Below are 141,536 nucleotides of genomic sequence, written 5' to 3' on the forward strand. Positions count from 1 at the left end.
GTAAAATAAATGATGGATCTCATATTTATTTTTCTAAGAGCGAAGCTAAAATAAATATAACTAGAAAGATAATATTCGTTTTCAGAATTACAGAATGGAGTTAATCTGAAGATATCATTTTTTGACAAAAATATCCTTACTTATATTATATTAATATATATTAATTATACTTTATATTTGGTGACATAAGCATCCAACTCAAAGGATGGACTCAATAAGCATTTGAAAAGTCATAAAGTCTGAATTACGAGGGGGAAAGAAAAGAGGACCCTCAAAAGGATCCAACCAAAAGCATCAGACAGGTACGGCCAGGTAAGGCATGAGTCGGAAGAAATTTCCTTCCATCGTAGAATACGAAAGAGAAGCTTTTGCCGAAGCATGAGGGAATAGCAGAGTAGATTAAAAAACGATGCTTTCAGACCAAATTTAATTGTGATAATTGGTTATTTGCTATATCTGCAGCAGTTTGGCAGAAAATATCATAAAATTGCTAATGCTTGGATTTGATATAACTTATTTGATAGGTGCACATTTCATTGTACTTTTTGTCCTATATTGTTGTGTCCCTGATACTGAGCAAGTACATAAACAAAACATATTTATGATCATTATATGCCTGATGGATCTCCGACATATATCAGAGTTGATATATACAAAATATTGAAGGAATAGGTTCTTTATATGCCTTTATGGCTTCTTCCTTTCCCCTTCATATTGCGCTCCCTCCCCCCCACATCAAAAAAGGAGGAAAAAATTACCTTGTTGATATCTCACTTGTTTATCAAAAAGCAGTCACCCAATCCGCAGCCTCATTAGGTTCACGGAAAACATGCTTGGCCTGAAAGGTCCCTCCGTCCCTCACCATTGCCCAGATATCTTAGAGCAAATGGTGGATGCAACCATTACCCCTTGGGCCCCTCCGAATCCTAGTGATGACAGTGGTTGAGACCCCCTCTAGAACGATGGAGCTGGCCCGTAAAACACATCGAGCATGACGAAGGCCCGCCCAAGCGGCCCGCAGCTCCTCATCCGAAATCGACATGTCGAAGAGTTGTTTGTTCTCTGCTACTACAACCCTGGCAGACGGGTCTCAAATAACAAAGCCTGCACCGCCTCTCGTACCTCCGTCCAAGCCAGATCCATCGAAATTGACTAGCGACTATTCGATGTTGAGCAATGAGAGATCGATCGACAAATCTGATGAGATCGGTGCTGATGAGGATCCAAGTTAATTACACACTGATCATGTCCACTAATCGCATGCATTGGCAGCATGTGAGAACATGGTTTGGTTTAAGTCCAAGTTAGGACCCATGTCAAGATTGAATTAGAGAAATCCAGTTTTGAAATCACAGCCATCCATGAAACATGTGATGATCTGTGATTTATCGGCCCTGTGTCGCACACAGGGTAGCACATTGAAAGATGCTCGTAGAGCTCACCTACTTAAGGTCTATTTTGTGATTCATGGATGATTATTATTGCAAGATCTGGTTCAACTCCAAACTAGAGAGGATCCAAACTCAAGTCCATTGGCAAGTGGAAATTTTGGGTCCACTTCGATATAAGGAATACTTTGAGAGTTGTGCTCCCTTCTACATGTTAAGCAATACGCTAAAAGTTATACGATAATTGAGATGCTACATATTGAAATTAAATCTTGCAAAAGAAAAAAAAAGAAACTTAAATCAAAACTTTTATGACGAGAGTCGTAAAATAAAATGATAAATTGAAAATAAGAGTTTGAGAAAAGCATATTTTTGATAGGAACCTTGCATCTAAGTTAAGTGTCTGTTGAAAAAGAAGTCAGAGAATCTTATTTACGTTCATTTCATGTGTCTGGTGCTACTTCGCTTTTCTTTGATTTGACAGTGGTAGCTGTTTTTGAATGGAACCAATAGGCTGGCAGGTGCATCGTATATGATCACGAGAGTAAAAGTACTTCTACGGGGACCATAATCTGGAGAAGGTAAGCATCAAGATACGAGAGTTCTGCCCCTAGTTTGCTATATTTTATATAATATAAATATATACATACATACTTACATATATATATCATATACACATATATACAAAGATGGACTAGCTACGTCTTTTCTCGAGAAACGAGAGTATTGACTCTTCTTAATTCCAAAATCGGTAACAGGATATCCAAACTAAAGAATCATACGGTTAATTATGATCTATATTAGAAAATATGTCTAGAAACCAAAATTTATATACTGTGATGATTTCTAGTATAGATGTCATGTGCAAGTGGATACCAAAATTTATACATCTCTCGATCCTATGAATGATTCAGCTGTGTAAAGTTAGAACCTCGTAGTAGATTTTTCCATATACTATATGTGAACTATGGTCCCTGCATTTTCTGAGTTTTTTTTTGGCATAAGCATTTTTTTTTTTAAATAGGACAGATAGATCGCACAAGCCTGGTACGAATACTTTTAAGAAGATCAAAAAATAAAATATGATGGAAGGGAGGAAGGATCATATCGTAGCCGGCATAAAATACCACCAGAATATTATGCCGCATACAAAACAACCTAATCAGCTGTCCTATTCGTCTGCTATAAGTGACATAGAAAATTTTATAACTTAATGCATAGATTAAGGATATCTAAACCATATGATTTTTGGTATGCATGAAACTAAAAGATAGTAATTATATTTAATGGTTCAGATCATCGATATGTGACATTTATTGTCTAATATAGATATGATCGTATCTAAGTGGAGATCCACTCAAGTGTAGCCAAATCTATAATTAAATCTAACATGTGTGCTCTCTGTGCGCTCTGTTTTTCTATATAAACTTATTTTATGTTGAAGCTTTCATGTAGTATACCTATAACAAATGTATATTTGTTACGTGCCTCCGCTGAAACCACAAGAAGTTGCAATTAAATAGTAGTTGGATGAATGGTACATGGTGCATGTAGGCAAATTAGATCTTCTAGAAGCGTAGAACTAAACCCACGTATCACATCAAGCACCAGACCATATATATATATATACGTTGCACCTAAAATTTTCTTTGTTATAACTACAACGAGAGTGGCGAAGTCAAAACATTTAAGGCTTGTATAGATCCAAACCTAACATGCACTACCACGTTAAATGCCGGATGAGAGCACACATATTTATTCTCCATCCACCCACCCAAATCTGCGTCTCATTCAAACCTGCCACCTTTGTAGTTGGATACGCCCACCATCCCGTGAGGATAACTCACCTAGCTTTTCTCATCAGGTGATAGCACAAAAGATCTAGTATTTCATTCTTCTCTAAATAGAGTGTGAAACTTCCTAACCTATAAATAATAAGAAGTAAAAAAGTGTGAATTCTCTTAACTCTTGTCATCGAAAACTCCTATGATGATGGTGTAATAATTTGTTGGTTGCACAGTTCTAACTTGCATGTGATTCATTTAATTAAAAAAATATATATTTTTTTGATTTATTAAAGAATGCCATGCATGATCTCTATTTTAGAAATTTTCTATCAAGCACGAGTGTTGTAAATGATCCGCATTTAACTTACGGTGTGGAAAGTAAATTTGTTAAGTTTCAATATACATTGAGGGTATGGCACAATTCTCTACAGGCCCATTTAGTTGGAGCTGATCTAGCATAAAAAAATAAATTTCATATCAAATTACCATGTTTGGTACGGAAAGTGAAAAGAATAATAAAATAAATAATGGATTACATATTTATTTTTCTAAGAGAAAAGGTAAAATAAATACAACCAGAAGGATAATATTCATTTTTTAGTACTCAATTACAAGATGGAGGTAATTTGAAGATATCATTTTCTGACAAAAATACCCTTACTTATATTATATTAATATATATTAATTATATTTTATAATTAATATTAATTATATTAATGTATTATTAATATATTAATATATTGATCAATAATACTTATAAATAATAATCTATTTAATATATTAATATATTTATTAGTAAATATTATTTATTAATAAATAATTAACAAATATTTATTAACTATCAATAGGTCTAACATAGAATTTATTAATATATACTATATTTATTTATATACCAAAATATATTAAAATTTATTTACAATAATAAATATATATATATATATATTAATATATGTATAATTAATTTAAAAATAGTTATTAACTCATGTAAGTATATTTTAATATTCGAAATGGCCAATATTAATAGAATTTATATAAGTGGGTCATGATTGACCAATAAATAACCTAGGAAAAAATGTTATTGCTTGAAAATTTGGCAACATTCTTTTATAAGATTATCTCTAATCAAATACAGTAATCTTTTTTCGATGCCATTTTTCAGAGCAATTTTTTCCAGCAACCAAACATGGTAAAATATATTTTTCTTCACAATCATTTTTTCAGATAAATGATTCTCAGAAATCTCATAACCGGATATACCTGCCCCAACCAAACAAAAGCGTGCTCTCCTAATATATGGATGTTGCATGGGTTGTTCCTTTATTTTCCTCTAAAATCTAATCTATGGGAGAACTTTAATGAGATGGAGGGTTAGCTTACCTTAGAGGTGCTGCTATTCTCTCAACTTTATGTATAAATATAGTTGCATAACTTTGGTACAGGAAAGCTCCCATCTCTCTCTCTCTCTCTCTCTCTCTCTCTCTCTCTCTCTCTCTCACTCACTCAGAGGAGACACACAAAATGGAGTCCAGAGCGAAGCATGGGTTTGATGGAACTCAGGGGGCTGTGAACCAAGGGAAGAGTGATTTGGGTCGCAAGCCGAGATCGGTAAGCGTACACGACATCGTCCTCCGTTTGGTCGCTCTTGCTACAACGCTCGTAGCAGCAGTCGTGATCGGCGTTGCAAAGCAAACAAAGACGGTCAGCATTCAGCTATCTCCAACCGGACCGTCAATGCCCGTCCCGGTGGTGGCCAAAACAGCTTATTCCTCCGCGTTTGTGTAAGCCACTTCTAGCACTTCAACATAAGTTGTCATGCATGAATGCGTCCACTGTTATTTTTTTTTATTTTTTTTTTATTTTTATTTTTTTTGGAGTGGGACGGGGAGGTGGAGGGTGTTTTGCGAACCTGTATGAGTCCTAGATGGACGGTCAGTGTTTGTTGTTTGATGGTTGTTCATCTTTTGATGGAGGATATATCCAGAGATGCACAAGCACACTTTGCCGTGCAACCTACCCACCGCAGAGGATTTTAGCTGAACCTTTACTAGGTGCAACCATGAATATGAGCATCCTTAAATATTGGATATGAAGATCAAGGTTAGGGTTGCACATTGGTTGGGTCAAATCGAGGCATGCTTGTCCCGACTCGATTTCACATATAGGTTATGATTTTGAAACCTAATCCAACTCATTAGCTGATCAGAAATGTTAGATCCAGTCTCTAAAAGGGATGTTAGACTTAATAGATCATTCAGGTCGGGCCTAGTCAAATTTGACCTAAACCGAACCTGCAATTGAATAGAATTGGATTTGCAATTCGAGTCAACCATTAGTTATTCTTTTATAACTAAAATATAATTATTGATAATTAAATATAATTAAACTCACTAAATATTTAAATAAAACTAAAAATTAATTTTCTTATTTTAAAATTTTAAATTCATCAAAGTTTGATCATTTTTTAAGTTTATCAGCTATGATTTTTAAAACAAAAAATAAAATTTAAAATTTAAATATAATTAAGTGAAAATATACGAGAGAAGATGTAGTTGCTGAGATAAGAAAATGAAATTAGTTTAAATGAGAGTTTGTTTAAGAAACTAAGAAAATATTTAAAGTGAAGAAGAAAAATTCTTTGATTCAAATTTTGTGTGTGTGTGTGATATCATTACTTCGCATGTTACATGGCAGTAGCCGTTTTGATGGTTATATCATTGCTTTGCATGGGATCTTAGGGAATAGAAACTCTCGGCCAACGCCATCTATGAGAATAAGTTTTACTTTATTTCACTCCAAATTAAACACCATCCAGTTTCTCCTCACCTATCTTCAATTAATACCACCTCTATCTATCTCAGCCTCCATCTCTACTACTGTAATTCCTGGAGTTCAAATGCCTTCCTTAGAGTTTGACTCCATATTTTATTCATTTATTTGTTATTTTCTATGTATCGAAATCCCTTTACTACCATCCAAGTCTTTTAATTTATTCATTGCATTCAAAACTCTAAACATAAAACTTCTGGTTGCTAAGCAGAGAGGCGTGACTGCTGTAACAAGCTTCTGCTCTCAATCTTTTCCTCCAATTAGATCGCCTAATATTATTCATTCAAGAAGATCCCTCAAATTAACAATTGCACCTAGGAGAACATGTTCTGAGGGGATTGCACCGTTTTTTTATTGCCATGGTTGATTTGGTGGACACATTGGAATTGGTGGTGGATGATCTAATTGGATAAAGGTAAATATGAAAGGATCTGGACTCTGCATAATTTTTCGAGCTTTTATTTTCCTCTTTAAATATAGCAGGGATGCTACAATTTAGATTCAAACTTAGGGCTTTCTCGTGTGGGTAGCAGGGCCAACTAAGTGGGCCAAATCCAAGTAATAAGCTATGATGGAGATGCTTCGTCCTTCATTAAACTTTTAAGTAGTATAGTTTTGTAAAAGCCATGTGAACTTGTATTTAGTTCCATATCGATTATTTGTCAGAAAGATTTTGGGTGTTTATATAGGACTAAGAAAACCCACAAAATACCTAGGTTATTACAAATGGTATCAAAGACTCGGCCCGATCTATTTGAACAAGGAGACACTGCAGTATAGACGCATTGAGGCTGACATGGGTCGGTCGTAGTATTTTTGATTAGATTTAAATAAATTTGGACCTTTAGCCTGATGAGGACGTCGGAGCTTAAATGGGAAGAGTATATGATGACCTATGCGAGCATGTATTTAGTTCGACATTGTTTATTCATCGAAAAAATTTGGGGTACTTATACGTGACTAAGAAACCCAATAAATAGCTTTTGGTTAGCTATTTTGGATGTAGTCCTAAATTATTACAGAGTTTGATGGTGGAAGCTTGTCACCTATGCTTAGGGTTATGAGATGGTGGGGACGATGAATAGTATAACCTCATCGTGGGGCTACTGGTTACGAACTTTGTTCAAATAATATCATCTCTTTGTTAGTGGGCGGTGACAAGACCCTTATAATATCAAAAAGTCCCAGCAAAGGAGAAAAGAATGCAAACCCTTTAGCATATCACATAATAAAAAAAAGTCCCCCTCACAAATAGCACTATAAACATTAGCAAACCTTCTAACATGAAAACTTTTCTATACGAAATAGGGTTACAACACTAATAGACTATAGCTCAATTTGTTGGCTGGTTACAAATTTCCAAAAATATTAAAATATGATATATTTTTATATGGAACTATCTTGCTCGAACACGATATTTATAGAATTAGTTTTTAGCAGAGGAAAAAGAAAGTTACCGTGAACCAACCAATATTAGACCACACATATTTCTCATGCATCCCACCAATACCCTCTCATCACCAAGATTTCTTTTTCTTTTTTTTTTTGGTTTTTATATATAAAGCAAATCCTCTAGAAAATATATAGAAAATCTCTGAACCTTGTTATCTCCAAGGATATCTTGAATATTTTTTCTCATTTTTGATTTACTTTTTGGTTGAGATTTTTTTATCTATCACCTTACAATTTTTGCTTCTAAGCAGACTAGGGTAATCACCAACACTAGTCTCATGTTGTCTGAGATTTTGATATATTTCTTTAAAAACATTTTTTTTTGACAACTAGAGATCTTAGCTCATTATAAATGGCCCTAGTCTGTACTTTTTACTATACTACATCTGTCCCTTTCCTTCAGAAAAAATGAAGCACTGTTCCTTAGTTCATTACTGAAGGCAATTTTATGGCCCAGGCTAGCCCCCAAGTTGTACCATATAGCCCTGCCCACATGTGGTGACCACTGAATTGTGTCAACCCTTGAACAAGATACAGCTCTGCTTAGTGTTTGATAATATGTCATGTGTTGCTAGGATCCAAGGCTGGCTTATTGGGCTATGTTTCATAAAGGAATTTGACAATTTAATTAAGGCACAAGAACAAGTAACAAGTTATTATCTAACTTAATTGCCAGGATTCATTCTACTCTTCAAATCTTTTATTATTGTTTAGAACGAACTTAAATTTCTTTTCCCTACTTGCAGATACTTCCTCGTAGCCAACGTGATCGCATGCGTGTACTCTGCAATCTCATTAGCGATATCGACTGCAAAGAGGGCTAGCAGAAGTAATTTGCCATTATTGTTTTCCATCGTCGACATAGCAATGGTGGCCCTCCTCTTCTCAGGCAATGGAGCTGCGATGACATTTGGATTGTTGGGTGCGCATGGCAACTCTCATTTGCAATGGAAGAAGGTGTGCAATGTGTTCGAGAAGTTCTGTTTCGATGTCGCAGTTGCTGGAATTGTGTCAATGCTTGGATCTCTGGCCTATGTGCTTCTAGTCCTGCTTGCTATAGTTAGCCTTCACAAGAGATCTCCATAGGATGGAGCAAATAAATGTTGTTACTCCATATATATTATGAATTCTAGATCTCTATTTTGGAATAGTATAATGTGATCTCAGACAATAGACAGGCTATCTTTATGTCCACGTATCGAAAATAGATATCCTACATTTATCGATTTCCTTTTGAGGAACATAAATCATGTAACTATTAGTAATTTCTCTCATATGTAGAGTGAGAGGCATGTTATGAATTGGTTTCATTGGTCCTATGAATGCTCACCCACTAGAACTGCTAAGCCATGCAGCTAATTGTGATGCCAGGTTGAGCTACCTTAGAGTAATTCAATGTACCAATTAGTCCAACTATCTAAGAAGGTCTAAAATAGGTGAGAAAGGCATGTTTTTTTTCATTGTATGCTTCAATCTTCATGGCCATGGTTGATAGGCAAAATATGTCCAAAGTTTTGAGACCCAAGCCAAGTATAACAGAGACAGATGTGGATGTCTACCTTTTTGTAGAGCTGGGACAGACTTAATTCAGAGACCATGTTGAATCAAACCCAATCTAATTGCACACCTCAAGTACAAACTATGACACTCTTACCTGAAATCTAGAAAATTGGACAGAATTAGCCCATACTAGCAAAATAAATTGAATGGAGGTCTGAGATGGAGGCAAACATGAGTTGATACATCGGAGTCTTGAACTCCATAATCATCTAGATGGTTTAATGGGCATAGTTGAGTAGTTTGTGGACAAATCAAGGAACGTCAACATAGATGCAGGGCAGCTTCAAGTGTCACGATTTGCTTCAATCCATGGTTTTAGTGATATATAATCCAACCATGATTTTATTATTCCTGATAGGGGGTGTAAATGATTCCTGAAACTCGATAATCTGATCCGATTACATAAGTTGCGACCCCGAACCAAACACTCTAATGGTTCCAAATTGGACATAAATAATTAGAATCAAGAACTCAACGGCCAAAATAATTAATACTTCAAAAATACTTCAGCTTTATATTTAAATCTAAATGTATCAAATTTCGCAATAATTAGGACATGTCTAGCAATAATTTATTTCTCGGTCTTAAGCAAATGAAAACCATGATAGCATTTACATATAACCTAAGATAACATTTTTGTTCAACATTTTTCTTCATTGTAACGTTCAGGAAAGATTTCACTCAAATCAACTCAGCAAACATATTTACAGAAACATTATATTATTGTTTCTCATAATGCTGCTTACATTTTATTTACTATTATTTTATTATATAATATGTTTATATATATGTATATATGATTAAGTAATTAATTTATATATGTTTCTTAGGTTGTGTTTGAATCAATTTGATCCAAAAATCCGACAGATTGACAAAATTAATATCGACTTTGATTCGATCGAAATTAGATTAGGTTTGGCTTCAATTCTTAGAAAATGTGCACTCTTAATGGCTATAAACTCTTCACTTTTTTTATTTTTTATGGGTAATCTCTGTCTTATTTGGTCAAGTCCACTCCAAGCTGAATTCTTCTGAACAGAGGAGTGACCACTAGGTTTTGGCATCCTTCAGCAGAGACTATGTGACTAGGTTTCCCTAACAGGCATCAGCCTCTGACCACCATCATCACCTTCCAACTAACAAAGACCACATCACACCGTATCAATCCCCTCCCATCTCTCCCTCTCTAATCCCATCCAAAAAGCTTGTGGGAGTTTTCACCACTTTGAAGGTATATATATTCGTGCCAAGACTTGCTGGGATTGCTGGAGCCATAAGAGCAAGCCATGGAAGGGGACTGTCCAAAGGCTCCAAGAACCACCGTAGAGGACTACACTCCTCCTCCTCCTCCCTTAACCAATTTGCCTGAGGCCAGCTCTTCGAGAGAGAAGCCATCGACGAGCACCAAGAAGGATGTGCTCCACATGGAGCGCAACCGAAGGGAGAAGATGAACGAGTTCTACACCATGTTGCAGTCCATGGTTCCCAATCTCTTCCCAAAGGCTGAGACACACACTCTCTCTCTCTCTCTCTCCCTCTCTTATTTTGCTATCTTTTGGCCATAATTTAAGTTTGTTAATGAAGTTTTCTTGTTTTCTCAATGGAAGGATTGGCTTTTTCGCTGTTCTTCTAGTTTTTAAGCTCTATGTAAGTTGCACTGTATGAAAAAGATTTGCTTTTTGTTGCATTTTGAACTAGTTGGACTACCAGATATCTCTTTACTCTTGTTACACCTATGTCCAAAAAAGAAGTCACGCTTCTGCTTCAATTTGCATGGTTATATATATAGCGTAATAGTATTCATCAGTTTCCTTGAATCTTGAGGAGCAATTACAGGATTGAGACCTGAGTGGGAATTACCAACATGCAGGCAACCAGAGCAAGAATCGTGGACGAAACCATAGCATACATTAAAGGTCTTGAAGAAGTGATCGTAGCACTCGAAACGGAGAAGGCATCCAGAGAAGAGTTGAGCAGACCCGCCGCGTCAAGACCCACCCGAAGCGGTTCCTCCGTCAATGTCACCGTTTCAGGCAACATGGCATTCTTCGGTATATGCGTCGCTGGGTCTCGACCAAGGCTGGCGACGCAGGTGTTGGAGGTGTTTGAGAAGCACAAGGTTGAGGTCGTGTCCACCACCATTGCATGTCACGATGGAAATGCTACCATGACACTCACTGCAACAGTTTTGGAGGAAGAAGCTGTGGAGAGGATTAAGGGAGAGCTCATGATCATATGATATGGTCATAAAAATTATCTTCCATACTTGTGCTTCTTTGTTCCTTCTTTTTTAAAAAAAAAAAAAAAAAGTGGAAGTACCTAACATGATAGTATATATGCATATATTGCAAAAGAAAAAGAGAGGAAAAGAACACAGTTTTAGCCTTTCATGGTGTGATGAGTATGCAGAATCATTCACTCTCTTGTTCTTAAAAAAGCCGATACTATTGTTCTATTAGTAGAATTACGAGCTGCATGAGAAGAACTGACTAATGCTGCGCAGCGATTGAGCGCTTCTCACATTCACTTAGAAGAAGATTTCTTGATAGTTATTAAAGATACATATTTTACTTTCTATATATTGATGCTTCATATATCAGATGACGAGTTATGTGGCCAATCAGACTGGATCTATATACTGTAGGATTTTTCAACACATCTTCTACGCCAATTTTTGGATATTTTACTTTTGGATATTCATGGAGGTATAGATACTCATCTCAATGTATTGATTCATAGGTTTTATCAAGGAAAAAACAGAAGAAACATAGTGCACAAGAGTCTGAACTAGAAGGCTGCGCTTCCTTTGGATTAGTTGCCAACCTTCTCTCTCTCTCTCTCTCTGCCCCATTCTATATGTAGCTGGTATGCGTTTTCCAAAGGAAGGGGATGGTTACCAACTCCAAAGGGGTCCAAGCCTTGAGGGTTGTCAGGTTTTGCGGCGCATGGGGAAGCAAAGCCTGCTGATGAGAGAGGGACAACAGTGTTAGGATCGAAGCACCCAGTTTTCTAATTATTTGCTCAAGAATTTGGGTTAGCTGTGGTGGCATCTGACAAGGCAAATCCCAAAGGTTTACTATTGATCACAATTGCAAAATATTATTGGATATAATATTTGAATCATTGCAAACTACTTCACATGACCATTATTGGAGAAGTTTGAGTATTTCTTTGCTTTAATGGTTATCATTTGAATCATTGCAAACTACTTCACATGACCATTGCAAAATATTATTGGATATAATGCATGGTAGAAGATGGAATAAGCAACCTTATCCAATAATTTTAGTGGCAATTGGGGTAACCATTAATTCCTATGTAACCTTTATTTTCCTTTTTTTGGTGTGCTTGATCCTCCAAGCATAAGTAATCAAATCTAATATATAAGAGTTCAAGAGTTCTCCCTCTATTTTTCTTCTATTTTTAACCCCATTGTCATGGTGTTGCCATCTTGTAACCATAATTAATATTGGCCTCCTCCATGCCAAGGTGCTTGTGCTTCTCTTTGCAGAAGAGTCTGTCCATGAGAACAAGTACAAGGGCTCCTACAACTTTTCTATCAGTTCAAAATGATGCATGACTTCTTCATTAAATTCTTGGGGTCAATATCTAAGCATGTCCACAAGGTAAGCAAACCTTAACCCTAGAATTAGGTAGGTAGCTATTGATATTTTCTTCACTTTGGCATTTAAATCTGAGTATGAGAACAATGAGAAATTTGTAATCACTCCTTTTTTTAGTTTCTTCTAGACTGAATTGGTTGTTAAAGAAAAATATTTTTTTCAGCTTGATGAAAATATGGTACAAAGTTTATTATTTTGACACATACATAACAAATTGGAACATTAAGGTTCTGTGCAATAGCAATGAGGTGCACAAGGAATAAAGGACTAGAAAGGAAAAAACAAAAAGATAACCAAGCCAATCATAATTGTAAGTTCATATTCATTCCCCCTCCCCTCCCACCCCCACCAAAATAAATAAAAAAATCTCCTGCTGTGGGACATGTGAATTGCCCATCAAAAGTAGATGATTAATTCAAAGTAGGCATTATAGTACCACTTATTGACCATTCTGATCAATATTCGATGTTGTATAAAAGAACATTGATGCAATTGATTGATTACTCCAATGGATGAGGCTCATATCACACTAAACTTCCATCCATCCACGCCAATCTGTAATCCATTTCTATTTCCATTTAGAAATTTTAATCATGATTCCATCTTAAATTGGTAGAACCTAGTCATCATTGTAAAATATTTCGCATGTTATACCATGTGAATCATATTATTAAACAAAGCACTTTAACTACCCTCTTTTTTTTTTCCAACTACTTTTCCCCATCTAACAACACTCGGGCTTTCCTTGATCATCGAGTGAAAGCGCAATTACAATGTCATGAGCATGACATGGGAATTTATTTACGTAAGCAGTTGTTAGATGTATAAGTCCATGTAACAATCACCTTTCTATTTCCTATAAGAAATTGTTTCGAAACCCTCGACAAATACTACGGGGCACCACCAAGTTACCCATTGAATTTTTTTGATAACATGGTGCTAGCCTAGCATGAAGCGATTCGACCGCAGCCACCACAAAGTAAAACAACTCCGAATCACACACGCCGATCTTTTTATGTGACATGAGAAACTGATGAGGCAACTAAGAGGCACCCCATATCATTACTCTTGGATCCTTAGCCTATACCTTGAAGTCACTTAACATACTAATCAAATAGCCTTAGTTGAGATTTGTACATGGCCCCTACCACTAGAAAGGGGACTAATAACAGCTCATTCACCTAATTTTTTTGGCAATGATCCCTAGGTCCCCACCCACAATTTGGAGGTAGGTGGGGGAGCCTTTTGCATTAGACTAATCTTTTTTCACTAACTTGAAAATTACGGAAAGATTCCCTGTGCCTACCTTTAGAACTTCCCAAAGGAGCAAGAGCAAGAGCCTCGGGTTCCTTTTTTTCATCATGACCCTTGGCAACGGTAAATTTGAAATTTTTAAGTTCTGGTTTCCTCAGCACGGTCTTTGCCGCGCTATCATTGTGAGGTTGCCGTTGACGCCAAGCTTGCGCCTCATCTGACACGCTTCCCGCAACCAATTATTTATTCAAAGAAAAACTCTTTTTTAATCATAAATCAATCTTCCCCTAAGTTTCTACTAAACGAGGGTTCATGTTGCTTTTTTTTTTTTTTTTTAATGATGTGCACCATTGGATCGCGCAATAGCCGCTCCGAAATGTATGCAAGCAGATAAGAATGAGAGTCAAAGTGCTTTGAAATTTATGCAAGATATGATTCAATAGTTGATGTCATGAAATAAGATCAATTAGATATAGGACGAACCCTTAACTGAGATATCTAATAACGAATATGTTGCCATTATAATTAAAGAAATGGCGTTTTAAACTTCCTTGTTAAAAAAAAAAAAGGCTTAACTTATTAAATGCTAGAATTTAATAAATACTCTTAGCAAAATATATGGAGGGGGCTTGGAAAGAGTGATGCTAGGAAAACTCATTCAAGCATCAGATCAAAATAAGCATAATTTTAATAAAAGAAATATCTATACGAGTAAAATTGGTAATTATTATAATTTTCATTATTAGCCAAATTGATGGGGAAAAAAAGAATATTACAAGGTGACACTAAATTATTCTGACGAGTGGATTTGAACAATTCGCAAGCAAGATGTGCCCTAGATGCTTCCAATAGCATTAAGTATCTAAAGGGATAAATCATTAAAACATTGTCTTAAATTTTTCTAATACAAATGATGAACAGTTACAAAATATAATAGTGTCATTTGCTTGTAACTATTATATAGAACAAAGTGTACTTTGTTTATGTTTATTAAATAACAAAAAAATATTCTTTGTATAAAAAATTTGTCTTTTGGAGAAACTCTTGAACTTTTATGATCAGTTAAAAGGTTAACAAGAAGGGTCCAAAACAGATAAAAAAGCACTTGCAGTACTGTTTTGGCCGTTATTTTTAGACCTTGCCCTTCCTTTTAATTACAAAAAAGTTGTTTTACTCCCACAGAGAGAGAGAGAGAGAGAGAGAGAGGGAAATCTAATCCCCCTCCCTCACTGTCTCACACAGTCAGACTCCAATAAGGAAGAGGGAGATCCACCTTTCTTGGGTTCCATCAGATCCTTGTCATATACCCACTACTTTGCCAATTTGTGTTCCTTTTCTCTAGGCTTTTGTTGATTTTTTGGGCTTCTGGGGAAAGGTAAAGAAAAACCTCTCATAATTATTATAAGGTTTTGAAATCTGGTCTTGTCTCCCACTCTTTTATAGTGCTCATAAAGATCTCTCCTTGTTTTCTGGCATGAATTCTTCAATGCTCGCTCTGAAGTTTGAGCTCATATTTTGGTTGGATAAGGCTGTTGTGTTTTCTAGATCGGTCCCTTCTTCTTTGTTTTTTTGTATGATTCGAAAGTCCAGCTTGTATCTGTGAAGAAAGAGGTGGTGACCACAAAAGCTCACTTCAAAACTTTTGTCAGAGGAAAGCTAAGTAGCAGATGCTCGCCGCAATCTCCATAGCTTTTGCTTCAAATTTCGGCTTGTCATGATGAAAGTATAAGAAGGTATTCATGCATTGAATCTCTTGAAATTCGCACCCGGTTGGTGTTAATATCAGCTGGTTTGCTCGGTTCTAATTGTTTTAGGAATTTCCAGTTCAATATTTAGTTGGTGGAAAGGTTGGAGGAGGAGGGGAGTGAAGCAAAGAATATTCTTAGCTATAAATCAGCCAAGGCTTCTCTTGAATGGAACTCATGGAAGAGCCCCTGAGAGAGATTGGATACTTGAATTTGGATCAGTCTGATGGGACAATGGCTGCATCTGAATCAGGGGAGGTGCCTTCTACTCCCTCAATGGCTTATACCGATGTTAACGTCGTCCCCGAGCATGACAAGGAGGTGTCAGGACCTGCGATCTCCAGCTTCCAAGACAGGATTTTTCTCAAGGGTGCATGCATGAATTCCCTTTGTCACCCACAACTAGCCTTATAATTCTGAATGTGTGGGCTAATGCTCAGAATTGTTTCATTCTTGCAGCAGAAATTTTGGCATTGAGAGCAAAGCAGAGGTCTTTGGATGTGAAACGGCGAGAGGCACTCGATAAGATACTAGACATAAAAGGTAATGGTGGATCTAAATTTACACCTAGCAGTGGACTATTGTCTGAGGTGGGTTTTGGTATTGCAGGGAGCATCAGAGTGTTTTGCCGAGTTCGAACTTCTCCTCTGATGGACAACAAAAAGATGATGTCGCCCATTTCCACCGGACCGGAGAAGATCGCAGTTAGATCAGTAGGAACCAGGAAAGAGTTCGATGTCGATAAGGTATTCCCTCAGGATTCAACTCAAGGTAAGATCTTTGGTCTGCTTGTTCTGGTTTGTAGATGCTGGTATTTAATTTTTCAGACTGAGTGAAATGCTCCTCTGCTTGAAATTATGTAGAGATATTTGGTCTGCTTGTTCTGGTTTGTAGATGCTGGTATTTAATTTTTCACACTGAGTGAATTGCTCCTCTGCTTGAAATTATGTAGAGGATTTGTTTCTCGAGGTGGAGCCGATCCTTAGATCTGCGCTCGATGGCCATAATGTGTGCATTCTTGCCTATGGTCAGACTGGCACTGGAAAGACATATACCATGGTTAGTGTTGCTAAGTAGGAGATCTAGTTTGTTCCATGTTTCAGATTCAGGTATATATGTCAAATGGTACTGATGAATGGAGGTGTAATTCTTCAGGAAGGGACTAATGACCGGCCAGGGATCGTGCCTCGAGCCATCGAAGAGCTATTTCGCCAAGTTTCGGAAGACAAATCGGCATCCTTTAGCTTGTCGATGAGTATGCTAGAGGTCTACATGGGTAATCTCAGGGACCTCTTGTCCCAAAGGCACCCTTCAGCTAGACCCATGGGTTCCATTCCCAAATGGTAAAATTTCTTCTTTTTCAGAAGTAGACTTGCAAAATTAAAAACCTTGTTGCAACAGTTCTTGGTTTTCTTCTGCAATTCTGTGCATGGATAGCAAAAAAAGAAGAATAATAAAACATCACACTTTTTACTTAGTTGCCTTTTATCTTTCTGTGCTGTCCCAATGTGGCTTTACCATTAGTCCATCTTGTTCTTCAATCTGATTAAAACTAATCCGGCATATTGCTCAATCTTGCACAATTGATCTGGAGCAGTTGCCTCAGCATCTTAACTGGTAGTAATGGCACTGTTGAAGTTGAGGGACTCACAGATGTGAAAGTACTTGACCTTAAACAAGCGAATCGATGGTATGCAAAGGGGAAGCGCGCTCGCTCTACTTCCTGGACTCATGTCAATGAGGCCTCAAGCAGATCGCACTGGTGGGTCGTCGAGCTGCTTCAGATCTTTGATTTCTTCATTCAAGCTAATTTGATCAGTAATTATTTTATTTCTTTTAGTTTTTCATGTTTAGCTTGACTAGAATTACCATACGCCGATCTGGAGATAAGGTGAAAAGTGCTAAAGTGGTAAGCAAATTTTGGCTGGTTGATCTGGGAGGAAGCGAGCGTTTGCTGAAAACTGGTGCCACCGGGCAAACGCTCGACGAAGGGAAGGCTATTAATCTGTCTCTATCAGCCCTTGGTGATGTTATTGCTGCCCTGAGAAGGAGGCGAAATCACATTCCCTACAGGCAAGTACTAAATGATAACTTGTTCATGAGTTTCACTAGCCATGATTTTGATTTCCTATCAACCAATGTGATTTCTGCTTATATATTTACAGGAACAGCAAGCTCACTCAGATTCTTAGTGACTCTCTGGGTAGGCAAAGAACTACCTAAGATTATTCCAACTGAATTTTATGTAATCAAAGAGGTTTATGTGATATAAACCTTTTTCTTTTACTTTTACAGGTGATGGTTCGAAGGTTTTGATGATCGTGCACATCAGTCCTAGCGATGATGATGTAGCGGAGACAATATGTTCTTTGGGGTTTGCAAAAAGAGTGAGAGCTATAGAGGCCAATGTTTCAGAGGTATTTCTCTTCCTACTTTCACTAAATGCATTGTTTACCAAATTTCATTTACAGTTCCATGAAATATATATCTATGGAGTCTTGAGAGTTTTTTGATGATTCTTTAACACATTTAGGATGCAAGGAAACAAAAGGAAAAATCTATTTCTGAACTTGAGCAGCAGATACATGATACTGAAGAAGAGCTCCATAAAGTAAGGAGCCAGATAGAAAGAGTTGAGAACCTGGTTCAAGAGATGAATAAGCTTTCTCCAGTGGATTACCAACTTACTGATGATCAGAAGGGATCACCAAGGAGCCCTCTCATAATAGATCATATAGAAACTGAAAGAAGCCCCCAAACCATGGAGAAAGTCATTGGCAAAACATGCCATAGTTCAGTTCCTCATTTCATGGCTCCTACTGTATGCAGCCGTCGGAGGCGAAGTGCAGCTGGGGAAGTAAATAGCAAATTAAGAGCAATGAGATTCGGAAACATAAGCTCGGTGAATTTCCTTGGATCCCAGTCCCTAAGCTATTCAGGCCCTTATCTCCTAGCAAATTCTAGGTGCTCAAAGAGTAAACCTGTAACTTCTGAAGCCAACATTTCCAAGCGCAGATATTCACTATTTTCTTGCAAACCAGATAATGCTAGCCAGAATAGCACAGATTTAAAGCCATCCAACTCACCACGGAACAAAAAAGTCTCCACTTCTCAACCCAACTTGAGAGCTACTTCGCATCAACACAGGAGGAGGATGTCTGACTTAACCTAATGAAGGAATGGCAGCCAAATCTAATTGTTGGAACGAAAAATCCGGCTTTGTGTGTGAAGTGTTAAGAGTTTGACTTGTTACACAGATTCTGTCTTGTACATTATTTCAGGGTAACTGATATTGTCTGGTGAGTTGGATTCATTAGTTTGCCAACTTTGACTCAGACCTTCATTTATTGTTTTAGTGCAGAGGGGCTTGTACCAGAAATTTGATTTGTCTAATTTGAGGGGGTGGTTCTATGTAACTCTCAGCTCTGTCAATGCCTGCTAATGTTTTGATTTGTATTCTTGCTTCAGTAAGAAAGTATGCCATTGGTGTTATCATGATGAGGAAAATGGACTTTTTTATTGTCACAATATGCTAAATTCTTTCTTCCCTACCCCCCAACCCCCAACCATAATGGAGGGGAAACAAGACCTGAAATCTTTCTTGTGGTAAGGAGGGGACTCTATTACTGATTTCCAATGTGGGGAAGTAGTTTAGTTGCAGCTGAAATGTCAGGAGAAGTTCATGGATCATTTATAAGATATGAAAGTAAGTAGTGAAACTATTACAGGCAGGGACAAATTAGCAAGAAATTTCTGTAAAGGTTGTAGATCTTGGCCTCCTAACATGCAGGGGGTTGTTTGTGGTTGTGCCATCATGGATTTTAACCTTGAGTTGTATGTGATAGTAGGAGATCCAACATGGTTGTGGATGTGTTGTGTACTATGTTGAGGCTGTATCACTGATAAAAAAAAAACATATCCTTGTCAGCCTGTACCTGTTTCAGTGCAGGTTGTCGGTGAGAGAACAAAATGGAGAGTGACAGATCCTGCAGAACCTTGTCTGATATTTCTATGTTACTTCACCATTTCATTTCATTAATGCCTGAGAAAAAAAATGAAGAAGCAGCACAAAACTTCGGATATTACGTATCTCTGCTAAGCTGAACTAGCCGTTAATCCCATCATCATTTAGTTCAATCTATCAATTACTTTTGATGGCCCCAGAAAAACCTTTTCTTGCACTTCTCCATCTATCACCATTTGCTCTCGCCTCTTTTTCTAGCTTTTGAGCCTCGGGAATTTGGAACCAAGTTCCCGTTTCTATCAACGATATGGACAGGCTAACAAATAGAGAGCCTTTTTCTTTTTCTGTTTTTGTCCAAAAGCAACAGTTTATGGTAGGGGAGATGAGAGAGCTTCCATTTCCCAATGCAATGACCCCCCCCCCCCCCCCCCCCCCCCCCCCAATGCACGGATCTCAAAGCTCTAGGAATGCCTTCATAATCCACCTACATGGATACTAAACTTCTTCATTCATCTACCTGCATGGATCTCAGAGCACTCTTAGTATATAGCTCATAGTTAAAAATCGCCTACCGTGTAAATCTCAAAGCACTCAAACCCCTTCAATCAACCTGCACATATCTCAAAGCACCTTTAGTATATAGATCATAGTTAAGGATCACCTACTGCATAGATCTCAAAACACTCTGAACTTCTTTATTCGTCCTCCTGCATAGATCTCAAAGAACCCTCAGTTTACGGCCATAGTTAAGAGTCACCCACTGCACAAATCTCAATGTGTTCCGAACTCTATTCATCCACCTATGCAGTTCTCAAAGCATCCTTAGTATATAATTCATTGTTAAAAATCACCTATTGCACATATCTCAAAAGCACTTGAATTATTTTATTCATCTGTATGGTCGAAAGATATTATAGATATATGAAAAGGATGCGGATATTCTGGTCATTTGCAATGATAGGTTAATGGGGCCGCTAGATAGGAAGCGAGAGGACCGCTTTGAAATGATTTAGAAACTTAGAGGATAGGTTTGAAACTTTTAAAGTTGAGAAGATGTCTCTAGGACATGTATGAAGTTAAGGGGTTATCACTATAATTATTTTTTTTTTCAGAAAGGAACCTCTTTAGAGTTTGTCGAGCAATATAGCCTGATGTTACAAAATTCATGCTCAGGATTTTGGGCCTTGGAGAATCTACAGGCATGAATCTTAGGCAAAGTGCAGCCATTCTCCCTCAATCTTTTCTTGGAGATGCCTCTGAATGGATCTGCAACCATATTGGATTCTTTTGAACTCAAATGCTTCACGCCGTCTTGTTTCTGCACTCCACAAATAAATTGTCAAATAAGTTTTCTAAAAAGAATATAGAGAACAAATAAGGAACTAAAAGGACTTCAGAAATAATGCAGCAGAAGTTCATAAGGATTCGTCTTTCTTATAAATTAGATCATCCACTAATTTAGTGATAAGTTGATGGCTATAGAGAGTCTTACTACTCCTAGCACTCATCGTCGGAGCATAAACTCTGCCGAACCCTAGTTTTAGTTAACAAGAGGCAGGGGATTTTAGGTGGCTTTGAATACACATGGGCCAATCCTTCTATCAACCTAAGCTTTTCGATTGAATTGCCTTGCATAGGAATATTACAACAAAAAACCATCTAAAAACCTAAATAGAAGAGAAAAGATTCAAGTCTTTTTGGCAAGTTAAAAGGCACTATCAATAATTAGGATTTGCATGTAAGAGGGTGAATGGAAGAACTGATCTGTTGGGATTTTGTTTTCATGTTTTGGTGATTTTAGGTATGGAGGCTTTCTTTCTCCAATTTATTTTGTAGCCACATAGATAAACCAAGCAACATTCACAATATTCATCAGTGGCATATTCAGTGAACTTGCAGATATTTCTCATTTTGATTTATTTTGAGAAAGAGTGAACCTGCACATCTAATATTTCATATTTCAAGAGCATATTGTATCCAAACCTCAAATCTTCTTACCAATAAGAATATGAGTCAGCTTCTGCGAGAGGCTCCAAGTGATGAAAACATCTTAAAGACTACTGGTCAAGGGAAAGTCCAATACCATCATCATATTGTACTCCTTATCTACTGAGCTACCATTGCAGCTCAATTTATAATTAGAGGATGCATCAACTCCAATTCTGTGGTTGCACATTATTAGTTTTTTCATATAATCAAGAACAAAAACTTGAATTGAACCAAAACTTGAGGTGTTTACTGAAGTTGGAATGTCCAACTATCATCAGAAGTAATCTCAAATATGGTCAAATGGCCCGACTTCAGAAAACAGGCCTCTCCGGTCACAATAACAAATGGAGAGGATTTTCCAATCCCTTTTTGTGATTAAAAGAGGATCCAATGGAATATTTTTCCTCATGCCTCTTTTTGTTTGAACCAGACTGGATGCTGGGTTTATGGGTACCATCTTGTAATTATGTGGTTGCTTATTTTTCTTACCGAAAACGAAACAAAATCTCCCATTTGTAGGATTCAGATGCAATATAATATGCTCATCAAATTTAACTTTTGTTTTTTTTTTAATCTATCAATTAGCTTGCTGATAGGCTTAGATAATGTTATATTATTTATAACCTTCCAATCTAATTTTGCCTTGGAATTTTGGCAATATCTTGTGCGCAGCCTAAAATAAGACCCATTAATCTAACCATACCATGCATGACCCAACTTCAATAGGCTTGGGTACATCTCCATTTAGAGTAGTTCAAAATACTAGGTCCAAGCCATTTAATTGGCATCCAACTCAAACTTAATTTGCAATTCAACTCTATTTAAGAGAAACAAAAAAAAATGTTTTAGATAGAGCACAGGCTAATTAATAGATCTTGCACAAGCTATAACTTGCAAGGTAAAAGTGATTTAGCTGTTCTTTGTGCTTTGTGTAGCTTTTTTGCTAATGATGTAGCTGGTTGTGCTCACGCGAGACTAGTATAAGCAGCCGATGTACTAAAAAAAAAACAATTTAAATAGAGTACCTCGCTAAACCCAGTTTGTGCCTAGTAGTGATTAAAAAATATACATGATAACAAACTTTTAGCAACTGCAGTATAGGTGTCTGCTAATTAATAGCTAGTATGGTATGTACCATTGTTCAATTGGCATCTTGTATTATCACAAAAGAATATAGGTTGTTAGGTTAATTAGTACGGATAGTATGGATGGATAACTATAGAGAGTGATGATAAAACTCAAATTCTTCCATATTACTATGATCTTTTTGTTTTCTCCAGAGGGCTGGAATGTGGGAGAAGGTTACATGTGATTTAAATAATACAATTCCTAACTAAGTATGTGTTGGCTTCAACTATTGTCACCGGTTCATTGAAATTTAAAACGCTAATGAACAATTGATATGACAAATATATTGGAATATCTTGGAGGCATTTTATTTCTACTGAATACAATACATGAGGCTAGCATGTCATGAAGGTGCTACCTTGATAACATCTAAACTTTGGTGCCGGCTAGAAGTGTTTGGTTGAGATACTAAACCCTATTCGATCCATGCTTTGAAGTCATAAATAAAAGTTTTTTATTTTGGAAAAATTAAAGTGATGCTCCTCCAACTTTGGATATTTTTTGGAGATACCCTCTCAGCTTTAAAAAATTTCAAACCAGTCGACCCTTTAAATTGCTAGATGGTTTCAAATTGTTCCTACCATTCATCTCCATTAACAACATGATATTATATGGCCATCACAAAGTAATATAAAAATATATTATGACCAAAACATCTCAAATTATCAATGTAGATCTCAAATTATTTTTAGATATGATCTTTAGTTAAAAATCACCCACCGCACCGACCTTAAAGCATTCCAAACTCCTTCATTCATTCACTTGTATTGCTCTTAAAGCACCACCTAGTATATGATCCATTGTTAAAGATTACCTATCGTGCACATCATAAAGTACTCTGAATCTTTTTATTTATCCACTTGTATAGATTTTATTACGCCCTTAATACATGGGCCATAGTTAAAGATCACCCACCGCAAAGATCTCAAAATACTCCAAACTTTTTTAATCATCTATTTGCACAACTCTCAAAGCACCATTAATATACGACCCATACAACCGCATAAATCTCAAAGCACTCCGAATTCTTTTTTTAATCCATCTATATATATCTTAAAGTGCTCTTAGTATATGACCCATATTTAAAGTTCCATTTACAAATTTTAAAGCACTTCGAACTTCTTTATTAGTCCACCCACGTACATCTCAAAATATTTTTAAAATATGGTGAATCATACACCACATAAATCATTTAGAAATTTAAAAGATTTATTTAATTTTTTTTAAAAATTAAGTGGGTTTTCTCTGAAAAAATGTCCAAAGTGGCAGGCGCGTCAGTATATTTTTTTTTAATATTTTTTGGGCTTCGCTTTTTATTACTTTCATATATTTTACACAGAAAAAATAGGAAGGGAAAAAGGCAGCACTGAATGAAACCCCCTAGCCACCGCCTCTTTTCTCTCTTCCGTCGTACGCCGCCTCCTCATCTCTCTCCCTCTTCCCCTTTGCTCCCTCTATTTCTCCCTCGGCCAAACCCTAATGCCAACCAATTCCATCAGTCTAATCTAATCGCAAAACCTTTTTTTTCTCTTTGAGAGCCGTTGTGATCCGGCAATGGATGATAGCAGCAGTACGGCGAGCAACGTCGCTCGGGCCATCGCCGCCGCTTTCGACTGGAGCTCCCCTCCCGATACCCGAAAGGCCGCCGTCGCCTACTTGGAATCCGTCAGCATTCCTTATCCCCTCTGCTTTCCCCACTGTCTTCTTTGTTTCAATCGATTGCCATTCCTCTCTTCAAGTTAATGATCTTTTTCAGTTTGCATAGATTTCCAGAGTGATTTCCTTTCTCCTAAAAGACGATCGGGTTTAAAAATTGCAGTGGAATATAGTTCTTGGATCATAAACTTATATATCCATTCACGTTTAATTGAAAGAAGACTGATTTTGTACATGAGCACGTGTTTGCGATGACCAAAGAGTAATCTTGGCTGAAGGGCAGGGTGCGAGTTACGGTCTTATGTGTTCTTTTAGCCGTTCATGCTATCTAAAACTTGTCCAGACTTTAAGATTGAGTCTTGCTTACTAGTGGAAAGAGATATGTGAGGGCAGGAACATGGTTAGATTTTTTTTTCCGAATGTTCGTTCATACATGTTCAGGGGTTTTGGGTAGCTCAAGATGGGATTAAAGTATTTATGTCTCTCTAGAGATATTTCGATGTGTTCACTGGAGGAGATATGATTATTCTACTGGGGGATCATATATGCCTAGGCTCATGTAATGCTGTAATCTCCAGGAACCATTGAGCTTACTGTAGACAAAAACCATTACAAATTGATATCGCAAATTGATATTACAAATTGATACAATGATATTGGTGATCTTTTTTAGAACTTTTCAGATAGGAGAGAAAAGGATAACTTATACATGCTATCACTTGTAACGATCATCCAAGACCTAACTATCTTGGTTCCTACTAATTAGCATGGATTAATGACACAAATGAGTTAATGTATAATTTAGTGCAAACTATACAAATCAAACTAATCCAGAAAAAAAAAGAAGGTCAATAAAAGTATGGATAAAGATATTAAATGTTAATGATAGAAATAAATACAAACAATACATTTGTAAAACCCTTCCTAAAGGATATTCTTAGAAACTAAATTGAGTTGGATCATAACTCACCCAAAAACTTTGCAATGCTTTTAAGTTAGATTTTCAGTATTTTACTCGAATCATGGACTTAGAAACAAACATTCTGACATCTGATTAAGTAAGAATTTGACCGATCCAATCTTGACCAGATGACTGTCGAGCTGGTTACATAGCTCTATAGAGTAATTCATGTTATGATACCGACACCTTGTGTATATACATTTATATTGAAAGCAATATGCATTGAATAAATACTAGGGATATCCATATTAAGAATTTTTGGAGAGAGTATTGCTTATTGCTAAGTTATTACAAAAGAACATATGTTCACTTGATTCAACAAGAGATGATAATTCAAATTTTAAGGACATATTAATTTAATAGATTCTTTTTAAAATAAAGATTGAGGTACTCACGGATTTAAATTAATGTAGATAAGCAAGAAGCTAGACCTCCATGGTTCAAGAAATGGCACATATGAAGTGGGCATGGTTGTTCTTATAGTGATTGTGTGCGTATGAGAGAGAGGGATACTGGCCTTACTTATATGGCATAAATTGTGTGATTATTTATCATGATTAACTGCCATTTTAGGTGTTAGCTTAGAAAGAGAGCTTCAATGGGCAACGTAAGTTGTCATATTTAACGGAATTGGAAGGGGTCTGCACATCGTGATCAATGAAGGCTAAAGCAATGGATTTGGCTCACGCGGAGGGTGTGTCTCCTGTTTATCCCTTTAGCTCTACCGTTTGTTTGCTATACCAGATGACTCATACCAGTCTGGTATGGATACATCCAAAAAAATCAAAATACAAGAAGTTATGAAGCGCCCGAGGCACCTCCTCTTCGCCCGTCTAAAGAACTTTTCCAGAATGATTTGTAACAAAAGAGGCCACCTAGTCTGCATCTTCGTTGGCCTCCCTAAAGACATCCTTCGCCCTGCTTCGGAATATCTAGGGCATGGCTAGTAGTGACACTGTCATCAGGGTTTAGCTCTACCTTTTGATATGTGAATGTCACGCACAGTAAACACACACTTATCGGACCATGCATGCAAAGAAATTTGAAAGATACAATGTCAGGATGCATGCAAGTATGTGTTTAAACCTTCTATTGGTTATGCATGTATTGGATAGATCTTAGGTGTTTGTACATAACGAAGAAACCTAAATAATACCTTTTAGCTAGCCTTTTTAAGTGATTTGGGATTTTTACAGAAGGTATTAGAGTAGACCTTGTCCACGGCCCATGTGGACTAGGGGACACTGCATACAGGCTCAGTTTTGGTTGATCATGGACGAATTGTGGGATATGCGATTGGATTTGGATCGTTAGCTTGATGAGAACATTAGGGCTTAATGGGGAGAGTATGTGAAGTGCCGCGCAAGCTTCTGCTTAGTCTCATATTAGTAATGCACTTGATAAATCTTAGATACTTTTACAGGGTAATGGAATGCAAATGATACATTCCGGCTAGTCTTTTTGGGCGAGGCTTTAGGTTGATACATACACAAGATGCATGGATTGACATGGAGGAAGAGGGATTTTTCTTTTTCTCACTCTGCAACTCTACAAGGTATGTGGTGGTGTAGACTCGAGCTAGAAATAGTTAATGGATATTGGCCGACAGAGTTATGATGATAAACTTGTAGAAGGATTCCTGTAGGCTATAATTGCTTGGTCAAGAAAAGAGGAGATGTATCATGCCATTGTAGCATGCATACAACAATTAGGATTTTGGAGGGTGGAGCTAAATCAGTTTTAGGAGCAGGTAAATTTTGAAAAGAACAATCTTTATGGATGGTAGTCTAAATGTCCATCAATCTAGTAGTATAGAATATGAGATGGTATATGTAGCTTGGAGATAAATATTCAGTTTAAGAATCTGTGGTTTGGTTTGCAGTAATATTGCTGTTGATTTAGGTTGATATAGCATACTATGACTTTTAAGTACAGAATTTGACTCATATGAGTGACTTGAATGTTTCAAGAATAGATTAATATATTCCAATTGATCATTGGTTTGAAAGATAAAGAGGAAAAATAGGAGATCCTTTCCTGGCTATTATTGGTCATTTGCTTGAAAGGAAAAGCCAGAATCTTGGAAAACCTTAAGGCTCTTTCTTTCCCAAAAGCAGTTGCTTGAGTTTAGTTCTGTTTAATTAACAAATTGGCCCTACTTCATGTGTCTGGTTCTATCAAATATTATTCAGCTTGTGGCATTAAAATAGAGTCATGGTCTGTCTGCCGGTTCATCACTTTTCTGCTTCTCTAGACATCCTTAAAAATGAAAAAGCAGTGCCGAAAGAATAGGTCCTTCAATTGAGTGCTTCAAGGTACATGTATTTATGTATGCATGTAATGTATGTAATTGCTTGTTTAACAAATCAGTTTTGAAGTTCATTGGATATGATGCAGCAAAGAATAGCATTGACAAGGAGAAGAATTTAGGTCTGTACAAGTTCTAACCTACTGGTTTTGTTCCTGTATTGGCCTTAACCTTCTTTGTATTTCCTAGCGAATTGGCATTTCTCTACTTATTAGGAAAAGATCTCTTGAATGAGCTAAATTTGCATTTTGAATTGGTGTTAGTGGCTGTACTTGTTACAAGCCAATAGGAATCACTTTTGTTTCATACCAACACATGGTACAAGACAGACCGGCACGATGTGGTACCATAGTGAAACTTTGTAACATGGAATTTGCATATAATAGAATTGCTAGAGAAGCGGATTCATAAAGTTTGCATCAATTGTGGGAACAGGTGTGATGGCTGTGAAAAATGTTGAAATTGCTAATTGGCTGGTATGGTAGACAGACAACCAAATAAGGTTCAATATCTTCATTACAGTTTTTCTAACTTTTCTGATATTTATTTGGTTAATTGTTTTTTTTTCTTTTCCATGTTTTCTAATTGTTGTTATGCTTAAGAAGTATGGGTCAGAAGCACCAATATGGTACCAAGCACTGGTCATGGCTGGTATCATGGCTGTAGTCAATCTGTTTGTTTTAGATTTGTTAATGAAATATTATATGGACTGGGGATGACTTATTCTATCTACATAAAAAAGTTGATTGCAAGATCATAAAAATTATGGAATTCAATAAAGGAACGTAACAATTAGAGTTAATTGGTTGTCTACAGGCACTTCAGGCATTTTATTTTATTCTTTGTTTAAATTTTTCGAGCTAGCTTCAGAATTATATAATTTAGCTAGTCCTTATCTACATGACAACTTTGGAAGAGTCCGAGTATAAATTCATTTTTAAGCTAATGGTATTGATGGTCATTTGTTCACTGTTTGTCTTTTTTCATTGATTTAAGAACCATCAATGGAACAAGTCAAGAGTCCAATGTCAATTTGTATCTTAAATTGGAGCAAATGGCATTTCACTAAGTTATAGTAAACTGGATGTCTTATTCATGCTATTTGTTTACAGAAATAGGGCTGTAAAATCTAATTCTTCCTTTTGCATTCAAAATATAATGCCTAGACCTGTCTAGGAGTGGAATTGCCTAATATATAATTATCTCAGAGCTTGTACTTAGAGTTTAGACAGTTTAATAGAGTTGATATTCTGTTTGAAGATTCCACAATAATGACCTATTTCACAGATGAGAAAACATGTGGTGCTATATATAGATTCATGTAAATTTGCATATTGGAAAGTATCAAAACAGCAGGTTTGAATCATTTTTTTTCTTTTATTACTGTTAACTGCTAGATAGCCTTTTTTTTCACAGTACTAAGTGTAGAACATGAGTATTAATGTTGCAATACCCCAACTAGAACTTGTTGCACTAGATTTTTAGGACATATAGTCCTGAATGTTGTTATGTATTCTCTCTTGTTAACTTCATTCCATATTGTTATTGTTTTATGTTGCCTCTTTTCATTCTATTTACAAAAAATAAGCAAGCTGTGGTGATGAATCCCAACACATCATTTGCTTTCAAACCCTCATGATGTTTGTCTTCTGTCTGTAAAAAATTTCTGCAGGTTAAAAGTGGAGATATTCGTGTTTTGGCAAAGACATCTCTTCTTTTGGTCCGCAAGGATTGGTCATCTGAGATTCGGCTACATGGATTCAAAATGTTGCAGGTTCATGCTCATGCACCATCTTTTGTGTTTTACTATCATTGACAATGGAAAATAGTTGACAGAAATTTAAATTTCTTTTTAATGATTAGCATTAACAGACTGTGGTCATATAAGATCATTAGGTAGATGATTATTAAGACCAAACATGTTATATAGTCACATGCACAGAGAGAAAGAGAAATGTCCTAACTTGCCAGCAGGATATGTGGCAAGTGCAACACTTGGTTAAGATATCAGGGTTTAGTGATTGACAGATGTGCCCCCTTTTCTTTATATTGCAGTCCCTTTATTTTATTCCTTATCTCAAAAATGCTCCATAGAGAAATAGAGGGCAATTTTCAGTGAGGCATATGTTTTTATATATTAAGGTGTGATGCAATAGTGTCTTAGACTATGATTGGCTTTTCGATGGTCATGGATTGGGACTTGTGCCAGAGTTTGATTTTACTATAGAAGATGTTTCTCACTTGAAGGTTATGAATTGTGACAAAACTATATATCGCTTTTCTAATTGCTTCTTGCATTTTCTGAGAGTTTTCTATATCATACTAATAGTGTTAGGCATGTGCTTTACACATGTGTGTGTGTGTGAGAGAGAGAGAGTTATAGGGTTGGTTGTATTATCAACTGATGAAGAGGAAGTTGGATGGGGGTGTGGAGTTGGTTGCTTGGATGACACTAAACACAATATGGGAGTTGACAACATAAAGTAGCGTAATATGGAATTATTATTATTTCTGTTTTTCTTATTGAAAATGGATGGGTACATGAAGGTAAAAGATGTATCACTCAGCTGTACCTGAACTATAAATCTGGCTTAGAGCATCTCGGTGTGCAACTGCAGTCTTGCTATTGCAATATCACATTCTGATCTTGGGCACATCCAGTTAAACTTCTCATTGACTTTCCATTTATTGGCCAAAGCATGACTCCCTGTGGAGACTTCTCATGCAACTTCTTCAAAATTTTTACTTTATTTATCCTTTTATTTTATGTCTTTATCATTAAAACCTTTTCTTACTATGTTGGATATCCTGATCATCATCATTATGTATGTTGCAGCACTTGGTTCGATTTAGGTGGGATGAATTTAGTATTGCAGAACGGAGTGAATTTGCAAATTTAACCCTTAATCTAATATTAGAGATGGTCAGTCCTCGTGAAGAATGGGCATTAAAGAGTCAGACCGCTGCTTTGGCTGCTGAGGTATTATTATTTCCTTGGTTATGTTTATGTTGTTGAAGATCATTTGTCTGTAGTCATCTTTATTGTTTTAATCTTTTTTGTTGAGGCAGGTTGTAAGGAGAGAAGGGGTCACTCTTTGGCATGAGCTGCTACCATCTTTAGTTTCTCTATCCAATAAAGGTCCTATAGAGGTATCCTGTGCTATTTCCTACAACTGGCTGTTAATTTTGCTGATTATGACTTCAATCATCTCAGTGATACAGTAAATGAAATCTTTCCTTATCAGGCTGAGTTGGTTGCAATGATGCTGAGATGGCTTCCTGAAGATATAACAGTTCATAATGAAGACCTGGAAGGTTTGAGTCTCTCTGTGTGTGTGTGTGTGTGTGTGTGTGTGTGTGTCTACTTACCAAATAGTTTTGCCATGATTAATCTGTCTTTGAGAAATATCTCAACATAAAAAAGGAAAAGTAATACATGTGTTGATTGCTTGATATGATTTAATTTGAGTGCATGTAACAGGTGATCGCCGTAGGGTACTGTTACGTGGACTTACAGAATCATTGACAGAGATTTTGCCACTTTTATACAAAGTAAGTTTGCTGCCCCCAAAAAGATGGGATAAGGTTGGTTGTTTGGTTTTGTTTCTGCTTCTGCATATATATATTTCAGTGAGGAAGCAAATAATATCTTACTGCAGTTACTTGAAAAACACTTTGGAGCTGCTTTGAATGAATATGCTAAACAACAGTTAGATATAGCAAAACAGCATGCGGCCACAGTAACAGCTGCTTTGAATGCTGTGAATGCATATGTTGAATGGGCTCCTGTTCCTGATCTTGCCAAATATGGTCTGATTCATGGGTATGTTTTATAATACTCTGACTGCATTTTCTTATCCTTTAGGATAATGTGTGCTAGAATTTGGGTGTGCTAACCATTTCTTTTAACAGATGTGGGTCTTTACTTCCTTACAATGAGTTTCGCCTCCATGCTTGTGAATTTTTCAAACTTGTTTGTCAGAGGTATGTCTGGTCCATCCTTTTCTAATATGCATGTCAAAGTTCAATCTAATTCATTTCTTTAGTTGACAATATTTTGTTTGCTCCATTTTTAATATATATATACAGGAAAAGACCTACTGATGCTACTGCATCTGAGTTTGATTCTGCAATGAATACCATCTTCCAGATGCTGATGAATGTATCCAGAGATTTTTTAAACAGATCTAGGTCCAATTTTCATGCTATTGATGAAAGTGAATTTGAGTTTGTAGAATGTATATGTGAGAGTATGGTTGCTTTGGGTTCTTCTAACATGCAATGCATCATTGCTGATGGAACCATGACTTCTCAATTTCTTCAACAGGTGATGACCTAGTTATTCATATGCTTTGTTTGAAGGTTTATGGATTATTCCAGTTTTCGTATTCATTTATTTTTCCAACACCTCAACATTTATGGTGTTTTAGCATTACCTGTTTTCCATTTGTTATTTACTTTGCCCTGGTGAGATGCTTGAATCATTTCAATTCCTTTCCATTTAAGAGAGGTCTGAGGTCCAAAGCTGGCAAAAAACGGTGAAAGGAAAATTGAAGGGGACTTTTGTATATGATCATAGAGAGGAGGGAGAGAGTTGTTTCAATGAGATGGGAGAGCATATTCAGACAGCAAGGGAAGAAAAGTTTGGTTGGATTGAGCATTCACTATCCAGCCCCACAAGGGATGCTGAAGAAATATCACTGAGGAGCTGGGAATGGAGGATCGGTTGTTAGATGATAATACTGGTGATTCTAATGCCGATCCAAAGAATGACACTTGATTCAAGGCTGCTACAGTTGTTTGTCTTCCTAGACATTCCATTTTTTTTGCATTTGCCACAAGAAAATGTTAAATATTTGGACAAATAGATGGTGGGCTAAGAGAATAGGGCAGCATCGTTTTTGGGAAAGACTTGCCTAAGTAAGAACTGTGGTCAAGTGTAAATTGTGCTCCTTTGTGGTAATTGATGGAATTCAACAGGCTTCTTCTGTTAGAAAATTTGGAACCTATCAGTTATGCCTTGTATTTAAATTTTATTATTTCATAAACAGCATATTATTTAATTGCGACAGGCTTTCAGCTGGTGAAAAATTGATGATTTTGATATTTGCTGAGCATGCATAATGATTTAGACTAGTATTCCTTTTACAGTGCTTGGTTTTGCATATGGAATTCATTTTAAAAGTGGAGGTAGCCTGCTGTACTGATGCTTGTTACTCTTTTGCCTTTGTTTTTTCTCTCATGTTTCGCTCAATTTATAATTTGAAAGTGCCCATATGGCTGCATTAGTTTATCTTCTGTTTTTTAAATTTCTTCCAAGAGAAACCTAGATGTTAATACGTGTTAATGTTGATCCCTCTCATTGACCCTTAGGCTGAGACATCACTGGTAGAAATCAGAAGGTAGGTTACTGAAACTTACATCAGGTCAACTTGATGTTATATAAGCTGGATTAAGAAGGTCATGGTGGGTGGCTTTTGTTTGAAGTATTAGTGAGACTACTGTTTGGCACAGCATTTGTTGAACTCCTCTGTGTGGACTTGCATTTTGTAGGTTATGTATCTGCATATAAGGTCTGGCTTCAAACAATGTTCTTCTATAAGCTGTCTACCAACTATAGAGAGCTGTGCATTTCTTAACAAAAAATACTTACAGGATCTAGATTCTTTTTAATGTGTAACTGTTTACTGCTTTGTAGTTTTGTGCTGGTGGGTCCATCTCGGAGTATTGTGTGGAACTTGGAGTTGTATCATGAGAAAATGAGATTGTTTAGCTGCATTGTTTTATTGAACAAAGATGTATTCAATGATCATTAGTGAGGGGGTCTTATGCTGTTGGACTTGGTTTAACATTGGCAATGATTGTTGTCATCCATTATTTAGAGTTTTTGAATGCTTTAAGTGGGGCTTGGAAACTTGGTTTTTAATGAAAAACCACCAATGATTATTTTAACTGAGTTGTTTATCTCCTATGAAGTCTATATCTTGAGCCTTGATTCAGGAAATGCTGCTCTTGATTAGATCTCTCTTTCTTTCCTACTTTTGTTGCTTTGCCGTCTTTTATCAACTTTAGCACTGCCAGTATTTGAATTTAGTGTAACCTTTGTAGCATAACATTGCCCTGTCAATGGGAAGGCAGATATCTTCATGAAGATTGTTTCAGATGAATTTGTACTCACTTGAAAATATGCCTACTAAGTGTAGCAAAAGAAATATGCTGACTAAGTTCTGGCAGTATGGCTACCATCAACTGACCTTCCAGCCCATTCTGATTGACCACTGCAGGAACCTAGTTTTCAGTGTTCTGGCTGTGCTGTGTGCCAATTACCTGTTTATTAGTGGTCTTAGTTTTAAAAATATGCATCTGTACCCAAATTTTAACTTCGTTCGTGTATCCATAATGATCTTTTGTTATATCACTTTTGTATTGTTTTTGTATTAGTTCTGAATTAATTATATGTTTTAATGTTTATCTCTCTTTCCAGATGCTGGAGTATTACCAACATTTTAAAATTGCACTTCACTTTCAATCTTTGCTCTTTTGGCTGGTATGTATCAGTTCTTGAAATGTGTTTGTCCAGACTCCAGACCATTACTTGCAGTTTATCATATGCTGGAGAACGGCAATTTGATTCCATTGCTAACAGGTGGTGATGAGAGAATCGCTATCCAAGAGAAAAGCTGCTACACATATTGCTGGGGACAACTCAGCTGGCAGTAATTTGGGCTTTGGTTCCGGACTAGCAGAAAAGGAGAAAAAAGGGGTGTCAGCATTCATTAATGATGATATCTGCAGTGCTATTTTGGATGTTTCCTTCCAGCGAATGCTCAAGAAAAATATTGTAGTTGGAAACTCACCAACTGCTGAGGCATTAGAACTGTGGAGCAACGAGTTTGATGGAAAAAGTGACTTTAGTCAGTATCGTTCTAGATTGGTATGTTGTTTCTCTTTCTGGTCACGTATTCCTTTTTTTCTCTGGCGTGACCATGTTAGTTAGATAATGCTATTTCATTTACTAGAACTAAGTTAAATACATAGGAATTTTTTAGTTTTATAATTTGAAAATAAGAAGTTGTATCTCGGCCCTTCTTTAACATGCTGGAGAACTGCCAGCTTTCCCTATATTCATATGCAAATATACTTTATATTTTGATACATTTATCTTTGTAGAAACCCAGGACCTCACCGATAAAGGCCATCTAAAAAGTTATTAATTGGGGTCCTTGGTCAAGACCTCCCCAATGCATATGGGACTTAACACATCTGCATAGATCCTCAGACGGCCCCCCTATCCTTGTGAGGGAAGGGTCCAATCAGAAACGAAAACCTTCCCCCTATCCTTGTGAGGGAAGGGTCCAATCAGAAACAACCACCTTCTGACTGGCTCTTGGTCCATCCCAGAAGGGCCCATGTTGCAGTGTCCCTTAGTCCACATGAGCCACAAGTTGGATCAATTTTGATATTATTTATAATTACCCATGGCCATATTGAAAAAGGCTAGCTAAAAAGTTATTAATTGGAATTCATGGCCATGCTTACGTACCCAAAATAGACCAAATGTGGGGACCAAACACATGCCCTCGAGGGCCATTTTTGAATATTGGAGCTGCTTATGACATATGCATGACTTTATGTGGTCCACTGTCACCATGGAAAAGAGGATCTTTTATTGAAAACTGAAGAACGACTGTTTCACCTTTTAGATATTGACCTGATTTAGATGCTTCTTGAGAATTGAAGTTTACAAATTGTAGATATAGATTTATGATTTGCTATATTACCTAAACTCCAGCATGTTTTACTTAAGACTATCAAGACTCTATGTTATAGTTGCTAAAATAGTCCAAATATGCGAGTGCCTGCTTGTTCAGCACGACTTTCTTCGATATTTATGCAAATAGATTGCTGGTGACTGTGTTTGACACTTTGACTAGTGTAATATATATCGATGATTTTCCCAAAACTAAGGCTTCTTACTTTTTTCGTGCAGTTGGAGCTGATAAGACTTATTGCTTTTCGAAAGCCACTTGTTGCCGCAGGAAGGGTTTCACATAGAATTGACTCAGTTATTAGAAATTTTGTACATGCATCAATGTCAGCTCAGGTTTGATGTGTAATTTGTTTTACTGAGTTTCTAGGCTCGTACCACTGTTATCATCATGTATAACGTGAATACCTTCCTAAGTCTAATGATAAATAGACATGCTCACATTTTTGATGCAATACTTAAATTCCAGGAGTTAGTTGTAGTGGAAAGCATGCAATTGGGCCTTGAAACGGTTGTAGGTGCAATTTTTGATGGCTCAGCTGAATTTGTAAGCAGTGCTCCTGAAACCAAGTTTCAATTACACAGTACTCTTGAAGGTCATCCATAATAAGTTACAGTTTAATGTTGTAGCTTGTGAATGCTTTAATCCTGAAGCATGCTGAATTCTAAATATGCTTTGTGAACTCAGGTCTTCTTCAGCAGCTCCTTTCTTTGAAATGGACTGAACCAACACTTGCAGTGACACTTGGGCGGTACTTGGATGCATTTGGTCCCTATCTGAAATACTATCCAGATTCAGTTGCTGGTGTTGTCAACAAACTTTTTGAACTTTTGACATCACTCCCACTTGCAATCAAGGTTGTGTTTGATATATTCTGATTAAATAACATTTGGCATCGAAGTATCGTCTGATTACCCTCTGTACTTGGACTGCAACAGGACCCTTCCTCAAACAATGCTCGACATGCTAGGTTGCAAATTTGTACATCTTTCATCCGGATTGCCAGAGCTGCCGATAAAAGCCTTCTTCCTCATATGAAGGTTATATCTGATTTTTTTTCAGTTGCAATTTGTTTGAAATTGCATTAAATCAGTAGTTTACAATTTTTCACATTAGTGATTTTTTTAATATATATGCCTTTCACCATACAGGCACGAATATATATTTATGTATATGACTTTATGCATGCATTCACCAAGGTTTAAAAATATAATGTATCATGCATCTATTGGCCTCTAATCATCAGAGTTTGTGTCAGGCCAGGCCATGGCGATGCTTGCAACTCACCATCACAAAAGGATGGCCTGCAGCATGATTTGCAACCAGTATGTCATGATTGGCTACTTTTTGACAAATTTTAACTCTTTCATGTTAGTGTTTTGGCATATTTTGAACAAATATTATAGTTTTAAGCAAGGTTCGCCGTATTGGTTGGTACTGTACCATACCATACCGGTACCAAATTGTTATGTAGTCTTGTACCGTACCGACATTTGGTATACCTTGCTATCTTATACCGTACCGCATATCGGCACTATAATAGGATGGTACCGATATGGAGTCTAGTACCGAGATGGAAAATCTTGGTTTTAAGTAATCTGTAGAAATGTTATTATAAAATATATTAGATATTTATGATACTTGTTTTATTACATGGGAAGTGTCTAGTTTCAAGTAGTTTTTATTGCAAACGAGTACTGAACAAGTATGTTGACAAATTTAAAACCAAGGTCAACCGAATCGGTACGGAGACCCATGCCGATCGGCTACCAGTTTGGTACGGGGTGAAGCGGGCAGTTCACCCTAATTAAATAGACCATGATTCAAGCCTTTTAAAGAGGTGGGGGGCCCGAACCAGTTTCGCTTCGGGGCTGTTCGGAGCAGTTTAGGGGAGATTTTGAAATTTAGGGCGGAACCGACCCGGTTCTTGCCGGTTCGGTTCGGTACGGGGTGAATCGGGCGGTTCGGCCTGGTTCTGCATAACTTGTTTAAAACACAAATAGGATCGTCATGATCATAACTAAATAATTTTGGTGTGATTACATGCCAGCAACATGTTGGTGTTGCAAACATATTTTGAGCAAGTTACACTGTCTCGGTAATCATGAGAATCTCTAAACTTGTTAAAGGAAGTTTTACTTCAATATATTTCTTAATTAATATTTGCATCGCCTTCCTTATTAGATGAACCTTTGCATAGCCTGCCTTATGACCCAAACCATATTTTGACTAACTCATGGCCAATATACTATTACAACTATTTTGAAGGCTTAGGGTTGGTCTTAAAGTACTTTGTCCAATCCAAGGTGACCATCAGATCGGGGTGTGAAATCCAAACCTGACCTATTCGTAATCAGGATGATCTTAGATCGCCCAAAAACACAAAACGATCCAATTGTTGGAAATCCTCACCCCAAACCCGCTTATTTTGAGTAGGTTTAGATAAGTTAGCAGGTGCAGGTGAAAAATTGAAACCGTAAACTTAAAGTATCGTGGTTGATGACCCTTTAAATACCTGAAAGTTTTGGAATTGCCATTAGGGTTGTAAGGGTGATTAGACATACTCTAAGTGCATCAAGGACAAAAGGAATACACATTCATGACCAAAGATATCAAAGATCCTTAAAGGAGAACTCCTTACAAATCGATAAGTGATCAAAGATCCTTAATGGAGAACTCCTTCCACTGGTTAAGTGATGGTATTGAATATTTACATCTATTAGGTTAATCACCCTGTACTATATATACTGAATTATAAAAATCAGTATATATACTGGAATATTTTTGAAATATTCCAAAAATATTCTAACACCTAATTTTTTTAAAATGCCCCCTCTATTGGACTAGCAAACCGTGTTGTATCTAAAAAGAATCAATTACTCCTAGGAATGTCTAAAATTCATCTGCAGTAAGGTCAAGCATGTTAGATGAGGTTAAGGTTTGGTGGATCCATGGTATCTTTGGAGTGAGGACAATAATGCAAAACAGAATTTTGGATCAATTTTGGTACTCATATCAGTTCAGCATGGACCACAGATAGCTTTGCATGCATCAAATGCAAAATGTGGATGTCAAAATCCATCATGCATTGCTACCTGCAATAGTGAAAACCAAGGACTGCCGAACCAGGCCGAACCGTCCGGTTCGGGCAGTGCCAAGCTGACGTGATGCGTAATCAGGTCGGTTCGGCTAATCTTTTTGGTTCCGAGCCCGTACTGACTGAAACCCCTACAGAATCGGCTGGAACTGGTTTTTTACCGACCGAAACCAGTCGGTAAGCGTCCGAACGAGATGGAACCGGTTGGTTTGGTGTAGACTCGGTGCGAACCGGTTCACATCGAGTCAACCCAGTTCCAAATTGGGTTGTTACTGTGCCTCACACTATTGCCACCTGATGCTTTTAAAGCATCAAGTGGCTATTGGGAAGGCCCGAGAAGGGCTTCCCAACAGCATTTGAACACGGCTCCGCTGCTTTTTCTTTCCAAATACTCCAAAAATAACACCAATTCATGCTATCGGAAGAAAGATCCGAGGCTAAATATTTCTCTCTCCTACCTCATTTTCTTCTTTTTCGGGGGGGCTTGAAAAAATAGCTTAAAAATTGCAAAATAAGAGGAGGTTATGTCAAAATTTTCGATCTAGGCTTTATTATTTTATATGTTGTAGATCTATGGACGATTGACATGCTGACATAAAAAATTTAATTTTCAGATTATATATAATTTTTAAAAATTAAAAATATATTTTTTAAAAATAATTAAAAATTAAAAAATATAAAATCAGAAATATATTTAAGGGCATGCAGGCTACTCTTTATAAAAATTTGGTGTGCATTCATTCAAGTTTTGATGCGATCATATGCAGAGTGGCCTAAGCCTAAATTTGAAAAAAATTGAGAAATATGTAGCCTTTGATGCATGCCCGAGGATATAGAAAATATATGTAGCATCCATTGTTGGCTTCTATATGGATCTGCACGATTCGGTAGAGCTCGCGAGGATATGATTGCATATAGGAGATGAGCTCCTCGAGATTATCCAGGACATATTGCAGTTGCAGATGACCTCACACGTGGAGTAGGATCCATAGACGTATAAGGTTCTGAGTCGTATATTGGATCCTATTGTCCGTAACCACAGGTAGCCTATGACCCATACGGATACGATATGGATATGGTGCATCTGAGGATCTTTCGGTGGCTACTAATCGATGCAAATCAGAGCATCTTATGGGTAGAATTTTGCTGCCGACATATTCGGATGAGCCCCTCCACAGCTGTATTATCAGCTAGAGGACACCTCTCAGAGGCAAAACTTGAGCGAGAGATCTAAGAGTGCTTATAACCTAACGCACGTTACTTATAAGATGAGCGTACAAGATTACAACTCCACTTGGTTAGAAGAGTGGATTGTGCGCCTCCTAACCATGCTGATGAACTGAATATCTACGAGAGGCATCGCCACTCGACCCGATTTTAGATATCGCTATGTATCATGAATTTTAAATATATATAATTAATTATATTATTTTTTAATTTTTACGTCACTACTTGATTTGAAGATGTTTTATGTTCATTTTATGATTTATATCATTTTAAAGCAATAAAATGCATCTAGGTTAAACCAGAAACATAGAACCATCAAAAAACATCAAAAAAACATAAAAATATCAAATTAGACTTAAATTGATAGAAAAAGTTCAAAAAGAGTGATTACCAATTAAATATTCTTGAAAACTTCAAAAATAAAAAAATAGGTGTGCCGGTCCGTGAACCGGCATGGCCTACTCATATCGGTTCAGTACAGTACCGAAGTTCGGTACCATACTGAATCGGGCGCTGACCGGTATGGGTCCGGTACTAGTTCGGCGGACCTTGGTGGAAACTCTCTCTACTACATAGCAGAATTGGAAGACATTGCCTTAGTGTCATATGTTCATTGAATATCTTTCTAAAATATCAAAGCTTTAAAAAAAATGGTTTCATCCATTTTATCAGTATAATTGAAAACACAACTTATAAGTAGCAACCAAAAAGTAGCTGCATGTCTTAGTAGGGTATTTTGTGATTCAAGACTTGTAACAACATGAGATATCATCCAAAAAGGCAGGCTAGAAGGTTATATGTTAGGATCATTGACTAGCATATAATCGATGGGGGACTAGACCCCCCCCCCCCCCCCCCCCCAATTTAAGCCTCACCATCTTGGCCAGGAATAGGTGAAATTACGAACACAATCACAAACGCCACGATCAGCTCATAGTCAATCCCAAAAATTCCCATGTTGCAGCATCTCCTAATCCGCATGGCTATGGGCTGGGTCTGCTTTAATACTATCTGTAACATTCCAGAACCTCATTCAAAATTGCTAGCTAGAAAGTTATATTTTGGGATACTTGGCCTTGTTTAAGCACCCAAAATCTTCTCAGTACAAAAAATGTGGGACTAAACACAACCTACATGGGTCCTTACTAGCCTTGTGCAAGATTAACCATAGAGGGAGCAATCCACTTATAAGGAGCTTTGCTAAAAATGATTTCCAGTTAAAACAACCGAGGGCTTATTGTTTCCTGGTTTTCAAATTCTTGAAAACTCCTAGACTTTAAGAGAGTAGGCATGAAAACAAAAAAGGCTAGGTAGTTAATAGTTGTGTGCTAGGCATAAGGGGAAAATGGACAATTGTAGATGGATTATGCTATGGATTTTGAGAATATGATCACAATGTCTCTCAAATCTGATAGGATTTTCTGGGAGGCCGGTGTGTGTGTGTGTTGGGGGGGTGTTGTTGCTGGGAGCATATGTGGGGCCAAGGAAGAAGGGGTCTCTATAGAGAATTCAACAGCGGGGTGGTAGTGCCCCCTGCCCAAAAACCAAAGCCCAATAAAGCTCTGCCCCTGCTTATTAAAAAAGAGGTCCCAATGCACGAGGCTCCTACCAATTTGGGATCCATAAAGGGTTAGATGGATGCCGCCATAACTTTGCATGCGAAGAGGCTTTTTCTATGTTTCGAGCCCGTGACACCCAATTCTCAATGGAGGAACCTTACTATTGTGCCAAAGCTTGCCCTCGCCTACTTAGCCCATTCCCAAAAACTCTCAAATAGATCCCTTAATAACAAGAATATAAATAGGTCTACGTCTTATTCTCTATCTAGCTATCTATCTGTTTTATTCTTAATTACTATCCATTAATTTCCTCTCTTGATTTAAAGTTTCCTTAAAAGTTCTTCCTACACCCACTTCTATTATACCCATGAACGTGGATAAACCACTTCCCAACCGTCTCTCTTTAATGGACTTGCCTTTTGATTGTTTTTCTTTACCTTAATGATCCAAGTTCTGGTGTTTGCTGGAGATGTGACCTACCGGCTGGCAAAAAACTTATCATGTCATCTCTTATTATGCCAATGCACATGCCCAGCTGTATAGACTAAAAAATAATTTAAAAAGACAAATTTTTAAAGAGCCTTTTGTAATTAAAAAAATCTGAAAAAGGATTTGCTGGGTGTCATCTGGCCTGATGCCGTTGCTGGTACTAGCCCAGCATGTCACATGCTGTCCATCATGAGTTCACTCAAGCTAGCACTTAAAACCTTGCTTTAACATTCAAGTATTATAGGATCCTGATTTAGTATGCCATCATACACCTTGACTTCTATATTGATATAAAATGCTGCTACCCTTTTCTTGATAGAAATAAGAAGGGTAAAGTCTAGACCAAAGGGGGTGTATTTAAACAATTCTAAATAGGGAAACAATTGATGGGATTGCATTCTAACATAAAATATTCTTCTCATTTTATTTTGTTTTATTTTTCTTAACTTTTTGTTATTTCTTGCCATGCTTTTTTAGCTTGTTTTGCATTGTATTTTATTTTGATTTCATTTTCTGTTGTGTTTCATGTCTCTTTTTTAGCTTGCTTTATATAATCTCCTAGTTTCTATTTTTAGTTTTCTTTTATATTCAGTTTTGTCTATTTTATAAAAAGGCATTTTGGTGCATGAAGCTCTCACCACTGTGGGGTTGGATATATGTAGCCTTACCCCCGCATGCAGAGAGGCTATTTGAATGTTTCAAACACGTAACACCCCGGTCAAAATGGAGCAACCTTACTGTTGCACTAAGGCCTTGTTGCCCAAGGTGACAAGCCAAGAGGGGGGGGTGAATTGGTTTCTTCTAAATTTTGGTGCTTTAAACGTTTTCTTAATTAAGTGCGGTGGATGCTTCCTTAAACTATTTGAATGATTTAAACTAGTGCAAAGATAGAAGATGATGCAAGAATAAACGTAAGCACAAGCACAACACAAACACAACAATATATAGTGGTTCGGTGCTCTCCTTAGCACCTACGTCCACTCCCCAAGCGTCCCCTTGGGAATTCACTATAATCCCGCGGATTACAGTTGGATTGTTTTCCGGGCTCACAATCCAAAAACCTTTGTTGGTTTTACGGGCTCACCAACGAACCTATACACTTGGTTTTCCGGGTTCACCAAAAATCTTTGTTGGTTTTGCGGGATCACCAACGAACCTATACACTTGGTTTTCCGGGTTCACCAAAAACCTTTGTTGGTTTTGCGGGCTCACCAACGAACCTTTACAAAGTGTTTAACAAATAAAAAGAAAAGATTCAAACTCCTAAATGAGCATATAAAACAATATGAACTACAAAGAAGAGTTAGAAAGTATTTATCGCTTTGAAGTAGCTTTGCTCTTCTTTGTCAAGGATGCTTCACTCTTCAAGGGAGGATGGAGCTCTTGATGACTCTTTGAATCTGCTCAACCCCTTTCTTTTGACTCTTGAATGAAGCACTTGGATGAAGCTTGCCTTGCTAGGGTTCTCTTTTGAATGCACTTGATGTATTTTCCCAAAAGCTTGCTTCCTCTGATGAATACTCCCTCTTAAATACTTCTCCAACCTCCAAATAGTCCTTTCTGACCGTTGGATTGAAGAAACTAGCCGTTTATAGCCGTTGGGAGTCCAAAAAGCATTTCTGCACAACTAGCCGTTATGTTCAGCCCGTGTTTGGGTCGGCTCAACCTGTCCTTGGGTCGACCCAACCTTCACTTGGGTCGACTCAAACATTCCTTGGGTCGACCCTCTCAGAAACCACAGAAACCTCAATTTCAGCCTTCCTTCCCATGGGTCGACCCAACCATTCTTTGGGTCGACTCAAAGTTCACTTGGGTCGACTCAACTTCTTCTTGGGTCGACCCTCTCAGTAATTCCAGAGAACCATTTTCTGTCTGTCTTTCTGTCTTGCCTTTGGGTCGACCCTCTCAGGGTTTGGGTCGACTCAAGATTGGGTCGACTCAACCACTGTGTGGGTCGACCCTCTCAGTAAATCCAGAGAGCATTCTTCTGTTGTGTTTTGAGGTTCTTTGGAGGTTGGGTCGACTCATGCTTACCTTGGGTCGACCCAACTCACTGTTCATTTGTGCCATTTTTGCAGGAGTGTGCCAGATGACTTCTTGATGTGCCGGGGTCGACCCAATCAACCTATGGGTCGACTCAAACCACACTTTGCTGCATTCTCAAGGTTAGATTCATCCAAATGAACAAGGCCATTTATCCATTTTCAATTAAACAAATATACTGAGAGTAATGAACTTATAAATGAAGTATCAATTTAACTTATAGCATGCTCTAGATAATTGCTTGTTAATCATCAAAATAACACTATCATCCTCAATCTCCCCCTTTTTGATGATTACAAAATAAAGAGTATAAGCCTATTGATACTTGTCTTTAAAATCAGTTTATAAAAGGGATTAAACTGCTGAATTTCAGCTTTTCATATATACTTGTGAAATCTCCCCCTATATCATTTAAATGTTGCCAATTTGACTCTTTGAATTGCTCCCCCTTTCATTTATAATTCATTAGCGATGAAACTTCAAAAATTTGAGATAATATGAGTTTCAGGCTATGTATCGGGGTGCGAGAGGTGCGTGCCAAATTCTGAATTTATGTGTGCCAAATTCTGAAATTTGATATAAATTTTTGAGTTGATCATTTTCATTGTTGCAAATTGCTCCTCCTTGGATGTATATGCTTTCCTATATGATTTTCAATTTGTTTTACAAATTATTTCTCTTTCTTTCTTTACTTCTCCTCTTATTACTCTTTCTTTACTTCTCCCCCTTTTTGTTACTCTATTTACTCTAAAGATATCTTTACTTCTCCCTTTACTTCTCCTAAGATACTCTTTTCTCTTTCTTTCTTTACTTCTCCTCTTATTACTCTTTCTTTACTTCTCCCCCTTTTTGTTACTCTATTTACTCTAAAGATATCTTTACTTCTCCCTTTACTTCTCCTAAGATACTCTTTCTTTACTTCTCCGCCAAGATGATCTTTGCTTCTCCTAAAGTACTCTTTCTTTACTTCTCCCCCTTTTTGTTATCATCAAAAAGATACATGGGAAAAAATACAATAAATGATAAACTTCAAACTTCATTGATCAAAATAGGAATCATTTTCATACATTCAGACCAAAAACAAAAGCAGATACAATGTTCCTTAATCAAAGTTTAAAGATGCATGATAAACACAAAATACATATGAGAACTAGATACATATCCTAGGCTCTAAACAAGATCATGAGACTCTCCCGGATCGCTTGGCTACGACTCTCTTGGGTCCCATTTCTCCAAGATCTTGAAGTAATCTACTGTTTGGAGATGATTGGAGAAGATTTGAGAGTGGGGAATAGGGTTTTCAGAAGAGGACAAGGGCAAACAGTGCCCTAGATAGCTCACGGGTCCCCCTTTTAACAGTGGGATCCCGACGTTGGGTCGACTCAAGAAACTTCTTGGGTCGACTCAACGTTGGGTCGACCCTATTCTGGGTTGGGTTGACCCAAGTGCAGTATTTTTCTTTTCTCTTCCTTTTTGCTTCTAAAAATTTTTCTGGCTTCCAATCCTTATAAATTCTTTCTAGGACAATGATACATGAGTAAGGAATCTATAGATAACAAGTTTGACTCATGTTTCATGGATTTTTAGAAATTGGAGGAATGTATCATGAGACTACTGGCTCCCTTTTATATTTCTTCAATAAAAAGGATCACATATACCCAATTCTCTCCTTAGCGTGCAGAATCTATCTTCACTCAAGGGTTTTGTGAATATGTCGGCTAATTGTTTTTCAGTACATATATGCTCAATACATATGTTTCCATTTTGCACATGATCCCTAATAAAATGATATCTTATTTCTATGTGTTTGGCTTTAGGAATGAGATATTAAGGATGTAAGCCAGAAGTGATCTCTAAATGTAGATTCCAAAGATATTTTTCAAATCAAGTGTAGATGGAATCTTTTTCAAGTTATTTCAAGGAGTATCAAGAATAATATTCAAAGAAGGCACGAATGAAAACTCAACATCTTTATATATATATATATATTAAGTATATAACAAGATGAGAGCAATCTAATTAATTTTCAGAGTATAGTATAAGAGCAAATAAAGATCAAAACTTATATACTCGAAAAACATAAGATTATGTTGAATCCTTAATTCTTAATGACTTCAAAGTTCTTTCATGATATAAAAGTATTGGAGCATAGATACCAAAATATGAATTTATGCAATGTAGGATATAAAATTCAAGGCTTTGAAAGTTCTTTTAGAGTTCTCTTAAAAATTTTCTTTTACTCCTTTAAAGATCATAGCATCAAAATCAATTAAAATGAATTGGCTCAGGATTGAAACACCAAAGTGCAAGCCAATAAGAACTCATAAGTAGATTCCAAGATAAATTTTCAAAATTAAGACAGATGGAATCCTTTTCAATTAAATTTTCAGAGATAAATGATTTACCGATGAATACAGATGGAAATCCAACTTTCAAAAGATATTCAATGAAGCACAAAGTTTAATACCACTTTACATTTAGTATTCTTTCTCTCATCTTTAGTTGTGAATTTACATGATTAAGTTCTATATGATCTCTCCCTCTGAAATTTTCTTTCTCTTAAGAATCATTTGAGTGAGCTGAAATATTTCTAGACTTAAAATCATTCACTCTTTTAATAATATATATATGAAGCACAATAAATCTTTTCAATATCAAAATAAAATCATATATTAAAAATATTTGTTTGCAATCAAGATCATCGAAAGACACATCATTCAGACCAATATTAGTACACTTTGAAGATAAGAAATGATATGTTTCAGATGCGTATCGGGGCAAGCAATCAAGGCATCAGAATTATTCTATTTTTCTTAAGCTGTAGTTTTATCTAGAAATTCATATTGAGTTTAAGCTTTTATACAAAATCAGATTCTGAATTTCATAAAGATTCTCAAGGAGGCTTTCAAAGTTGTAATTTGAGATATGTATCTTCACATTGTAGCTCATCTTAAATCATTACGATTGAAAACACATATTTCAAACATATAAGAGCATATTCAGAATATTTGTAGTTATGTTGAGTTTTGGTATGAATTATATACCAAAGTTAGGCAAGTTGAAGGATAAAACAAAATCAATTCATTTTGCCTAAATAGAGATATCCTTCTCTTCTCCTTTTTACAAATTTATTCAACTTTCAGATTTTAAATATGATTGGAGCATTACAAAATATTGAGAACCCATAATTCAAGACATCATGCCATATGCAAAATATATTATGTGTTAAGTCATGCATTAAAATATTAAGAGCAAGCATGTCAATGATCTAAATCAATTCTTTTCAAATAAACTCCTCCTATTTAAATATAATCTTGCACTGATTTCATCCTTAAAGTGTGTTTTCAAGTGATTAAAAATTTGACTTGATTCTTCTTATATACTTTCATTTTTACCTTCTTATGCTCTATACTCTATTTGCTCCCTATCCGGTGGAGTTGGAAGGGGCACGAGGTACTACCACTAGCCTCCCTCTTGTGCCGTCCCTAATATACCCTACACCGAATAGTTGGGTCAAATAGTGCCGGGTACTACCACTAGCCTCCCCATTGGCACCATCCCTATGATGAGCAATATAGAAATGTTAAAATGTTCACTTCAAACTCTCCCTTTTAAGTGTAATTAATTACGGATTTTATCCCTTTCACTAGTCTCACAAATGTGCCGAATATATTATGCTTGTTTTGCTTTTCCTTAAGATTGAAGTATTTGCCTTTACTTAGATTTTACTTCTCTTGAATAATATCCATTTTCTTTTCTTTATCTCTCTCTCTTTTTGTTATTCTCAAGTAATTTACATGAAAGAGCAGAATAAAGAGATAATCTTATATGCTGCATATAAATGTATATCATGCAAACAGCATTTTCATTATGCCCAATGATTCATAGCTTATCACAAGTTATTTTGAATTAGAGATTTGAGGCATAAACTTGTGTATTTCATGGTTATGCATTATATAGGAAAAGGTAAACTTCAATTTAATCACACCATGAAACAATCATCACTAGCATGAGAATGAAGCATGATATCAAGATGATCAGCAATTAAAGTTTTAATCATGCTACCATATAATTTCAGACTATTAATTTTGCTCAACTAACTCACAAGAGAAGAGTTTAGATTACCAGTGCATTTAGCCAAATACCTTTTAGATTCTTTACACCCTTGGCTGAAGAAAATCTTCCTCTTTTTTTTTGTTTCCAAGGGAATGTTTATTGTATCTTTCATCGAGGTATCCTTCAAGTTGAAATTTCTTGCTCACAAATCCTGTATCATTAGCAAAATCTTTTTCTTTTCTTGAAGGCAATTCATTAGGTTCTCTAGGATACAAAAACATTCATACAACATATTTCTTAACTAGATGACTCAACATGAGACATGACACTAATTGAATTTGAGTCACTTTACTCAAGAAATTGCCTAAATATAAGCAAGCACAAGTCACTTGAACTAAAGAGATAACTTTATTAATTAATATGGTTCAAGGACACCCATGTGTGGCAATAAGAAGATTTATCAAAGTCAAACCAATTTCTTATTTTCAAAGGCAATTTAGCTTAGATTCTATTTGCTTAAGATAATTATCAATAAGATATACCAGTTAAGTTTTAATCAAATTATCTTAAATAGTTGTTTCTATCAAAATTCAGATTGTTACATAGAATCAAAGTGATAAACTATATTCTCAATAAAAGATCTAGTTTTAATAAGAATAATATAAATTGATCTTTCTACAACTAGTATCTTTTCATTGAATATTCTATATGCATTGCTTAAAGAGTAATATCCAAAGAAATACTTGTTTTATCAGATTTGGCATATATTTCATTCTTGAGAACATAATATGTATAACTGAAAAACATGAAGGTATGCAACATTTGATTTTCTATTTTTCATGAGTTCACATGGGGTTTTCTTTAAAAATAGATTTAATAGAAGCCTTATAATATGACAAGCTGTGATGATAGTATTAATCAACTGCTATCACAAAGCATTGTCCTTACACAACAAAGGTTCTATTTTTTTTTTTTTTTTTTTATAACCCCTATATGCAATAGTGTTCTTGGTGCAAGCACAATTGTATTCAATACCATTTTATCAACAAATTGGTTTTCAAAGCTGTGCCATGAATTTTCACAGTTTGCAAACCTTTTTCATTTGAAATCTTTTGTAAGTTTGTGCCAAAGCAGAAAATATTTCAATTTAAGTGCCAAGAATAAAACCAACATTAGCTTTGAGAAATCATCCATAATTACAAAATTAGAGAGCTTATCTCCTAGCTTCACAATCCTAGAGATCCAAATAAGTTCTTATGGAGAATTTCCAACGGCTAAAAGGTGGAAACAATATTTTCAAATTTAGAAATGATTCTAGTTTATTTTTCTAGATGACATACATAGCAAACTTTGACCTTGCAAAAATTAATCTAAGTGAACCAATGACAAGGTCTTTTGAAATTAAGTCCATACTAGTATGAGTTGATTTTATATGCCAAAAGTGGTTTCTTTAATCTTGGTATTCATAGTGCATATATTTAAAGGCATACCAAGTATACATTCTCATGTCTATGATCAATAAGATAATACCATTGATAAAAACTCTCAATCAAGTAGATAGAGAATTCATAGAGTTATTCTTAATAAATTGATTAATCATTTAGCAACTTACCAGCAGTAAGTAAGGCATACTATAAAATGAAGTGATTTGATTATATTTTTAAAAATATTACCTATATCACAAAATTGATTAATACCTCCAATTTATGTTTTAATTAGATACTAAGGCAAAGAGAATGATGAGATGCAAGGATTACTAATTTCATTATTCTTTTCATTTCAATTATTTTTCTAAAGTATATTTTAAGTTTCATTCTTTAATATATGTCTAGAGCACCCAATTTCTAAATTAGCATCTTTTGTTGGAGCCTTGAGTGCTAGACACACCTACAGAAAATATTCAGATTTTCAACTTAGGAACCCAAGCTCTTTTGGGTCCTTGTAGGTTAGCTATTATTGTTCCTTTTGGAACCCATATTTTCTTAATGGCTATTTTGTCCATAGGCTTGCAGAATTTAGGATTATAAGGAATGTATTTCTGCATACTCTTATTAAATTTAACAAACATTGATTTAATATAAGTGGATGATGGATTTTTAATTTTCTGTTTTTGTTCATTAGGTTCATTAGATAAATTAGAATCCGTTTTAGGATAGATAGTGGAGGATTTAACACATATATCATTAAGGAATTTTTGTGTGTACCAAGATTGATATCCTAATCCAGCCTTTTCAAATTCAGCTCTTTGATTATTTATCATTAAGTTCAGTTTTTCAGAGCTGATAGTAAATTTTTCAACTATAGGCTTAAATTTGTTAACTTCTTTAGTTAGCCTTTCATTGTCTTCTGAAAGTAATTTATTATTTTTCTGAGTTATATTATAGCTTTCAGCAAGAGATAGATTTTTCTGATTTAGCTTTTTATTCTTTAAACTAAGCTTCTTATATTCTAAGTATAAATCAGAAAAAGCATCATGAAGTTCATCAAATGTAAAATCAGATTGAGCTTCAGTATGTACTTAATTTTTGAATGAGAAATCACTTTGTGTTCGAGTACATACCTCATCTTCATGTGCTCCAAAGCATAGATTTTCAGTTTCAGTTTGATGCTCTTCTTCTTCGGAACTAGTTTCAAATTCACTAGAAACGTTAGTGCATTCATATTTAACTTCAAGCATATTCCATATTTCCTTAGCAGTTATGCAAAAAGAGATGCTATTAAGTTCACTATCATCCAATGCACAATATAGAATATTCATGGCTTTTGCATTTTGCTGAGCCCTTTCTTTATCATGATTAGTGTTTGTGTGTAGCCCATTGACTATGATACTCCATAAATCGTAGTCATGTGCTTGAATGAAAATGCGCATGCGTGCTTTCCAATATGTGTAGTTTATACCATCAAATAGTGGAGGTCTATCAATTAATTGTCCCTCACTCATAGAATATCCCACTTGGGTTGTCATGATCTTTAACTCTTGATTGTGAGATCAATGAGTACTATTAGAGCACCTTGCTCTGATATCACTTGTTGCCCAAGGTGACAAGCCAAGAGGGGGGGTGAATTGGTTTCTTCTAAATTTTGGTGCTTTAAACGTTTTCTTAATTAAGTGCGGTGGATGCTTCCTTGAACTATTTGAATGATTTAAACTAGTGCAAAGATAGAAGATGATGCAAGAATAAACGTAAGCACAAGCACAACACAAACACAACAATATATAGTGGTTCGGTGTTCTCCTTAGCACCTACGTCCACTCCCCAAGCGTCCCCTTGGGAATTCACTATAATCCCGCGGATTACAGTTGGATTGTTTTCCGGGCTCACAATCCAAAAACCTTTGTTGGTTTTGCGGGCTCACCAACGAACCTATACACTTGGTTTTCCGGGTTCACCAAAAACCTTTGTTGGTTTTGCGGGATCACCAACGAACCTATACACTTGGTTTTCCGGGTTCACCAAAAACCTTTGTTGGTTTTGCGGGCTCACCAACGAACCTTTACAAAGTGTTTAACAAATAAAAAGAAAAGATTCAAACTCCTAAATGAGCATATAAAACAATATGAACTACAAAGAAGAGTTAGAAAGTATTTATCGCTTTGAAGTCAAGGATGCTTCACTCTTCAAGGGAGGATGGAGCTCTTGATGACTCTTTGAATCTGCTCAACCCCTTTCTTTTGACTCTTGAATGAAGCACTTGGATGAAGCTTGCCTTGCTAGGGTTCTCTTTTGAATGCACTTGATGTATTTTCCCAAAAGCTTGCTTTCTCTGATGAATACTCCCTCTTAAATACTTCTCCAACCTCCAAATAGTCCTTTCTGACCGTTGGATTGAAGAAACTAGCCGTTTATAGCCGTTGGGAGTCCAAAAAGCATTTCTGCACAACTAGCCGTTATGTTCAGCCCGTGTTTGGGTCGGCTCAACCTGTCCTTGGGTCGACCCAACCTTCACTTGGGTCGACTCAAACATTCCTTGGGTCGACCCTCTCAGAAACCACAGAAACCTCAATTTCAGCCTTCCTTCCCATGGGTCGACCCAACCATTCTTTGGGTCGACTCAAAGTTCACTTGGGTCGACTCAACTTCTTCTTGGGTCGACCCTCTCAGTAATTCCAGAGAACCATTTTCTGTCTGTCTTTCTGTCTTGCCTTTGGGTCGACCCTCTCAGGGTTTGGGTCGACTCAAGATTGGGTCGACTCAACCACTGTGTGGGTCGGCCCTCTCAGTAAATCCAGAGAGCATTCTTCTGTTGTGTTTTGAGGTTCTTTGGAGGTTGGGTCGACTCATGCTTACCTTGGGTCGACCCAACTCACTGTTCATTTGTGCCATTTTTGCAGGAGTGTGCCAGATGACTTCTTGATGTGCCGGGGTCGACCCAATCAACCTATGGGTCGACTCAAACCACACTTTGCTGCATTCTCAAGGTTAGATTCATCCAAATGAACAAGGCCATTTATCCATTTTCAATTAAACAAATATACTGAGAGTAATGAACTTATAAATGAAGTATCAATTTAACTTATAGCATGCTCTAGATAATTGCTTGTTAATCATCAAAATAACACTATCATCCTCAGGCCTGCCCTCCAAATTTGTCTATTTTATCTTATTTATTGTTTTCATGGAGCATGCATTTCATGTGCCTCTTATCCTGTACACGTATAAATGCGGCATGTCAAATGAAATTTGTTTACCCTGATTCTGAAAGAAAAGAAAGTAAGAAAGGAAGGAAATCTTTCCATTTTGAATGCCAAAAAATAGAATCGCACAGTAGGTAACTAGAAATATGGCATTGTGCAGCTTGCATATCTTTAATACCTCTGTCAAATAGAAAAACGTCATTATATTTTAACAATTATATTTTTGATGCAATAGGGTATTGCTGACATGATGGCTTATCTCCAAGGAAAGGGTCAGTTACTTCGTGGTGAGAATAATCTTCTAGGTGAAGCATTTCTTGTCATGGCATCATCAGCTGGGTAAGTACATCACCTCGTGCTTACCCATGTCATGCACCTTTCAAACAGCTTAGAGTAGTTCTTGATGTACTATTTTTCCTCATAGAGCACTTGTGAATCGATATCTTATTCTATTTTTTTACATATAGGATTCAACAACATCAGGAAGTGTTAGCCTGGTTACTTGAACCTTTAAGTAAACAGTGGACATCATTAGAATGGCAAAATGCTTACTTGTCTGACCCATTTGGTCTGCCACGTCTTTGCTCCGACACACAATTTATGTGGTCAATTTTCCATACTGTAACATGCTTTGAGAAAGCTCTAAAAAGGAGTGGAACTAAAAAGGCTATGATGAATCTGCAAGGATGCTCCACACCCACAGATATTTCCACTTATCCCCATCCCATGTCTCGTCATTTATCATGGATGCTGCCCCCTCTATTAAGGGTAAGTTAATATTTGTAAGAAGCAAGAAGCTTCTGTATCCTTTTTTTTTCTTCCTTTTCTTTTTTGGTTGGGGTAGGGAGGTGGGGGTGGTTTGCTTACCTGAAAACATATTAAGGTATGCAAAATTTTTAGTGCATTGCAAGGATAAATTTGTTCTTTGAGGCATTTTCAGTGCGGTGTACTTTTGTTCATCTGCAGCTGCTTCGTTCTGTGCATGCTCTTTGGTCTCAACCAATAGCTCAAGCTTTGACAGGTGAACTAAGAGCAGCGAAGAGTATGAGCCACGTTGAGCAGGCTACTCTTCTTGGGGAAAGCAATATTAAACCACCAAAAGGTCAGTTGAGTTTTGCTGATGGGTCTCAGATGGACATGAACAGGGAAGGAGAGTCAAATGAAAACGACATAAGGAACTGGTTGAAGGGTATCAGGGACAGTGGGTAAGCATTGGACTTACTGCATGTCTTTTACTCCTATGGGTTCTGAAATTTGTTTCTCCTCTTTTGCCTTGTCTATTGCTTTTAGTTTTGACTGAATGTTATGATGTATTATAAATTAATATGCATGTCACTGGGATATTAAACATGCTGGTAGTTACTGCTGCATCTCTTGCAATCTTTGGCATCTCTTTAACATATATCCCAATAAAGCAGTTGTTTTGCATTGCTGCAGGTATAATGTCATAGGCCTCTCAGCAACTATTGGAGATGCCTTTTTCCGATGTGTAGAGAGTCCTTCTGTTGCACTAGCCCTTATGGAGAATGTCCAATCAATGGAATTCAGACACATACGCCAACTAATTCATTTAGTTATTATTCCTTTGGTCAAGTTCTGTCCTGCGGATTTGTGGGGGACATGGCTTGAAAACCTCTTGCATCCATTATTCCTCAACTGCGAGCAAGCTCTTACTTGTTCATGGTCCTGTCTTCTGCACGAGGGTAGAGCAAAGGTTCCTGATACCTTCGGTAATCTTTCTGGATTGGAGCTAATGGTGGAAGTAATGGAAGAAAAGTTGCTGCGTGATTTGACTCGTGAGATATGTTCTCTTCTCTCAGTTTTAGCTTCACCAGGTTTAAACAGTGGACTTCCATCCTTGGAGCAACTTGGGCCCGCCAATCGCCTGGAAGTGTCTTCGCTCAGAGATTTGGATGCTTTTGTCTCAAATTCTATGATTGGGTAATTTTCATAATATTATTTGCTATAACCCTCACTAAGCTTCAGTTTTTTATTCTTATCCACTCTAGGATTATCATAAGAGTTGGAGCTGAAAATTATGGTTCACTTGCAGCTTTCTCATTATGCACAAAGGTCTTGCTCTTCCTGCAATGAGGATAAGTATTGAAGTGTTTGCATGGACAGATGGTGAAGCAGTGAATAAAGTTATCCCTTTTTGTGGATCTCTCATTCTTCTTGCTATATCAACAAATAATGTGGAACTTAGAGAGTTTGTTGCTAAGGATTTGTTCTATGCAATAATTCAAGGTCTCGCCCTGGAGTCAAATGCTATTATCAGTGCCGATCTTGTTGGTCTTTGTCGTGAAATATATGTTTATCTAGCAGATAGAGATCCAGCACCTAGACAGGTAATTTAGAAATTACATTCTATTTTTGGCTTTAAAGTCATGTAAACATGCTTTAACATTGCAAAATTTCTATGCGTAGATTTTGTTGTCCCTTCCTTGTATTAAACGAGAAGATCTACTTGCTTTTGAGGATGCTCTGACAAAAACTAGTAGTCCTAAAGAACAAAAGCAACATATGAGGAGCTTGCTTTTAATAGCTACTGGAAACAAGTTGAAAGCTCTTGCTGCTCAGAAGAGCACAAATGTCATAACCAATGTGACAGGTGCGCACATGACCTTTACCTTTTTCTTTGTTCAGTATCCTATTATTTTGAGTTTCGTATCTGGATGTTCTGCTATTGCCTAAAATTTTATGTCTATTATTTCTTTTACTGCCTTAGACCTGATTTTGCTGAAAATGTCTTTATTGTTGGAATGCATTCAAGTTTCATATAATGTGATCAATGCAACAGCAAAATACTTCATTCTGCACGCTGGTGCCAGCTTATGAATGCACTGGGCATACAAAAACAGATGGGTTTCTCTTTTAATATCAAAAAATAAACTTCATAACCTTGATATTGCGGGCTTGTCGAATGCTGGTCTAATACTGGCATGATATATGTGATTCCTTGCTCGTGCTTGGCACCAGCCAATACCGTGCCATTGCTGCCTGCCAATGAGGTGCTGATAAATGATTAAATTTTCAAGGCTCTGTGCAAGGTCAGTATGCGAAAGATTTCAACACTGGGCACTAACATAGTATGTACTATTCCGTAGTGTGTGTCAAGTGGTACCTAAAATCTTGTTTCACAAAGTCAGCCTGTACTGTGAATTATATGTTATAATGTAGTAAAGCCATCATTAGACATGCTCAAATAAATCAAATTAGAAAATGGTATCTTGGGTATGTCCACCCCACCAGCAGATGTAAATAAGTCAAAAAGTTGATTATATCATCATCTTTGACCATCGAACTAAAACATCAAAGTTGCATTTGTGTGGCAATACAAGGCAGATGTAAATAAGTCAAAAAGTTGATTCTATGATCAGCTTTGACCATCGAACTAAAACATCAAAGTTGCATTTGTGTGGCAATACAAGTGGTGCCAAGAAGTTACATGTCTATTACATAATGGTGAGTAGCCCATCCCCTACTTGACTGCCCTTGATTTAGATCCAGAATTATTCCGATCCATGCACAAACTACTCCACGACCAAGCTTAAACTGCTTAAACTGCTAGAATTTCTCCAAACCACTGAAGCACACAAAGCCAAGCCTTGAACCACCCTGGTGCATCGAACAAGGTCTTAACCAACCACGAACTAACCATTTCAAGTCAACCCGAGCTCATTCAAAGTACGGAGACAAATCATGGGTTTTCAAACTCAGAATTGCTCCCCACAAAAACAGGGTGCCAACATGTTGGGTGAAAGCTACAGAGGCTTAAAACTCTTTGGCTCCAATCAATATCAAGTTATTAACTACCTCGACAGGACTGAAACCAAATGATGGTAATAGAAAACATACTAATTCTGGAGCCTTGGTGTATGAGAGTTTGTACAATGCCATTGAGTGGAATAATCAATTGTCAACTGTATGATAACTGTATTGGTACTTCAAATCGCGTGAAGATGTGTTGAATAAAGTTTGCTTCCAAATTATATGATGAGTTTGTTTGATATGTTTGGGAAACTTGGTCTTTACTTCACGCATCATCATTGATTTAGACATTATTTATCGTGAATGGATGCTACAGTCTTGAGTCGCATGTATCTGGAATGCTGGCTCGGGGGTATAACATACTGTCTTAAGTGTATTTCTTTCCAACCTGTGGACATGTGATTCTTTGAGGCTACTGATTGCATGTTCATGCACAACTGAAGAAGGGAATATGATGCGTATAAACTATTGTCAAATAGACCGTTCATAGATTTCTTTTAGTACATCTGATTTACAGTCTTTCAGATAAAAGTGTTCTTCCTAATCGTGCTTGTCATCAATTATTTTTGGAAGGTCTTTTTATATGACACCATTCATTGACTTTTATTTACCATTGATGCTCAGCTAAAACCCATAGCTCAGCCGCTGGACCCAGTGTTGAAGAAGATAATGTCATTGGATTAGCAGCAATAACGTGAGACATCCATCATTTGTGGGATTCATATGTTTCCATTGGCTGATCGCCTGTACAAAAATAGATTTCAAGGCCTCAAACAGAGTGATAACCTGAAGGCTTTTCAACAGACGCACAGACAAAGTGAGTGCAGGGGCTGCACTGGCTGCAGACAAGAGGAGAATCGTGTAGTGTTTAGATAATGATATTATAACTGTTACAGTTTCAGCTGTTGTTGTCGAACCAGCTATATATGGAACTTCCAATAGCTTGAAAAAAAGAAAAAAAAAATCTCCGATAATTATCTACAGAATGGAACCCGGTGAAATGGCTGTGCTCAAAGCTTGATTGACTTGTAAAAGAAATTGTTCCTACTCGGTTCCGCTGTACATTTAAATTTTAGTCTAATTTTGTGCCTCTGAAATCCATTGGCTTCGCATGTCCAGTCTCTTTTTCTTAACCGAGACTGCGATTTCCGACAAGGATATCTCTTGTTCCGCAAGAACCATGCATGAAGACATCATGCCATCAAATCATCAAGCTATGAAAGCTGGCCATTGCATTTTTTGCACTGTGCTCATTTCCTGAAAAATGTGCAGCTTTGTACCAAAAAAAGAGAGAAAAACTTCAGCGCATGTCATCATGTATTGATCTTGGGTTACCTGCACCTCTTCACCATGTCATGGCGTTCAAAGCCTCTGAAGTGACATCATAAGAACATACCTGCTCAACTATTAGCTGTCGTTGGCTCTACGTTGGTGAGATGATGTGCGAGCTGGTGGCTTTTCTAATGTCATGCTTGATTGTGACTGCGAGGCAGGCCATAACTGCAGCGGAAGTTTGTTTTTCTACCGTCGTAAGGGAGATGACGACCAGCCATTATTTGTCCAATCAAACCTTTGAATAATTTTAATTTAAAATAAATGAATAATGGCTGTTATAATGGGCTATGATTAGCTGCTGTAGAATTATGACATTTTACCATTAGATCACTTGTTACAAAATAATATATTGCTATTGGAACTGACATTTAGGTGAACATAGGGTGGATTTCCTTTGAGAACAACAGAGGATGGAATAATTTCTATTCCTCCTGAAATATTAGTCTGCTTCACTCTGGTAATTATGTTATCTTCATACCAAGTTGTTCATAACAAGCTAGGGCTGGGCTCGGCTTGGTAAGAAGTACATTCAAGCTTGATGCAACTAAAGAACAAGCTAGGCTTAATCATATCTGAAATCTTAACTCGCAAACAATAATCTAAGCCTTAAGCTTACAAAAATAAACAGGCACCTTGGCATAAAGTTTTTTTTTAAAAAAAACAGGCATTTCATATATTACAAGTAACGCATACATCCAATAAAATCAAAAAAACAAAAGGTCACGAAGTACTAGCTACGTCGGCAGCCATCCAATTCGCAGCCTCTTTAGCTACTCTAAATACACGCTTGTTTGTAGGGCTACTCTATCTCTCATATAGAAAGCTTCTCGAAGCCTACTTAGTACACATGGCAAAAAAAAAAAAAAAAGCTTCCTATTTTATGTGATCTCTGTTCATTTATCTATTTGAGAACTACAGATAAACCTTGTGTACAGTGACTCGAAACATGCATTCTTTTGAGTTTACTTTGGCCTCTTCCATGTCAAACGAGTCCTTAACTTCCTAAAGCCAAAAGCACGACGGACAAATTGCCCCACTGGGAAAAATACCCAAAAAATTTTCGGTTTGTAGCCACTGTCACTCAAAAATGACACATCATAGAGAAACGCCTGAGTGGTCATGGTGTCAGAGCAGCCTGCCCGAGAACTGAATGATTATTTATAGGTGACAAATGGGTGACAAATTGGTACTGCCGTTCTCTAAGCAAGAGTCGTATCAAAGTCACTTAGAATTCCCATGTTCAAAACAATCTTTCCGTACACTGACCAGAAGAAAAAAAAAATCATAATCCTCCCGTCCTGCATATGACCATGGGTGAAAACCAACTCCACTTGCCCTCCACCGTGTGTCCTTCCCGAAACCGTGTGAAGGTTACCAATGGGCGCGTTTGCATCGCTTAGAGCTGAACTCCCCCAATTTCCTAAGTTTCACGAATCTTAAATTTCAGTCATTCGAATTTTGAATTCTAAATTTAGAATTTCTAATTAGAACTAATGCAAGCTAGAACAATATTATGGGTTGGTGCATAAAATGATCCTCCCGATACTTGGTGGGATGGCATCATATATTTTAGAATCCATCTCGTATTTGTTTCCTTCACGGGAAAGACTTTTAAAAAGACCCTCTCGATGATGACCTGGGCATCGTCGATTGGCTTCTAACATCGATCATTGCTATTGAAGCATTATTGGTGGGATCCATACCATCCTAATTTTGTAGGTCAACTTGGCATTGTTAGATCCTATTCGGACGGTGACTGTGGCTATAATTGATGGTTAGTTTTTTACAAATCTAAAATTTGATCTATCGGAATTGGGGTTACTTATTTGAATTTTGAATTCTAAATTTAGAATTTCTAATGAGAACTAATGCGAGCTCGAACAATATTATGGGTTGGTGCATAAAATGTACTCTTAGCCCTCTCAGGTTAGATTTGTCTGCTTCGCCGTGCTAGTATGTTGAAAAAATACAGAAATTTTTAATATTTCGTACATAGGTCTTATACAGCACTTACATAAAAAAAATAGAGTTCAAAAATAAATTATAAAATTCATCAATAATAATTATATAGAATAAGTAACTAGTGCTACAACTTGTTAGAACAAAATAAATAAAAAGAGTAAAGATAACGAGCTTGCACAAGATCAATGTAATTTTTCTATGATGCCAACTATATTCTTAAATTAGTTATTCACAACTTTATGTAAATTCATCTAAAACTTGGACACCAATGCTGTAGGTTGGTGAGCTAGTATAGTGAGTAATGGACAATTTTGTCCTAGCCTCAAGAATTAGCATCAAATTTGCAAAAGTAAACAAAAAAGAAAAGATATTGAGCCCGTAAATTGAGAATGTGATTTTTTTTTTTTTGCAAAATCCTTCTTTTTTGGGGTAATAGCAAGTTGTTTTTACATTGCTCTCTCTTGCTTCTTTTTCTTCTTTTAGTTTTGTCATCTAAAGACACCATGTTCCTTACACGGTCATTTCTGCCCGCATCATACATTCTCCTAGCAGAGTAGGGACCTAGTGGAGGCTGCTACGCAGGGGTGGGCTTGTCCCTTCCTCCCCTTTTTTCTTTTTGGTCCAGCAAGAAAAAAAAGACACCATTTTTTTTAAAAAAAAATTGAATATCCATGTTTCAAAACCAAAGCCTGCAGGATGCAAGAAAAGAAAGCCTGAAGTTAGCTTCAAAGCTACCAACAGAAGACTAAACTAGCCAAGTAATAATCAAAACTACTAAGTGGAAGTTAAATTAAACCTAGAAGTAAGAAAGGATAAAATAAATTTCAAAACCTGAATCCTAAGGAAAAGTAAGGAAGTAAATAAATTTTGGGAATCTAATGGCCACATTCCACTAATTAACATGTTGTATCACACAGCGACCAAGAACTTCACAAAGACTTGCATAGAACCAAGTCACCAACCATACAAAAAAAATATCTTAAAACAACACGAGCTAATATGGACTCGAAGAACAAGCAAATTCATTTGCCAATCTATAACAAGGGTATATAGGAATATTATAGGATCTAGGACCTTTTACAAAAAATAAACTTTTAAAGCTTACAAACTATTTGCCACCGGCAAACTTCTAAGAGAAACTTCTTTTTGACGGTAAACTAATTGGCATTGGAAAGTGTTTTGGGGGGGACCCGAATTTAGTCCCACATCAGCTAGTAGCGGAAAGATTCTGTGCCTTAAATGGGGGGTGGAAATCCTTTCCTCTTGAGGGCCCTTTTGTGGGACAAAACCGTGAGGGCACCAGTCTCCCCCCGTATGCGCTAGACGCGCGGGCCGGAGCGCCCAAAGTGGACAATACCTCGGGAGGAACGCAGTCCTCTTTCTCTGCTAGCTTAATGTGGGCTAACTGTTGCGTGAGGCTCCGGCCAAAGCGTCCGTCCCCGCAACAGATTGGCGCTAGAGGAAGGGGCGCGCCCCTTGCCGCAGACTACCCCTAGGACTGGGAGGCGCCACAGGAACCTTCCCGCTAGGGGGGCTATGTTGTGGGGGGTGCACCCGAATTTAGTCCCACATCGGCTAGTAGCGGAAATGTTCTGTGCCTTAAATGGGGGGTGGAAATCCTTTCCTCTTGAGGGCCCTTTTGTGGGACAAAACCGTGAGGGCACCAGTCTCCCCCCGTCTGCGCCGGACGCGCGGGCCGGAGCGCCCAAAGCGGACAATACCTCGGGAGGAATGCAGTTCTCTTTCTCTGCTAGCTTAATATGGGCTAACTGTTGCGTGAGGCTCCGGCCAAAGCGTCCGCCCCCGCAACAGAAAGGTTAGGACGATAGCTTAATTGCTGTCAGATGACATCTAAAGGTGACAACTCTATCGTCAAATTCTCCGAGTATATGCCTTTGAGTCAGACTAATCGTGACCTTCGGATAGTGCTCCGGGTTCTGTAGATACTTGGTGGGATGACATCATATATTCTAGAATCCATCTCAGACTTGTTTTCTTTACGGGCAAGGCTTTGAAAAGTTCCTCCCGATGATGACCTGGGCATCGTCGATTGGCTTCTAGTAGTGATTGCATTGCTATTGAAATATTATTGGTGGGATCCATACCCTCCTAATTTTGACAATGAACTTGGCATTGTTAGATCTTATTCGGTGGCTACAACTGATGGTTAGTTTTTTACCATTGGTTCAAGTTTTATCTTTGGCTTTGGTCATGCAAGCTACCCTTAACCTTGGATTCTTGAAAATTCCGAGGCACATGACTCAATGTAATTGAAACCAAGGCTGCCAAACCATAAGGTTGGGTATCTGACCCTTTTGTCATCAATTGGTGCAATCAATGAACAGGGAGAGTAGGTTTGTTTCTACTAAACATTTTAAAGATCAAATCGAGCCAACCCTCGCCACTTAGGCAAGGAAGCAGGTTCAATTCAGAAGAGTGTTTACCAACCCTCTTTTATTTTATTTTATTTTATTTATTTTTTTTTTGCTGAAAGCGGATGCTTCATACAGTGCGTGTATGAATACACCCAATAAGGTCAAAATACAACAACTCGCGAAGTGCCAATGGCAGCTCCCCCTCCTCCGACCAAAGGGCGTACCCCAAGTGGTCGGTCGCGTAGGTAGCCACCCAATCGGCCGCCCCATTGGCCTCCCTAAATACATGCTTAGCCTGGATGGCCCCCCCATCTCTTATTATCATAACTATGTCGCGGATCAAGGGGTGGTCTATACTCTCACCCCTCGACCCCCTTTGAATCCACCCGATAATAGTGGCCGAGTCGCCCTCCAGAATAATCAAGCTAGCCCGCAGCACCACCCGCGCATGTCGAAGACCCGCCCAGGCTGCACGTAGCTCTGCTCCCGGAACCGATATATCAAATAACTGGCAGCCATCTGCGGCCACTACCCTAGAGTGCGGGCCCCGTATGACAAAGCATGCACCACCCCGCGTACCGCCAGCACCGATCCATCGAAGTTGACCTTGAGGAAGCTCGGGGGTGAGGGCTTCCAGGTAAAAAACACCACCTGAGGAGCTGCCGGAGCAAAGGGAGAACCCCAGGTATCCCGAGCTGTCAAAGGTCTATCTGAAGAAGGGATGAGCCTAATCTCTGTGGCCTGTGCTCGAGAAAGCTCTGCAACAAATCTCGGTGACACCCTGCCCTCGCTGAGAGTACGAGCATTCCTTGCCAGCCAGATCTGATGTGCTGTGCAAGTCACTCTGATGCCCTCCTCACGAGTCCGCAAACTAGCTAGCCACTGCCGTATCACCTTAAGGAACTGTAGTCTCGCACTACGAGCCCCCTGCAGGATTCCTATCCACTGCCATGTCGACCTCGCCCATGTACACTGGAAAAGCACGTGGTTCACCGACTCCTCAGCTCCACACGTCCTGCACTCTGCGGGGATTCCCCAGCCACGCCTGCTCAGTACTGCTCTCGTCGGAAGGCGGTCCCAGAACACCTTCCATAAGAAGAGAGCTGCCCTCGGGTGGAGTCCGAACCTCCAGATCTAAGTGCAATCCGGCCCGGGCTCGTGCTTCGGCTGAATAACACGGGAGAGATCTCCCAGTCTAACACTAGCCCGGCTCGAGGTGCCCAACATCCTGACATCTGGGCCCCCACATCCTGGTAACGAAAGGGACCGAATCCTCGCAGCTAGGTGTACCCCGAACAATAGCTGGAGTCTGGCCTCGTCCCACTCTGCCCCTCCTAGTGCTAGGAGGTCGCACACCTGTAGCCCCTCAACTGCCTTTGTATCAACTATGGTCGGCCAGCATCTCAGGGGAAGGGTATCCACCCACGAATCGCTGGTCACGTCAATACTCCGGCCATCGCCAATCAAACACTTGGTGTGTGCCGATACTGACGATAGGTACCTCCCGATCTCGCGCCACATGAAAGAAACTCGACGACCCCTCCGTGCCACCTCTGAAACCCCTCGACCATATCTGGCTGCCATCACCTAACTCGAGAGGCCGTGTGGTTCTAACATAAACCGAGCTGCGTGCCGAGCAATGAACGCCTCGCGGCTCTCTATGAGGGATTGTACCCCTAGACCACCCTCACTAGTAGGAAGGCAAACCCGCTCCCAAGCCACCAGGTGTACTCCATGGCCTCCACAAGAAGCTCCGAAGAAGGCGCTCGATCCTCAACAGGATCGTCTTCGGTACCACTATGTTGGCCATAAGATACACCGGTTTGGATCCCAACACCGATCTGACCAATGTCACTCTCCCCATCATGGATAGGGAGGACGCCCTCCATCCTTCCAACCTACTCTGGACCCGTTGCACCAAGCCCGAGCACTCTGCCACTCGTAGCCTCCGGCCAGTGATAGGGACGCCTAGGTAGGTCAGCGTCCCCTCCTGCTCCGGTATCTGCAATATCACTCTGATCTCCTGTCTGACTCTGCTCTCCGTGCTGGGGCTGAAAGAAATGGCAGACTTCAGGAAGTTCACTCTTTGACCGGACATCGCGCAGTAGTCGGCCACCACCCTACGAAGGACCCGTGCCTCTGGAATCCATGCCCTGGTCAGAAGAAGACAATCATCAGCAAAAAGTAAGTGGGAGATAGGTCGGGCCCCCGGTGCTGGGACATAGGCCTCTAGCTCCCGGCTGGCGCACACTCTCTGCAAAGCACGGGATAAAATATTAGCACAGATAATAAACAAGTAAGAGGATAAGGGACATCCCTGCCATAACCCCATGGTGGACTCGAAGAAAGATGATGGTGTGTCGTTAACCAAGATAGAAAACTTTGGCCCCCGGACACACCCCTTAACCTAACCAATCCACTACTTGTGGAAGCCGTACGCCTCCAGTGCCCGCTGGAGAAAACTCCACCTGATCCTGTCGTAAGCCTGCTCCATATCTAACTTAACTGCCATCAGGCTGTGACGCTTCGATGCTCGCCGAAGATCCCACATCATTTCCTGGGCCAATATAACATTGTAGAAAATATTTCTACCGGCTACAAAAGCTTCCTGCTCCCGGCTGATGATACCAGGCAAAAGGGGCTTCATCCTGCCCACCATAATTCTTGCCACAATCTTTTATAAGGTTGTGCACAAGCTAATAGGCCTAAAGTGACAAGGCTCAGCCGCATCCTGACGCTTAGGTATAAGCGTGATGAAAGTAGCCTTCCAATCCTCAGGCATCGTTGCCTGGGTGAAGAAGCACTGAATAGCCTCCACCACCGCTGGTCGAATAATACCCCAATACTGCCGAAAGAAGAAAGGGGAGAAACCATCAGGTCTCGGGGTCTTGTCTGCTGCCAAGGCCCAGACTGCCTCCTGCACCTCCTGTGCTGACACCGGCCGGATCAGGGATACACTCTCAACATCACCAATACCCACGTCCACCCTCAGAGGGTGGTCACCATCACTGGCCTCCTCATCCTCCGTCCATCTGGCACGGAAAAAATCAAGTAAAACCTGTCAGATGGCAGGCTCACCCTCCACCCGATGGCCAGACCCATCTCGCAGAGAGTGGATCATGCTCTGTTGTCTCCGGATAACCGTCGTCCGATGAAAGAAGCTAGTATTACTATCACCCTCACTTACCCACTGCACCCGAGATTTCTGTCTCCAGAAAATCTCATGTTGCCGTAGCAGCGAATGGTGAGTCGCAAGTAGCTCCCGAAGATCGGCCATATCGTCCTCCGGAAGCACGCCCCCTAGGTTCTCCTTTCTTTGTAACTCAGCGATCGAGGTCTCTACCCCCTCCAATCGGCAAAAAATGTTGCCCACAACCTCGTGGTTCCAATGGCGAAGACGCCTCGTGGTCAACTCAAGTTTGCGCGAGACTCGTTGCATTGCATCCCCATGCACCGGGACCCTCCATACGTCGCGAACAATATTCCAAGACTGGGGATACGACAACCAAACCTTCTCAAAATAGAAGGGGTTGTGATGAGTGGGACCCGATGAGGTAGAAAGTAGCAGTTACCAACCCTCCTTTCGAACCTCTGTTTTGTGAAGAGAAGATGCGGGTATGTATATTAGAGATATATGCTGACATTTTAAGACCGAGATTTAACAAATAAAACCAAGCTTTTGCAGCAACTTAACAGAGCTTCAAGAACCACTCCTAACACAAACCAAGCTGGATCAAGCTCAAACCAACCTAGACAATTTAGGGACCATTCTAGGAATTTTCTTGGGAAGGATCAGCTGAACGAATTGCTGTTGCGTTTATCCGGCTGGAACATCTATAAACCTAATATTTTAGCATCAAACATGGGAGATATCTGATTTATCAAAGACCGAATTGCCAACTTTGTCTCTCGATGGTTTAGAAAAAAAACATGAGTTGAGTTTCAGAGGGGTTTTAGTAGGATGACAAAGCATTTTCCATTAAATTGAAATAGATAGAGTGTTCTTTGTTCATTCAAATCTAGTGTCTCTAGAAAAGCAATAGTGGAATAAAAAAAAAAAACCCAAATTTTATCAAAATATTAGAGAAAGAGAGCATGTGAGTGTGTGATTTTCTGAAAACTTTTGTCTCATTCTCAATCCCTATATTGGAGAGAGTGGTTTGAGGTTCTCCATTCCCGAAACCCAAAGCTACAAGCCTTGAGCTGAAGACATCATTTCACAGTCACAGGTACTCGTTGGTTGCTCTGTCAGGTCATGACACAAGCCAAAGAACGAGCCAAGCTCAATATGTTGATTGCAGTACGGTTTCCAAGCCAAAAAAGCTACAAAGTGCTGCACTTCAGAAGCCAACAAATCCGGCATGGAGTTGGTGCAGCACTCGATTCACGAAGCATTCACGAGCTCAAAAAATCCTGAGAGGTTTACTCCGAGGATTCCGATGCAATGATCGTGACAAGGAGCATGCGCGGTGTACAAGCAGCTCGGACACAGTTTCCACAGAACAATATCTAGCATGGATTCGTAACCAATTAAAGAAAAAAAAACATACTGATACCATACATGAATGTCGCCAGCAAACAAAATACTAGTTGTAACATTCCACAGTCCTTGAAATCATCTATCCAACAATTCACGCAAGGTTGGATAGATCGGAAACATCATGCACTAATTATGTAGCACAAATCATCCAAGTCTCATCCCATCCATACGAGAGCACTTCAAGCATACAGATGATGGCTTGCGGGTGATGTTGAAGGACTCGGAAAACATTGTGGGAGAACCAGGCTTCACTGAAATACTTCGGCATCGTATCATGGAGAGCCGCATGATCAAACATCACTGCTTATCGTAATTATCTGCAGCAATTTAACAACTAAGCGTTGTAGTTAAATTTCGCACAAACTTCGCACACATTAGAAGCAAGCATATTGCTTCAAAATTTAAACTTTCATAACAAGTACAGAGTCGCTAACAAGAGGAAATAAAAGACCCTTATATACATAAAAAGGATGCCTAACATGCAAAGCTTTCCTGGTAGTCCTTGCTAAAACATGTCATAGAATATAGAATACTTAGTTCCATCCATTTCCTTTATAGACAGTAAAACCTCGAAGCTCAAGCTACTTCGCAGCAGTTAAACCGGCAAAGATAATATATCCTTGTCCACGCTCAATTTGGTGCTGTTTGAACCCAACCCATGTACTCATCACTTGAAGAAAAGATTGAGTTTAAACAAAAATAGTAATTAAGTGGACGACAAACAAAGATAGAAATCAGTACCTCTATATTATCCGATAGCACCTTGCACCGTCCAGACACAAGGTGGTGTGTCAGATCTCGGCCCAGCAACCGTCCTGTAAACATAGAGCTTCTCAACAGGGCAATCATCAGGCTGTGAAGCCCACGACCCTCCTCTCCTCTCATCCATAACCTCCACATTAAGCCATGGCATCTTCCGAGCCAGCAACCTACATGCTCCCAAGCTCACAGAGCAAGACGACATCCAAAGGGATCGCATTGTCTCCAGCTTAGCAGCATTGGCCAACAAAGCCTTGTCTCCAAATGGGCAGTCCCTGATTTCCAGCTTCCTTAAGCTCTTGCAGCCTGAGAGAATGTAATGTAGACCAGCATCACTATCCCCAGCAAAGGCAACTGAGAGCATCTCGAGGTGATTTGCAGCAGCCCCAATGGATCTAAACACATTATCGGTGAGGAGACCCGAGACAGAGAGACGCCTGAGATCCTTGCAGGATTCCACAATGGCACTAAAACCTGCATCAAGTGGCTCTAGAGTGACATAATCAGGTGTGCGGGGTTCAATGATGCACAAACGGAAGCACGTGAGATTGGGACTGTTCCTAGCAACAGCAATGAGAGCAGCATTGGTCATTTGTCGGCAGAAGTAGAGGACAGACTGGAGCATTGGGCATCCCGCAGACACAGTGACAAGGCCATGCTCAGTAAGAGATACAGGATCTGCACCATAAGGATCACAAGGGAAGACACGCAATTCTTGAAGTAGCTTACAAGATGATGCCACAGCAGCTAGGCCATCATCCTCGATGACATCCATTACCTAATAATTGATGTTCATTGATGAGTATGTAGAAAAAAGTTAGCAGAGATTAACTAGGGCAAACAGATAAACAGAATTATACAAAACTAAAAGGCCATTGATCAGAACCTTGACAAAATTCAACGCTAATCAGCATCCAAATGATATTGTTTTGGTACATTCAAAAGCAATGACAAAAATGACAGAAATGAAATTGGTGATCCTAGGGCAATTAAAGAAATTATCTGTGATGTTAGGTGGAAATCGCATGTCAGCTTTGTACATTCTAGAAATATAAATTCTCAAACTAAGTTATTAAGGCCTACAAGAGGAAAGGAATATGGACGAAGAAACATTTTGCCATACAAAAGGAATAGGAAGTAACGCGGATTTACCCATAGTCGTTGAACATTCTTGCACCGGCTGACTAGCTTGATGAGGGCAGGGCCATCCACGAGAGCATAACTTAAATTCAGTGATGTGAGGCCATCGCAGACCGGGTATATTGCTGGGAGATATTCTGGAACAGCTTCACATATTCCTGAAAGGCTTTTCATGCTTTTACAGATTGCAAAGGCTGATTCCAGCTTGGAGAAGAGCTCTGGACGGTATTCTGCTGTGAACTTGCCAGTTCCTAGGCTGGCCAGCTGCGGGGCCCTGCGTAGGAGGTTGACAAGCCTATCAAGAGGCACAGCATAGTTGAGCTTGAGGGTCATGAGGTTGGTGCATCTGCTCACAAGGTGCTCAAGGACAGAGATATTCACATCCTCTTCTATGCTAGCAATGCTCAAATTTACCAAAGAAGTGAAAGATTCAGGAAAATGGCTGAGCCAGTGCACACAATTCTCCTCTACTCCAGTTTCCCGCAAGTCTAGCTCCCTCAGATTTCTGCAATAATGAACATGATCTCATGAAAGATTTAGGAGAATATTTACTTTATTTATCATATGGAAGTTAGAAGCACAGGCTGTCTCATACAAAAAAAAACATTTAGCATCGAAAGTAGATACTTCTCAGAAACCAACTGCAAGAACATTTTCCATATACAGAGTGATTTTCAAAAAATAACAATAAAAAAAGCTACTGACAATATCTAGGTTGAAGTGACAATTGAAAACTAACCATATAATGTATCATGGTCATACAAGTAGGTAAATCACAAAAATTAATGCACGCAGATGCTCTTCATGATACATACAGGGTAAACAAGCATAACAGTCATAATTGTATTTCAAATAATTGAGCCTCAAGTAGATATTAAGACAACAAAAGATGATTTACAAAAGACAGCTGCTGTTTCACAGAAAGGAATAAAAATATAATGTTTAAGGACCTAAGAAAATGTTTTTGACGACAGAAACCAAGAAAGTTAGAACAAAGATGCATATGACAGTAGGCATCCTCTGAGTCATGCGCTATAGCAAAACAGCTTCCGGCCAATGCCAGAGCACAGTTGATGGATTCTAGACAGCAGCATTCCAAGATATACCCTAGTCTACCATTCTAGGCATTTCTATATCCAAGCAGTCAACCTGGTTGTATATCATGAGAGCACTAGAAAAAAGTCGAAAGTATCATATAAATTTTTCCTTGCAGTATGAATGAAGTCTTATATTTATGATGTTACACTTACTGCTCTGAAAATTTTCTTTTGACAAATTCTATAACTTCAGCCCATTAGCTAGCATGTCCTTTACATTAACTGTTGTCTTTGGCTTCAACCTTCCTTATTATATGGAGTATTCCTTACAGGCAGGCCATGTTGAATTAAGAATATTTCCTCTCAGATTCATTCATAATTTCCAACTTTCTTCTTGCGCGACTAAAGGGAGGTCACATACGAATAGAATTCAACTTTATTGAAACAATTAGCAAGGATATTATAAATTTTTTTAATTTGGTGATAAGCCCCCAAATGGAAAAGGAACAACTGAGACAGGATTCCAGCAAGAGCTTATCAGAAATACATAACATAGGGGGCTTCTCTCGATCCCTCTTCACCTCATTTTGAATCACAACCAGCTACCAAAGATCTGGAGGACGATTAGAACCCCAAAATGGGACCGAACCAGAGATTAGAGCACTTGATATTCGCAATGTATCAAAAGTTGCACCTATGTCCAGTTTAAACACGAGATGGAGCTTTCCACCTCAACCTTGGGTGGAGTTTGACACAAAAGTTAGGCAAAACCAGTCAGCACGACCAAAATTTCATTTTACAAAAGAGAGATTTTTAGCAAAAGCTCAAGTCCAAACCACTCCTTTAGATTTAGAGTTTCCTTTTTGATCTCTTTAATCAATGGAATAAAATGGATCATCTACAAAAAAAACACACTAAAAGCATCCGACTACTGAAATACCCTTATAGATCTGGAGGAAATCTCATTTATCGCGCACACACCCAAAAAAGAAAAAAAACCCTCGTTTCAGCTTCCCATTTTTCCCTACCTCGGAAGCTAAACTGACTTCGAAAAATAAATTTTAAGACAAAATAAATCGCACACTTCTCCCTTAATCACTTCTCCCCACATTATTCCACTGTCCCCACCGGTGGCAGAAGCTAAATCCACCACCAAAATCAAAGGCAAATAACCCTAACGCCCACAAATTTAGAGTTCCGGACGTCCCGAAACGAGAAAATTCTTCTTGTCGACGTTTTTATTCCCAAAATAATCCCACCTTTCTTGTACTAGAACAGCGACATCTCGGCTCCAAACCCCGCTCCCAGCACAACATACTGGAATTGGGAGAAGAAAACAAGAGACATAATTAAAGAGGGGAGGAGGGAGGGGGGGGGGGGAGAGAGAGAGAGAGAGAGAGAGAGAGAGAGAGAGGGGGTGAGGGTGACCTGCAATTGGCGGCGATGGCGGCGAGGCCGGCGGTGCTGACGCCCTCGCAGAAGGAGAGCGCGAGGACCCTAATGTTCTTGAAGGACCTGGCAATGAACTCGAGGCAGTCGTCGGTGACGACCATGCGCTTGAGGCTGAGCTCCTCGAGGTGCGGCCACCCTTCCGCCATGGCGGTGACCCAGGCGTCGGCGCGGCCACCCCAGTCGGACGGGACGAGGTTGAAGTCGGCGAAGTGGGGCTTGCCCTTGATGGAGACGACGCGGACGTTGGGGAACCGGTGGATGGCGGCGGCGGGGGCGACGGCGTAGCAGTTGCCGACGAAGATCCGGCGCCGGGAGCGGCGCTCGATGCTGTACCAGCCGCGGCAGACGATGGAGACGGCGTTGCGGTCGCCGTCGGCGGCGAGGAAGGAGAAGACGTGCTCCCAGACCTCATCGGGGAACATGGAGGCCCACCCCGCGCCGGCGGCCATCGTCGGCTGTCCGATCGGTGGGTCCGATTGCTATCGGACGGTGGAGAATGGAGGATCCCTCGGCGAGGAGGAGGAGGCGGAGGAGGAGGCCGGCATCGTCACAAAAAGAGAGAGAGGAGATAAAAGAGAGACAATGGCAGCCATTTCTCTTTTCTTTTTCTCTGATTTGAGGCGTGCGCGGATCACGAGATGGACGGATGTAGGTTCAACACGTGGCAGGTAGATGAATGGTGGCCGTTGGATGGCCATGGCCGTTCTTATCCCCAGATGGCGACGACCCGGAACCGCAGGGAGCGTATTTGTGTATACGTACGTTAGAATTATGCATGGTCAGATATGAAAGAGAAACGGAACAAAAAAGTTGAACAGGGAACGGGTGTAAAAATGCAAAACTTCCAAAAATTGAAAAAAAAAAAGGAGTTTTATGCAAAATAGCTACAATCTTTCCAATTCTATTAATTTTTCAATAAAACAAATAATCAAAATGATTTTCTTAAAATTAGTTTTTAAGCAAATTTCTTGCAACCAAATATACCTAGTTTGAAGGTAGGATTGGCATACTGAAGATATATCATAATTTCCTCAATATATATATAATAGAATTAAATAACATAAGCTGAGATAAAAGTATTTTTAGATTTATAATTTATTTTCATTTCATGATCAATAAATTTATTTGAATGAAAAGATTTTTAATCATTTTGTTAATTATGGTAGGATAAAACAGCAATAAATTCCGTTCTAAAGATCTAAAAAATGGTTTCACAAATAAAAATAATGTGTTTGCCACTTATACGAGGATGAAATTATTTTAATGATAAGTAGAAATTTCATATTATGCTATTATGATGCTAGGGTTTTCTTGGATTCATTCTAATTTTTTTTTCAATTATATATTACAAATTTATACATAATTAGATAAAGTGTAAATCAAAAATTTGAGAGAAATTAATTAAAAACCATAAAATAATAATATGACTCAACAGAAATAGTAGGTTACATGCTAAAGTATAGTAATAACAAATACTCCAAAAGGTAAAAACAATATAAAAATTACTATATCTAATGTATAGCAAAAAGAGATGAAAAATAACATTACTACAGTTAGTGACAATTATAGCAAGGAATAGCAGTATAATTAATTAAAAAACAAGATAAAGAGAGAGTGAAAAATAAATAATAATAATAATAATAATAAAACAGTTCTAACTTTATAACCAGCGACCGTTACGTTACTTACCATGGGAACGCGTTTCTCGAAATCGAGGGGCATACGGGTAGGGGATGATGGAAGGTATTGATGAAGGGGATGTGTCCTCGGAATTCGCGCATGGATTGGACGGTTTGGATTGGAGGGGAATCTTGGACTCGGATGGTCCTGGTAGCCTCTGGAACCGTGGAGCACGTGACTAGGGGTTGGGTGGTCCCTACAAGCTTTTAGTGGGGTATAGCGACAGCAAAAGGTCCCCCAATTTTGTTTCCCCCACTATTTTATCTCCGAGTTTGTTGTTATACTGTTGGAACTCGGGACTTTATCTAATCCAATAGGCCCCTTATTTAATTCACTAATCCACCATTAGTTTACTATGATTAATGCTAGACCCTCTTTTTTTTTAAACCCATATAATAATCAAGCCATTTGACATATCAGCCCTCAACTTTTTTTTCTCGAATTAATATGCAATGTGCACGCCTTTGCTCAAGTCATTTAGCCAGTTATTGTTTCAAAGATTAATCATTTTTGCTCTATCTTTATCTAATTTGAATTTAGTATTCACTCCATCGGATATGTTAGGTTTTTTCCCACGTCAATTATGTTTCGGGTATTTGTAATGTTTAATTTGACTACCTATCATTTATGCATCAAACAACCACGAACAAGTTAATGAACATGGTAGAATATATAATCATCGATACATGATTTATTCTATTATTTGTTGTAAATAAGTATATGAACGACGGCAGACCATTAAATCAGATGCTTCAGTTTATAACACGAATTCAATTCAATGTTCTGAAGTAACTTTCAATAAGTATCGAATCCATCCAAATCAAACTGAAGTTCAATGCAGTTCCATGCCTGACTACACCAGAATCAAGCCTCACTTTCCGACATATACTTTATCCAAGATAGAATATATAAATTTTTGATCTAAATTGGATGCATGTCGAGTTAAATACATACCAAAAATAGGATACATATACTTTTTCTTTCAAGAAGACTTCCAATAAATATGGAATTGGGGATTTTTTATTTTTTTTTTTTGCATAGAGAGCATCTGCAATATTGAGATTTTAAAGGTGCTATATGTAAGAAAGCCGGTTGCAAGTGGGTGGTGGCAGATGATGGTCCTATTAGCATTTGTATCATTAGCGGTCAACTTACCGTATGATGCGTGTGGAGGGACGGATGGATGGATGGATGGATGGAGAGCAGGATCTGAGGGAGGTGACGAGGTGAGCAGTCCCCGCGCCTGATGGGTCATTCACTCTCCCATCCATCCTATTCCCATGAAGGGTCCCACCCATCCCGGGCGGTGACCGTATACCCGAAGCGCAAGCCTTGGAGGCTCCATCTCACGAGGATCCCATCACCGCCACGGAGCCGTTGCCATAAAAGGAGGCCCAAGGAATGGGTGGCAGCTTTAAAAGCCAGCAGCTTGCATCAGAGTAGGTAGGACTACGGTAGTCCGCAAAGAAGAGAGAGAGAGAGAGAGAGATTGATGATCTAAAAAATAATTAAAAAAAAGAAATTGGTACTGACGAGAGGCAGCAGCCATCGTCCGATCTGATTGACCGAATTATTTGACGGTGCAAATTCCGTGTATGCCCTCCCGTGACGTCAGCACCCCCCCACAGCCTTTTTCCCAAGCCAACAAACAAGCCGATCTCTTGGGTAGTTCTATATACACCCCCCCTATTGCTCAGGACACCCCCCAAAAACCAGAAAGAAAATACCCAAACTAACCTTTAGTGTAATTACCATATTGCCCTTGAAATTTTCTCATACACCCCCCTTCCTCCTCCTCCGTTTCGTTTTGAAAAGAAAAAAAAAAAACACCCCTCAAACCCCCCTTAAACCCCTCCTCCCCCGTTCCCCCTTCTCCCTCTCGTCGCCGGCATTCTCCCGATCTCCGACCACCTTGCCGGCTTCTCCCGGAACCACCTCGCCGGCTTCTCCCGAAATTTTTTTTTTCACGGTTCGTGCTCCGTTCGGCACTGGATCGCCGAACAAAAGGCTTCTGTTCGGCTGAACAGTGCCGAACAGAAGCCTTCTGTTCGGCAACCCTCAACCGAACAGATCTGTTCGGCTGCACAGTGCCAAACAAAAGGCTTCTGTCCGGCATTGTTCAGCCGAACAGAAGCCTTTTGTTCGGCGATCCAGTGCCGAACGGAGCACGAACCGTGAAAAAAAAAATTTCGGGAGAAGCCGGCGAGGTGGTTCCGGGAGAAGCCGGCGATGGTGGTCGGAGATCGGGAGAATGCCGGCGACGAGAGGGAGAAGGGGGAACGGGGGGTTTTGGGCGTTGGCGAGGTGTTTTGGAGGGAAAGAGCGGGGTGGGGGGGGGGGGGGGTTTGGGGGGTGTAGAGAGCAATTTAGGTGAGGGGGTGGGGAGGGTGGGGGGTAATTTAGGAATTTTTAATTTTTTAGGGGCGTCCTTAGCAAATGGGGGGTGTAGAGAGTATTTAATTTTTTTTTAATTTTTGGGGGGTGTCCTGAGCAATAGGGGGGGTGTATATAGAACCACCCCGATCTCTTTTGCCCATGATGACCAAAATGCCACCACCCTGCAGAAGTGAAATAAATAAATAAATGACAAAAATATTATTTAAATCATGATCTGCCGTACCGGTCCGGTCTGGGACCGATACCGGATCAGCGTGTAATCCGGTACTGGTAGCTTATTGTTGGAGACTGGTACGGAATCGATTCGGACCGGTACGGACCGGTATGGGACCGGTTCGTACTGGTCCGGGCAGCCACCGGTACGCCGACCGGTACCGGTACGGCGGATCTTGATTTAAATTCTTATATTATCTATAGAAAAAAATCTTAGCAGCCTCACTACATCCATCAATCAAGTATGATAGTGGTAGTTGTGAAATCTATTTGTTTCTATTTTGATTTTTTTTTTGCATGAATAATAACCTAAATATTGAAGTTTGCATGAGTATCCTCCTAAAATTGATATTTGCGTATATATCTTTGTAAAATACTTGCTTTGCTATTCTATACTTTTTTCTATTCTTATTTTTGCATATGTACCCATACCATCTAATGTCGTTAAAAAATTAATGGTTTCGAAATAACTAAAATATCCTTAATGGATAGATGTGCACAAAAAAAAATAATTTTTATTTTGTTTTTAATTAAAAATAAATATGCTTTTGATTAACGGTGTTAGAAGAATCGCTATATTAGAGGCATTTGTATAAAAACAGTATTATGAGGATATAAAAATAAATATAAATTTTAAAAGAATATTCACGTAAATTTAAATTTTGATTAGAAAATTATTAGAAATCATGCAGGAAGGTCTCTGTTAATCCGTTACCATGGCGAAAGAGCTAGTTTGCCGTATACTCTCAAAATATAGATTCACAATTTTACCTATTTCTGTCTGCGGCTAATATATTCATTTGGATAGTATAGCATCATTGTCGATAAGATATCTTAAAAGGATATCCCTACCAACCCATGTGGTGGACCAACATTTTCTTCTCAACTTAGTCAAACATATTCGTTCAGACCAACTAGTTTTATTATATTTATTAGTGGATGGCAATAATTTGTCTTTTCTTTCTTTTGTTTTTTACTTTCAAAAAGTATGTAGCATCTCTTTCCTACCAAAAATATATATTTTTTTAATTATTACATGTTATTATCTGATATAATTGCTAATATATTTTTTTTTAAATCAGCTTTTACTATGTTTTCAAAGAAACTCAATCCATGACAATTTCAGGTAAAAAATATTCATTATTTGCATGACAACGGGGATTAACGGCGTTGAGGAGTTCCGTTATGTGTGCAGGGGTATTTTGGTAAATGGGAGAGGGCGGGGAGGCATGGTGCACAGGGTGGAGCCCACGGGGGCTTGTCCTTTCTCGAGGCCGCGGGTGCAGTTGGACGGCTGGGATTGGTCGGTAGGCCGAGAGGAGATCTCCACCGTTGGGAGACTATTTCTTCGTTAATAAAAAGAATTATTTAATAACAAAAATAGCAGAAATAATAATAAAATAATAAAAGAAATGGAGCTCTGGTATCGATGGGAACCTCTGGGTTGAGTGGTTTTGGAGGAAGCGAGGTGTGAAAGACAAAAGAGGCTCCTCCTATACTTCACTTTTTAAATAGCACGCGAGCAGCTATGGATTACATGATCATGGTTTGAATACATATGTAATTTTGGATAGGGCTAATTATTCTGAAGAGACCCTCTAGCTGAGAGAGGAGGACTTATCCAGAGCACTTCGAAACTTATTGTCTTTTGATTTTTTTTGGTATATTCGTATCCGGCAGGTATGATACATCTGTTTCAACAAAAAAAAAGAATATATATATATATATATATATAATTTTCCAACTGAGCTATGAGAGAAGGTAGAGAAATACAAGACAAGAAATATTTTGAGGATTTTAAGAGCAGTGTTGTGTAATATGAGCTTTGTTTTGTAAAAGACTCATTTAATTTGTAGAAAATTTTTTTTATCAAAATATTTATTTTGAAAAGCTGATTTCTACAAATATGTGTTCACCCTTTGCTTTGAGATATCTGAGTGATGATGGAGGATGGAGGGGTCTTTTAGGTCAAGCATGTGTTCCGTGAAACTAATGGGGCTGCGGACTAGATGACTGCTTAGGTAGCCAGTCACTCCGGTAGTATCTTATGAGCTGGTGATGGTAAGGCTGCAAATGGGTCGGGTCGACCCGTGACCCGACCCGACCCGACCCGCGTAGACCCGACCCGACTCGAATTTTAGGACCCGCGGGTCCGGGTCGGGTCCTAAAATTGGACCCGAATCATTTTCTGGGTCGGGTCTGGGTTTACCAAACGGACCCGCCCCGACCCGAATGGACCCGAAGAGAGAGAGGAAAAGCAAAAGAAAGTCTTTTCTTTTTCTTTTTCTTTTTCTTTTTTTTTTGGCGTGGGTTGTGGTACTGTTGGTCAGTGTGGGAGGATAGCAAGTTAGCAACAAGCATAGGTTCACAGAATCCAAAGGAACGTCGGCCCGTCAGGATTCTCTCTCGATCTATTACACTGTTGAGACCTCTGGTGTGTAGCTGCCTTTTTTTTTTTCCTTCTGTTTTTTGGTTTTTGTTTCTTTTAACTTTTGAAGGGAGAAAGTGAGGGAACACTGCAACTGAATATGGGTCATGTGCCAGTTTTCTGTAATGGAATTGGATTTTGGAAGAAGGTCTGGGATTTTTTTTTGTCCTCGTGAGAGGGGAGCTGGGAGACACCGAGTTCCGTCCAATCAGTCATATAGATAAAAAATAGTGTGATATGAAATTTGGCTTGTAGACCGACTTAGTTAGTGAGTCATGGGTCATCTGTTCTGACTGGAGCTCAATTGCAAAGTCTTTCAAAGTCATGGGTCACCCAGCACCTCATAATTATGGTATGACCAAATTAGATTTGTCCAAATTTTTTCCCAAAAGCACAAAAAAATTGGACCCGATCGGACCCGGACCCGACCCGAATCAGACCCGGACCCGACCCAAACCCGACCCGACCCAACCCGATCTTCAACCGGGTCGGGTCCGGGTCCAAAATTGGGACCCGAATAAAAAACCGGGTCGGATCGGGGTCACCTAGGACCCGACCCGACCCGACCCATTTGCACCCCTAGGTGATGGAGAGTTGCCCTTGACACTCTGAGGTATTTTGTTTCTTGATTTATTGGTGCATCCATACTTGTCAGGTATGATCCACCCGCCCTAGCAAAAAAAAAAAATGATATCTGAAAGAACAATTTTGGCATGTTTGGTTTATCATGAAAAATGGTACATTTCAAAATGTCTTATGTTTGGTTGGACATCTACTTTCTAAAAAAATTATAAGAAATATTTACTATATCTTTAATAAAGAAAAAGATCTTATCCATAGGTTTTGATGGATTAATGATAGTTTCGGGAGAAAAAAAATACCAACTTCCAACCGGTAGGAAAGTAGCTTTTTTATATCCCTTATGGTTTTTCTTTCTAATGAAACATGAGAATTTAATTTCTATTGGAATACTATTTTTTCATCTCTCTTCTTTGAAAACTCCTATCAAATAAGAGGCCTGTTGACCATACTTTTTTCTGCTTTTCCTGCGAACCAAACGAGTGCTTAGTGGAATTTTAGATTTTAGTCAAAAAAATGTTTGATATACATGTTTGGAAATCTTTCAGTAGATGATCTAGTGAGAGGTGTGTAACTATAGTTTTTTTTATTATTCTTGGTTTGTTGGTTCAAATTTGGATCCTATATGAGCCTTGGAACTATAGATTGCATTCTCATGAGATAGACATGTTTTGAGAGAAGCTGTAGATGTAAGAATAAGTTGTACTCGGATTCTGCTAAAATTTATCCGAAATGCTAAAGAAACGAGAGAGAGAGAGAGAGAGAGATACTGTAGATATAATTGATGTCAACAAGATATCTAGTGGAGATTTCAAATTTGGAAATGACTAGAGTTGGATCCACCACAACTTCGCTGGAAAGGGACAGCCTTAAGAATCCTAAAGAAATTAAGCTTATTCCGGTGGTCTATAAAAAAGAGTTGAAGTAATTTTATTTCTCAACCAACTGGCAAGCCAAGATTTGATTAACGTCATGTGATTTCACAAAGATAGCTGCGGGTTAATGTAGAACTAGTCTTACACCAAAGTAATTAAGTTGTGATTGGCTGCTTAATTCAAATGTTTGCAAGAAATTAAGAGCAACACATCATGATGCGGCCATACCATGCTCTCACCTTTATATTTCCATAGTTTGTTTTGAAATTAAAAAAAAAATCAATTTTGTGATATTATATATTTTGACCCTCAATGAGTGCTTGTTCCTAACGTTCTACACATTATTTTCCCCCTCCTTCCTTCAATAAGGGACATATATGTAAGAAAGAATATGTAGTGAATGTTGAACTCTTATCCACCCTGCTTATTACATGTTGTCTAAGACTAACTTTATTCTTTGATTATAGTAATCATCATACAGTACGTCACAACCTATGACCTCACCCAAAATGATTAGTCGAAAAGTATTATTTGGGTTTCTCGATCCTGTATAAGTGTCCAAGATTTACTAGCGAATAACCGATGTGGGATTAAACACACGGGTCCGCACATGGTATTTTTGGAAATACCTTTCTTAGAAGATCTTCTTTCATGGTCTCTATCAAATTGTGTAATGCTTTCATGATCCAACTATTCACAAGTTGGCAACAATGATGGTGCCGTAACCTAGTTGATATAATGCGTATTACTAAACAGGGCATGGCATGACCTAGTTGCCTGCCTACATGATTAATTTACTCACGAAGTAAACATAGATAAAGTTAATTTTATCGAAGTTAATAAACTACGAACTCCCTCCATGGTAAACTAAGATTTCAATGGATTTGGCAGGCCTAGCAAATTTAATTTCTAAGCTAAGTGGCCCAACCTAGAAGAGTCGGGAATCTAGGTTGTAGAAGATCCCAAGCCTGGCTCCTTGTTCCTCCAAAGATTACCAGAGAATCTTATCTAGATACATCATAAGCTCATGAATCTTTGTTTGGGGAGTTTGCATATCAAAATGCCCTTTCACCAGCACATAGCAAATCTTTTTACAATCTCTTTACGGCACGATTTAACGACAAGACACCGTATACTACGCCAAACCACTAAACCATTAGTGACATCCCTCATGACCATCATCATTAGAATTCGGAGTCCATGTAAGACGTGTTCTTGTGTTCAAATGTTGGAAAGTTTCCTCAAGTTTTTAACACACGTAATTCAGACTCATGGTGCCCCTATTACTATTCCAAATGAGAGAAGAAAAATGTAATAATATTGTGTCGTTATACATCACGATCAATTGACTTTAGCTTGGATTGGGTGGTAATCTATGAATAGTTTCCTAGTGTCGGAAAACTATTAATATTTTTCTTTTCTACATGTGATGCCATGTTTGCTTTTCAAATCAAACAACCCATTTAGCGTATCTGCTTTTAGGTGCTCATGTTTCGATCACCCCAGTCCTTATCAAAGGATTGGCTGAATCAAATTAAAAATAAAAAAGAAGAAAAACCTCGCCTAGTGGACATTAAAATCATCAAATATTATTGACTGGCCATATTTCTACAATCTTTTAGTTGAGTAATTGGCAAGATAGGACCACCTTCCCATTAGATGGGTTATGGTCCATTGTATGTCTGAATTCTTCATCAGGCTAGGGTTAGGGTAGGCAGTAAGTACTAGCACATGCATGCTAATGTAATCCACATGATGATGATGGGTCAAAAAAAGGATGATGATGATGTTTGAACCTTGAAAGTGTTTCAAGGTGAGGCAATAGAAACTTTTGTTTGTGATGCTTTGCTTCTGATTGTTTGGTCGATGGATTTGCTGGAGCTGTAATATTTTATTTCCTCTGTTGTTGGATTCTAATGGCGATCTTGTGGGTCTTTTCTGGCCAAGTGTGCACTCACATGAACAAAGCATCCAACTAATTCGGTTTAGTGGAACACATGTGGTATGAGTGCGCCATTAGTGCCCACTAATTTGTTGGAGATTGTACGGGAGAGTCTTTGTGGGTCTTGTGATTGTACGGCCTTTAGATATCCAATGGTTTCTCATGGAGAAGAGTCCATGAGAGCTCTAAAAGTTGGAGGGGTTTTGGCTGCTATTCTGGACCTTTGCAACCGCAGGACCATGGTGTTAGAAAAGGAGGAATCGAAAAGTATACGACTTTATTGTTTTCAGGCTGCTCCTGAGGCACTTGCCCTGAATAGCCTGCGCTGCGAACTGCGTTTCAGAGACGTAGTTTTGTCTCCTTCCAAACCAATTTGTTTTCAACCAGGGACGGGCGAGCATGACCCAAACCTGACTCTGCTTCATTTAGAGCGGCTCTGTAGATTCAAACATGACCAAATCTACCACCAAGGTGGTAGCACGGTTGGAACGAAACTAAAATTCCACCAAAGTTGCCCATATTCGAAATGCGCGGGCATCAATTAAATGCGGAGACCGGATTCTCCCAGCCTGGTTTATCCGATGGTCCGCCGGTACTGAGATGGTGTTTGGGTGACGTACTCACACATGAAAAAGGCTGCCACGTTGGTAAAGCTCCCCACGGATCGAGGAGGGTATGAGTGTATTGTCTACCCATATCGGACATTCCCTGGTGCAGGAGAGACCTAGTGGGGGCTGCTACACAGATGGAGTTAATTCTTCACCCCCCCCTCCCCCCCCCCCCCCCCAATATTTAACAAAAAAAAAAAAAAACATGACCAAACCTACTCCAGTGCTTTCCAAGTTTGGATCATGTCAGGCTTTGGTCTAGTTATGATGCAAAGATTTTTCTTTACAAAAAGAATGCAGACATTAATATATGTTTAGAAGCAAAATAAGCGTCAACATAGACAAGTGAAAAGAATTTCAAAAAAAAATGTTTAAGGTCTGATGGAAGATAAAAAAGTACCCTGCTGAGATTAACAAGTAAAAAAAAAATAAAAAAGAAAATTAAGAAAGGAGGTTGGTGTGAACTGCTGCTTCTGATTTCACCAACATGAGCATGATTCAGCTTCACTGAGCTTCATTAATAGCCTCCAAATCCACTCAACAGTCACATATAACAATGGGGCAAGTTTGGGTCAGGTTTTGGGTCTTTGAATATTTGACCTACTGTAAAACCTCATCAGCACATGAATCAGGTAGGAGAGAGAACATACATGCCTAGTCCCATCCTGAACAGGTCCTTTCTCTAACCTAGAACGAAGTCCCAGGTTTAGAACGCACTGTTGAACTGGGCCTAATCCTGTCAAGACTAGTAGACTCATTGACCAACCCATCTGCAGCCACATCAAGCCACAAGTCATGCAGATAAAATATCTGTCTGAGATCAAATCTTTGTGACTTGGCATGGTCTGACAACTGTACAAAGTTATTGCATTCTTATAAACCACAACAAACAGTAGGCATGAAAGTGAATGCAAGCAAAGGCTGCAGCAACAACTTTCAGATCTTTTAAAGAACTAACCCCCATGAATGCTTCCAAAGCATTTCTCATTCCGGGTAACCTTTTGGATTGCCTTGCGGCGAAAAATGAGTCTTCTCCAAACAAGTTCATGCTTGTTGGGAGAAAAGACACCACAAGATCAATCTTGCTCCGCAATGATCTTCCGAACATCATCATCAACTACCAACCATGCACTCTGTATCCATCGATTACCACTGCTTGTTTCAGTCCTCCCACAACACGAACATCAGAAAGATGGAAACACTGAATGAGCAAAACAGAAATCCCAGTTTTACCTGTATTATTGGCATCTTCTGCTCGAGCTTCTATTTGGATATGCATAAAAAGGGCGGAAGAAAGCCTCAGTAATACAGCCCACCTTGAGAATCTACGCAAGAAAATTACGTAAATGCCGGCAAATAATCAATGCTAGTGAACATATCCAAATGGATTTCGAAAAATAAATTGCCACGAATATCCTGTAGAACGATGAGCGATCTCCCATTTTTAATAATAAAAAATAAAGACAAATGAATCCAATTATTTTTAGAAACATTAAATTTATGTGGGGCTTAGTAGGGTCAAGTGAATGTGCTACTAAAATCAAGTTGAATGATGTCAAAAAGATATGGAATGATGTCAAAAAGATATGGAATGATATAAAAAAGATACGACTTGCAAAGCATACTATCATAGAAACATAACAAAAGAATACATCAGAATGTAACAAGTTGCCACTCATCTGCAAGCCCAGACACAAGTTTATATGCCAAAAGCATGGTTAACCCATTACAGTTCCAAGTATCCATAAAAGATAACTAGAAATATCTCCCTGCACCTAATAAAAAGAAAAAAAAAAACATACTGACTAGATCATTGCTTCTACCAAAGACAGGTCTAACAAGGCAAGCCAACTCTCCTGCAAGACAAGAAACAACATATTATTCATTTAGTTCAATAACGGAAATATCATAGTGATATTTCATGCATTAAATCAAGAAAAAAATATTGACATTAGTGATATACCTTCCAATCCATCACATTCACATTTGCCGTATTCTGTAATTTAGACAATGGATGCATCTCAATATGCATGAAAAACATCATATTTCGTGACTTTACATTATCTTTGAAATTGCAAGTTACAATTCATAAAAAAAAAGGTGTTTCCTTCAATGAAAATTTATAAGATCCCTTCGTTTAGAGATCATGCTGGTTGCTTGTGGAAATTCTGGGGTTGAATGCCTTTTTCTTTTTTCTGTTTTCCTTCTATATCTATTCCCTTTTGTCTTTAATTCTTCATCCTCTCGATGAAATTGGTCGATTTACCAACTTCGCAAAAAAAAGAAAAGAAAAGAGAGAGTATTAAAATATTTTAAATCATGTAACTGCAAATTTCTACATTGCATATTATAATCCTATAATCTTCCAACTCATGATTTTCTTTACTTATTCCATTAGACGTCAAAAACTTCAAATGCAACATAGAAACTAATGCATCATGGTGTATCAATTAGAAACAAACAGGAAACAACTATTAACAACCTAAACAACAGGGCATTGTACTATAGTAGCAGTAAATAACATAATCATAGTCAGCTAGTGTTAAAATTACAAATCTTGAAATCCATATCCTAATCTAAAATCTAACATATCTCGTCAGCACTTATCTTCTCGCCTGTGCTGACCAGCGGCCTTTATTTCATTGGCTGCCAGTCAGGGCTGAAAATGGAACCAATATCAATCAGATATCAATAATATCCATATACATATCCATTTTGATGAATACGAATGCTAAATTTGCCAGATACTGACAATGCAGATATAAATCGGACAATTAAACATTGTAGCTAGAATATTATTCAACTTCATGTTTTATTGATTTGCATTAACTAAAAATAAGGATGTAAGCCTCCAAACTTTCTTTTATTATCTTTCTAAAATAGGCAAATGATCCCACAAAAATAAAGAAGTGCAACCACTTTATCACCTGACTCTTTTAGTGGATCCTAACAATTCTGCTAAATTACACCCCTTGAATTGAAAAACTGATCATTAAGGATGCAATCTACCAAATCAAAGATGTTATTTTATGGAAAGAAAACTAAATTAAAGACAATGCAACCAATTTTGAGTTTATGACAACTATACAAGGTTAAATAGGATTGCAAATGGACTTGGATATTCAGCTACAGATTGAATACTTGCAATATGCATATCCATATCTGCTATTTTTTTTCCTTTGACAGATATTAAATTATTAATATGGATATGGATATTGGTTGGATGTTAAAATTTGAATCCATGTTCAATTATTTCTGGATATGGAAATGGTTCTTTTATGGATATTATTTGATCCATCTTCACCAAACTGCCTAAATGGGGTATGTGGCCTGGTCGACAACGTTCAGCCGATCAATGCATTGCCTTTTCCAAGGAAGTTGTTCATGTTTATTTTGGGTTCGGCAATCAGGTTCCACCACTATGGTGATAGGGCTGCATTACTTATGACAGTTCAGTGCAAGTTGAATCTATTGGTTACAATAAACATCTAAAACTCACGAGTGCCTATTTCCTACTCTTTCTAGGTTGTTCTCCTCTGTTCGACCACCTCGCCTCTGATACTCAACCATCAGAAGCTCCAGTCCCATCATCCAGACTGACAGCTGAGAACTTCAGCCAATGAAGAACTTTAGTTCTTATTGTGATCATTCTTATTGCAATTAGCATATACAAAAAAGACACTTGGTTGGATAGAGCAAGGGCCTTGTTGCTATGGCTTAATGAAGGGAGAAGCAAGGGGAGGAAAAAGGCGTCCCCCGCTATCCGATCACAGAAGCTTTCTCATTAGTTGTAGCATTATAACTGAGTATTATCAACAACCCTATTTTTTCCCTTTTCTTCCCTTACAAAAAAATGGCTTGAAGAGGAGATGTTGTCGGACATTGGCAATGATATATCTTCACTCACTAGGAGTAAAACTTGAACCCCCAACCCCCACCCCCCGTCCAGGTGCCTAATTCTGTCATAAGTTTTGTAAACATCCAAAATTTATGTGGATCTAAAAAAAAACATTTGTTGTCTATCTAAATATACATGTCTACAAAATCTATTTATGGAATTTTCATTATGGTTAAGTAGAACTTAAAAACTGTTAGTAATGGCCAGATGGAAGATTTCTTCCCTTTAGCTACCGATTGATGTTTCAGTGCTTGTTTGTTGTTTTAAGATATTGCGCATAAATCTTATTGGTTACAATCTTTTTTTTTTTACTAAGGAAGGTAGAGGTTCATTGGGTTTAGACTTTAGAGAATTTGTTTGCATTGTCATTGATGCTGTGTTCACCATGAATCATTGATTCAAGGAATATAACTCAATGTTCCTCACACTCAATTTTGATTTCTATTCCTACACTCCCTTGTATCCTTCAAGAAAAAATGGTAAATTATGTTTCGTTTGATTGTCTTCTTTTATTTTTTTTGTTGTTATACATCTTTTATTAATATTAGTACGTCTAGACAACTTTTTGCAAAAGAAGTCACATATTAGATCTTATATAATGCACTCATGTTCACAAATATGAACATCATTAATGGTTCAAATTTAAGCAAGGAACAATGCTAGGTAGTAATAAATACATATTACCAACAAATATTGCATACTACTGGGTTATACATAACAAACACAACTCATTTCAGACATAACTAAATTATGCTTCAAGTTATACCCCTCAAGATGTCCTTGTTTATCTTTTTTATCGTGACCGAAGGTCCTCCATTGATATTCCAAAAGCAACATGAACATTACAGATTATAGCTTGTGGGTCTAGCATTTGCTCTGCAATAGTACTAAAAGCTAACAGGGCTTCAGTAGTTATTCTTTCGTAACTACTTTCACTTTTGACATCGCCAAGATAGAAGACCAAACCCTTATTAGCAAGAAGGGGAAGATCTTGCACAAGGATAAACTTTCAAGTGAATTTGTTGTAAATACAGCCTAATCTGCTAGGTTTTTGGTTAGATCGGGATTTAGATTTAGATTTTCTTAAAAGTTCAGGGAATCTTTTCATCAATCTTGGCTGTCAAGGTCTATGATCCAACCTACCAGTCCCCATTGTTCCCTTAGTTGCTCTCTCTTTTTAATTCTTTCCTCCATTGCTTTTAGGGCTCGTTTGGTTCGCGGGAAGTATTTTCCCTCCTAGGAATATGATTCCTGGGAATCAGATTCCTAGGAAGAGGATACCTAGGAAAGTACTTTTGGCATGTTTGGTTAACCATGGGAAAGTGACAAATTTCCAAAGTGCTTATGTTTGGTTGACCATCCACTTTCCTAGGAAAGTTATGTATAATTCCTATTATGCCCTTAATAAAAATTAGGTCTTTAATGCCTCTTTAATGTTTCTTTAATGCTGAAGGGTCTTTTTGGGAAAAAATAAAAAAGGAGTGATTCCCACATCATGGGAAAGTAACTTTCCCATGTTTCTCATGGGAAAGACTTTCCCATGAAATGTGGGAATCATATTCCCATGGGAATACAACTTTCCCATCTCTCTCATTTGAAAACTCCAACCAAACAAGAGGCATTTTATTACTTTTCCGTTGACCACACTTTCTCCCCTCCTTTTCCTGCGAACCAAACGAGCCCTTAGGCAAAACAAGGAAAGAGTCCTTCAATTCCTAGGGTCCAAGTTAGAAAGTCTGAGAGAGGTTTTTGGGTTCAAAAACAGTAACTTGAGAACTATTTGCATAAATTAAATTCAAAGACCCTTCTTTCTCATTTTCTTCTCTTTGGAACATTGTCTATAAATTCTGTGCTGTGAAATGAGTTCCTCAGGACGAAATCGCAGAAATAAAAAAAAACCAGAAATTTGTAATCTTTTCTGGTTATTTCTCATGTCTGAAATCAAATTCAGATCCATATAAAGTGTGGATCAATTGCTTCTAGAACAATCCTGAACCACACTTGGAAATTAAATTTGAAGGTTTCCTTCAGAATATTGTCTTGTGTGAGAACTCTTTCGAACAGGAGTGGTGGTTAAATAGAATTTACAAGTCCTACTCCATAAGTCTAATAAGGAAATTAATAAATGCATGAAATAATAGGCATAGTAACATTTTCAATTTCATAAGAACAAAACTGATAATAATCTTGATTATATTAGGCAACATTTCCCGGAGCCTAATGCTCTGTGCCCATTAACTAGAGAAGGATAAATTTTCATGGTTAAAGCTCCTCAAATCTCCAACCAGAACGAGTAATAAATCAATCATAATTCAGTAATTAAAGCTCATAGATTGGAGAAAAGCAAAGAAATCCATAGAAAGATTTTATATAATTATTTGAACATAGAATTCTACACACCATCGTTTATATAATAGACAAAAAGAAAAATAAGTTAAGCAACTGTGCAGTTACTGCTTCATACACATAAGTTTCCATGTCCAATTGACATTATGTCAAGCATCGGGTTACTGTAGAACTACAAGGATTGAGATTTGCCAGAAATTTAATGATAACTTGGAAAAAGATTGAATACTGAGATTCTCAGAAAAGCACAACTGAAGGTGAAGAATGAAGGAGAAAGTGACTGACTTACAGGTACTGATGTTAGTGCCATATTCAGAAATCCATGCTGGATGTTCCATTCTTACCAACTTCAGTTCAGTACAATTGCAGTTCACCTAAACTTTGGCCTCTTTGAAGGCACACCCTTCCTTATATCTGGAACACGAGACTTGGAGAGGGCTTTTGCCTTCCTTCTCCTCCTCTCATCTTCACTGTCAGACTCATCACCCTTCTCCCTGTCAGCATTACTTGCCTCCCGCTCCAGCTCCTCCCAAGTCTTCCCCTTCTCCTCTTCAGACTCCTCTTCTGAATCTTCCTCTTCTTCTTCATCTGACTCCACCAGTGACTCACTGTCATTATCATCATCATCAGAAGATTCTGGCTCCATATCAGAGGGCTCAAACCCTTGGTCTGATTCCTCAGTATTATCGGATTCCGAGTCACTTGCCTCCAAGTTTAGGAACTCCCATCCACCATCTTCAATAAACTTCTGAGGGTCATCCATAATTGTTTTCAGGATTGGGCGCCAATTTAAGTTCAATCTGCTCTCATAATACTTCAGATCAGTAGTGTCGAGCCACTCTTTGATTCCATCTAGAGATGCGGATGGAATAGAATCTATGCGAAGTACATCTTTCTTGAAGTCTTTGAATACGATGGTCATGTCAAAGTTCTTCTGGCCAAGCCCTACCCTTTCCAGGTTAACAATTTCAATCTCACTCAAAGTAACTACCAGAAATGGTGTCTCAATAAGTTCAACCAAACAGCTCGAAGTTGGAACAATGAAAGCTGAAGCCTTGTGAGGAACTCCATGGAAACCAAGCTCCCTCAAAGGCATATCGAACTCCAGATCAAGATCTTTGAGTTGTGGCTGTGTCCAAAGTTCATGTACCTTGTTGACAAAGTTCTGAAAATCCATGTTTATTCTGTTTTTTCTGTCCCTCTCACGCTGCTCTTCCTCTATCTCATCTGGATCAAGGGCTGATCTCCTACCACCACCCAATGTCTGTACAACATCCATCACCTCAACATAAAATTGGACATCCTTAGTCTTCTTATTGCCCACCATTATGTGATTGTGCAGATGAAAGTGCAAAAGTGTAATCATTTCTCTCTCTGCAGGCTGGAAGAAGGCATGCTTAATGTTTCCATACATAATATCTACTCTCTCATCAGGTCTGGGGGTTGAATACCGGAACCCATTGACATGAGCCTCTAAAGTACCAGGTAGCTTTCTTCCACGACCACCAAACACTGGGCGTATCCACAAGTCAGGTAACCTGATTGGTTTCATCCTATTGCCAGAAAGCTGTAGTTTCTCCTGAGTAACCAAAGTGGCCCTCTCAGCTCTCTCTGATTCCCTAGATGCAACTTGCCTTCTAAGGGTCTTGATCAGTTGTACCACTTCACTGCTATGCCTTGGATCCTTGGAACGGAAAGTAATCTCCTTCAAGTAGATAGCACCTTGAAACTTAAGGGAGTTTGCATCATGGGGGTTAAAAGGCGTACCAGGCACATTGAATATTATACGAATAGTGCAGGTCCGATTGTCTTGATGTGAAGTTACACTCTTCACAGTAGAGACATGGAAGGGAACCATGCTTCCATATATTGGCAAAAGAATAGCTTCATTCTTCTGGTCCACTTGTATCACCAGCTCCCTTGAGTAGGGTATATCATTGACGTTCTTGTAGGCAATCAGTTCAGTTGAAGCTCTTACAGAACCTCGCCCATCTGCGGCTGCAGAGCCACTGCCAGCTAGCCTCCTGGCAGTCTCTTCATTCTTCTGGCGAGCAAGTTCTGCCTGGTGCTGTCTCCGCAGCTCTTCCTTCGACATCTCCTGGTTGTCCGACCTCAGTGTTGCTTTGGATGGAAAGAGATCAGTGCCATTAACAGGAGGCCTGACCCTGGGAGGCTCTTCTTCTTCCTCTTCCTCATTAAATGAGTAAGCAACGTCCTTGACTGCCTTGGAGCAGCCTGCTGTCAAGACTTCTGGGGGCTTTTCACTAACAATAACAGTATCAGCCAGCAAAAGAGAGAATGTCTCAGTCTTCGGATTGTTAGTCTCAGCTCGGAGGTTCTGGAAACCAAGCAAGACGTTAAAAACCATGCCTGCCTTCAGTGGCCGATCAGTTTTTGAATTTAAGCTAAACCCAGATTCACGGAACTCGAGGCCGATTCCTGTTCCAGCTGACTTAGTCAGATTTGGAAGGAGCTCCGGCGCTTCTTTCTCAACCATGGCTACTGCAGCTTGGTAAGCAGCACTAACTTTATTACCAGGCTTCAAAGCACCTATTGCAGCATCATGAGCCTTGAGGAGAACTTCATATGCCTTACTCTGAGTTGCAGTAGCATCAATCAAAAATGTTCTGGCAATATTTGAGCAATAACTGTTGTAACGTGACCCAATTGCACATATGATCACACTTGCCGAGTCATAGTACAGATTGTCATCATTACTTGATGCACTTGGCCTGAGATCAAACTTACCCCCACTCTGAAATATAGGAGGATAGCATATATCAACATTTTCTGCCTTCAGCTTGACTTTGATCTTAGATGGATCAAGTATCACCTTTTCTGTATCATCCATCAGTGAAGAGTGAGAGACCTTCTTCTCTTCATCAATAGCCTTCTCAAGCTTTGGGACCACAAAATTCTTCATCACCGATGAAGTTAGATATGCAGCTTTCCTGACACAAATGAGCTCAATGGCATCTTTGGCAGCAAACAGTTCTGAGAAACCAGGTGTTACATCAGTGAGCTGTAACGTCGAGCCTCCCAGCTTCTCGGACCATGTTTCGAGAAGCTTCCCTTCGGGTGCCTCTTTTGCAATGTATCCAACAATGGGATTACCAGATTTGGACTGAGCACGAACAGCATGTAATATCTCATCCATCAAGATAGTCCCATCATCATTCTTCGCCTTGACATGCATCACAACATCAGTGCCAACAGCCTCCTTTGCAGACTTCTTAAGGGTTTCAAGCAGAGCCGCTTTCTTCTGACTACACAAGAAATGGATCTGCTTGCTCATGAAAACCATGATTGTCTCTGGGAACTCATATCCAAGCAACCAGATATTCAAGGATGATGACTTCAGATACCGAAGATCTTCAGAAGGAGGGGGGGTTGCAATGGTAATAACATCAGTAGAGCTCCACAGATCAGTTCTGTGCTCCTTCCAGTGTGTATAAAACCCCTTCAGACGCTTGCTGAAATTCTCCAGATCGATTGTGTATACACTAGCCCCAGAGCCAGATGGTTTTGTGCTTTGATGGTTGGCCATCTACACCAAGTCACATCCACAAACAGCAACTACTAATTTTTGGAATGATAAATGAGTTATTAAACTCTAACCTCTTGCAGAGAGAAGATCAACCTGAGAAAAAAGAGTACACATGTAAAGATCCAAATATTGTCAAAATATAAAGAGAAAAGAAAGAAGATACATCTCTAATTCTGCAACATATAAATCAAAAGATTTCACATCCAGCCGTGCATGGCCATGGAAATTGTTTAATCTCGTGCTTTCTACATGCCTTGAGGTATGACAAATGACGGGACACTTCTTTCTTCTCTATCTTTAAGTATTACACTTCCCTTGGTTCATCCAAACACAACTCCTCTTTTGGTCATCCGACACCACTGATTTCCTTAACTGCCAATGCTCATTATAAACCCTACCAGAGATCTATTCTTTTACCTATTTCTGGATAAACTATTGACGAACTAGCAAGCAGAATGTGCATGGCAAATGCCTGAATTCCACTGTATTATAAATGCAAACTAAAATTTTGGCAAAAATGGTTATACTGCACGATAACATTTCCCCCCTTCTCTACAGGGACAATTGTAGTTTAAGCAAATACTATTTTAAATCTTCAAATACTCGGATGCTATCAAATTAAGAAACTTGTTGATCCAAACTTTTATTTGAAGGAGAACATTCAAAAATGGAAAGAAAAAGCTGTTCAGAAAAAAACAAACCTCCGCCATTGCCCCGCAAAGGAAAAAAAAAGATAATAATAACTCTAAAATATCTCCCATTTTCACAAACACATAAGCGAACCAAAGCCATTACTCCTTTAAGGTTAGTTCAAGGGCTCCAGAAGAACAAAAATCTCAACAAAACGCACAAAATTTCATCATAATTCCCACAAAAAACTAGAAACGATTTTCCCCTCTCCCACGAGCACCAACGAGAAACCCTCCAGAAAACAACAAATTGAACTTAGGGTTATGGTTAGAATCAGGGTCAGAGCCGTCTCAATCCCCGAAAACCAGAAAAAACAAACCGATTAAACAAAGCAAAGAGTCAAAATACCTCGCAATTCTTCCTTCGCCTCGCTCCTATCAACAGCCCCAATCCACCCGTTCCTTCTGCAAAGATCAAAACCAAAGTTAGGGTTAGGGTTTCTGCGAGTTCAAATCAAGCTCAAAACCACGCACCAAAGAAAGAAATGAAACAGCAGACTTACTCGTTTCTCTCCGTCCCGAGAGCCCCGTTCTGCTGCCCCTCCGATTCTGCGGCGGCGGAGGCGGCCGACTTGTTTCCTATCGAGGGAGGGCTAGGGGGCGGGTTAGGGTTCCGGAAACGCTCGAAATAGGGGAATTCGGTGCCCCAGGAATCCTCGAAGAAGACGAAATCCAATCCAAAGGGAGGATTGGAGGAGAAATGAGAGAAGATTAGAAGAAGAATGGAGAACAAAACGAGGGAATGACAGAGTGAAAGGAGAGAAAAATCGAACCTTTATAGAGAGGGGCGAAAGATCGAGAAGCGAAGAGGGAGGGAAAAAAATTGGTCGAGCGAGGGATGGGAGAAGGGCTTCGATAGGGGAGATCACAATTAGACCGCCGACTTCGAGACTATTTACGTGAACTGCCACCGCTTGCAGGTTTTCCGGGGCAGACTCAACGCCGAGCCGAATCCCTTTAGGCCCGAAACTTGTTTGGGTCGCATCATGTTGGCTTTGGGATGGGGTTATACCTTTCATGCGAAAGAAGGATTCACCTTTCTTCATGCGAATCCTCCATTGGATCACCCTCACACAGATCTCAAAGCATCCAAACTTTATTATTCATCGTCTACATATATGTCAAAGCGATCGGTCGATGATCCATTGGTAGATTCATGAAAATTACAACCCTGATCTGCTGGGTTTGGACTGGGCCTTTCTGAATCTGCGTTTTGAGACCGCACTCGAATCTATCATCTGCCTCTGCACCTAGGTATCGAAAGGGTCCTAGACCGATGTGCCGGTCAAAGAAAGAGGAGAGAGGGAGAGATTCATCACATATGCAAAAAGGGCATTGCCTTTTGGAAGATTTACATATTAATTGTTGACTTACATAAGAGCAGGATAGCAACAAGAGATCTATGTTGTCTATTAACTCAAATCTAGGAAAATGTAAAGAGCAAATCAAGGGACAATGATTGTAAGTGTAGTGGATTCAAAGGGGACAACCACAAGCAGCAACCAAAATTTAGAAAAGCAAAGGAGGACTAGGAAGTGAAAGTGAGAGGATCACATTAATAACAATAAGCAAGCAGCACAACAACCACTACGCTGAAGACAACTAGAGCACAAGTTGGTATAGTGTAGAGAAAGGGAGGCGAAGCCAAAAGGTGAAAATGTCTGAAGCAAGAGTAGGAGGATAAGAGTATGAGACCAATGATGATGCCCAACAAAGCAACATCTATAAAACGTAAATGACAAAGCTGCAATGAAATGGCAGGACTTGGACATGCAATTCACAAAGAATAATAGGAAGAGACATAGGGAAGAAGAATGTTTTGATTTCTACTATCGAGTTCTATCATATGCACAATATTATAGACGCCGCTTATTGGTGCTTCTCTCGTTATTCATGACACAACTAATAATAAGTTGTAGCTATTCAATCTATATGTATTTAGAATATTTATACAAAAATAGGACACTTCTTATGGCAGTTGCTAAGAAACTAGACACACCCAAGATTTTCCCAGACAATTACTTTTATTAGTTTTTTAATTACAACATGCTTATATTTGCAGCTTCTGGATGGCAACATAGTTGCTTTTGGTCTTTTTTTTTTTTTCCTTTTGAAGATTTATTGTTCTTCCATGGACTTGAAGATTCTGATTCTTTAGATGCTCTGTCGGTTGTCTCGAAATGAGAGATCCTAGATTTCAATATACTTGATGATAAAATAATTATCCCTAGTTAGTTTAGTGGCATGCTTAACCTTGCATGCATGCATGCACACATACACACATCAACAATATTAGTGGCTCTATTTTAACAAATTTACATGGCACATTTCTCCCATTAAAACCTTCATGTCATTGCAGACACTGTAATAGATAAGCTGTAGTGGCCAGAGGTCATAACTCATGTAAGAGGACCACGCTTTTTTCCTTCAGAGGAGAGCAGAAGCTTTATCTATTGAAAGAGAACCATGCTGCTTGGATTGCATCATAATGCTTATAGCCAAGTAAGGCTGCAAATGGGTCGGGTCACGGGAGCTGCAAATGGGTCGGATCAACCTGTGACCCGACCCGACCCAACCCATGTAGATCCGACCCAATCCGAATTTTAAGGCCCACAAATCCAGATCGGATCCTAAAATTGGACCCGAGCCATTTTCTGGGTCAGATCTGGGTTTACTGAATCGGATCCGACCCAACCCGAACCAACCCGAAGAGAATGAGCAAAACAGAGGGAAACCCGAACGCTGAGATCTCATCAAGCTTTTGGTTTAACTCGGGACAGGTATAGCAGCAAGAAAGCCAGAGAAGCAGACCCAAGATGGTTTCTTTAATGAATGGGAGCCATCTCAGATATGTTCTTGTGCCAAAAGAAGAAGAAGAAGAAGACAGGAGCTCCACACAGCTGTGCTCTGCTTCAGAATCTCTTGGACCCAGAAGAGAGAGAGAGAGAGAGAGAGGACTGCCGGTTTGACTTCCATTTGCTCCTCATGTCTTTAGATTTGATGGTGATGTGGTACTTCTTCTAATACCTGATACAAGCATCTTGATAATTGTAAGTAAATACATGAGATTACTAGATGCTGCTGCTTATGCCACCTAACAGGCTTCCCTCAAAAGCTGAAACTTTACCTCTCTCAATTTTGCTGTGCCAAACATCATCCACAAAGCCTCCTTGGTGAATCTTCTTGCTTTCAAATAGTGTTTACTGCATGGCATCTTCACTCTCACAGCGAAACAAGTTGCATTTGGCCCCTGATTTTCCACAAACCTCATACTTATCTTGCTAATACAACATCAAGATAGCAAAGTGGTCCAGTTGGTTGGTTAACAAAGACACGAGTAAGCATCCTATGGCCTGCGTCCCACGTCCAAAGCACCCCGGAGTTTCCCTTTTCATCTAGGAGTTCATTGAAAGCACCAGACTTCTCCCAGAGGGCTTCCTTCTCCCTATTCTTTTGCATTGGAAGTGTCATTCCCATGATGAGAAACTTTTTTATCCTTCTTCTATGGGTATACCATTCTATAGAGGAAACATCAATTTGATTCATACAAAACTCGGCTGCTTGATTGAAACTCCATAATATGCTTAAGAAACTAACTACATCTGAAATATGTTTTCAATTCGAAGATGTTGATTTGCTTTCTTGGACCAATACTAATAACCAAATACTTGCAGATACCATCATTTCAAGTGATCTATGAAATAAAAGTAACACAGTGCAAGCAGAAAGTTTTTCCTACTACATGACATGACAGCACCTGTATAACTCAAAATTGTGGTACAATTGTAGTGGTTGATTTCTGAGCTACCAAACCTGCATCATGTATGGAAAGTTTTCCCTGAAGTAAATAAGCAACTGATATAAAACTCCTCAACTCATCTACAGTTTGCTCCATTTTAGAGATTTCCAACATAGTTCATCTTGATTTCAAGCCACAATTTCTGTCTCGAGGTAATCAACCTCTAAAAGTCATGAATCACATCTTCTAGTTTTCTTCAGAATGCATTTAGCAAAGCAAACTAATTATGTTATGAAAATAAATAGTCTCGTACAATTAAAATTCTCCTCCCCTGGGGGAGATAGAAGTAGCTGGATAGTCTAAGTTACCTGGCCATGCAAATGCCAGATATGCTCTTGTTAGCTAGGTTGCTGCCATTTTTTTCAACATCGGAGACAGGGCATCATAACTGTTTGTCCCAAATAGGCATAAAGAAAAAACATTGGATTGCATAGAAGTAAATATGATTGTTCTAAAAAACTGGGCAATGGAAAGGCACACAAAAAGTTCCTAGAGCCTATGTAACACTGCCTCGGTAACGCCCTATTCAACCAAACCCTACGTACCAAGTTACACCAATCTCCTTATGCCACATGACTGGAAGAACTTTTCATGTGCACAAAATGGGCTGCTTCATGCGTTACACCTGGGTGACAGTCCAGCGGTTGCATAATCAATATAGGAAGAGGTTCTAGGTTCAGATATCGGTGCTGTTGTTGCCTGAGTGTTTGACCTAGATTATTCTTACTGGTGATACTCCCTAATGTTTTTTCTCAAAAAGAAAAAACAGAGGTTCAAAATTTTTGATGGCACCGATATAGAATGCTTGATGATGCCAACAATTGAAATTATATGCAAACATATAAAATACTAAACATGTTGCTAGGGATGCACAACAAAACTATCTATAGGTCAATCTCCTATGAATCATATCAGATTTAATCACCATTCCACCTTTCTCTGCACAATTGTATAATTTAAGAACCAAAAATATCCCATAGGGGCAAGAATCAGTTCCACCAGGCAGGGAGCACCGATTTGTGAGCCATTTCTCACACCTTGATGGCCCAGTCTTGATAGCTGCTAATGGATCACCATTTTGAGCTATGTGAGGGCTGCAGCATTTCCACTGAGAGAGGCCACATTTGATTAAATAGAATACAGGCAATTCAACAAGCATGAGCCAATGCATCCTAGAGATCGTCAATGAAATAAATTAATCTATCATAATGCAATAGCCAAAAAAGAACAAAGAAAAGAGAACAACTTTAATGTGTTCCACCATTAATCCAACTATTATGATGGAGGATGTACAACAAAATCACGCTTCCCTTGTGAGAATCAGTCCTGGACGGTTAAACCACAGAAACACGCCCATTCGTCTTCTGCATTGTTCCCAGGGGCAAACCTATAAAACAGATACAGGCAACATTAAAAGATGTCTTTCACTCATGCTACAAAGTGTCCTGAAAGACATCATCCACTAAACTGGGTGTTGAAATAATAGGCAGAGAAATAATCCTCTAAAGAGGGTTATACTGGAAGAAAATTTACCGCAAATGTATTTTAAAAAGGCATAAATATTTGCAAGACGAGAGAAACTTGGGCAGAAAATTGAGTAACATGGCTGCTGATGGGCAAATATTGAGAAAAAGGTTTCAAAGAAAAGGTACGAAACTTATAGTTGGCTCTGAAGCGCAAAACCTCTATACAATAGCAACAAGATTACAATTATGAATAGTATATATCATGAAGAACTACTGACATATCCCCTTCATCATGTTACAGGAAGAACTAGATGTTTTGTCATGGTTCATTGAGTGATGATTGTTCAGCAAGATATAGAGCACAACCTCTCTCCAAATTTTACATCTTCTGATAAACTACAGATAAAATGCAAAGTATCATTTAAGAAGATTGCGGGATTAAAAGAGCAAGGCAATTTTGGCAAGTCAGCTAGTGAATCAGACAAGCTGAATCTATTTCTAAAGCTAGCAAGTCAAAATATTGTGCAACTCAGATAACTTGGGGAAGCTGCGTATGACCAAGTCAATCATGACAGGGGAGTTTAACCTAGTCCATCAATATTGGGGAAGCTCAACAGGTAAAAGAAACTAAATAGATAAAGTTCGTGTCCAACTCAAATGATTTGTGTGTTTCAAGTTCCAGTAGTTTGTCCTTGACTTGAGCCAAGTCAAAAATGAATTTAGAACTCTCTGAATCAAGCTGTAAAGTTTGTCACTAATATCAATCCCTTAAAGTTTTCAAAAGTTAAGTGATGCAGAATCTTCAGTAATTCTAAACTACTGCACTAAGGTAATCAATTGAATACCGATTTAAAAGTGTAACTTTTTAAAGCATCGTAGTTGTTAGGCTGCCTTAATAATTAAAGATCCTGGCATTTAAACATGACATAGGGCTTAACCAATCATTCCATTCATTAGGTTAGGATAAAGGTACTTGTGATTTTTACAATGTTTTTCTCTCTAAGAGAATATGCCTGCAGTTATCATTATTTATGAACAGCATGCTTATCGTTTCTTCTTTTAATTAGTTTCAGTATAATTAAATGTATGAAAAAGGATATAAATATAAAATTTTATATTTATTCTAATTATTTCTCAGGTAACTAATAAGTACATAGATAATATTGACCTTTTAGATATTAATTTAAAGCCATATGAAATGGCATTTTCCAAGTAATGAATTTTATGATGCTGGATGAGATATGCTGAGGTCATTAGTGGCATGAAGTTCCTATATGCAGATGTTCAATTGCTAAGGTGATTCTAGAATCATGCCCATTTCTCAACGAAGAATAAAAAAGTAATTCTAACTTTTGGGCAAGCCCGGACAACCAAGGTGACTAATGTACAGCAAACCTTTGCTAAAGTTGTATCAGCATCATGGAAGCAGTTCAAGGAATCCAAATGAAGCAAAGGAAATTTTGTCCAATATATAACATACCACATCCATATATCATACCATATAATTTTATGCAGCATTTTTAGTTTTCTATAGGTTTTTCTCTAGGGTAAGTTGTTAAGTTCAGATCAAAATAGAGGTCCCTCAACCTTAGAAGACAAAATGTTTTGACATGTATTACTTCACAAGGCTTTTGCTATTGCATGCCATGCGCATAGTTTGTTTTTTTTTTTTTTTTTGTGTGGGGGGGGGGGGTAGCGATTCATGATTTTTTTTTTTTCCGCTAGTTCTCCATCTTAAACAATCCAATACATACTTCATTTTGACAATTCTCCACCATTTACATGAACCAAAAACTTTCCTCAAACAATATCATCATTAGAATCGAAAAGGATAAGTTATTGAGAAAACCATAGTTGTTATGAACTTTTGATAGGGAAGACACCATTAAAGATTGATATTTATGTCTGAAAATGCTTCAGATACAACTATGGCTAATTGCTTGTACACATAAGCAGGCCCGCCAACAACTTGAATGCTTCAAAACTTAACATAGAAGGCAAGCAGACATCTATTATTTTAACCACTAATTATAAATTTAATAAAAATTATTATCGTGTCTTGCACAGTGATGCCCAAAAAAGAATGCCAATAAGACAAATTAAAATTTTTCCTTATCTTTATAGAGGGGTTAGGGGGACTTTTCTTCCCTTGCCCCCTGCTGGTTCTGCCTGTGCATGCCCATGCTGACCAGGGATGAGCATTGCACATGCCACGTGCTGTACCATGCCAACAGTTGGCACAGACCAGCATGCTGCAGGCACGAGCATTTTGTTGGATTTTATTTAAAAAATAGGTTACTTTAAATTCCTTTCTGATATTGCTAAGAGTTGGTCCATGCATTAAGCAAATAATTTAAAGCTATATATATTGTCATACAAGTAACGATATTAGCCTATTATACAATTATGTTGTAGTTTTAAAACTATAGTATGGCTACATAGTAACTAGTATAACGTGAGATAGGGTTCTTCCAAGTGCTCCGCATCCAATAAAACAGCCACTGATCCCTGTACAAGGCAATGAAAAAGTGGGAAAAAAGTCATTTGAACCTTTTTGGCTCAGTACTGGTTTAGGGTATATGGTTTGTGGTTTGAGGCCTGGAATTGGATTGCCATTTGATATCATTCTATATGCTCTAGAACACATGGTTACCTCTGCACACATGCATCCCCACGCCGGCACCAGTCCAGAACTATATGTGCTGGCCAGCATAGAGGGACCATGACCTAAGACCTTGATTTTCATTGAGATTCTTGCATTTTCCTTGGATAGATAATGGTACTCATCATGGAGGAAACCGATATGAAACTTAACTTCAAGTTTTAGGAATCAGTTGTGTTCTATTTAGTTGCTTAGTTCCTTTCTATGCTTCATAAAATATCATATAACATAGTCATTATCATCAAGCTTTATCTCATCTATCTGGTCCAACTTTAAAGAATAATGCATGATCTTGGAAAGTTGAAAAATGTTTGAAGTTCAGCTATCAGCCTAGCATCATCAGCTATCAGCTCTTAAAATCCAGGCCACAACATCTCTAGATAAAAGAGGACATTACCATGAAATGAAAAGGCTGGTTGGTGGATAAAGGACCAATCTTCTTGGTTACACAATTTAAGCTCATGCAACTGCAGAGCGTATATAAAATTATAAAAGTTTACTTAGTTCTATCTTCTCTTCTTCTCGCATCTTCCTTGTCTTCATTTTCTTTTTCTTGCCCTACTAATTTTTCACTCCTCTCTTTATCCTTTTTTTTTCCAAAAAAAAAAAAATTCTCGCCATTAACCAATGACATATATATGGTATGAGTTTGCTCTTGTATGCTATTTTCATCATTAGGAGAAATGGTATATGAACAGTCTTCCCTAGACATGAATCAGTAATGGACTTCATTCTTCAAATAAAGGATTCTCACTCTATCATTATGCCTAACAAATTAGACACCTGTGGGTCCAGTGTTGTATGGAGAAAAATGTGAAATTTTGCTACACAACTGAACTTCCACAGATAAAATGAATGGGGTTGCTGGGAAGAGGAACATCAATAACTGCGTAATAGATGTAATTTTATATGCACCTTCCTGATTTCACAAATTTTACTCATAGTAAAAGATTCATTGTCATCATCATGAAATACTGAGGAATCTATACAAAAAGGAGAAAAAAATTCTTCGACCTGATTTTGCAGTATATGAATATGGTGCAGAATGAAATCTGTCTTTCATGACCCCCACTGAAGCCGCAGCTACTTCAGGTTTCGAAAATCTGTTCCCTCTGAAATGATTTGGAAAACTTGCAGCTGATGGTAATGCTCCTGAGTTTCCCAAGAATAGTTCTGAACTTTGTGCTAGAACCTGATCAGGGTTCCAAACAGCAGCTGAGGAGTACATATCTCTCTGTTTCCGAAGTGAGAAAGTGGAAATGTAATTTCTGTTCACGATGTACTTTACCAAACAATCAGTGATACAGAATAAGCAAGCAATGCTTTCTCAAATTGTAAATAACCAATCAGAAGTTATGCAAGCCTGCAAGTTTTTATCAGTCAAAACACTTCATGCATGAAATAAATGCTGATCACTAAACATGTTCAAATGGAAAGTCTTATGCATCCAAATGAATACATTCCATGAACGGTCAGGGGAACTAGACCGAACTAGCTAAGGAGAATGAGGCTAAAGCCTCATGATTTTCCTTATAAATTTTAGATATCTTAAAAAATAATTAAAAGTTATAACTGTTAGAATTTCAATTGATTTTTAGGGATATTTTCGGTTTTTTCCAAATTTATTTGTTGGTGTTTTATATGTTTTATGGTGTTCCAAAACTATTTTGTGTTCTTATATTTCCAGTCAAAACACTTCGTGCATGAAATAAATGCTCATCACTAAACATGCCCAAATGGAAAGTCTTGTGCATCCAAGTGAATCTGTTCAATGAACGGTCATGGGAACTAAATGGAACTAGCTTAGGAGAATAAGGCTCACTTCTTTGATAGTCTGGGAACTATGTTTAAAAAAGCTAAGTGTAAGCCTTGATGCATAAGGTAAAGTCTTATGATTTTTCTTAGAAGGTTTGCATATTGAAAAAAATAATTTTTAAAGTTAAAACTGTTGGCTTAAAAGCAAATATGTAGTTATAAATTCGAGGTTGGTTGTCAATAACCAGTAAGGTCTACCTTGATTTTGAGTTTTCTTTTTGAATTCCATATTACTTTCCTAGGATTAGTATGATATAGAATGTTTAGTAGTCAACAAATCATTGCTGATTTTCAACAGCAATTCCAGATTTGGCCGTACTTAAACATATACTAATGTTGGCAAATGCGATGCATCTGATGAGGCATTAATGGATATTAGCTATCAATCCTTAAAAAAGATGACAAAGAAGTGATAAAAATAGGTAATGAAGAGGACAGAGGAAAAAAAACTGCACTGTACATCAGATATGTTCTTTACTTATTTATAGTTTTTAGATCATGCTATGATCTGGAACTTAATAATGAAAACAGAAGAAATAGAGATGCGGAGACATTTGAAGATTCCAGCTCAATTCATTTAATAGTGGGGTATTTATGGCCATGGGGTGATACTCCATGGCTAGATGTGGAGAGAGAGATGGAGTCATCTAAGCGATGGAGATAAGCACCCCCCCCCCCCCCCCTAACACAAACAAATTATTTGGGCCCCCATTGCTTTGCCTTCGTTTTTTTTTTCCAAAAGTCCAAGCAGAAAATGAACCAGACTAAACAAGTTCTATGATGAAACCCTTTAGTTTTTTAAAATTGTTTGCAAAATCTTTAGAGCTTTTGGTAGAAAATATTTATTGCTTTCAAGAAAGAGTGAAAATAAAAGTAAGGAATAGCAAAAGTTTTGTGCAAATGCTATTTTCAACATCAATATCCATATGCTATTTCACAAAATTGTAGAGAAACAAAAACACAGAACCAACAATGATTCCAAACAAGCCCTTAATTATTTTATAGTTTTTTTAATGAAGAACTAGGTGAAATCTACCATTTGATTGTTTGAAATATTTTAATAAAAAAAGGAGCATAAAATATTGTTAAAGGATCAAAAAATAAAGAAGGAAGATGTAACAAACCTAGACAGTGGTTTCAGAGTAATTTGTAAGAACTTATGCTGGCCAAGATTACCACGTTAAGAAAAAGGGGGGGAAGACAGATTTCTTAGGCAGAAAAGAAATAAACAACAAGGTCAATTAGTTTTGTTTATTCTTAAGTTTGAATTATTTCATAAAAAATGCTGGAAAAAGAAATGCTACATGGAAAGGCACCATAGAGGAGAGAAGGAATGTGACTACGAAGTCCAATGAGCATTTAAAAAGCAGAGTAAGATGAGGAGGCCTCTATGCTTTTTAAAAGGCCAAATAACATTGTTAGTTTTATAGTTTTCCTGTCTCGTTTGATAAAATCCATTGCGAAGGAGTCATCAGAGATTCAAGAATTTGCAGATCCTTCTGTTGAGGAGCTCATACCAATTGCAAAATACTTTTATTCATTATTTGTCACAAAATCCCACTGCCAGGCATTCAAGAGGTCTAAGATCAATGAGGTATGTTTACTAAATTTTTTCTTCTGTACACTAATATACACGTTTGCATATATATATATATATATATATATATATATATATATAGAGAGAGAGAGAGAGAGAGAGAGAGAGAGAGCTCATCCATCTGTAGATATACATCATTGTGAAGAAACTGCATATTTTGATGCTAGAATTTAGAAATGAGAATTGGAGCACTCAGTTTCAAAGGACCATAGGCAGCAGATAAGCAGCCATGGGGCCACCCTAGGCAGGTGCCTAAGTGGCACCCAGATTTCAAAAATGACCAAAAAAAATAAAATATATAGAAGCAGAAATGTAAATAAGGGTGCAATTCAGAAAATGAAAAGATATCAAATAAAATGTAGTAAGTCAATAAAAGTAATAATTTGGCAACATTCAATATTAATTCATAAATTAATCTCATCTTCCATAAACATGATGCATAAGCATGAAGATAGGCACAACTAGGTGGCCACTTTTTTTTTTAACATTGGAAGCACTTAAGTGGAAAAAACTAATTACTAACTAGACTCTTAGAAAATAATCTAAATAAAGGTAAGGTGCTTCAGACCTTCGTTTGAGGAACATCATCCCTGTGAACCTCGCGAAATAATTTACTAGAAGATGAGACTTCGATAGACATCATACCCTTGTCCTGCATTGATTCTGGACTTAGGGAATCAGCGCCATGCTGTTCTGCACATGCCTCACGGTATAGATGGCCAAGTTCTAAGCGGAGATGATTGTTTCCTTGCAAGTGGTATATTTTGGTAGCAAGTGGAACTGGAGCATCTGATTTTGTTAAATAAATATAAATATTTCAGATCCTCTATAGCATGATAATCATTTTTTGGGGAGTGTAATAGCATGAAATTTTCAGGAATAAGAGTATGAACTATATATGAAAGAACTAGCATGCTTCTAAAAGGAAGAAAAGTAGTGCAAAACAACATTATACCATCAAGATAGAGACATCAGACATGTCTTCCGATACCAAGACATTCTGATTGCTTACCAGAGAGGAAATCAAGCATTCATGGAGTTCAACTCATGGAATAACATGGATTAGGAAAGGGCTCAGTGTAATGTAAATAATCATGCAAGATGCATCATATTGACCAGACACACGTCTTGTATTCATTAGAAAAAATAAAGGATTAAAGTTCCACTTTACATAATCCATATCTATTCGAAGATTATCCAATTTTAAGGAATTATAATACTGTAATGGTGTCAATAAGTTGGGTTGGAAGCCCTCTAAGTCCATCAGCCATTTCACTCTTATGGCTCAGAGTTCATTCATCATAAAGTAGAATACAACTCTTTAGTGAACTACAATTTGACTTAGGATATGTAAATAAATCAAGTGAAATCCAGCAAATAATCTTCACTCACCATCAATAAGTGAAACGGGTGGGTTGGCCCTTACAGTGTCTATTGTAGGGTTATGCGAAGAAAGTTCCTTTACCAAATGGGACAGGATATGTTAAGCATGCGCCTTAAATAAGGTAGAGTAAGGGTGACTTCACCTAACACAGACTAACCAACTGACGATCCTATCCACAAAAACCTACACATTTGGCACGCAATTAAGAATTTGTGAGTTGCTGGTTTAGAAAGAAAAAGGGCAAGGAGTAATGATAGGCTGTCATGTAGAACTATTAAACTATCTATGAGCTCAAATATTTCCAAGCAAGAAAAATCTAAGTGCTGGTCAATTCCATTAGATTAACCAAATGAGTAAATTACAAAGTAATATGCAGTTTCATGATTAAAATTCAAGCATAACCAATATGCTGTACAGGTTTCCAGAAGTAAACAATAAATATGTTTGATGGGCTTTGTTTGCCCCTGTAAGCACTTTTGAACATGAGAACTTCAGTAATAAGTCAGGGGACTTACTACTCCGAAGATACTCCTTATGAATTACACCATTTTCAAGGATTTGTCCAGCCTTCTGATATCTGTTCAGAGTATTACAAGGTACTTCTCTTTCTGCATTTGATATCTTGTAATATTCCCTGCCTGAAAAATTTTTATGTCTTGTTAGTTCAGAAAATGCAAGACTGCAAAATCCAGTATACTATAGAAACAAACAAAGCTAGTGAAGGATTTAAAAGGAGGCCCGCTCATCTGCGAAATTGAGTGAAAGTGCATGCTTGGAGATCATCTTGTCAAACACTTTGAAATCATGGTATGTTGAACCGGCCCGTACCGGACCGGTTCGGTCCCTGACCAATCCGGTACAGAGGTGAAAAATGGTACCAGCCCATACCGGCTAGGTCAAATTTTTTTGGGCTTTGGAGGCCGAAACGGTGGTACTGGTTTGGTACCGGTTCGAACCGATACGCCTACCAGTTCGGCGATCCTTGTTTGAGATCAAAAAAAAAAAGTTGACAGTAAGCAAGAGGATTTCCTCAATGATCTGGGATGTACAAAACTAGTTCTTAAGCTCAACTATCAGACTATCACCAAGCCAAACATGAATTGCTCTGAATTCTGTTACTTAGTTGATAAATCCCACTATAGCAATACACTAGGAAACATTTTATTATATATTCTGATATCATAAAGTTGTCTTTTACAGGCGAATAAGCCAGTTGAGTATAAGGATCCTTCAAAGTTCAAATGCTGATTGCACTGTCTTCCCATTAATAATTATTTACTAGAGGATATCACATATTCACTAAAGAGAAAAATGGTAATAAGGAAAAGAAATAAAGATTTTTTTTTAGATACAATGCAAAAGCTGAGTAAAAAGTGACTCCACGACTTTGAATTGTTTGCTGATGTAGGTGAAAATATTGCTGCTAGAGATACGATTTAATTTTAGTGTCTGGTGAAGAATATTGTCACACATTGTACTGTACACATGGTAAGCAATCTCCTATTCATTTGTGGACCAAGCACAAAGAGATAGATATTTACTCCATATTGCTAATACATAACCATTTAGCCAATATCCTTACTAAGTTTCTGTTAAGCCAAATATATATTGTTAACCCTTTCTCTATCAGCTTAAGCTTTTGGATTCAATTGGTTATTGGTTATTTTGTCATATCTGACAAAGCATAGCTTTGCTGGAAGTCATGACTCATGAGCTCAAATCACTCCAGTTCAGTTATTTATTTAATTATCCCTCACTATTTGTTATTCTCATTCTGATCTATCTCATTGCCCCTCCACATACATGGTCTGGCCCACACATGAGGAGAGGGATTGTTAAGCCTGATATACATTGTTGACCCTTTCCATATTAGCTTAAGCTTTTATGGTCAATTGGTTATTTAATAATTTTTTGGGTATTGTCAAAGTCATCATATTTCTATGAAATTGTTCTTGGAGTATACATTATATTAACGGACTCTTTGGTTAACCCCAAAGTACCTACGCCCAACACCTAGAAAGGGTAGGGGCAAGGTTCGACGTCTCAGTACCGGACCCCGCACTAGTGCCGCACTAGCACAGTGTCGGTACGGTACGGTACAAAATTTTTTTGACGTACCGAGTATCGTTACGCCATCCGTATTGGGAACCGATACCGAACCAGTACGATACAGTATACCCCGTAGGGCTGGTATGACATACCATGGGCAGGAGTGTGACACTCAAGCATAGGTTCAAAAAAAGGTATTCTTTAGTATGTCAAGGTGCCCCAAGAAATCAAGAAATTTCATAATTTTATATGACTCAAATCTAGATGACATGTTTGTAAGCTAAAATTTGAATTTCAAAATTATATGTATATAATACTAAGCCAAAATAGTAGTTTGCAAAATTATAATCAGAATAGACATTAAAGTTCAGCTAAATATAGGTATTGCACGGAAAAAAAAACTACAATCTGTTTCCCCTCTACTCCAACAATATAAACACCTCCCACTTCGCCACTATGTTCCATCCACGAAGCACTATCTCCCTCCATACTAAATTAGGTGAGATACATTTGTCTAACTCTCTCTCATCCCTCTCTTTCTACATCCTTGACCCATAGTTCCCTCCAACTTCTCTATAGCAGCCATCTACCTCAAAACCTAACCCACCACCCAACCCTCTCTCCCAAACGCGATCTAAAGTGCCTTCTCTTCCTCTCATTCTAACAAAGCCACAACCTCCTAATATACCACCATGGTTTTAAATCCCGTGGGACAAGACTGTCCCGATTTTTCCATGGAAACAGTGAGAGGTTGTCCCATGATTTAGGGCAATGGAATAGGTTAGAGGCGATACGAGGAAACAACCTCTACACATGCAGGAGTAAGGCTAGGTGCATCTAACCCTCCCCAGACCTGTAATAGCAGGAGCCTCGTGCAATAGGCCATCCTTTTCTTACCTCTAAGATCCACAACATACAAGACAGACAGAATTGGAAGGAGGGTTCACCTTATATGGTCATGCCAACAACTTCCAAAATGCTGAAAGGCATGAATTTTTCAATTTTACTTGTAGCATATGTGCAAATAATGCAATTTTATCCAATAATTAGTCCATTGATCTGATGATATTTGGATCCTGAAGTTGGGCAAACTTTTGAAGCAAGTTTTTTACAAACTTATTTGCTTAGTTCCATGAAGTTTGATTTTACATTCAATTTATGTAGCTAAACAAATGTCAATTGGAAAATGAGAATAATAATGTGATTTCTAAGGGCCAGTCAAACAACACAAACGTTACAAATTCTAGAAAACATGATATCCCAGTTTCAGAGAATCAAGTGATCCAAGTTCTTGAGTTGAACTCTATTCATCCAAATATAGCCTTAGAGATTAGGATAACCAGAAACTGACATATATAACCACCCCTTGACTGTCATACTGAAGTCCATGCAACATAGGATATATATACAATGGATCCATTTCATCATTTGACATGCTTTATATGACTGGATAACTCACATAGGATTTTTAGGCGCCACCTTGAAAGATGTCATCATGTGTAAGACAATCACTCTCATTGAAGTGGCAGTACTTAGGTGTTCTGCATTTCTTAAAGAAGTTGATCATCAATCGATTGGAGTTGGAAACATGGACTGAATGAACCTCCGCGGATATCCACCCCAAATGAGATCCCTCCTCTCTTCCTTCAGTTTTCTCTCTTCTTTGTGTTTTCTTCTGTGTGATGATTACCATGTAATTTTTACTCCAAATGCAGGTATATTGGATATAGAATTTCCAAAAATCTTAAAAATGAGTGGAGAATGGAGATATAATTGCAAATATTATTGGAAGGTAGGAAACCTTTTATAACAAATAATAGACATCCCAAGACCAATAACAAAAAATTGCATAGAGGCTTCATGAATACTTCAAAGCCATGTCCTATTTAATTGGGTTGAATTTTAAAGGAAAACTGATACGTACGGTACAATATGCTAAGTTGCAAATTGGAACTTCAAACTATCATTTACAAGCATGGTATGCCGTACCATACCGAACCAGACGGTACTGCGCGTACCATACTAGTTCAGAACCAGTACTAGTACCGGTGGCGTATCGAGACCATACCGAACCAAACGGTACTGCGCGTACTATACTGGTTCAGAACCGGTACTAGTACCGGTGGCGTACCGACACTCGGTACGCCAAAAAAAATCACGTACCGCACCGTACCGATACTATGCTAGTGTGGCACCAATATGGAGTCTGATATCGAGACAACGAATCTTGTTTACAAGTCTAATATGCAAGCATACCTGCCTACAAGTCGAATAGTTGCAGGCAGACTTGCAGGTGGATCATTTGCAGTGTTCGGTTCCCTGCAAGTCATCTAACTTGCAGCAAGAAGACTCGCAGAGAAGGGGATTTGCAGCAAGATGACACAACTAAAACATCTCCAAGTCAAAATGCAGCAGTTTAGCAGTGGATGAGTGGGCGACTTCCTACAGCCCCTCGTCCCACCCACAGAGTTCTCATTGCCTCTTGACCCCAACACCCTTAGGACCTCAATCTTGCACTTCAGTGACCTCTAGCAACTGACTTCTAGTGAGTAAACTTGGAATGCTATGACTACAATGGCAAGCAACCAAACAGAAATTAGTAGTTTTTGCCAACTCAACCACATGAACCAAATATAACACCTGAGACACGAAATGCTGCATCTCCAACTTCTCTGCAACTTCAATTCTGGTGCAATTGAAGTAGCAGGAACAAACCACCTCTTAAATGAATGTGCCCTACAGATTGTCAGCATAAGAGTATAGTTCGTAAGATCTTTAATCCCACATATGCATTAAACCAAAGGTTTGCACTAGCTTGAGCACAAAGGTAAGCACTAGCTTGAGCACAAAGGTAAGCATAAAACAGTTAAAAGTGGGGTATATCATGTTGCATTTAAGCAAATAGAATAGAATTGAACAATTAAGCAGCCCTTTTCTTCCAACAAATTAGTTAGGCTTTACATTCCTTTGGTGAAATTTTATTCAAATTTCAAAGGAAACATACAATTATATTGTGGCCATATATGCTTTCCATTAAAAAAATAAATAAATTTATTCAAATGGATACTGCATTACATTGGATAGCAATTAAGTAGAGAAAATAATAGTGAATCCAAACAAAAAAGAACATTAATTGAAAGATATATTGCATGATCCACAATCAAATTGAGCAACAACAATCCCTTAAGGAATTTAAAAAAGTAAACTCATGTAACCAACACAGAGTTCCTATTAAACATATGATCTGCAATTTCTACATAGCCAGATAAATTTGGCAATCTTCCTGAAACAATGCAAATGATTATCCAAAAGTATATGTACAATCTAGAATTTTCAATTTCTGAGAATATATTGGAACTGCCAAACAGTTCGTAGTACCTCCAGTGCCAATTTCAGAAGCATCAAGTACTGTGGTATGATCAACCGATGCTGGTGTCCCTACATAACAAAGAATTTATGAAGATGAGCCTCATGAATACTAAAGAAAAGCAATTCACTTTGATGAGTTTGCTCAAAAAAATGAGTCATATTTCTTTTGCTCAAGTACTGTGGTATGATCAACCGATGCTGGTGTCCCTATATTGTAGAAAAATCTACAAGACATTCCTGTTCAATTCCAAGCCACAGTTAGCTCATAAAAATAAGCAATAGTACACTGGAGATTACCTACTAGATAAGCTAACTGTCCTTTACAATTGCAGAACAGGGATCAGACCAAGATTTGTGGTACCGATCGTACCGACGTACCGGTCGGCTCCGGTAACGGTACGGTACCGGTGCCGAACCGAGCCGATACCGTACCGATAGGGCACATTCGGCCTGGTTTCAACCCCATCGTCGTTTTTTTTTTTTTTTGAGTTCTTTCACTTTTGGATATTTTTTTGATGTTTTTATGTTTAGGTTTAAGGTTAAAACTAGATGATACAACTTATTACTTCCAAATGATTCAAATAATGAGATGAAGAACATAAAATATTTTCAAATTAAGATACAATCAATTACATACATTTAAAGCACTCTCGGATATCAAAAATCGGATCGAGTGGCAATGCTTCTCGTCAATATCTGGATCATCAGCATAATATGGAGGCAGATCAACCCATCCCTCTAACTAAGCGGCATTATAGTCTTGTATGCTCAATCCTCGAGGAATGCACGTTGGGTCATAAGAACTCTCGGATCTCTCGCTGAAGCTCTGGCTCTGAGAGGTGTCTTGATAAGGGACCCATCTGAATATGCCGGCACCAAAATCCGATCCGTAAGACCCTCCGGTCTGTGCAGGGTAGTAGCCACCGGAAGATGACTCCGATGCACCATATCCATAGGCTGGCTGAGGCCGCAGATAATAAGAAGACTCGGAACTTGATACATCAATGGATCCGACTCCACATGGGAGGTCATCTGCAGCTGCATCCTGGCCTCTTGAACGACCTCGAGGAGCTCTTTTTCGATATGCAATGGTATCCGACCGGCCTATATCAGACGGCCTACCGTGGTCCGTATCTTGTGTAGCATGCGTAAACTAAGACTCACCGGTGTATCAAAAACCTCCATCCGGCTGTATCTCATAAGTAGTACCATACTGTCCTCCACTTCCTCCATAGCTAGTAGATCCATCACCACCAGAACCTTCATCGCTGTTGGTCCAAGTCTCCTCCTCGACACTCTCCATTGGGGCCCTTTCCTTTTTTCTTCTTCTTTGCTGGGATTGACGTCCTCCTGATCAAGTCGACTGGGTACTAGAGCGTCCTCATCCTCACATGAGAGGATCATCTCTCTGAACGGAAGCGTCGTACCAGTCATGCGATGACTGGCTCCTCTCTAGCCACGTCATATCAGCTATAGGAGTGCGTGGAATGTTGCGCTCAGCCCATTGCTGTGGATCGACCATAGCCTCGGTGGCTATGATGCTGGCTGGTCGTCGAGACAATCCTGGCTCATCAAGCTCGGGCTCCTGCTGCTGGGCCGCAAGCCAGTCGAGCATAGGATTATCATCATCATCTGTAAAAGTTCTATAGATGGGATCTGCATACTTGAGCTCCACTTTCTCCTGAATGCATTTTAGCCTCAACCGCAGATTGTAGTGCACATAAACTAGGTCGTTGAGGCGCTTTTGTGCCAAACGGTTCCTCTGTTTGCTGTGGATGAGGCCGAAAGCGGACCAGTTGCGCTCACAGCCACTCGAGGAGACCGTTTGGGAGAGGATCCGGATAGCGCTATCCGCTTAAGATTTTTTGCGGATCCGCCAAAATGAATCCACCATTCAGCTGCAAAAATATTGAAGATAATTAAATTTTACATATATGATGGCCTCATAGTTGAAGATAATTCAGATGCAGAGGTGTCTTGCAGATTTGTATTGTACCTGAATTCATAGTTGTCTTGCTCACGACAGCTGGTCGCTGTCCAAAGCTGTGGCTGCCCTCTCTAAATAATTTGGTCTGTGGAAAGAAGCTTGTTGTAGTATGTCAATAATATAAGATCCGATATATTTACATATGTTACTAAATCATAGTTACCTCTTTTATACATGACGCGGTGACTTCTGGATCAGACTCCATCTTATAAATAACATTACGCAGAGCATGAAGAAGTTCATCATCCATACCAATTCCACTCTCGTACTGAAATCGGAGATTCAGATAGTATGCTGCACATAGATGACACCATCTTAGTATAATTATACAAATATATCAATCAGTATAATTATCAATATTATTGCTTACCTACTAGATGCAATTCCCTACCCATTTGGGCTCCCCACCGCCGCTCAATGATGTTGATGTACTCCTAGGCATGGGCTACATCTGCCTCCATGATCTGAGCCTTTGCCTTCTCCATCATGTGATACAAAAAGCCCATCTGGGGGTACCTCTCGCTATTCACGGCCTGCAGCACTTCATATAATGGTTTGATAGCCTTGACTATCGCATTGGCCCGCTGCCAGAATGAATGCCTGCTTACCAAGTCTTCCATCCTGCTTCCTTCAGTGTCGGCTTGGGCATATCTACTTTCCTACCACTCAAGACTAACAAACATCTGACGTAGGGCTCCTTTCTTCTCGATAAGACTATCAAGTGCAATGTAATTCGTAGCAAACCGTGTAACTCCTAGTCTAAGAATTTCTCCTCCTGTATACTTTCTTATTAATGAAAGAACCCAAATATGGCTATAAATATATCTGGTGATGCGTTGGGCTATCTCCATCGTATGTTGCACCCTACGGATCTTTCCAATATCCATCAGGATGAGGTCGATGCAATGTGCAGCACATAGGATCCAGAAAATTTGTCGTCGCCACTCCATCAAGACCTGCCCGGCCAACTTATATTGCGGCCCGTTATCAGCGACGACCTGCACAATATTCTCCTCTCCAATCTGATCAATCACCTCCTCCATAAGTCTGAAGATGTATGAGGCGTTGTGCACCTTATCCGAAGCATCAACTAACTTGTGGAAGAAATCTTCGTATCACAATATGTCAGAAAGTTGATGATGGCCCGCTTTGTCGGACCGGTCCAACCATCACACATCAGAGTGAGCCCATATGTGGGCCACTTGCTCTTATATGAGCCAATTCAATTCTCTAGCTCCTCCTTATTGTTGTCAAGAAGCTCACCGTAGATGTGCTTCGAGCCTAGAGGATCGACACCGGAACCGGCAGACTGTATGGCAGAAATGGCAGACTTGTAGTATGTATTGTCTGCAGCATTCGCTGGAATGTGGCTGAAGTGGAACCTGGATCCAATAGCTCGCCACATATCCTTCTTCTTCTCCTTCTTCCACATTGTGTCTACCCTTTGCTGCTTCAAATCTCTCCTGGGGAACGCATGCGGATCTACATCATGGATTGACGCACCTGGTGAAATCCCTCGGGAAGACTTCTTTCGGCCACCAAAACCACCCAGGATAGATGCAATCCGGCTACGTCCTCTGCCCTCGCCCTTCCTAACTGAGGTTGTCCTTTGAAACTCTGGATCTTGTCTGCTTCCACCAGAACCGGCGCCCGACTCGAAAAATGAGGGCCCAAATCAAGCCCGATACCTCTTCACCTTCTCCTGCTGCCACCGATCATCTAGACTCGCCCGCATGGCAGCCTGGATCTGTGCCTCCTCCTCATCTGGACCCTCGACCTCCTGTGACTTCATCAAGTAATAGAAAGGTGCTTCTGCAGCTTGGCGTTCCACCTCCGCTTTCTGCTTGGCAGCCCTCTCCTTGGCTGCTTTGATCTCAGCGAGATTTTTCCTCATCAGCTGACGGATGCTCGGTGGGCACTCCGAGCATGCAGATATCTCACGAGAATTACCGACTAAATGCTGCTTTAATCTGGTTACCCCTCCTCCTTTGAAGCACTTGTAGCAATAATTGCACTGAAACTGGTGCCGTTCACCGAGTATCTTCCCATGCTCCCAGCCAATATTACGCTCTTGGGGTTGCCCTCTCCTTGATGGCTCCATTCCTACGACCACATTAATTTTTTTCAATTTTTATTTTTTTTGTAATTAAAAATTAATTTTTTAATTTTTTAATTAAATTATAAATTATATAAATTCTGTAAAAACAAAAGTTAATGTCACCATTAACATCGTCCATATATCGACAACATATAAAAAATTCAAGACGAAATGAAATCATTAAATCATTTTCTATTTTTTGGCAATTTTTGACTTAATTTTTTTAAGCAATTTAAATGAAATATTAAAAAAACAATGTAGGGGAAAGAAATTTTACCTTATTTAGTTTTTGCTGGATTTTTCTTCAAGAAAAACAACGCTCTCCGACCCTTCTAATTTTTTTCATGCCTTTGTCTTTGCCTTTCTCTTCTTTTCCTCCTCTCTCTGCCTTTCCTTCACCTAAGCTGACCAATTTGGCTTTAGCATTCGGTCAACTTTTATAGCCAACCGTTGAGGCACTGTGGCACTTTGAAAAGTGCCACATTTTGCCACAGCGCGGCACTTTCGAAGTGCCGCACAAAGTGGCACTTTGAAAGTGCCCTGCCACACTGTGGCACTTTGAAAGTGCCTCTGGCCAGCGTTGTGGCACTTTCACTAATTTTCAGCTGCGAACCAGTGCGAACCGGCTCGGTTCGCACCAGTTCGAGCTCATACCGGTGCGAACCGCTCGGTTCACACGGGCGGTTCGCACCGGTACGAATCTCAAACCGAACAGTTCCGACCCATATTGGGTCGGAACCATTTTATATCCCTATACCGAACCGGTGCTAGTCGGTACCGGTCTGGTACGGGCTGAACCGACCGGTACAGGTCGGTTCAGCAGACCATGGATCAGACAAATACTGACCAGGAAAAAAAGATGAAAGAGAATCAAATGGGAGAAAGAAGTGTGGAATCGAAAGGAGGAGACAATTTAAAAAACACTATAAGTCTGAGTGGAATAACCAAGAACAAGTAAACATAAAATAGTGAACTCGGCTCAATAAAGTGGGAAGGACTACAGTAGGCCACTCAAATGTTGAACTTACAAAAGAATAAAGAATAGAATGGTAGAGACTTAATGGCAAGCAAAATATGTTCAATCTTAACCAATTGAATAAAAAAGCAATGCAGATATCCAATAGATAGGAAGAAACATTGAAAAGAATGAGTGTGTAAAATGGGGTTTAATCGCATTATTCAAGAGCCTACTCAAAAATCAACACATAGATCATTAATCTTCTCTAACATGAACAAAATCACTTGTCTCACTGAACTACAAAGAATTGTGGGCAGCCAGTGATGCTCAAGCTACAAAAGTCTAGGGGCATGATGAGCACAAAGAGGACAATCTGATACCAATAGCTAAAAGTTGGGATTCTTTACCAATCTCTAACAAAACTATCTAGGAGAATCTGTGCAAATGTCTCAGACAACAATTTGCATTTCCATAATTCCTTGAGAAAAAACTGTAAAAAATGTGCTATCATGATGCAATACCACATGATAAAGGAAAAAATAAATACAGAATGTGGAGACCATGCCACCATGGTATGTTGAACCAGCCTGTACCGGCCGGTTCGGCCCGTACCGGACTGGTCCGATAGCTTACCGGTACGATTCCACCATAGAAATCGGTTCGGCCGGTTTGGCCCATACCGGACCAATCCGGTAGCTTACCGGTACGATTCCGCCATAGAAACTGGTTCACGCCGGAGCAGGAAAAGAAAAAGAGAAACAACGAGCGAGCGGAGGAGGGAGGGAGAAGCAGCCGACGCAAACGCCTGCAGAGGGCCCCGGGGGCGCGGCGGAGGCCGAGGCCGCGGAAAAAAATTTAAAGATTTTTAAATGAAATCGGCAAATCACTTGCCAACTTCACTTAAAAATTTTTTAATTTTTTTAATTTTGGAATTTTTAAGTAAAGTTGGCAAACGTTTTGCCGACTTCACTTAAAAATCTCCAAATTTTTTTCACGGCTGCGTCCTCGGCCTCCGCCGCGCCCCCATGGCCCTCCACAGGAGTCCGTGGCCTCTCCTTCTCCCTCCCTCCCCCGCTCGCTGTTTCTCTTCTCCTCCTCCGGCTCCGGCTGGGCTCTTCTGGTACAGGCCCAGTACTAAAATGGTACCGAACATGCTAAACCGGTCCGATCGCCAAATGGTACGGCTTCCGGTACCGGTTCAGCATACCTTGGTAGAGACACAATGTATCCATACAAATACTAATCCTGTCCTTATGCATTTGCATTCAGATATATTCGCATTTCACAATATTAACGGTTGGATGCTCCCATCTTGATAAAAAATGTATATGTTATAATCTTTTCATACTTTGAGGTATGATTTTGTCAACCTTAACAAAAGATGCAAATACAACTTAAAAATGCAAAAACAATTGAAAAAACTTTGTTCTTTACAAATAAATATCTCTTAGCACTGACAAAAGAGCATTAATATTTAATTATAGACCAAGATGAAAGGATATAAACTTTTTTCTGAGATTAGGAGGGTCTATTCCCCACGTTTTCTACTCTACGCCCACCCCACTTGAGGGCCGACTCCAACTAGAATCAAACATGCAACCTCTTGCCCAAGTGACAAGAGGCAATACCATCCAAATAAGTGCTTGGCAGTAAAGGATATAAACTACTAAAAGTTGTGAAATTCATTTCACGAAGCTAAAGGATCAACTGATCAAGCAAAGCTCATTCAAACAACCTTAAGAATCTATTACATTCATTGGATGTTTGTTGATAAAAAATAATTAAAAATGTTAGAAAAGCGAAAATAAAATGAATGAACAAGCAGAGACAATGAAGACATACTTTGAGACTCTCCAGACTGGGAAGATAGCATGCCACTCTGGTTATCGAAATTTGACTCTGAAACACCAACAACATTCCCATCCATTGACTCAGATTTTTCTTGCTCTTCTACAGTTTTTCGTTGATCTAGGAAATGTCAAGATCTATAACCAAATACTTCTTTCCATAGGAATCATCAATGACTAAAAGCAAAACTCTGATAGATGAAAAAGAATCAGAAAAGGGGTATATGATAGCATTGCATGATGAATTTTTAATGTTGCCAGTATATCACCATTTTTAAAGAAATATATAAGAGAAGATAAAAACAAATATACCATACTCATGAACATCTAATTTGCACTAATCATGAATTGGAATCACTAATGAGCCCCACTGATCTGATTAGATTGAATGAAAGTCATCTTCCTTCATGACTTCTACTATTGGGCTTTGGAGCAGAGTAGGCTCCGATTATTCAATGTTTCAGTAAGGTGGCCTTTCTCGTATGTGTCTGTAGTTAAGCATTTTTTCTAGCTGGCACAGATGTCCTTCAAAAGAAGACCTTATGAGTACTCTACAGCACACAAAAATAAAGCACTATTCCATTCCTTATCCTCTCTCTCAGTGCATAGTAAAAGATCCATGATCCCATGTCAACTTTGAAGATTTATGTGATATTGATGCAATGTAGAAAACCATCTGTACACCAAACTAAAGAAAATTAACACACATCCAATGGCAGCACCAGAGATTTTGCCCTTCTCTGCTCTGTGCTAATTACTGGGGCAGAGTGGATGATCCTAGAGCTCTCGGTAAGCAGCAGTAATGATTTCTTATGTGGCTGATTCAGCTTTCTTTATCTCCTGAAGACTAGAAGTATATTAGTGGATGACTGGATGAATTTTATAGATAGATATTGTTAGAAACATGTTGATTATTTGTACACAGAGCTTCATTTTCTGGAGGAAATTGATTCTGCTAAACTAGTGGTGTATTTTCTTACCATAGTTATGTCTTCAGGAATTATGGCTGATAAGTTTATAAGACAAAGGTTTCGGTTGATAGGTTTTCTCTATGAAGAAAAAATTTATCATTAACCAGGAATGGCATGTAACAAGAGGGAAGACAGTGCTATTTGCTTCAGAAATTTTATTGAATTTGAAACTTCATTTTCCAACAAACAAGATCCACAGTTAAACGGTGGCGTCAAAAGCTTTGCAGTTTCTTCTCTACTTGCTATTATCAAGGCTTGCAAAGATAGGGATTGAAACCCTGGTTCCTTCAAAGATGATCTAGAATTCAGGAACCCGAAAACTGTGGATATTTGTCTCTGGAAATCTTTACAGATTTGGCAAGGGAAATCCTTTCCTAACATTGCTTGTTCCGTAGAAGAGTTTAAAGATCGCGGCTCTCGCTTACCTTATGAGAAAAGTTGATAGACACCTACAGAAATAGGAAAAAAATGTGGTGCTGGGATGTTCACTATTAACTGTTCTAACGCTTTTCTACAATATTATGGGATTGTTTTTTATGAAGGTAGGCATTCCCAAAGACAACTCTTTCCATGGTGACATAACCATCATTTTCTTGCCACAATTTGAGTGGAATATTTTACTATCTTAGTAGCAACTTAAGCTGGCAACTTAGAAGTTCTGCCAATTCTCTCCTTGGTTGTAACTCCTGTTTTGCAGCCAACAGAGTATTTTCATCCTAACAAATCAATAGTAACACTCGTAGTTCTCTTACAACCCATAACTTTTCACTTGGACAGAATTGTCCCATCTCAAGAATCTGTCATTTCCAACATGTTTGCTAGCATTTCAAATGCCTGCTAGGATTCTATTCTCTCCATCAACACCAAATTGAAGTTACACTATATTTTTGTTATGGAACTTTTTCAAAGATTAGTTTAACCAGCAATCCCTTCATCCCATCTGTATGAGGTCAGCTGGGGCAGAGTTGAAACTTGAAACAAACATCAAACCCTTAACCTTAGTGCTATTCAAGGACCCCTGAACTCAGAAGTCTAGACAAAGAGAACTAATTCGTGACAAATTATAAGGTAGTGTATGTATATATAAAGAAAAACACATAAGCCAAATAACCAACTTGAAACATATTCCTTGTTCTTTCAAAGGTTAGTAAGCTTACAAAAGGAAACATTTGAAACAAATTATTACCTAATATACTGAGATATTAAATAAAAGGATACTACAATTAGTTGCTTGTAATATTTTTCTCCCCTTCCTTGGAGGCTTCTTATGACCAGCACTACCATCAAGCTCCAGAACAATGTCTTTCACAGAGTTTAATGACCTACAGCGCTCTGCAGGAATTAGACATTTATTAACATTGACCATTCGAACTTTAACAAGAATAAAAGGCTATAGATTTGTACACTAAAAAATTGTGGATTACAACCATCAATGAATCCACAGGGGACAGAGGTTCAAGTTCAACATCAACTTAAACAAGGAAGATTTGTCACACATTGATATGGTCTCTATCCAAAAGAAGAGGAAACGTAAAATCTTCTTATACAGAACATATGGTCAAGATTGTTTATTGGTAGTTTGCTGTATAAATGCATCTTTTGGAAAGCAAATATCACATATCTTTCTAATCATAAAACCAGAAAAACAAATTTACCATATTTCATAAAAATGTGCTTCAGTGTTGTCCTTCAGAATTTTAAATTTATTAGAAAATGACGAATATAAGATCCAAGAATGTTTGCAGAAAATAATTGCCTAAACTCTAAAGCATTAGATTTGGACTAGTCAAATTGTAAGACCATTGTAATTTGGTCTTTTCCACTTGTGAGACCTTGAGAGTGAGATGGGCTTGAGTATGTGAATATGAGAAATACAAGTTCTAGGTACAAGTGGATATTAAGTTCAGAGACATTGCCTTAAATGATCTATTTTGTTGGTAGAAGTCAGGGCATTGTATGCTAAGATGAATTTGGCTGATGGGGCAAAATTTTTCAGCAGGTTTGGTGAGTCTATTGTGCAAATATTAAGCCAGATGAATACAAGGGTTTAAATAATAATCCATTTCATGACATATCTTACAAGCGGCACCACGTTAAAGGATAATAGACAAGATACAGAAGGTTACTCGTATCGTTGCATATCATATTGTACCAAATTTGCCATGATATGGACCCGACAATTCAACAACAATGCCATAAACTAGCAAGGGCCAAACAGTAGGATCAGAGGTCGAAAATCATACAAATAAGTGACAGACTACTCCCTCCCCCAGGAAAAAGAAGGATTAGCTTTTTTCAAGTTTACAATTGAACGTTGTATTATTTTCACAAAATCAAAATATGATTAGCAAACATTAATATATGGATTTTTTCAGTACAACTAATAAATTAAACTTAATAATGAACAAGGATCGAAATGTTTAGGATCAAACCTGTACCAACCAAGGATGGGTATGAGATGCATCGTACTGAGGATTCATACTGACAAAGGTTATTGATAGGTACAGATAGATATGGCCAAATAAAAACCCCATATGGAATGTTGTCCTTCAAACTCTGGTTTGGGGTTTCTTATCATATTTGTTATTTTTTTGCGAAAAATGAGGTAGGAGTATCGACTTTGCTGCTTGAGTTGTGGTTTTATGTGCACGCTGTGGTCAATAGCATGCATATTTGTCAGACAAGTTACACAAAACTTGGAAACTAGAATACATTTAAATGTTTTAAAATTAGCAATTGAAATGCAATTAGCTTTACAGAAATCATCAGTGGCATGGTTTGATGGATGGCATACATCAACTTATTTATTCCATACTTTTTATCAATTTTCTTAGTTTTCTGAAATTTTTACAGCCTCAATTAAAAGGCATGTTCACTTCACGCACTTGATTAATGTGATACCCTGTTCACGGCCAGCTAGGAGGAGCTGGCCGTGATCCTCGCCACAAGTGAGGCAGGGCCGCGCGACATCGCCGGAGCCCTACCCCTCTCCTTTCCTTTTCGGCAGGCACTAAATCTGGAAGAATAGCACGAGATCGCGGAATCCATGGTGTCCTCCCCCTATTTCTTCCTCTCCCCGTCTGCATGGGCTCACAAAGCCCTTCTTCCTCCTCCATCTTTCTTTCCCTGATTGAGCTCACGGCTGCCCGAACTTGTGCCGCCGGAAATCGGGCCGTCGGATGCCACCGGAGCAAGGTAAGGCATCCCCATCTCCTCCCCTGGGTTCCCCTCCTTCTGATCGACCGACAATGGCCGGGATCCGGCAAAGGGCCATCGGGATGAGGAAAAAGAAGAAGAAGAAGAGGAAGAGAAAGAGAAAGAAGAAGAAGAAGAACAAAAGAAAAAAAAAGGAAAACTCACCGGTGGACAATCCATAGCCACTGCCGCCGCTGCGGGCTTAGCGGCGGCCATGCGCCGCCGGCCTCGGCCCGGCCCCTCCCTTCTCTCCGATGGGGGGGGGGGGGGATCTCCTCTTGCCCGCAGGAGAAGAAGAGGGAAAGGTTCTGGAGAAGGAAAGAAGAAAAAGAAAGGAAGGAGAAGAAAAAAGAAGAAAAAGAAAAGGAGAAGAAGAAAATGAAAAGGAGAAAAAGAAAAGAAGAAAAAGGGAAAAGAAAAGAAAGAAAAGAAAAAAAAGAAAAGAAAGAAAGAGAAGAAAAGAGAAAAAGAGGGAAAAAAAGGAAAAATAATAATAATAATAATTACATTAGAAAATCAGAAAATATATATTTATTTATATAAATACTAAATAAATAAATATATAAATAATCAAGAGAGAGAGCTCCCACCCTAGGTGCAACCATTCTCTCTCTACTGGATTGGTAGATCCAGGGCCGACTTACCCAGTCAAGACCTGAAGTCCGCTCAAGTCCATTTCAAGTTACTTAGAGGTTTTAATTAGATTTTAAATGGTGAAATAGCAAGTAATTTATTTTAAAATAATTTAGAAATCTTCGGGCGAACAGAGGTAAGTGAATCTTATACTCCTTACTAGTTTCCAAATTTTTATTTATTTTTCTGGTATTATGAAAATATAAAAATAATGTTAAAAGTTGATGATACCATGTTTTCTTAAAATCAAGGATCAAGCATACAATATTATGAAACTCATGATTTAATGCGAATTAATGGATACATGATTGTTTTACCGTTAAGCACCATTTGTGAATCATGAATTCCATATTTATAAAATTGTAATTTGATATGAAAGGAATAATTTCATGATTATTCTATTGTTAAATGCTTATAGGCTATGAACTCTATAAAGACATTTAATGTTTTATTCATATATGAGTTAATAATATATGATTTAAGAAATATGATTTAAGAACATTGCCTTAATGACTATGGCAAAAAGGTTCTCAAATAGCTATGTACAGCCCCTAAAAGTGAGGTAGATCGACATTCAATTTTTACAACCCTGCCAACGGATAAAAAGGCTCTCAGATAGCTATGTAATAGTAGTTGGCATACGACTCTGCCAGCGAGTAATAGTAACTGGCATTCAACTCTGTCAACGGATAATAGTAGCTGGCATATGATCCTACCAGCGGGTAATAGTAGTTGGCATACGACCCTACCAACGGATAATAGTAGTCGGTGTTTGTCGATTACGGCCCTGTTACAGGTATAATAGTGACCTTAACATTTAGTCTAAGAGCAGTAATTTGATCGATGATAAATGATTTCTAATTTTATGCTATACACCAGGAAGTAGGAACCATATTTTTTGAATGATTTATGCATGCATGATTGGCTTTATGACTTATTTTAATATACTGAACTATGAAATGCTTTATTTTATTATATCTGTTATTTTCTTTAAATGATGCATTGCCATGAAAAAACTTATGCTTGATCCGGTAAGGTAGTAAAAGGTTTACTTTCTAAGCTATGTCGCTTATGTACCTCTATTTTATTTTTCTCCCCAAGCAAATAAGATCAATAGGAACGGAAGATGGTCCAGGCTAGGAGGTCGCACTAGCAAGCTTGACAATCTTGTGAAAAAGTTTTAGTGGTGTAGCTAATGATGGGTTGGGCATCATGTTGGATTTTAGATGCTCTGTACTCCTTTCTTTTTGATTTGTAAATGAAATTGAACAAATTTTATCATGCTATATGAAAGAATATTGTTATCATGGGCTTCGTGTTATTATGGGCAATACCCTGTGGTAGCACGGTCATGTCATGCACCAAATCTGGGGCGCGACAAATCATGCGTCGGATCCTAGGCGTGACAATTAATGCATTCAAATTATGTGCATAGGTAAATCAATTTATCTTCCATAATTACTTTTTTCAAATTTTAAATATATTTTAATAATTACAAATAAAAAATATTTTTAAAGAAAGAGTTTTCATAGCATATCCAGATATATGTTTGGTGCATAGTGTCAGGTAAGTTTTAACCAAGATATGCTGAATCGGTACCACCGGGGCGCCCCCGCCCCCTGTCGGGCTCTGCCGCCCCCCTGGCCTCTGCCGCCCCCCCGGCCTCTGCCGCCCCTCCGTGGCTCTCCAATGGCGGCTACAGGTCTCCTCCCTCTCTTCCCCGCGCTCTCTCTCCTTCTCTTCGTCTTCTTCGTCTCCGGCATAGAACCAGCCCGTACCAGTTTCCATAGCTCCAGCGTACCGGTAGCTGGCCGGTACGGACCGGTTTGGCATACTATGAAGTAGATAGATAATAGAATCAACTCACCCACTTGCTTTTGGTGAGCATTCATGGCATCATATTAAATATTCATGATACTAATGGAATTTGGACAGCTTTTAAGATGGTTCAAAATTAACCGCCTTTAACAGAAATAGAAGTCAGTCATTTGGCATGCTAACTCTATTTCCAAAACATTCATGCCCCAGAAGAAGTGGGGCTGGAAGTTCAAACTATAATGAACAGTTCTCTTTTTGTTTTTTAAAAAAAATTTCCACGTCATACACACCAGCAGCAAGCATAAGAATAATACAAAAGACATCATTGCAGAAAATAAAGTATAAGATGAAACCTGCATGAGCTGCATATTGACTGGCTTTGACTGGCTTCTTGCAAGCATTGCAACAAACCTTCACAAATATAAACATAAGGAATAACATAAGAATTGACAAGAACAATAGAACAGAAATTACACAACCATTCAAAATTAGTGCATATAGATCAAACTAAGATGTTCAGCGAACTCAGAGGATACAGTTGATGAGATTAAAAAAAAAAATCAGGTTTTTTGCATGAATACCCTCCTAAATATCAAATTTTGCATGAATACCCTCCCAAAATTGATATTTGCATGTATACCCTCGTAAAACACTTGTTTTGTTATTCTGCCCTTTTTATCCTTGTTTTTGTATATGTACCCACGCCATCCAACACTGTTAAAAAATTAACGGTTTCTAAATTAAAATGATTAAAATACCCTTAATAGGTAGATGTGCAAAAAGAAATATTTACAAGATGATTGCGGTGGAGGACAAAAAAGTAATTTCAAAATTTTATTTTATTTTTAGTTAAAATAAATATGGTTTTTATTAACAGTGTTAGAAGACCCATTATATTACAGGCATTTGTGCAAAAACAATGTTTTATGAGGGTACAGAAATAAATATAAATTTTAAGAGGGTATTCATGCAAATTTAAATTTTGAGAAGGGTATTCATGCAAAAAACCCAAAAAAATATTATGGCACAACAAAACAGGCGCTTGTTTCTTCACACAGTATTTTCAGTTTCATGACACAAAATGGCTTAAATTGATCACTCAGCATGTTGCAGTTCAGTTTGATGAATTGCAAAGGAGCAAAAGTACATAAGGTTCTCTAAAGATATTCAATAGTTTGGCTACTATTTGCAGAAAATAGGTCATCAAAACAAACATCACCACTTAAAAAGTTATACTAGTTAAAATATTGTATTAGTTCGAGAGACACTGCACAATCAGCATGCAAACAAAATCGCATTTTCGCATGCATGACACTATGTAAGGGTTTAAAATTGTTTTAGCACATGAAAGATGAAACAACTGACAACTAAATTAAGATGAAGTTTAAAGCATCAGAATTTAAAAAAATAATAATAAGCTAAAAACCCCATGCCCATGGCATAAAGTGTGCCCATGCTGCAAAGCCTGCGCCTGCTGAGTGCCATTTCGATTACAACAGTCACACTTTGGATTCAGATAAGTTCAAGTCTTGAGTCGTGACAAATTATAATTTCTAAGGGCTCATTTGTTGCAAAGATTCTGCACATATAACACTTCTCTATTGTCAAGTCCATCCTTTGCATGAGATCATTGAGCATGAAATGATAATTAACCACATGGCAATTTTGCAAGCAATACATGGGAATGACAGAAAAAACCTTTTTGCTATAAACTATTATGTCAAACATGAAATATAAAAAAATTTGTGAAACAGCTATATACCAAATTCTGATTTTCAACGAAGAGATAAATTTTCCAAGTAGTGTAAGTTCAAACTAAGACCATGAGATGAAACTGCCTTGCACTTTGCAATACGAGTTCCACCGAACTAAATAGATGCAACATCAGCACCAAACTGTTTGAATATTTTTATTTCTTGATGATAGCTAAACTATGTATAACTTCTTTTAAAAAAAATTACCAGGTGCAAGGGATCTGTCAGCGGTCTACAATCAAAGACATGCATATCTGCAAAAAAAGAGAGCAACAAACAAATAGAACTTTACTACCAGCATAACAAGGACAAAGTTCAATGATATAAGATGTAATAGATATCTAAAAATACTAGCATCATACTCCATTTTGGTGCAAAAGTTAGCCAACAAATGGAAACAAAATAATTTTAATCTTCACTTTTATGAAACACTAATTAGCAAATATTACCTTATAATACCTTTCAACATCATAAATTCTTTTAGATCGACTAATAGCAATAAGAAATAGTCTTTCAGAATTTTCTTTCTAAATCATAAAAACGATTGTTCAAATGGAAAGCCGTTATTTTTCAGAATCATCAAATGAAGCATCTTCCCTTTTTATAGATGTTATTACAACACTTGGCGGCTGGCCATGTAGTAGTCCTAGCAAAACAGTAAATATCTTTCCTATTGGATGATAAGAGATACCCTAACCAGGTAACCATTCTTAAATTCACAAAGAAGCTAGACTGCTAGACAAAGATCAACACCAAGGCAATCAAATGATGCACAACAAGAGAATGATATTAAATAGAAATGCATGAAGAATCAAGAATGCAAAATGGATTATAAGAATGAGATTATTGAAAAAATAGCCCATTAGGTTTTACTAATGAAAAGGCTGAAGGGATAAGTAAACTACCAATGAAGGACAAGAAAGCCCTTAGTTTAAAAAATGCAACAAAAATTAAGGGTACATGACACTAGCCCAGGTGCTAACCAACAAACAGGAAGCACAAAAGAATATTAGATTGCGAGATCAAGTCAAAGAACCGAAAGAGTAAATCAGATACAAAAAAAAAGCGTAGAACCAACTTGATATGTCAACCTCACAAGATCAGATGGGGTTCATACAATTCTTATGGTTGGACCAAGCAAAGTCAATGGCAAAAAAAATAGTAAAACACAATAAAGTAAGCAAATGAACTAAAATTTCTACTACAAGCTACTAAGATACACATCATGGAGGGGATTGAATAAGCTAGCAAAGTACACTATAGACATGAAAAATAAATGAGGACCTCAAAAAAGTGATATATCAAAGATTTGGCATCCTAAAGATGAGCATAAAATTTTGATCCTAAAGATGAGCGTAAAATTTTGATCTTTCCATTTAGACAACCCAGAAGGTAATCTAGTCTACACTCAGAGATCTGCATGGGTTGAAAGAATTCATGCAGCACCTAAAAAATATGAAAAGATGTATGAAACTGATAAAAAAAAAAATCATAGAACCACCCAAAAATCAACATTGAACCTATGGTGTTCTTAATACACCATGGAGCAAAAAAATGAAAGCTCCAAATGGGTCCAAAACGAATTATGTAAAGGATGATGGAGAAGACATTACAGGCAAAGGAGAAGCAAGAGATCAATAGCCAAGTAGAATTGTTAGATCCAAGTTCATCAAATTCAGTGAAGGAATATTAACCGAAATCAGGTTGTCATGATTCTCATACAAACAAGTGCACAAACACTAGAGAACTTAGAGATTTTAAACCAAAGCCCCTATATTCTAGTTTAAATTTGGAGAATCTTCCTCGTGCTAGTGGTGATGCTCATCTTCAATAATAACCATAAGCAGGAGGCTCAAAAAAAATGTACCTCATGTAGCTTCAAATTGATGTGTTAATAGGCAAATTGTAACGACTCTCCCGTAGCATACCTTTGAAGCCTTCAAAAGTCTCTTTAGGATAGCCCAGCCTTTGCATAGGACAGATCCAAGCCTTTTACCATTGCACCAAGAAATGGCCCTTTTGAGAAAAAAATGGGCCATTGAAGATGTACAACCAACAAAGATGTACTATGTCACACAAGGTTTGCCGTATTGGTACTGGTAGATGTACCGGTCGCCTACTGGACCGGTACGGTTCCGATTCGTACCGGTTTAAACCGGTACCGAACCGGAACACTCTTCCCCGTCGGAGCCGAAAAACAAGAAGAGAACGAGAGAGTGAGCAGGGGAGGGAGGGAGGAGAGGAGAGGCCACCTACGGAGGCCAGGGGGCGGCGGAGCCCGCGGGGGGGCGGGGAAGCCTGCGGAGGCGCAGTGGAGGCTGCACTGTCTTAGCTGACCTTGGAGGCACTTGGCCAAGCATTGGAGGCTTTGGCTTGGCCAAGGCTTGGCCAAGTGTGAATGGGCTTGGCCAAATGCGAAGAGTTTCGGCTAAGGTTCGGCCGAAGCTCGCGGCGCCCCGGACGGAGCCGGGCCGCTCCCGCCTTTGCCGCGGCGCACGGGCGCCGCCGCCGTCCAGTCGTCGCGGCGGCCGCGCGCGGCACTTCGGCTCCCTCCGTCCGCCCTCCCGTGACGCGCAACCCGGATGGCCGGGATGCGCATCCCATGCGACCGGAACGCGCATCCGGGCCATTCCCGTTTGCAACGCTCCTCGGTACTTTAGAACCCTTGGGATGGGCATTGGTCGGATGCCCCGCTGGGGTGGTAGGGGGGGGGGCTGCCGCCGCCGCGGCGGGCCTTCCGCGCCCCGTCGTTGTGTCGCGGCGGATGTTTCGCACGCCGCTCGTCCCCGACGGAGGCGGCCCGCTCCTGCCTTTGCCGCGGCGCACGGGCGCGGCGGCCGTGCGCGGCACTTCGGCTCTCTCAGTCTGCCCTCCCGTGGCGCGCGACCCGGACAGTCGGGATGCACATCCCGTGCGACCGGGATGCGCGTCCGGGCTGTTCCCGTTTGCAACGCTCCTCGGTGCCTTGGAACCTTTGGGGTGGGCTTTGAGCGGACGCCCCGCGGGGGTGGTAGGTAGGGGAGTCGGCCGCTGCCGTGGCGAGCGCTCCAAGCGGGCCCGTTGGCTCGCTCGGACGGGCCGCGCACAGTTGGTCCTCGACAGAGCCGGCACGCTCCTTCCGCTGGCGCGGCGCTCGGTCTACGCCTCCGGCCGGCCCTTGCGGCGGCCGTGCGCGGCGCTTCGGTTCGATCGGCCCGTCGTCCCGTCCCTGATGAAGTTTTCGCGGCCGCGTGCGCGCGGAGATGGATCGGCCTTACTTGGTCCGATCCGTCGCCCTCGCATGTTGCGTGGGCTCGGTCTCGTCCCGTTCAGTGAAATCTTTGCCCGCTCTGGTGCGTCCCCATGGGTTCCTTTGTCGGTTTTGCGGGCTCGGTGGCGGCCCTTTCGCGCCGGCCCGTCGGCTCGCTCGGACGGGCCGTGCGCAGGTGGTCCCCGATGGAGCCGGCACGCTCCTTCCGCTGGCGCGGCGCTCGGTTGGTCGGCCCGTCGTCTCGTCCCTTACGAAGTTCTCGCGGCCGCACGCGCGCGGAGCGAGATCGGCCTTACTTGGTCTGATCCGTCGCCCTCGCCTGTTGCGTGGGCTCGGTCCCGTCCCATTCGGTGAAAGCTTTGCCCGCTCTGGTGCGTCCCCGTGGGTTCCTTTGTAGGTTTTGCGAGCTCGGCGGCGGGCCTTCCGCGCCGGCCCGCCGGCTCGCTCGGACGGGCCGTGCGCAGGTGGTCCCCGATGGAGCCGGCACGCTTCTTCCGCTGACACGGCGCTCGGTTGTAGCCTTCGGCCAGCCCCTGCGGCGGCCGTGCGCGGCACTTCGGATCGGTCGGCCCGTCGTCCCGTCCCTTACGAAATTCTCGCGGCCGTGCGCGCACGGAGCAGGATCGGCCTTACTTGGTCCGATCCGTCGCCCTCGCCTATTGCGTGGGCTCGGTCCCGTCCCGTTCGGTGAAAGCTTTGCCCGCTCTGGTCCGTCCCCGTGGGTTCCTTTGTCGGTTTTGCGGTCTCGGCGGCGGGCTTTCCGCGCCGGCCCGTCGTCTCATTCGGACGTGCCGCCCGCAGTTGGTCCCCGACGGAGCCGGCACGCTCCTTCCTCTGGCGCGGCGCTCGGTCGCAGCCTCCGGCCGGCCCTTGCGGCGTCCGCGCGCGGTGCTTCGGATCGGTCGGCCTGTCATCCCGTCCCTTACGAAGTTTTGCGCGTCCACTCTCATTTGTCGCCGGTCCCCGGTTCGGGCCGACCGAGCCCTCCGTTCGCCCCCTGGCCCGTTGCACGGCCCCCGGCGCCTCCGCTGCGCCCCCCCCCGGCGAAAACTGTCACAACGCGCATCCAGTGCCGACGAGGTCGCAGGTTACGTGCGGCAGCCGGGGAGCTAGGCCGAGCGGTGGCGGGACTGCCCGCGGACGGGCGCCGGGAGGAGCGCAGCCGGCACGCGGCGTGGAGCGGCGGCGGCGGCATGCCGCCGGGCGGCCGACGGCTCAACCGTGCCCGAGTCCCACGGGCACCGCGTCGCCCGGCCGGCGCAAGCGCACGAGGGCGGGAGGCAACCGGGCGGCGCCTGCAGAACCGGATGCGACGGCCGGCGCCGCACGGCGCCGACAGGTCCGCACCGAAAACCAGCACGGTGCGGATAGACCACTGATGCGGAGGCGCAGTGGAGGCCGCACTGTCTTGGCCAAGACAGTGCCCAGCCTGCCGACTTCACTTAAAAATTTCTAAATTTTTTTCCACAGCCGCGTTAAAATAGGGAACGCGGCCGCGACCTCGGTCTCTGCTGGCCCCGCAGGCTCCCTCGCCCCCTGCGGGCTCCGCCAGCCCCTTGCGGCCCTCCGCGGGCGGCGGAGGCATCTCCTCCCTCCCTCTCTTCCCCGCTCTCTCTCTCCTTCTCTTCGTCTTCGCCGGCTCCGGCTAGGTTCGGCCTGTACTGGTTTCCACGGCTCCGGCGTACCAGTTAAATGCCGGACCGGTCCGATACGGCCCGAACCGGCCGGTACAGGCCGGTTCGTCAAACCATGATGTCACATGTAACTATTTCGATAGTGAAAATATCTACTCCTTTGTATCACATTATCAGGCACCCGCAAGTAGAAAAGGGCCAAATCAACATTCAATGTGGAGTCCCATATCTTGGAGTCCAACTAGCATTATTCTAGTAGCATAGCATGTTATATGGGGAAAAAATCTATACAAGTACTTCGATATTGATACAAACTGATGCAACCCCACATCAAGAGGTAATTGCAAAATGATTCCTTCTCAATGCATGGTACATACTAACAATAATTTAATGATTTCCTAAAAGAATAACAAAATTTAATTCCCTACTATTGAAAATTTTGAAAACTAGAAAACATAAATATTTAAAAGTAATGTAATTTAGATAACTGATAATACACCTTCATTAAATTAACATATGTGTAAGTAATGTCTAGAATATTTATAATATTTATGTCAATCTTGTTTTTAGTAATATATTTTTGTGAGCCATGTCTGCATATGCACATGCATAGAGGAAAATCACTTGCAAATTCGATGAATTGAAAATTCCCCTGTCGTATAGTGAGTCCCAGTTTGAATGCAGGTTCGCAAAGGATACCAGACAATTCAAAATGTGTCTAGGGTCATATTCACCTGCATGGCATCATGTTTTAGCATGACCTACATGTTTTTGGCCACCCTGGATTAAAACCCTGGCTCCACCCTCGTCCTAGATGATATATAGAATAAGTTTGAACATCAAAACATTTTTGAATGTTTTCTTTTGCTTAACTTCTATAGACTACCCAAGAATCTGTTTCCATGATCTTGTTTCCTGTTTATGCAACACCAACTATAAATATCATTGGGAGTAACTTCCTGAATCAAGAGAAGTTTTGTTCTTTATTAGTTCACAGCATGTGTGCTACATTAAACTAGGAAATATATGTATGCATATTATAACTTTATTATATTGTTTAATGAATGCCTCAATCAACTATTGAACATAGCAGATGCAGTGACACATGTTACAGATGAAAATTGTGGTTTATGCACCAGATGGATCGCGGTACTTGCATTATGACATACTATGCCTTTGAACACCTACCGACCTAGGACAGCGGCACCGAGCACAACTTGTATTACAAACAATATGTGTGAAATTTCACGACATGGTTGCATGAAGGAAGCAGGAGGCAAACAAGACAAAAAAATAGGAAAAGACCATCAGAATATAAATTGAACCCAAGGTCCGCCGGACCAACTGTACCGACGTATCGGTGGGCGCCGGTACCAGTTGGAACTGGTACCGAACCGGCCAACAGAGCAGACGCGCGCCGCGTAGCGACGCGCGAAAGCGGAAAAAAAAAACTATGTGCATCCATGCATAGACGCGAATGCCACTCTGTGGCATTAAATGGCCCACGCGGGCTGCTAACCCATATGGGCGCGCTGCCCCGAGCGGGGAATCGTGCGCAGGCGCGAGCTAGGCGTGCAATTCCCCGCTCGCGCGTCCGCGCACGGATGCGGAAAAAAAACAACGCGTCCGCGCATGGATGCATTAAATGCCACTCTGTGGCCCGTGCACGGGCGCGCGGGGAAGACATGCTTAGGCCGGTACTGATACACAGCAAAAAATGGCCGGTTCCGGCCCCTATAGGGCCGAAACCATTTTTCATAACCGAACCGTACTGGTTGGGGCCGTTATTAGTACGGTACGTGCGGAACCGGCCAGTTCGGCAGACCTTGATTGAACCATAAGAAAAATTCTTTGTTAAAAAGATTGATCAATAAAATTGGAACCGGAATTGTGAAATTTACCTTCTTCTTCAAGTAAATTCGCCTCATCTGCATCATGAAACTCCTTATGTATGCTCTGAGCAGCAATCTTCTCATAGCTGTCTTCTTCTGCCAGAAAAACAAACACAATGCAGTTGCTTTCAGATCAAACATCCAGAACGCAAATCTGTACTTCTTGGTATCGATATTAGTCGAAGCCTTTGCTTCAGCGAAAATGATACACAGAAAGTTTTAAGATAACACAGGACCAAGGTTTTATAGACACAATATGACTTTCTGTCATGGCCATGAGGAAGCAACTAACCAAGAGAAAGTATGGAACTATGCAATTAAAATAGAAGAACAAAAGATGATCATGGTTATGGTTGTAGTTACAATAGATGTGCAAGGAAGAAAAATACCAAAGAAGGTGCATGTTGAGGAAAGAGTAACAGAAAACTGATTAACATAGTGATAGAGTGTACAAGAAGGATACAAGGAGGCCCAAGTAAGTAGAGTATTTGAAAATTTGTCAAATGATATAGAAAAGGGAGAGGGAACTCCTGAGCTTGCACGACTACTGAACAGAGATTCATCCAAATTGTTGGGACAAGGCTTGAATTATGGTTATGATTTTAAAAACAGTGGAAAATTAGTAATTCCATTTACCACTTGAAAACAATGGAAAAAGATATCTCCATGTATTCTCAGGCTCATCAACATTCTTGATCACAAATTGTCTTTCTGAATCTTTTCAGTTTCCTTTTTCATTCTGTCGAATACTAGATAATAGGAACTAATCTGACATTCTCAGTTAAATTAAACATCATGTTTTCCTGGTAATTCTGCTCATTTACATTTCCATGGATAACATTTATCCTTTTCTTTTCCTTTCATGGCATTTGAAAGAAAAAAATGCAAAGAATTCCCTTATCAATAGTGACGATTCCTGCTTCGATCTAATGAAAAAGAATTAGAAGCTTAACCTTAGGTATAGGTGTCCACCTGGTACCACGGCCACAGGAAACATGTTTGCTTGTGGTAAACTCTAAAAGATAAGCAATTGGCTCCTTTTTTATTTCCCAAGCTTTTCGAAAAATGAAAACAACCTAAACCTCTTGCTGCTATCTTCATCCAAAGGAACCTAATGATTTTGGTCAAACATTAGTATTTACGGGAATCCAGATAATTTATTCAGGTTTTGTTGTTTGCTCAGCAATGGAAACAAAATCAAAGTGGAAACTGCAACAGTGATTCTTTTGTCGATAGTTGGAAAGAATTTGATATACAGATTCTTAGAAGATAATACTGAAATAGGACAAATTTCTAAAGGACATCAAATGGAACAAAAAGTGGACGAAAGAGTGATATTTAGCTGTTTGTATTTTGGATTCATAGGTACAATCTGGGATACTGAAATTTTCTTTTAACCGCCAATTGTTGATCATTTTTGCTAATACCCCGCCTTAATATGGATGTGCATCAAGTCAAGTTGTTGTATAAGCCTTTAAATACAACAAAAGTGTCCTTTTGTGAGGAAAAAAAATAAAATAAAATATGGCTTCTGGCTGCATGGTAGTTCTCTTACTATTTGGCAGTTCAACTAATTCTAATTGGCATTTCAACCAAGCTAAATCCCATACTGACTTGAACAAACAGATCAAGTAAAGGTTATAGGCATGCTTCCAATGTTCTAAATATTCTGGAATTATGAGCATGTAAATAACCCAAAAAAATAACTTTTCCCATAAACTTTACAAATACCTGGTGTAATTTCTGGACAACTTCCAACAGTGAGAAGCCTCACCATGGCAGCCATTCTCCCACACCCAGTCATGCATACCATTGAGACAAGCAATCTGTGGTTGATAAGAGCCCATCAAATAACATAATATTCCATGCAAGCAATTTAATACATGTCTGCAAGAGGGCATGCCCAGTAATATCTACTGCAAAATTATTAATGTACAACTACATTTTCAGATAGAAAGAATTCTTTTCATGCATAAATACCTAAACATCAGTTCCCAGTAACAAAACTTACACTCTAAGTAGATGAGATGGCTCATGTGTCAGCTGTATTTTGTTATTCTTACTAAATAAGAAATGTAACTTATACTTTTAACTCATATTTTAACTGATAGATCTTGATATCCTGAAAAGATTTTGATACTAGGACCTTTAAGTATAAAATAGTGCACTATCCTAAACCTGTATTATTCAATATTTAGATTGGAACATCTGCTGAATGATGCAGATAGGAATAATATCATGACTATCCAACATTTAGGTAAATGATTAATTCTAAAAATCATAAAACATTGGCAGCATAAAAATTGTCAGACTCCACAAACACTGCATGAGACTTGGTTTTTAGTTGTTATGGTAATTGAAGAAGGTAAACTATCCTTTTCAACTTTTGTTAATACTAAGTGTTCCTTAACTTTTCTGAATTTATTAGAACTTTTTCTAGTTGTTGAAGGCAAGGTTTTAAGTCCCAGCCCCGGAAATAAAATCTATCCGAGACCAGGTTGGGACAGGTTGAAATCGCACACACACGCACACATACACATATGTGTGTGTATGTGTATCTTAGTGGAAAATCCAAAGCCACTATAAAAACCAATATTTTGAATAAAATGATAGAAAAAAAGTTTCAAAGTTCCACTCTTTTTCCTTTCTCGTTTTATTTGTTTTTTCTTCTCTTCATGGCATCGATGTCCCTTTAAATGTTTTTGAGGAAGGTTATTACACTAGAATGTATTTCATTTGGATATGCATATTTCAATAAATAAAAGACTGGATCGGGACCTTTTCCTGTATTTAGGTTTTTGAATTAGAAAATAGTATCTTCTTTTGAGAGGAAAATGAGAAAACAATATCAAAACATCTACTGAAGGAATCAACATAGCTGATCGAAGCATCCAATTGAATATTCCCCTCTTACTGACACGAACGGCGCAAAGCTCCATTGGTATTCCAGTTAGGTGGTTTTAGTAATACAAGTTGTACTATGATTCCTGATATGTGGCCTTGATATGTTGCAAGAAAACTGTATGGGTTATTGTTGCCAAACAAGTCTTTGTGAAGGCCCATATTCGACCAGTTGTTTTAGGGTCTATGGTTTTTAATGTGTCATAACCCCTTTTGAAATATTTCTCATGGCTAATCTCAATCACAGTAGAGCTAATGATCCTAAGCACCATAATAATCTGGTCCTCATGTGAGTCATCTTGACATTCTTGTGAAAGAATCAGCAAGCAAAACTACAATAAGTAATTGCATGACAACTGTAAGTTCCTACTTGATTGTGGAACAACATGAAATCAGCAATAACATCATATGATTGAGCGCTGCTGAATAAGTGTGAAGTGATGCCCAAAAAATTATCTTTTAATAAGAATGTTACATGTGATTTTTAATTGTTTGAAAATACTCAAGTTGATATTGCCTTTGACAAGTAAAATGGTACAATCACACGTAAGTGGGAGTAAATAAACAAATTCCAGCCTTGATGAGATGATTTGGCAGTGGACAAGGCCAAGACAATGGCTTCAAGTTGTTTTTTGGATTCAAGGTCATTCTTTAGCTTGTTATGTTTTCATCTATTTAATTTTAGCTGTTTACGAGCAGTAAGGTTTGCAATTCTCAACCTGACCCGCAAAACTGCGGGAAACCGCTCTTGGCAAAAGAAGCCCGAGTCACAGTTATTCTCATCTGACAAAAAAAAAAATCAGGTCAACCCAAACCTCCGACGCATTTATGAGCAAGTTATTAGAATAATCATATTTTTTGGTTATAAATTTTCTTTTTCTTGGTTCTCATGCTTTGCTCCCAACTACATTATGGCCTAGGTCGTATCTCCTTCCAAATTCTCGAATTCTCCATTCAAAAATCAAAAATTTGAACAAATTATCATACTTCTTTTTCTCTCCCCCCTCTCCGTCGATCCGATTAATATCATCTGAAACCGAAATAATAAATCAAGACCATCTTTCTTTTTTCCCTAACGCTGACATAATTGAGATCAAGAAACGAAGCTCACCTGGAAATCTAATACCAGAAATTGAATAGATCGCTAGAAAGGGACGTGACGCTCGCCTTTGATTAGGGTTTTCCAATTCTTTTTCCCTTCCAAACCCTTTTTCTTGCTTTTCCCCCCTTTTTCCCTCCTTCCCGTTCGACGAAAAGCGAGAAAGCACTCGGCTTTGCAAACCGCTGGTTCTCTCTTTTTCTTTCTTCGCCGCTCGCTCTCTCTCCGCCTCGTCGTGACGCCAAGTTGGGCCCTGGCTTTGGCCGCGTCCAACGAACCTCGGTTTGCGCGTCCAAAGAAACGGGGGGGAGGAGATGTTGAAGGAGTCGCCGGATGGATTGATATTTCCACCCAACGTTTTTCTTCCCCATGCGTTTGTGCACTAAGAAACGCTATTCATGGCTGGACAGGGACAAATCAGCTTTATCCGACCGTTAAAGGAGTACCCTCCACCGTCTCCGTTTTATGCATTAAAAAAAACATCTTGAAACCCTTGCATATTGGAACCAATTATTAAAGTAATTACTAGTTGGGAACCAAATCAAGTGGTGGCTGCCTTCATAATTTTGTTTTGTAAACCAACCGTAGGATATTTGACACCCATGATGTTGGTGCTGAGCTCAGAATAGCGTGGAAGGAAGTCACGTATGCAAGACAGGAGCTGGGGGTATATCGCATTCTCCTCGAAGGAGACTTTGCCACAATAGTTGAGTGGATCCGAGGCCAGGGTCTTGGTGTTGGCTTCAGACCGTTACTACGTGATATTCGCAGTCTCTTAGCTGCGTGTAGACTCTCGGAGGCTACACACATTTACAGAGAAGCAAATAGTGCAACTGACTGAGTAGCCACATTCGCAGCCCATTACATTGGAGGTTTCATTTGAGCCGACACCGTCGAGGTGCCCCACGCTTTGTGTCATTTACTTTTTCTGATTTTGTTGGTTTTACTCATGCACAATATGTGTGAGCAGCCGTATACAAAAAAAAAAAAAAAAAACAATTGTACCTGGTTGTATGGTTGGAGAACATTTGTTATATGAAAACGGATGCCCTAATATAAATAGATGCAGCTTATTGTATTGTATGTGTTTGTATGTATGTATAAGATGGGTAGGTGGTAACAATTCCTACTTTTATTTGGAGCAAATATCAATCAGAGAGTCATTGGCACATGAATCGGCAAAGGCAGTTAAGCATACCTGTTTGTATTGGGCCACATGAGGACAACATGAAGCTATTTGCAATACATGCACGCACTTTTTTTATGTTGTTTATAATTACTCTCAATTTTTGTAAAATATTTATTAAAATTAATTCTTACTATGCATAAGGAGTATATGATACTTGCATCTTGCACGAGCGAGAGCATAATTAATGAATTGCATTGATAATAGCAGAACATATCACAATGATTTAGTTATACCATGCTTATATTGATGATAGCTGTTAGAATCTATTGATTGATTAATTGTGCCAAACTTAGTCGGCCTTACTAAACTTCATCTTGATTGATTTGTGATTGATTGTGCCAAACTTAGTCGGCCTTACCAAACTTCGTCAGTCTTCTAGTCTATATAAAGGTTACTCCTGTATATTATAACTGGCAAACAGAAATACAATTATCTTCTCTCATTCTTCTTTTTCAATATGGTATCAGAGCCACCGATCACGTAACTTGCTGTCGTTCTTTCTTCCACTTTTTTGTGGTCGTCGCCCGTAAATCCTCTGTTTCTTCTGCCTCGTTTGGGGGGATAGCTGGGGTTTCGGCCTTGGCGGCTTTTAAAGCCCCCTTTTTCTCATCGAGATCCTGATAAAATCCTAACTTTTTTTCTTTCTTCTTTTTCTCTTTAATTAGTTTTTGTTATTTTTTCATTATTTTTTGTTTGATTTTCGATCGGAAGGTGACGTCGTCGTCCCACTTGGATCCTTAGGGCTATAGTATTTTTTTTTACTCTAAAAAAAATCCAGCAGCAGTGCGTCCAACCGTACTGTCAGAAGCTTGGTAGGTAAACTTGGCAGGCGTGGTCTTGCTCCAAACCCCAGCAGCTTCGCATCAAACCGTACCATTAGAATCTTGGCGGGTAAACTTGGCAGGTACGGTCTCGCTCTAAACCTTAGCAGCAACGCGTCAAACTATACCAACAGAAGCTTGGCGAGTAAATTTGGCATGCGCAGCCTTGCTCCAAACCCCAGCAACAGCACGTCAAACCATATCGACGGAAGCTTGGCAAGTAAACTTGGCAGACTCGGCCTTGCTCCAAACCCCAGTAGCAGCGCGTCAAAATGTACCGTCAGAAGCTTGGCAGATAAACTTGGCAGGTGCGGTCTTGCTCTAAACCCCAGCAGCACCACGTTAAACCATACCATCAGAAACTTGGCAGATAAACTTGACAGGCGCAGTCTCGCTCCAAACCCCAGCAGCTCCTACTCCTATTTTTGATCTAGTACATCAGTTTTTTGGTATATTCGTTATTCAGTTTCCACGACTGATCAGCTTACGGACGTCTTCACCAAAGCTCATCCTCCTGGCATCTTTCGATCTCTTATTTCCAAACTCAAGTTGGTGTCTACTTTACCACCTTAAGTTTGAAGGAAAAGTTAGAATCCATTGATTGATTGATTGTGTCAAACTTAGTCGGCCTTACTAAGCCTCACCTTGATTGATTTATGATTGATTGTGCCTAACTTAGTTGGCTTTACCAAACTTCATCAGCCTCCTAGTCTATATAAAGTATGCTTCTGTACATTGTAACTAACAAACAGAAATACAATTTGCTAGCCTAGATGCACAAATATAATTGATTAATAAAATATTTCTAATATTCAAAAATAGTAAATAAGAAGAATAAACTAGCAAATAAATAACTTGACAATATAATAATAAAATAAAGAAAGAGAGAGAAGATGGCCTGTGGATCGAAGCACGCTGATGCGCTGTCCCAGGAAAGTTTATGCCCCCACGCACGGGTCTGCTGGCACAGATCTCCTAGAGATACGACGACCTAATACAGAACCACATCTTCCCCATCAGTGCGCCTCCAAGGAAGAAAGAAGAGCACGTTCACGCTTACAGATACCTCAAAAGAAACTTAGAAAAATTATGAGGAGAAGAAAAATTTTCTTTATTTCTTTTCTCCCCAATGATCCCTAGAGCCCTTTTTATCTAGACTCTTGGAATAGGGAGAAGAGAAAATTTTGATTGTCCTTTGAAATGATTCCTAGAGCCCTTTATATAGGCTCAGGCGCGTCAAAAGAAGAAGATTCCCCTCCCGCGGATTGATGACGTGTCTTCTTGTGCTCCTTTGATCCTTCAGCTTATTTCATCTTGGCCATCCACATTTCCTTCCTTCTTCGAGGGGCCTTTCCATGCTTGCTCTTGCGTTGGATGCATAACACTTGTCATAGTTTGCTTTCTTTGGGAATTTTTCCATATTTGCTCTTACGTTGGATGCTTGCCACTTGGCCGTTGACTAATTTAGTTTTCAAAATTTTAAAATATTTAATTTAATTCAACACAATTCTCTTCCTAATTCTTCTTTTTCAACAGTAGCATCGAAACTTAATCTAATATTGGATGGGAAAGAACCAATCTAATGTTAGATCATCCAACCACGAATCTTTCCAGAATCAAAGCTATATTATTCGCTGCATATTAGATGTTTTGCCCCGGACTTGGCTAAACTCTATCCTAAAACGAACAACTTGGACTCTACTTGAGCTAAACTCTATAAGTTTATGTTTCAATAATTTGTTCTTCAAGTTCACCATAAAACTACATCATGCAAGCAAAATCTAGCTTTTAACCCTTTTGTTTTATGCCATAGAGACAACATGTAGGCTGTATTACCTTTAGTCTTGGCAATCAGAATAGGAAAAGAAGGTCATAGTCCGGGCCTAGTTTAAGCTTCCAAGTGGACTTTCCCATTTTTGATCTTAGCGAACTCGTCCGGGCTTTAATCCATTTCCATATATATATATATAAAGAACTTTCCCACTTTTGGTGAAATTCGTTGGATACCAAAACAATCTATGTCATGATATTGCTTACCTTCCTTTTTTAAGTGTCTTTGTTTTATTTTAGAAAAACCTTAGATTTTATCATATTGCAATCTATAATCATCGTGCATGGTTCGGTATAATCAGATAACGACATAACATGACCCACAACTTGGAGAATCACAATCATGAAACAATGATTGACTCTAAAATGATCCATGGCGCAATCTAAGGGATAGTGTTTTCTCTATAAGGATAATTTCGTAGAAATATTTAGAATTTTTTTGGATGCATATCCTTCTAAAATTTAAATTTTGCGTGAATATCTTTCTAAAATTGATATTTGTATGTATACCCTCGTAAAACACTTATTTTGCTAGTTACCTTTTTTTATCCTTATTTTTGTATTTGTACCCACATCATCTAACGTTGTTAAAAAATTAATGGTTTCAAATTAAAATGACTAAAATATCCTTAATAGGTAGATGTGAAAAAAGAAATATTTATAAGGCGATCGTGATAGAAGACAAAAAATTAATTTCAAAATTCTATTTTATTTCTAATTAAAATAAATATAATTTTTATCTTATTTTTGTATTTGTACCCAAACCATCTAACGTCGTTAAAAAATTAATGGTTTCAAATTAAAATGACTAAAATATCCTTAATGAGTAGATATGCAAAAAGAAATATTTATAAGGCGATCGTGATAGAAGACAAAAAAGTAATTTCAAAATTCTATTTTATTTCTAATTAAAATAAATATGATTTTTATTAACGTCGTTAAAAGAACTGTTATATTAGGAATATTTGTGTAAAAATAATATTTTATAAAGGTACAGAAATAAATATAAATTTTAAGAAGTATTCACACAAATTTAATTTTTTTAAAAAATATTTATGCAGAAAAAAATAAATATTTATGCATAACTAATATTTATATTTGTTGTTTGCAATATCTTTGAGGTCGGTAACTTCAGGGTCCACGTCACTGCAATCACTTTCTCTTGTGGCTGGGAAAAGAGAGCGAAGAAAAAGAAGCTTGTCATTTTTTAAAGTCTTGCATGGAATATCTGCTCAAAAAAGTTCCATGGGGAATATTTTAATGAGGTAGGATGGGTTGCTTCTAAGGAATATTTATTTCTAGCCACAAAATGTCCATCATTCATAAAGCTTCGTTTCCTTATGAGAACCGGTCAATTACTCTTTAACGAAACGAGCTCATCAACATAAATGGCGAGAATAAAATATGGTTGATTTAGACTATTTTTTA

The 141,536-nt window shown here is 38.9% G+C and overlaps 6 protein-coding genes across 22 annotated transcripts; 3 read left to right on the top strand and 3 right to left on the bottom strand.

Moving 5' to 3' along the window:
* Window positions 1-4,620: 4,620 nt before the first annotated feature.
* On the top strand, window positions 4,621-8,772 carry LOC103713984 (CASP-like protein 1E2). Its single transcript, XM_008801062.3, has 2 exons — window positions 4,621-4,953; window positions 8,200-8,772. Exons 1-2 carry the CDS (start codon window positions 4,694-4,696, stop codon window positions 8,537-8,539), a joined length of 600 nt encoding a protein of 199 aa, XP_008799284.2. The 5' UTR covers window positions 4,621-4,693; the 3' UTR covers window positions 8,540-8,772.
* Window positions 8,773-15,105: 6,333 nt separating this feature from the next.
* Window positions 15,106-19,133, top strand: LOC103713982 (kinesin-like protein KIN-14O). 5 transcript variants are annotated; one of them, XM_008801060.4, is made up of 12 exons: window positions 15,106-15,265; window positions 15,481-15,623; window positions 15,715-16,005; window positions 16,095-16,178; window positions 16,245-16,406; window positions 16,588-16,694; window positions 16,791-16,978; window positions 17,233-17,397; window positions 17,490-17,708; window positions 17,801-17,838; window positions 17,931-18,052; window positions 18,169-19,133. In XM_008801060.4, exons 3-12 carry the CDS (start codon window positions 15,804-15,806, stop codon window positions 18,805-18,807), a joined length of 1,926 nt encoding a protein of 641 aa, XP_008799282.2. In that variant the 5' UTR covers window positions 15,106-15,265; window positions 15,481-15,623; window positions 15,715-15,803; the 3' UTR covers window positions 18,808-19,133. The 5 variants fall into 5 exon arrangements, with proteins under 5 accessions (XP_008799282.2, XP_008799281.2, XP_038980995.1 ...); XM_008801059.4 differs by having other exon boundaries at window positions 15,107-15,623; window positions 15,705-16,005; XM_039125067.1 differs by having other exon boundaries at window positions 15,107-15,623.
* A 5,137-nt stretch (window positions 19,134-24,270) lies between these two features.
* Window positions 24,271-57,400, top strand: LOC103713981 (protein HASTY 1). Its single transcript, XM_008801057.4, has 22 exons — window positions 24,271-24,381; window positions 29,314-29,415; window positions 30,478-30,621; window positions 30,711-30,791; window positions 30,887-30,956; window positions 31,123-31,193; window positions 31,301-31,464; window positions 31,554-31,625; window positions 31,731-31,968; window positions 34,126-34,188; window positions 34,288-34,575; window positions 35,632-35,745; window positions 35,879-36,005; window positions 36,098-36,267; window positions 36,349-36,450; window positions 52,753-52,856; window positions 52,985-53,285; window positions 53,484-53,722; window positions 53,955-54,458; window positions 54,571-54,865; window positions 54,945-55,128; window positions 56,913-57,400. Exons 1-22 carry the CDS (start codon window positions 24,271-24,273, stop codon window positions 56,984-56,986), a joined length of 3,618 nt encoding a protein of 1,205 aa, XP_008799279.2. The 3' UTR covers window positions 56,987-57,400.
* Window positions 57,401-66,452: 9,052 nt separating this feature from the next.
* On the bottom strand, window positions 66,453-71,464 carry LOC103713980 (transport inhibitor response 1-like protein Os05g0150500). 3 transcript variants are annotated; one of them, XM_039125087.1, is made up of 4 exons: window positions 70,865-71,464; window positions 68,412-68,904; window positions 67,242-68,037; window positions 66,453-66,817 (listed from the first exon to the last, which is right to left on the bottom strand). In XM_039125087.1, exons 1-3 carry the CDS (start codon window positions 71,335-71,337, stop codon window positions 67,249-67,251), a joined length of 1,755 nt encoding a protein of 584 aa, XP_038981015.1. In that variant the 5' UTR covers window positions 71,338-71,464; the 3' UTR covers window positions 66,453-66,817; window positions 67,242-67,248. The 3 variants fall into 3 exon arrangements, with proteins under 3 accessions (XP_038981015.1, XP_038981017.1, XP_038981020.1); XM_039125089.1 differs by lacking the exon at window positions 66,453-66,817 and adding an exon at window positions 66,865-67,141; XM_039125092.1 differs by lacking the exon at window positions 66,453-66,817 and adding an exon at window positions 66,865-67,170.
* Window positions 71,465-83,202: 11,738 nt separating this feature from the next.
* LOC103713979 (FACT complex subunit SPT16-like) lies at window positions 83,203-92,922 on the bottom strand. Of its 4 annotated transcripts, none has more exons than XM_008801054.4 (5): window positions 92,594-92,922; window positions 92,440-92,495; window positions 88,144-91,494; window positions 83,574-83,606; window positions 83,203-83,466 (listed from the first exon to the last, which is right to left on the bottom strand). In XM_008801054.4, exon 3 carries the CDS (start codon window positions 91,399-91,401, stop codon window positions 88,225-88,227), a length of 3,177 nt encoding a protein of 1,058 aa, XP_008799276.2. In that variant the 5' UTR covers window positions 91,402-91,494; window positions 92,440-92,495; window positions 92,594-92,922; the 3' UTR covers window positions 83,203-83,466; window positions 83,574-83,606; window positions 88,144-88,224. The 4 variants fall into 4 exon arrangements, with proteins under 4 accessions (XP_008799276.2, XP_008799274.2, XP_008799273.2 ...); XM_008801052.4 differs by lacking the exon at window positions 83,574-83,606 and having other exon boundaries at window positions 88,144-91,401; window positions 91,473-91,494; window positions 92,594-92,921; XM_008801051.4 differs by lacking the exon at window positions 83,574-83,606 and having other exon boundaries at window positions 92,594-92,921.
* Window positions 92,923-96,757: 3,835 nt separating this feature from the next.
* LOC103713978 lies at window positions 96,758-136,647 on the bottom strand. 8 transcript variants are annotated; one of them, XR_605135.4, is made up of 12 exons: window positions 136,281-136,647; window positions 134,000-134,094; window positions 132,278-132,364; window positions 125,700-125,746; window positions 124,092-124,149; window positions 119,311-119,424; window positions 117,117-117,242; window positions 110,241-110,300; window positions 105,329-105,451; window positions 104,075-104,218; window positions 101,032-101,251; window positions 96,758-97,276 (listed from the first exon to the last, which is right to left on the bottom strand). XR_605135.4 is itself a non-coding variant. In XM_008801045.3 (12 exons), exons 2-12 carry the CDS (start codon window positions 134,079-134,081, stop codon window positions 97,224-97,226), a joined length of 1,149 nt encoding a protein of 382 aa, XP_008799267.1. In that variant the 5' UTR covers window positions 134,082-134,094; window positions 136,281-136,646; the 3' UTR covers window positions 96,992-97,223. The 8 variants fall into 8 exon arrangements, 4 of the variants coding, with proteins under 4 accessions (XP_008799267.1, XP_008799265.1, XP_008799270.1 ...); XR_605134.4 differs by having other exon boundaries at window positions 101,032-101,285; XR_003386926.2 differs by having other exon boundaries at window positions 101,032-101,285; window positions 103,998-104,218.
* Between the last annotated feature and the right edge of the window lie 4,889 nt (window positions 136,648-141,536).

This window comes from Phoenix dactylifera, chromosome 1 (assembly GCF_009389715.1).
Source record: "Phoenix dactylifera cultivar Barhee BC4 chromosome 1, palm_55x_up_171113_PBpolish2nd_filt_p, whole genome shotgun sequence".
In the NCBI taxonomy this organism is placed as follows: Eukaryota; Viridiplantae; Streptophyta; class Magnoliopsida; order Arecales; family Arecaceae; genus Phoenix; species Phoenix dactylifera.

What these genes read in the sequence shown, in the direction of transcription:
- LOC103713984 (XM_008801062.3), top strand. Translation starts at nt 4,694, where the DNA reads ATGGAGTCCAGAGCGAAGCATGGGTTTGATGGAACTCAGGGGGCTGTG. An exon ending in GCTTATTCCTCCGCGTTTGT is followed by an intron (nt 4,954 to 8,199) that starts GTAAGCCACTTC and finishes CCCTACTTGCAG; the next exon opens with ATACTTCCTCGTAGCCAACG.
- LOC103713982 (XM_008801060.4), top strand. Translation starts at nt 15,804, where the DNA reads ATGGAACTCATGGAAGAGCCCCTGAGAGAGATTGGATACTTGAATTTG. An exon ending in GATTCTTAGTGACTCTCTGG is followed by an intron (nt 17,839 to 17,930) that starts GTAGGCAAAGAA and finishes TTACTTTTACAG; the next exon opens with GTGATGGTTCGAAGGTTTTG. An exon ending in TAGAGGCCAATGTTTCAGAG is followed by an intron (nt 18,053 to 18,168) that starts GTATTTCTCTTC and finishes TAACACATTTAG; the next exon opens with GATGCAAGGAAACAAAAGGA.
- LOC103713981 (XM_008801057.4), top strand. Translation starts at nt 24,271, where the DNA reads ATGGATGATAGCAGCAGTACGGCGAGCAACGTCGCTCGGGCCATCGCC. An exon ending in GTCTCAAATTCTATGATTGG is followed by an intron (nt 54,459 to 54,570) that starts GTAATTTTCATA and finishes GTTCACTTGCAG; the next exon opens with CTTTCTCATTATGCACAAAG. An exon ending in TGTCATAACCAATGTGACAG is followed by an intron (nt 55,129 to 56,912) that starts GTGCGCACATGA and finishes ATTGATGCTCAG; the next exon opens with CTAAAACCCATAGCTCAGCC.
- LOC103713980 (XM_039125087.1), bottom strand. Translation starts at nt 71,337, where the DNA reads ATGGCCGCCGGCGCGGGGTGGGCCTCCATGTTCCCCGATGAGGTCTGG. An exon ending in GCCATCGCCGCCAATTGCAG is followed by an intron (nt 68,905 to 70,864) that starts GTCACCCTCACC and finishes TCATTATTGCAG; the next exon opens with AAATCTGAGGGAGCTAGACT. An exon ending in AGAATGTTCAACGACTATGG is followed by an intron (nt 68,038 to 68,411) that starts GTAAATCCGCGT and finishes ATCAATTATTAG; the next exon opens with GTAATGGATGTCATCGAGGA.
- LOC103713979 (XM_008801054.4), bottom strand. Translation starts at nt 91,401, where the DNA reads ATGGCCAACCATCAAAGCACAAAACCATCTGGCTCTGGGGCTAGTGTA.
- LOC103713978 (XM_008801043.3), bottom strand. Translation starts at nt 134,081, where the DNA reads ATGGTATGCATGACTGGGTGTGGGAGAATGGCTGCCATGGTGAGGCTT. An exon ending in ATTACAAGCAACTAATTGTA is followed by an intron (nt 117,243 to 119,310) that starts GTATCCTTTTAT and finishes GACATTTCCTAG; the next exon opens with ATCAACGAAAAACTGTAGAA. An exon ending in TTCTGAAATTGGCACTGGAG is followed by an intron (nt 105,452 to 110,240) that starts GTACTACGAACT and finishes AAAATTTTTCAG; the next exon opens with GCAGGGAATATTACAAGATA.